Source organism: Lichenostomus cassidix, chromosome 1 (assembly GCF_008360975.1).
Source record: "Lichenostomus cassidix isolate B80296 chromosome 1, HeHo_3.0, whole genome shotgun sequence".
In the NCBI taxonomy this organism is placed as follows: Eukaryota; Metazoa; Chordata; class Aves; order Passeriformes; family Meliphagidae; genus Lichenostomus; species Lichenostomus cassidix.
This window is the reverse complement of record NC_139479.1, coordinates 7876462-7983494: the sequence shown is the minus strand read 5'-3', so window position 1 is coordinate 7983494 and position 107033 is coordinate 7876462. Positions and strand designations below refer to the sequence as shown.

The window sequence follows — 107033 nt, the reverse complement described above, 5'->3', positions numbered from 1 at the left end:
TCTCTGCTCTGTGGTGACAGTGACAGGACCTGAGGGAATGGCCTGGAGCTGTGTCAGGGGAGGTTTAGGTTCATATCAGGAAAAGGTTCTTCCCCCAGAGGGTGGTTGGGCACTGAACAGCTCCCCAGGGCAGTGGTCACAGCACCAGCCTGACAGAGCTCAAGAATCATTTGGACAGCGCTCTCAGGGGTGATTCTTTGGGCTGTCCTGGGCAGAGCCAGGAGTTGAACTTTGATCATCCTAGTAAGTCCTTTCCAATTCATAGAACAATAATTCATAGAATAGAATCATATTTGTGATTCTTCATATATTAACATGTAAGGAACCATAGAATATACACACACACACATATATATATGTAGCCATAGTGCCGAAGACAGTGCTCAGAAACTTCAAACAGCCCAAACTAGAAAGTAAGCAAATAAAAAGATATCGAAATAATATTCAATTTCCTCCACCTTTGGAACCCTAAGTGGTGGTTTAAGGCAAAAGGACACCTGGCAACACCAATATAATAACTTAAACAAACTTAATGACATCAGCACACTGAGGCCATGTTTCCAGAATTATACCCTGCTTTTCAGGAGAGGGAAGAGGGCTATGGAAAATCCACTGCCACTACCAGAAACAGCAGAGGTGACTGAAGCACCTAAAATGGCACCCTAAAAGAAACCTGTTTGGAAAGAACAGGAACATGTGCATGGCAAACTTGCAGGTTTTACAAAAGGTAGACCAGCACCAGGGTCCTCAGCAAGAAGGATGATGATGTCTTGTTTCCTTCAGCTCCTGGAAATGCAGTGGCAGATGTAGCCCCAGCCTCCTGACATCAGGACAGAGCATGCTGGGAAGCTGCAGGGCTAAGCAGGGAAATGTGAAGTTGTGCTGTCTTTGGTGCAGCTACATTACCTAAGGATGGCCACACTCAGGGTCCCTTTCGTTAAGGGCAGGCTGGTATGTAGGACTGATGAACAACATCTGGCAGGAACGACCAGCTGCAGCAAGCAACGCTGGCAGACAGCCTCAAATTACTGAGGTCAGGGTTCACTCAACATAATTAGGATATTATCTTTTAATAGCCAGCTCTATGAATTTTAGTTGTCCACAAATCAGTTTAGTACTGAAAAAATGCTCAAGTTTCATAAATGTCCTGAAGATGACAACTAAAGGCTCTCAGAAAAAAACAAAACAAAGCAAGATAAACTTGTAACAGAACAGACATTCCTAAATAACAGATGTACAGATTTGTTGGTATTCTTGTTACACCAAGTTTCTTCTGAGCGTCAAAATACTACATTAGTCAAAGACACTGAAGACATACACCAGAGATCAGTTGCTTGCCTCAGAATGGCAGGATTTCTCACTGTTTCCTCCTCACAGGATCATTTAAGTCAGAGAAACTGACTTAGGAGATTTCAGGGCTTGCCATTAAAAGCAGACTGACAACCTGCAAATCTGCCATGTGGACCAGAGAGATATGGATGTAAAAAGAGAGCATGTCAAACACACTGGGGAAAAAAAAAATCCACAGAAAGGATACAAGGCTAGTAATAGTTCTCACAGAAAAATGAATCCACTGCCTGAATTGTGTAAATAATGTGGAATTTTACCCAAACATGTGAGATATCACTACCTGTAACGCTCACACCAGCTCCAGCCCTGACAGGGGCTTGGCCTCGGGGTGACCCTGGCCCACTCCCAGCCCTCACAGAACCAGAACAGACCTAACCCTGAAGTCTTCTGTGTAGAAAGGAGAAATTTGAATGCCCCCCCTTTTAAAAATAATTTTAAAAATATCAATTCCACAGTTTCCTATGTATCTCAACCAGGGTCGGATATTTCATAGAAAAGTAATCTCTTCAGCTGAGGAACCTACAGAGGTTTTGCAAAAAAAGCCATAATGATTTGGACCACCCAGACACAAACATAAAATCAAATGCTCAAGTTCCTAGATGTAACGCTCTCACCTTCTCGTTGCCAATCTGATCCCATGTCATTAAAAATGCTCACAGATTTCACATGGATTTCCATTGTAGATAGACCAAATAATAACCAAAGGATCCACATGCTTGCCTATCTACAAATGTGCTTCTGAGTTTTGTTGATTCCTTTCCATGATTTAAAGTTTCCCTTCTTATGAAATGCTAATATCTATAACACATAAAATTAGAAACATACTGTACAGTCAGTTCCACAGTGTGGTGTGTTTTGTGTGCAAAAGACAATCAGCATGGCTCCCTTGCTGTTATTACTACAGACCTGTACTGACCTCGTTACATCAAGGAAAATGGGATGTTATGTTTAGCAGGAATTCCTGGCAGAAGGCAAAGGGTCAAACAAGCTGTACATGGCAGCTCCCCAGTCACTTGCCTCTCGCCACTCTGTCCCTCTGCAGTCACAGGCTCTGTGTGAGTAAGTTGAACCCTTACTATTACTTACAAATAGTAAGGGTTCAACAGCAACCTGAGACAGAATCAACATTTGCCAGGAAGAAACCAGGCCAAGGGTAACCTCCAGCAACACCTGACAATAAGCTCCCTGGATCCAGCTCCCTCACCCAACTCACTCTGAGAACAGAAATCATTTTCTGGGAAAAAAAATAGATATAGTACAGCTTGTTTCAGCCATCCCTCGACAACCTTGGCAAGGAGCTGTTAGCAGGAGCAGTCCATCAGCCAGCTGCCTGATGTGAGCTTGCTCCAGCTGTCAGGATTTTTGAGGAGCCTCTTACAGGGCTGGAGAGCTCTCATTGCAGGTGGCTGACAAGCAAAAGCCCAAAAGAGCTGCAGTCCTGTCTGAACTTGTGAGCTGCTGTGCACCGTGGTGCCTGCCAAGCTTTCCCCCTCCCCTGCTCACACACACACAGAAAGTACCTCACTGCAATGGCAGGGATTCCTCACAGCTCTTTCCACAGCGGAAATTAGAGGTGACTGGGAATTGACTAGGATGGTTTAAGAAGTGTTTATAATACAAAACACGAGTTGCATGCATCAGCTCTGAAAAGGGCTTGGGAGGAAGGCAAAGGAGTTTGTTCAACAGAATTGGCGCACAGGGCTTGCCAGTTGAACTTTATTTAAATTACCCATCTTTGCAGCCATGAGGTTTTACTTATGTTTTGCCTTTGTGGACTTCTGTTGCCATTTGTCAGTCCCACTTACCATGCTGCCTTCATACAAGAAACATTTTGGAGAGTGTGGCTTCCTGTGACTGGAACCCTGAGCACCATCAGGCTCTACACCACAAAATCCCTTATTAATACTTTAGTTTATTCTCATGTGTCACATAGCACAAGCTTGATTCTTTTCTGTTCTCTGCCCCACCTTCTCATGGTCCTTGTGCAGTAAGAGAAGCTTTGTTACTGGCAGAAGAGTAAAGAGAGACCAGGACTGTGCTTCAGAGACAAATATCCACCCACTGCAAATAAATCTAACCTCATTCTCCTTGTGATGGGCTTACAAATTGAGAAGTATTTTCTAACTGAGATGGAGGACTTACTTCCAATTCCTTTGGACTGATCTGTTTTAGCAAACCAATTTACTCTTCCAATAGGGAAAATGAGCTATAAATCAGTATTATCTTTCTGACAAGTTAGAAGTTGCCTTTTATTGCACACAAAATATTTATGGCTTTTAATCTATGTTATTGCTAAAATGTCCAAGTGATTTTATAAATATGACACACATTAAAGATTTGCCTACAAACTGGCAGACAAAAACATTGCTAAAGAATGGTTTTGGACAAGAATAAAACACAAGAACTTAAAGGGCTGCAGTGCATGTCTTATGCTGTTACTGGTATCCAAGAGGTCTGAAATGCCTTGGAGACATCTAAAGGTACAGTTCAATATTCTTGGTTTTGACATTCAGTTGGAGAGAGGTCCAGAATCCCCAATCAAAAAACATTTCTCCTAAAAACAGAGCCAAAACACAATTCAGGTGTTCCAATTTCCAAAAAGACAAGCTGTCAGACAGTCAACCATTGCAAGCTTCCAGTGTGGTGGTGAAACCAAGAGGTACCAGTGATACACCAACAGCACTGCTGGCATTGCTACAAAAGCTGCCTTCCCTTATTACAGAACCACTCAGGATTTGATGTATTTGACTGGAAATTTCCTTAAATTCCAAGTCAAAGCAAGTTTCCAGTTATGGTTATCTCCAGTTTCTCCCAGACATGTATTTCCTGTCTCATTATAATAAATGTCAAGTACCAACGAGAAGCTCAAAATGTGGTTCCCAACACCCACCGAAATGGATGCACATCCAGAATAACTGAAGCAGTAAGGAAAGCAATGGAAAGACAAGCCAGAAGAGCATGCAGGAATGCCCAGAGCCACAGCCAGGTCCAGGTCACCCCTTTTCAGATGCAAGAGACACAAAAGCCACCTGTAGCCTTCCCATAACTAAATACACACATTCAGTGTTATTTGATATGATGCACTGCATGAGCAGTGGCAATAACTGCAGCTGATGCATAAATTATTGTTTTCAGTCAAAGCACTCTGGACAAACCATATTTCAAAGGGGATGCAGATACAGGCCAAACAGCTGCCTTAATGTGACAAAAAAGAAATCAGTGGAACAAAGCTGAAGCAAACTACCAGTCAGATGCCTTCACAAGAAACACCTTCAGCAAGTCATCCCTTTTTTTCTTACTACTGTAATAGGAAAGGTACCTGCTTTCAGCACAGGGCACTCACATCCACTCCTTTCCCACAAAAGTATGGGAAAGACCTTTATATGATTTACTGGGTTGGTTTTCTTATTTACACATTTCACAATGACTGTAACTCAGTGCCAGGCGTACTGTTTCTGGTATCTGTCCCTGGGTGGTTTAGAACAGGGAATGTCTGCAAGCCAACATGATTTTAATATTCAGGAATAGCCATATAGAGGCATGTTAATTTTGGCCTCTTTTACTAACAAGTCACACAGTATAACTAGAAAGCCACAATGGATGGGCTCAAGACAGGCAGACTCGAATCAAGTAATTATTGAGTGTATTGCCCTGAAGTTGACAACTCCAAAGAAAACTCTAACAGGCATAGCATGATAATTTAACTGAGACAGGAGCTGGAAGCAGCATCTTGCCCAATCTGGCCAGTCAGCATCAGGAAGCCTGACAAAAGACCTCCAAGGGACACCACGATGGACCACAGACCTTACAAGGCTAAAACTGTCATGACACAGCCTAAAAGGAGACAGACTTTGCTGAGTGACTCATGTTGCCAGCCCACACTGGTTAAGTGTAGGCTTTGGGTAAACCATGCAGCACAACAAGGCATGGCTGCAGAAGCCTGAATACATGACTACTTTCAAACTGCAATGCTATTCTTAGTGAATGTATGTGCAACACATCTAAATCCAGTACCCTAAATAACAATGGCATTTCCTCAAAAGAACAAGAGGGCGAGAAGTAGGGAAGAAACAAAATCAGATGTCTTCAATCACGGTGCTCAAATTATAAGAAAATCTGTCTATTCAGAGTTGTGACAATTTTAAATTTTACTCAACAGGAAAGAAAGGGTTTCCTTCTATATCAACACCACAGTAATCTCAGACTCTTCAAAACAAGAATAACTGATAAAACTTCTAAATCGTCCAAACTGCACATGTGCAGTACTCTCACACAAGCATATTTTTATCCACTGCAAGATCTGAAGCAAGTGATAGCACTAACATAAAATTTAATGTTATGTGTCTTACTGCAAAGATACAGAAGTTTCTTATGTGTCTCCCTGAAGGACACAGCTGCACATCAGAAATCAAAGACTATACAAATCAAAGATGTATACATCCATATGGAGATATTTATTCACCCGTTTCAAACAAATGAATGCAATCAAGAATCTTTATGATACACATCCTGCATGTTTCAGTTGTGGATCTTCTTTCCTCTCCTTGAAAGGAGCTCATAATAGCCTACTAGTGTCCCATAAGAACAACCCAAAATGTGTAATTTCAAGCATACTTCTTTCTTTTTCGGGTCTGGCTGCATCAGGCAGCAAAACTTAGTCTCTCAGAGCAGCCCATCTGAACCCCACTGATGTCATCTGTCCTCAGATAAAGACATATTTTCATGGAGCAAGCAAAAAGCATGAAGTTACACAAACTTTTATCTGCTCAAATGGCAAAAACCTTTGCCAAAAATGTCCAGCTGCCCCCAGCCTGAGCTTCACAGGCTAGCAGAAGCTCAGTGCTGCAACATGGCTGGAGGTGTTTCCCTCTCCCAGCCTGTAATTTGCCCTGCACACTGCCAGGAGAACAGCAGCTCTTCCCAAATACTGAACCGACGTTCGACAGCCAAAACCAGGGCAGTGAAGATGTGCAGAAGGCCAGCTGGAAGAGGCAGCACCATCCAGAGCAGCAGGATGAGTCCCACCCTCAGTGCTTTTTTCACATCAAATTGTCCAGGAGGGCACAGGAGAACATCCTAGAAAAACTGATATGAGTCATGTCCTGATTTGGCCTTGCTAGCAGGCTTCCCTCTCCCCAGAGGCTTGTGATCCCACGAGAAACCACCGAGTTACTCACACCCAGAGAGCCAAGGATGCTCACCCAGGGGAAGGCAGGACAGCTGGGCAGCCCACCTGAAAGTCCAGGGGTTAAAATACACAAGAAGGAGAGTAGCAAAAAGTTGAAAACTGCTGCCTGGGTGAGAAATCTCCCCCACACTGCAGACATGGCCAGGAGCCCTGACCAGGGTCCAGACCTGAGCCCTGCTGTGTCTCTGTGAACAGAGACTGAGGCAAGGGGTCAAGCCAAAGCCTTGTATGCCAGGAACAAGGCAGCAGGGATGGGAAGCAGGAAGCCCAGGACAACCACGGGTAGAACACAGAGTCCAGTGGGATCAGCAACAGGCCACAGCTGCCTCACGTTTCCTGGAGTGAATGCACAACTCCCAAAAGCAACCAAATTAAGAGATAATGTTGAGAAGGATGAAGGATGAAGGATGAAGGATGAAGGATGAAGGATGAAGGATGAAGGATGAAGGAAGGCAAAGTAGCTGCTTTTGCAAAGTAGCGTCTGCTAAGTGCTAGAGGAAAAGCACAAAAACAGCACTAAAAATAAAATCAGGAGCTGATAAGGGCCAGCCAGCCAGGCCTGTAACTTCTGTCTGTGAAACAAGCAAAAACCCACCAGCAATGCTTTCTTCCCAAATAAGCCTTTCAGCAGAAAAGTTTCATTTTAACAGTAGTCCAGCACCTGGGTATTTGGACAGACTCACTTTTGCAAGCTGGTAGCAAGCTCTTAACCTGCTCCCATGCTAAATGCATGCTCCCTCCACCTTCAGATAAATGGAGTGTAATTTTAGAGATTTCTCTCAGGGAAAATTCCTGCAGCTGCCAAGAAACACTATTTAGAGGTAATGGTGGGCTGGGGAAGGATTTCTTATCATCCTGATGCTGCATTTGACAGAGCTTTACTCTCTATGTAACTACACCTTCCACATTTCTGTGTGTTATGAACATGCCAAAGACAGCATTTATTTCCTCAGGCACAACAAAGTCTCATCGAGATTGTTCAGGCAAATCTAAGGAAAATATTGGCAAAGCTGAGCTTGCAATATGTATTAACTTGGAGAAATGTAATTTTTTCCCTTGGGTCTCTCAAATACAAAAATCCTTTCTCTCTTCATGTGAAGATAAGCCAAATGACAAGTCAAAGTGGTTTCAAACTCTGGCAGAGATCTTAAGAGGCTATTTCAAGTTACAGGCAAGATCAAAATAGTTAAATTTAAAACCTGTAATTTGGAGCCATTTTCAAGGTACTGTGGCACAAATTTTCAGTTTGAACAAACTTAACAGTGCCCTTTAAATACAATCAATAGTTAGAAACAGTGGCAGAGAAGAGTCAGCGAGCCAGCCATGTCCTGTATGCTGAGATGTTAATTTACTGCATTAAAAAAAATTTAAGTGAATGCCTTTTGAAATTGGTGATTATACACATACTGTAATTTTTAACATCTAACATAACTTGAAACAGCAAATTCAAAGAAAAAAACCCAAAGCAACCAAAACACAGCCATTTTGAAAGCCAGAAAAGACTTAGTCAAGCATTTGGAGGAACATGTAACTTGTTACCCCAGTTAGGGGAAAAAACACTTATACCTTCAGAAGTTTCACCTAAGTACCAAGAAAAACTGACAATATATTAAATTACAGTCTGTACTACAATGCAATATTAGAATTTCATGAAGTATTAGATTACTGACACGCTTCTTGGACAAAAAATTAGTGGTGTGATGAGGGTGCAAGGAGGGTGGGATGGGAATTTTTATTGCCTCTTCATTGCTTTCCACTCCATGCAGTCACAATGGTGGACTGGGGAGCTCTGCCTGTTAACTGTCAGTGATGGTTTTTTGGTACCTCCTGTACCACCCACCTCCAATGCTTGCTCAGACTTAGCTACCCAAGCCATTAGGTGCAGTTAGTCTGTGCTTTCTGGCGAGGTGTATTTCACTGTGAGAGAAAGGACAGTTCAACAACTCATCAGAAATTTCCCTATTTTCACCCTCTATTTATGTGATCTCACCCTGGAGCTTTCAGTTGCACCGAAGCCCCAGGTGCTGCTGAAGACTGAGCAAGCTGAGCAGGGAGGATGCAATGACCTGATTATTTAAGGACCACTCAGAAATGTAGTGCTTTGACAATACTTAGAAAGATGCAAGGAGTTTTCAGCAGGGAATTACTACAGCTCATGAAAATGGTCCACTTCACACAGGAATATATGAAAGCAGTGTCAGGAGATGAATTAACATTAGTGACTGATATAAACATGACATATCTGTTATGCCTGAGGTCACCTGAGAATGCAATTTCTATTAGGCTTCTCTGCTGCTGGAAGTCTTATTCATATGCAACTATCCAGATAACTAGAGCTTGTTTAGACAGGGCCAGCCCATCCAAAGCACAACTGTGGATAAAGCTGTGCCTTAGAACACACTTACCTACTTCTGTTCAGAACATCACAGAATCACAGAATGGCTTGGATTGGAAGGGACCTTAAAGCTCATCTAGTTCCAACCCCCCTGCTACGGAGAAGGACACCTTTCCTTATTCACATGCTGGTTTTTGTGCTGTATTTGGCCAGCACCAAACACACCCAGCTTTGTGCCCACCACGGGTCAGACAGCTCCCCACATGGATCCTGTACATACAAATTGTCACCCAGGATTGACAGGCAGCCAGCAAGCTGAGTTTAAAAGAAAAACACAAGAAAAGAACTCTCAGCTGACACAATAGTCTCCACCCTTGGCAATGCAGAGCACCAGCTGCTCTGGGCCCTGGAGATTTGTTTGTTGACCATTTTATAGTTTGGTCTGATGGAGAAGAGCTATGATTAGGAATCAAATTATTGTGATGCCAGATTTTTTTAAAGCCTGCCTTTGATTGACTTTAAGCAATCTTAAATAATTTCTTCCTTCAGTTTTGTCCTCATATCCTTTGTCTATTTATAGTATAAACTCTATTCATACTAGGCAAGGACTGCCTCTCTTTGAACAGCTGAAGCATTTAGAAGTCTCACCCCCAGATGCATCCCTTGGTCTAGAACACAGCTGTGACCTCCATCTACTCATATTTAATCCATATCTATACACAAGTTATCAGCATACTAGATATATATACATATATGTAATTTTCTTTGAATTAAATCTCATATAGCTTTTGAAAATAGTTCCACAATATTACATGGTCTTCAAGTGATTTTAATAGCATCTCTCTCAAGGTTCATGGCCACTTCACACCAATACCCTGTCCCAGTGCACAGCTCCTGTTCATTCTATCCTAGATTAGCTTTTCTTTTCACCTACCAGAAGTGTAAAACACAAGTATCACAGCCTTACATCATACAGTGCCACTTGATTTCATCTTCACAGACCCAAAGTACTGACAAGTGATCTCCATACGTATATATGGACAGCTGCACCATCCCCAATACCACAGAAAAACTCACTGAAGAGCTCAAAAATCACATCTCCCTCTTCAGTCCTTAGGGAAAAGGTCTTACACTTGTTTTAGCTTCCAAAAGGTGCATCTCCAAACCATTCTTGAAGAGAAAACAGACTTTTCTGTGAGTAGTGCCACCAGAGAGATTTTTTCAATGCCTCATTAGCTTTGAATGTACCAACGTGAGAATACCATGGCATCCTTTCAAAATTTGAAAATACAGTTACAGTTAAAGCAGCTGCTGCTTCAAAGGTTTTTAAATATTTTAAGAATTTTAATTATTTGGATATTTTTCAGTTTCCCTTCTTATGCCAAGCAAATAGTTAATACAATTAAATTTTCATGGGTGGAATACTGGCTTGATTTCTACTTGCCTGCCATCAAAAAACTGAGAACAGAACTCTTAGGGCATGGAAATTCTATTTATTGTGGTGTTCAACACAGTCTTTGGGTTGTAGACACAGATGTCCTACACCAAAAACTTCAGTGTCACCAAATTATGAGTTCAAGACCTGATTATGCTATTTCTGATGTTTAAAGAACAATCTACTATTGAATACAAGCATTTTACATTAATCCAAAACAGATTGTTTGGCTTTCTCTACAGAGTAGTCCAGTGTCAACATCTTGGTAAGGGTTCAATAAGCTTGTGTCTGTATAATTGAAAGGGCCCCAAACACACGTGCTGTAGAGATTTATTTTAAGTCTATTTTAGTTTACTTAATGGCATTCTGTACCTAATGTACACAGTTACATACCAACACAGTATCATTAGAGAAAATATCTATTTACAGTTTCACTAGATTTCATGCTGGGAATAAAGATCTGAAAGAATATCACATTTCTCTACTAAAAACAAACAGAAGAAAAGTGACATGAAACATTAACTTTATATTAGGGTTTACAATTACAGCTGATGATGATTCAAGTTCTTTGGAGCCTTTGACACTATAAGGGGAAAATTGGACTTCCAAATGAGTGAAAGATGAAACAAGCAGACTTTTGTGCAGCCAACTCAAAGATTACATGCAAAAATTAGACTTTTGAGATTAGAGAGGCTACATTTGGCCTTTTAGAAAAACAGAGGATAGGATATTAGCATCCTCTGTAAACTACTTGAAGACTAACATTCACATGAACCGCAAAGTAAAGCACTCACTCATCTTCCTAAGAAAATAAAGAGAATTTGGCAGCACAGTAATCTTCAGAGAAATGCCAGGACAGAAACTTCTGTTGTCTTTGTTGATTTAGCAACTGATGTGTCCAATACCTTAGTGTTTGGTAAAGAAAGAGCATAAACGTGTGTTCCAACATCTTTCGTGTTGGAAAGAAGCCACTTGGAACCTGCCAACGAAAATAAGGAAAGCTAAACCTCAACTCACAAATACCACCATTATGCCATTTTACACCCCTCAATGGGCAGAACTATGTTTTAAGCAGGGATAGCTCCAGGAAACAAAAAATGGGTATTGCCAACATGCAGCTGAGTTGTATTAGACACCTTTCTCACCTGTTCACTGCCACTCTTCCCTTTTAACCCACCGTAACACACCTCAATTTGAAGCCATTCCCACTTACTTGGGAGGCTCTGTTCTGACCACGAATTTGCTCTGACTACACCTGTTAAACCACCACCAGAGCATGCCAGTTTACGCTGGCTTTGCTTGCAGTGTCTGCCAAATCAGAAGTGTTTAACCTGACAAGACACAGCTGCTTCACAACAGACAGACCTACATACCCCTTCCCTTTTGCATGGAAATGGAAACCAAATTTGAGCTCATTCCAAGTTTTGCTAAAGGAAATGCAAACAATTAGAAGTGAAATACCATCAGCATACTTTTTTTATTTACTAGATGGCTTAAAACCCAGCCAGGTTCACCCGTTCGTTTTCCACACTGAAAGCTGAGATTAGCTTGCTGCACGCACAGTCTCACCAGGGCACCAAACACTGCTGAAGGATCCGAAGTGCCACAGCGCTGGCCTGTCGGACTTAGACTTCACACGTAAGGACAAGACAGATCCTCTCTCCTGCAGCTCTGAGCGGGTGTCACCTCCTCTCAGCCCTGCCTCAGTGCCAGGGTGGCTCACGGCGGTGCCGATGTGACCCGCGGTGTGACACCGCACCGCTGACACCGACCCGCAGCCGGCGTGCTTAAACCGGCACTGCTGGAAGCTCTTATCACACCCACTCCGGTAACAACCCGGCACTGCACACCGAGGATGCGGCTCCATGCGAGCCGCGGGCAGGAGCAGCCCCAGGGCGGGACACAGCGCGCTGCGGGCGGGCAGCACAGGCCCCCGGCCCCTCAGGCTGCCGCGGCCACCGCGGCGCTCCCGCCGCCCCCGGCCCGGCCCCGCTCCCCGCCCCGGCTCTGCCCGGCCCCGCTCCCCTTCCTCCCCAGCCCTGCTGCCCTACCCTCGTACTCCAGGCTGGCCCGGGCGCCCAGGGCGAGCAGCGCGGCGAGGCGCAGCCAGCAGCTCCCCATGCTCCGCACGGCGCCTCTGCCCAGCCCCGGGCTGCGCGGCCAAGGGGCAGGAGCAGCAGCAGGAGGAGTGGCACGGCGACATTCTCCGAGCGGCTCCCGGGCTCCCCGAGTCTCCTCCTCCTTCTGCCGAGCCCCGCCTCGCCTGCCGGGAAGGCGCTGGGAGTTTGGGATGCTGTGGGGTGCGGAGTGTGCTGTGCCCGCGCTGTGCCCCAGCGGCTCCTGCTGCTCGCTGCGCTCCGGTGTGGCCTCAGGGATCGCCCGGCGCTGCCCTGGCACGGAGAGAGGTCACAGAACCATAGAATCAGAATGGTTGGTGTTGGAAGGGACCATAAAGATCATCCAGTCCTGACTCCCCTGTCGTGGGCAGGGACACCTTCAGAGGTTGCTCAGGTCCCCATCCATGGCTTTGAACACTTTCAGGGGTGCAGCATCCACAACAATCTGTTCCTGTGCCTCACCACCCTCACAGTAAAGAATTTCTTCCTAATACCTAATCTAAACCTACTCTCTCTCAGTTTGAACCCACTGGCCCTTGTCCTGTCACTACACGCTCTCCTGTAAACAGTCCTGTCCCATCTTCCTTGTAAGCTCCTTTCAGGTACTAGAAAACTGCAATTAGGCCATGCTGAAGCCTTCTCTTCCAGGCTGGCCAGTCCCAATTCTCTCAGCCTTTCCTCATAAGAGAGGTTCTCCATCCCTCTGATTAACCTGATGGCCTCCTCTGGACTCACTCCAACAGGTCAATGTCCGTCCTGTGCTGGAGACCCCAGAGCTGCATGCATTATTCAAGGTGGGGTCTCACCAGAGCACAGCAGAGGGGGAGAATCCTCTCCCTGGACCTGCTGGCATGGTGCTGTTGATGCCACCCAGGTGTGGGGTCCCTGCTCGGTGCCATGAGCCCTGAGCTGCAGTGCTGGGCTCACCTCAGCCCACCGAGCTGGCTGGGATAGTGTGTCTGTCTGTCACCAGTGTCTCCCCATCCATCCCTCCAAGGCAGGGAGGGAGGCAGAGAGGCTCCCGGTGAAAGAGGGCTGGATGGGGAGGATGAGCCCCTCCTGCTCCCTCCAGTCCCGTCTCTGACACAGTGGGACCTCTCTGCAGAAGCATCCCGCTGCCTGCCCACATCCCATCCCATCCCATCCCATCCCAGGTGGCAGAGTCTGCCCACACAAGCCTGGAGTTTGCAGGCAGCAGTGCAAAGAAACAGACTGCACTTCTCAAGATGAACTCCTCCGGTTGCTCAGTGGTTTGCACATGGCCAGCCTGAAATGTTAAAAAAAAAATATTCTTGAGTCATGAGAGTAAGGGAAAAAAAAATTCAGAGTCATCACATTTCTCATTAAGTTTTTGAGCTGCCAGGGTGTTGTGGAGTTACATTTTCAGGCTTTGTTCCATAACCACAAAGACTAGAGGCTATTCTTTCTGCCTCTCAGATGAAAGCGAATTCCCCAGTCACTCCAAGCCTACGGAAGTGGAGGCTTCAGGCAGAGCATCATATGTTCCAAGTTTTGATTTAAGGTTGACATCTGTCAACCCTGCAGCTTGACTACAGGTAGATTTGGGGTTTATTTCTTTTTGGACTTCCTACCATGAGTATTTAATGTGCACTGTAAACTGGTGAAGGTGTGAGAAAAGCCCTGGTCCCAGCCAGATTTTGCATGCTGAGGTAGTGTGGGGGAGCGAGCCCAGGGAGTTCTGAGGCTCCTTCCCACATTCTGTGCTGTTCCTGGGCAAATTGGGAGATATGATCTAGTCAGGAAAGGAATACTTCTTTAAAAATAAGGGATACTGAATTGCCAGGAGAGGAGAGTCATCTCTAGGGAAATGGAAACCAAAGTGCCAATTTTGAGGCTGGTGACACCAAAGTGACCTAAGAAAAATGTGATCTTGCTGGCAATTAGAATAAAAATCGGTGTGGGTGCTGTGTCTGGGAGCTTTCTCCAAAGCTACTTCTTTTCATCTGAGTTTAGCATTGGATCAGCAGTACCCCTGGATACCTCCCCACTCGGATCCACTACATTTGGTGTCTGAGACACAAAGTGAGTGCACCTCCTGCACCCCCGGGGCCAGGCTAGAGCCCCTCTTGAGTAAAATGCCTGATGGGTTTGGGTGAGTACTGGGGCCTCAGCGCAAACTGTTCCCCAAGTCGCTCTGCCCAGTGTGGGTGCAGTCTGAGTATGCTTGAGTTCAATAGTTTGTTTGGACCACCTTGTTTGCTAAAAAAGAAAATAGTAACAAAAACTATCAGAGTATCATCAGAGCAGCTGCAGTTTACCAGCCTAAGGAATTCTTAAATTTCCACATGTGAAGAGATTAAAATACTAACATTACTCTGTTTAAAGTAGAACATCAGGAAAAGGAGTGCTTTAATCTGTTATTATTGGCATAGAAAAGATAAAGTCAAAGATTAGAAATCTGTAATGAATAATTTCTGTTGTTTATCTGTGCTGCAAGGCTTTGGTAAGAGTTCAGCATTCCAATGCACTGGAACAATGAAGGTACCTGATGGAGATCTTAAGGGGTCAGGTATCTCTTGCTTCCCCTTTGTGCATTGTCCTTGCAGCTGCCCATTTCCAAAATACTGCCCTTCATTTAGGTATCTCTAGGAGTGTGAGGTCTGTAGTGGTATGAGAGCATTGTACAAGAAGCCACAGCTAGCAGAAGGGTGAATGCAGCTGAAGCTTCTCCATCAGCTGTCCCACACCACCCTGCCCATAACCTCTCACAGCCTCTCTCCTGGGCAGCCTTTTTGAGCCAATTCAAGCTGCATTGCCACAGTGCAGAAATTTAGTGACTGTGGTGACAAATCCTCCTTGCCTGGTTGTCTCCTCAGCATGAGAGAAGGCATCAGCAGTAGGTGCCATGGGGTCACTGCAGCTGTAGTGTCTGAGTTGGAACAGGCAAGAATCCTATTTGATTCCCTAGAATCAGTGAGATTTTACATTGCTCTCCTGCTGCTCCTGATTGTGCACGTGCAATTCTGTCCCTTCAAATGACATAACCACAGGTGTTTGCAGAGTGTTTATTTCCTCTGTCTTGGTTGTCCATTCATGGGGCTCCTGCTGTGGGCACTGTGAGCAAGTGTGCCTGCAATGCTGCTTTTCCTCTGGCATCCAACTCCTGCAGTGTCCTACCTGCCCTGAGAAAGGCAAGAGAGTGAAGAGCTAACACAGTCTGCATCTTACAGCTCAAATGTAGGTACAAGTGCGAGCGTAAGTAGCAGTGGGAATGCATCCTTCATGGACAGTTTGAAATGAGCCTTGGAAAAACGCCAGTAGCAAGGTGTGCATTCATCTGGATTCCAGTTTGCTGTGGAATTTCTCTGTGCAGTGTAAAGCTCATTCTACGTCTTTGTTAGAATGACAACAATGCGAAATCACCCAAGAGACTGGGGCTTGAAAGGCAAATTTGAGGCAACTTTAAAAAAAATTTGAATTCCTAATAAAAGTTAGATTTTTGTAGCTTCCTTAAGGGATCTTTTAATAGGAGAAAGCATGTGGAACTATGAATGAATTAAACAAATGTCACGTATATTAAATTTGAAAGTACCATCCATTTTTTTCCCTCCCAGTTCAGCTTTCAATTTTCATATAAAAAATTCCAAATATTTACGCTTGTGGTTATTTGGAGCTCCTGGCATTACACAAGAATTAACCAGTTTGGCTTTCATGGAAAATTCAGGTTTTGATTGTTCAGAGGTAAAAGAAAATTTTCAAGACTGAAATCAAGCAACAGGAGAAGACTGAAATGTGTGGAAATGTCTTGGTTGAATAAAAATAAGACCCAAAGCAAAGTTAAGTGCTCTTGGAGTCTTAAAAAAAATTCTTGTTATGTCAAAGAGCTAATAGAAGGACATAATTTTTCTTTCCTGCTTTTTTTTAATAGCAGTTCAGAAGTATAATTTTATTACTCTGTACCAGAATAGCTGTAACAACTGCAGTTACAGTGATAATAAAAATACAGCTTTTGATGGAGAGGATAAATCAATTAAAATCAAATTTTAATAATGTTTAACAATCTAATAATTTTTCTCCAAATAGGAAAAGAATGATAAGGAAATAAAACCAACACCCAAACAACCCATCTGTGTGCAATAAAGTTTTGGAATCCCCGACTAAGGTCTAATTAGTCATAAGAGGATGACAAACTGGGGCCCAATCCAAACCACACAGCTTTAGCCCTATGAATTGCCTGACTCAATGAAAATGCTCTGATACCTAGAATTACTCTTATAAATATCTGCAGAAATAGAGACAGTCTTAAAATAAAATAATGATCATAATAATGCATTTCTTTTGTACAATTCCTAGAATTCTCAGAGCTTATTATTACTTTCTCATGATGTTTAGTGGCAGCAACACTTAGAAATACTCCTTTGTGGCTCAACATTTGATGGTTTTTGACCATCCTTCCAGCTGCTGGTCACTGCCAGCTCCTATGGCCAGATTTTTCCCTCGGAATGTCAGCCTGTTGCACATGAGCTTTGCTAGGACACTTGGTCCCTTTAGGGTCCCACTCAGGGCCATTCTGGGTGCCTGCTGGGGGGCTGTGGGTTGCACTCCAGTGTTGGGACATTTCAGAAGCTCTGACAAAGACTCTGGGAGAGGGAGGCTGAAGTGGAAGCAGAGATTGGGATTGACCTGTGGATATAACAGGCAGGAAGAACAGATCTTCCATAGGTGCTGCTGTGGTGAAGGCATCCAGAGTCAAAAAAAGGCAAAAAATATTCAGAGGAAGACATGGGCAGAGAAAGATGAGTTGGATGTGTGTCACATAGGGTGCTGTCTGGGAAATGCTGCACAAAATTCCTCACTCTGCTGCTGCTGCTGTCAGCACATGACTGTGGAAGGTCAGTGCTGGTCCAAGATCATCCCTTCACACAGAGCTGATGCTTCACTCAGTGCAGTTTTCAAAAGGCATTCCCCTGCACACAGCATGCCTGTCAAAGGCACTTTGCTCATTTTGCATTTTTAAGTGATATATTCTGGTTTCTAAAAGAAAGACAGGAAAGAAACACTAGAGGCCAGCCTACAAGAAGACAGCATTGGCTAAAAATATCAGGAAGATGTACACAAATGGAAATTCTTCTTCTGGAATCCTAAATGACAGATGATGATCGTATAGTTTCTGTGGTGAAGTGATATTCTTAAGTTATAGCCTAATAATTTTCTTTCTGAGGTCACACCTAATGGCACGCTCCTTGTCAAAAATACAGAAGAAGATCCTGTTTTCACAGTAGAAATAGCATATTTTAGGGAAATGAAAGGTTCTTCAGGGCAGCACTCTCTGGCAGTGTGCCCCACCCTGAGCACTCACCTGCTCCCTATGCCAGTGATCTGAAGAAATCTCCTTGGGTGTTCCCAGTTGGCCTCATGCTCTTCCTCCCAGCAATGGCACAAAGGAGGTGGTGAGAAGAACTTTCCCTCAATTTCTGCTCTGCCAAAAGCCTTGCTATGGAAAATTTCAATATGAAAGGCACACAGACAGCACATGTACACATGTAGCAGGTCTTGGAGAACACCAGTTGCCTTTTCCCATTCCATGTGGCAGGGCTTGTGTGTCTTAGGCAGCCAGCAAAACAGAAAATTTTGGGGGGAGAGACAATATTGTGTTCCCAGTTAGACACCAACTGATGCATCTGTATCTGGTAAAACAGCAAATACATGGTTTCATGTTTAATAGAGATACTGAAGAACAAAATCTCTGTATTTTTTATTTTTCAAAGCCGTTAACATCCCTTAAAATTCTAACTGTTAATATATCTACAGTTTTGGATAAGTGTGATTGGAAACAGCTGTCTCTAAACTGTTTTGACATTAAATGAGAATGGTCTCAAAAATAAAAGACTTCTTTGTGTACAAATAAAAGAACTACAGTTTAGCCAGATTTAGATTTTGCAATGCTTTTGCTGAGTCATTACAATCTGGTCCTGAAAAAGAAATTAGTAATTACATAGCATGAATAAAATGTAATTCCAAAACAGTCTTGAAAGGCAAATAGGTGTGAACTTTGAGAGCTCATCAGTATGAGAGATACTGAGCAAAGCAGACTTACTACCAAAGCACATATACCTCCAATTCTCACCACTGATCATGGTCTCATTACACATATCAAAACACTATTTACGTCCTTAAAATATTCCTCAGGGGCAAAGGCTGGATGTATTTTGCATATTATACAAGTGTTTCCTGAAAGAAAAAGGAAAAACTTGCAAGAATTAATTATTGTTATGATTATTAACTTTGGGCATATAAAACACTGTCTAAAGAGCATGTTCTCTCCTTTTTGTTTCAATCACCACAAACTTACATCGAACTGACAGCTGCATAAATAAATCCTGTGCTTCTGGAAATCAGTAAATTTATTAAAATATATGTAAATGTATGGATTAAATGGAACTTTCAGGAGGTCAGGCACACATTTGATCATCCATATGCATACATATATATATCTACATACACATGTATCTTTGTCTTTAAATATACACATATATGTCTCAGTGCACATACATGTGTATCTGTGTTTGCAGGATGCACTAACAGCAATTCAGTTTAGATCATACATGTATATCTAGACATTTATGTATCAGAGTTTGACCACTGTCCATCTATGTATACACTGAGAAATTAATAACTGTATTTTTTTATCTTTATATTTTTAGAAATACACAGATTCTAAAACTTTCAAAATACACAATATAAATACACCAAGGTACCAGAGTACTTTAATGCCAAAAGTGTTATGCCAGAAAACATAAAGTTTTCTGAGAATTTCGAAACAGAAAATTTGATACAGAATGAGTATCTTTAACTTCTTTTCAGGGGCCATGAGAAGGAGAATTTCTGGCTCCAGGGGTTGGTTACACCTTTGAAGAGCACAAACTCCACCTAGTGATAGATTCAGTGGTGAAATTCTAGAAAACCAACAATTCTAAAGCACAATCTCAGTTGCATGGCAGGACTATAAAAATGAGAAATAAAGACTTAAGTTGATACATTTAATCTCTGGGAAAGTAAGAAAAAAACCAGGGAAAGATGTACTATAAATGTTTCCAGAGCTTTTTACTACTTATCAGTTTATGAAAACATTTCAGTAATAAAACATCTTTGCATTTTTATCATAAGAATTGTGAACTTGTTAAAAACACTATAAATTAATACACATGCACATGTAAATTGTTTCATTTGTTTAATTTTTTTTATTAAAAATGAAGGCATATAAAAAAGACATTGGAATCGATTAGTTTGTTCCTGTTTCTTGTTGAGCAAAGTGTATGGACAAGATAAATGTACAAGTCCCTGAAACTGCTCAGACATACAGCAGTTTACAGTCCATTACATAAACTTCTGTAGCATTAGATTTCAGGGTAATTCCCATTTTAAAATAATATTTCTCACTAAATTAGTTCTCCTTTAAAAAAAGAAAATGTCCTTACAGTAACAATTTCTGTGACCAATCTCCCCCTTAAAAATTATTAAAGCTTATTTAAATTAATGAGGGCATAATTTACTTTATTCCTCTTTTTCCACTTTACTCTTCTCTACAGCATCCAAGTAGAACAGAAACCACATGTGCAGAAAAATAAGAAAATATGTAAATATAATGGAGGAAAAACCCCTCATGTAAGGTTCACTGCAGAATGCAGGAGGAGCCCAAAGAAAAATAAAAGAAACAAAAGGATCCAAATTAACTCTGGCAAAGGATGACCCAACCATCCAGGTTTTTAGTGATGATTATTGTAGCACAGATGAGTCTCTGTGAAAAATCTGGGCACCTGCCATACTTACAAGGACAAAGCATTCAGGTGAACCAACTCCTAGGACAAAATCAACTCAGGACACTTCTGACCATATTATATAAAATTTAAGCAACTCTGAAACTAGGAAAAAAATGAAGGAAGAACTGGAAAGCAACCAGCCTGGTTGGGCCAACTTTTACCAGTTCATTGGGTGATCAGGGATGGCTTTGGGGTCACCAACCACCAGGGACCAGCAAAGAGACCTCCAGGACAGAAGAACACATGTGAAGGGGAGGGAAAATATGCTCATGATCTCAGGGAAATGATTTATCATATGCATGTTTTTTCTGGGAAAATCAATGACTGTGTATGTAAAAGATAGTATATAAACAGGAGCATTTTCTGCACTCAGCCTGCATGACTTTTTGGAGATCTCCCCTCGTGCATCTGACTGAATAAAGAACTCCTGCTTCTTAATTCTACATTGGTGTTAAGCAGTTTTTATTCGTATTGATTTTTGGCTCCTCCTGCTAAGTCTCCATCTGAAGAAAAGCCAGGCTGCCTGAGAGAAACATGAATATTTACCCCGTAATGATCAGTCTGTCATACCACTGTATGCCACAGTAACTCTGGTTGCATTATTTTCCTGTAAGAAAAGCTTCACTCATCAAGGTGTGGACGTTCACAGAATACAGGATTAGAATCCAAGTGAAACAAGAGTGAGGGTGTCCAGTTTTCACTGGGCCTGATTCAGTGAGGAGAGAGGCTCATCAGCTTATGCCAGTTTCAGCAGGAGGGAAGGTTTTCAGCACCTCCCAGAAATTAAAGCTTTCTCCTTGTCCCAGTTTGGCAGGATACTTCTAGTCTTACACTGCTCTTAGGCACTGTTTCCACTGGGAGTGCTGCCATACATGAAATTAGGCACATAAGTTAACTTCTTCCATGATGGCCTACATGTTAACTCGAGAGTTTTACTGCTGTTTTTCTAAGTCAAAACAGAAAGAAACACACATATTTCCAAGTAACTGAGTACCCTCAATATCCTTAACTAGGTTGTTGAACCAAATAATATCTTACATCGAAAATTATAATTTTGCAAGAGTATCATGCTGATAGTGGTACTCTGTAGACTGAAACAGAATAAAATTATTTAGCAGAAAAAACATAAAATGCCTGTATTCAACTTTTCACATAAAAACCTCCATATTTTGCTTTAGAACACCAACAGGTGAGGCCACAGAACTGCAGAAAGGTGCTGATAAGCATAAAATTTTGAATTATTAAAATTACCAATAAATACTAAGAAAAACATCTGCCTATTTAAAATTACAGCAATCAAATCAATCAAAAAAAGCAGCCATCAACATCTCGAGTCATAACTGTTTTCAAGTAAAAATTGCACTATGTGCTTTAGGACTGTCACATTCTTACATATTCTAACAGTGTTAGAGCAATATACATGTGTTAACTTTCATCCTTTTGTCCTGGGTAGTCACAGTTTCACTGGAATTCTCCAGTGTATGATTCTGATTTTCATCCTTACTGTCTTCACCAGATAAATCTTCCTTTTCTGTTTCTTCACTCTGCAATGGCTTTTCAGATGTGTCTTCCTTACTGCTACATACATTCTTCTGGCCTGTCAGTGGCTTTCGCTTAAACAGAGAAAACTGAAGTGAAAAAAACAGGTGAATTGTATGACTGAAACAGTTGGCAGTGAAATTCAAGATAAAAAAGCACAAATCCCTTTGTATATACCAAGGTCAAATGAGGTTGGCAAATTTTTCCTTGGTAAAATAAATATTTTTTTTTCAAAACAAAATGACTAAAAAATGTTAACAAGAAACATTTGTGATATTTGAAATGTGAGCAAAGTAGCACATGGGAAAAGTTGAAGTAATTGCATTATCTCATTTCTATTACTTGAACAATTTTAAGTTATTTTACCAAAAATTAAAATCAAGTCTTAAGCAGAAGGAAGAGGTCCCTCAACAGTTAAATTATCTATGCAGATCATGTAAATTGAGGTATGTGCTTTGGTAACTGCCCACTGCCTTCTTCGTAACTGGCAAAGCTAGAAAGAAACATCAGGCCACGAACCTTTTTTCTCCCCACAGTTCCTCCAGTTTTTTGGTCATCAGTGTTCTCTGAAGAATTGTTCACAGTGTGATTGTCAGTGCTTTCTTTCTCTACAATAATAGAAATGTTTATATTAATTTCCTTCAGATTCATGCAAATCAGAAAACCAGAAAAAAAATTGTTCTTCGAATTATTTTTGAAGTAGAAGTCACTAAATAAAACTTAAAAAACAATCAGAATTTTCAGTTTAACTTGATGCCCAGCCTGACAAGACTATTTTTATTTTTTAATCTCTCCATATGATGCCCTGATCTCCAGATGCTTAATTTTCAAAAACAGAAGACTTATGACAGTGACAATGTATAAAATATTTTTACATGACGTTCAGTTTCCTCTTGCTGACAGAAGACCATGTCTTGCACACTCATTTGAAAGTATATTCTAATTTGGGAAAGCTGACTTTTAGGGCAGGAGTTACGGTTCAGCATGAATTTTATTCCATAGAAACAATTCTGGGAAAGGAAAAACTTTCCATCTCAGTTGGTGTTCCTGTGTTTAAATTTTCCTATACTCCCTGTAAGAATCATATAAATTTAGAACTTAATATCAAAACTTCCAGATCACTGGATAATGGAAAAATATTTAAGCATCCCTCCTGTACAAGCTATTTCCATTATAACATTGAAAATAAATGGCATAGCTTCTTCATTATAAAGGCTGTGGTCTGTTTTATACCACACTTTTCTTTCAAGAGAACCATTCTAGGTTATTCCAAAATTTCTAAAATAAAATAAGTCCTACACATAAAGGGCACCCAACTTCATGTTCCTCAGCTTCTCTAAAGGAACATACAATTCACATAAACTGCCATCAAAACTACAAGGAGCATCTAGACTTACATCTTCAGCATCCTGAACAGTGTTCAGTAATTACCACATTTCAACTAAAATAATCTCTTTGAATGAGGAAATATCAGCTGAAAAAGATGAGGAAGAATTCTGAGAAGCTTCTTGGTTGAAGTGAGGCACAGGGCACCTAAAGAAGTTGCCTGAGAGATAATAAAATTACCATGACTTTGGCAGTGCACAACCAGAACTGCTTTAGTAAGATTCAGTCCTGCTAAGAGAAGGTCCTTCTCGTGGACTTCCTCCAATACATAACTGGGAAAAGTATTTATTTCTTTCAAGTCATTAACAATTAATAATGGGGGTTTGCCTCTCAAATTTCACAGCCTCTCAAGAACTGCTTTACCAACAAGAACTGTGTTGTCCAGTATTTTTATAATATTGTTTAGTAAAGTTTTATCTGTCTTTAGAATGTCCAGTTCTTAGGAATTGCATTCTTACCCTGCTGAATGATGGTCTCTTTCTGAGTAGTCTCCTCTGTCTATAGACCAAAATAAAAAACAAAAAACAAAAACAAAACCCTCTTTCAAAATTGTTTTAAAAAATATGTTTAACTATTAACACCTACATGGGTTCCTCCCTCTACAAAAACCACCCCAAACAACAACTTTGCATTTACAGGATAGCTACACCTATATTCAAACTGAAGTTAGTTATAGAACCAAATTCTTTGAGATCAGTAACTTAATAGGATGAAATACTTTTTACCTCTCCAGTTTCCACAGTGCTACCACTGCTTTTCTCTCCCTCAGGTGTTTTACTATGCTTCTCTTTTTCATTTTGTTCCTCTTTTTTCTCTGTTCCTTCTCCTGCTTCATCTCCTTCTGTTTCTTCTCCTTCTGCTTCTTCTATTTCTTCTTCTTCTTCTTCTTCTTCTTCTGTTTCTTCTTCTTCATCCTCATCATCTATCTCTTCATCTCCAGACAAGTTTTGTTCCTTTGACAAAATTTCCAACACATAATTTTGAAACTCAAGCTGTACAATGATCAGAATCCTCATCCTACACCAATTCATCACACATCAGAATTTGACTAAGAACAAGAAAACTCAAAAGGAAATGTTCTAAAGGAGTATATAGAATAAGAACAGACACAGGAGACCTCAACCAAGGTTTGCTAATTCTAATATATTTTTAAAAAATTGTTCTCCAGGGAACATTAGGAGTGCAGGTGACTTTTATGTTTTGCCAACATGTGCCTCCTTAAAGAAAAAACAATGAAAACAAGCTTTTTTTGGAAAGAAAATATTTCTTTTAAATGTTTGAAATATGCATAATTGACACATGCAGTAGTAATTCCAACACCAAAAAAATAATTCAAATTTATTTCCCAAGAAAATTAATGAAGAAATACCAGATACAATCTTTTGATTCATATGATTCAATACAGGCATTATAATTTGAATTTATTTTCAGCCTAAGATAAAACTTCAATATAGTAAAATAAAATGGCCAAGGGCATTGTAAAATAAATATTTAAAGGCACAAATGTTCTTTTTGTAAAATGTGTGCAAAAATGAACCAATTATATCCTTCTTACTCCCTTCAATCAGATTGCCATTATTATGCCAGTGTGTACTTACAACAGCATAAAATACCATAATTAAATAAGAAACAGTCTCCTTTCTATTGCAGAAATAAAAGGGCCTAATCCAAGAGCTTCCAAGGTCAGATCAAGTGAGGTCTCATCCCTGCCCAGAAGGAGAACATTTCTGCAGCCAATGTCACAATGGTCACTGGTAGGAAGTATCTGCACACTCTTTTGGAAGTGTGGGAGAGCAATGAGTCTTACACTGAACATCTTCCTACATCTGTTTCCAAATGTTGTCTCCTAACTTTTGTTTTCCTTACTCCCTCTGACTTCTTTGGATTTTTGCCTGTTGTTCTCCACATTAGAAGGTAACTTGCTGGTCAGGAGGAGACCACCAGTGAATGTTTGTAGAGGTTGGAGCACAGAGATCTTTGGTGGAACTCCTTTGCTAAGCATGACTGAGATATCCCAGGAATCTCAGACATCCTTACATGGGACTCATGGAGACCTGCATCATTCTGGCCCCCAGCTCACAGCCTGCAGCACCTCAAATCACACTAGATTAATGTGTTTCAGCAACTGAACCATGCTCCTCATCCAAAATACCAAAGGTGGAGGAGAGAGACACTCCTTTTACTCCAAGGAAGACACCTACTGCTGTTTAACTCGACAGCTTCCCAGACTGACCCTGTTTGCATTTACTTCATTGGCAGCTTTTCACAGGTGGCTCTGGCTGTCACCTCAACTCCTAAAATAGCACATTTTGCATCATAACTCTGATTGCACAGTTCTATTATTGTTACTTCTGCTTCCCCATTTATATAAGTTTTGGAGATTTTACCAATGGTAGTGAATGATCTGAGAATGTCATACTACAGATATGCTTTTACTTTGAAACATGAATCATCTGACCATTAAAGCTTATACCTGAAGAATTTAATAATCTAAAAATCTAGGCTACTAATTAAAGCACATATATGTGCATATATATGTACATGTTATATGCATATATTACATACACATATAATATCTTCATTATTCTCTTTCACCATGCTTTAGGGGGTTTATTTTCTTATTTTACTCTAAATTCTTTTTCCATAGAAAGATAGTACTGTAAGAATACCTTCAATACCTCTAAAGTTGAGACACAGAAGCTGACTCAGCCAAGGTCACACACAGAAAGTCAAAAGCAGCAGAGAGCATGCAAGTGAAATATTTGAAACTGGTTTCAATTAAGCTTGAGGTTCCAGTTTCTTCAAGGACAAAACAGTGGTCTGTACTATGAAACAGCCTTAAACATTTTTTACCTCTAGCATAAAAAATCAGTACATCAGAACAGCAGTCTAGAAAATACAACCTTGCAGACTTAACACACTATACAGATTTTTGTAGAGTTGTTTTCTTTGCTTTATTTTTTTCATGCATTTTTTTCTCGTTTTCCTCTAAATCCACACCTTCATCTCCTTGGTGGCACTGGTTTTGGCATAAGTATTGCCTTAGTGGGTATAACTCAGTGGGTATGACTGTCTTTTGCTAAAAAGGCTGCAGCTGGCCTTGCTTTGAGCAGATTAATACAGAATAAAGATATTTCTTTTCAGAATGCTCTGTGAAAATGTAGTCATGTCTATAGGAGAGAGGGGGAAAAAAATTCACTTTATTCTGTATTGTTGTCCCACCTGGTATCATGCTCTGGCTAAAAGACACTGAAGACTGGGACATATCTCATGGTAGATCTTGCTAAAATGACAGCTGCAAACTAGGTTTCTCTATATTTCTGTAACTACTTCATTGTGGACCCCTTCTGCTTGGTTAATGGAAACAGCTCTGGCAGATGGGCAGTTTCTTATTAGCATTTCAGAAGTGAAGGTTTATGGTATCTTCCCACCTCTCCTCAAGAAGTCAAAATAATGTTTGCCACCACTGTTTTTTGTTTCCAGGGAAAAAAACTCAAAGCCACTGATGAGACAAATTCAGTTGCAGATCTTTTAAAAATCTGGTGAAAACTTAGTGATGAAGAGAAAGCTGCAATTACTATGTGTACTACTTGAAGTGCAGAGTTCTGGGAAGCTCTGGTTTACAGAGATGTTTCTGTTTTCAGTTGCCTTGGAAACTATTAAAAATCCACAGAGAAGGTTATTAAATTGAGTTGAAAATGAGGTAGGTAGCTACGTGTTTCTTCCTGTGTGGTGTTCTGCCAAGCAGCTATAAACCAGCAATTGTTTAGCAGAGTTTTTAATCATTCAAAGAACAGATTTCTCTTATTACCTGCCAAGCTCACCAGCTTGAGATGCACAAAAGCATTGCCCTGGCCCTCTTACATGTCTACAGGACAAGTGATTGGTATAAATACCCTATGTAGCATAAAACCTATATGTAGTTTACAACCTATATACCTATGAAGTGGAAGACTCTGAGTAGATGTGTATTTGGTCTAAGGAGGTTGGGCAATGGGCATAATGCTTCATGTGGGACTGAACAGTGCTCCCTTTATAGAGCAATGGAAAAGACAAATACAAACCACATTTCTACAGTCAATCTTCCTGCTTTGATGCAGGACTGAGAGGAATTGGTAGAGGAATCATATCCTATGCTAGCTGTCATGCTGCTCTCCAAAAGCTTAGTGCACATCAATGTCACTCCTGAGCTATCCATGCTGGGAAAATGCACTGGGTTAACATTTTACTAAAACAGCATTGAAAGTAACAATATCAACCACAATCTTACATACAGATGAGAGAAAAAAACCCCAAACCAAGCAACTCAGTCTACCCTTAGTGGGTTGGAGGTACATGGATGGGTAGGCATGCAACATTTTCTTGATGTTTATCAGGATGTCAAGGTATCTGATGTGAAGTCACTGGAAGTAATGCCTGACAAAACTCTTAGCAAAGCTAAGATTCACACCTTGTAGTTTCTTACCAAGCAGTTACAGAGACAGCTTAACACCTTAAAATGCACATAGTGCTAGGCACTTGTCATCAGGTATTTGAACTGGCTTTCATTTTGTAGCTATTAATATAGAAAAGTTATTAGCTCAGCAACTCTAAGCCTTAGAGAAATATCCTTCACTTTAATGATTATTAAAGAAAGCTGTCCAGTCTAAAGGCTGACAAAATTCAAAGACATGAGCACTCAAAGGAGAGATTTAGCAGCTTATCCTTCCACTTACAAGCAATAAGGCAGCCAAACTAGGCTTTCCTTGTATATTGTCACAGAGACAAGCAGAAAAGCTCAGCTAAATACACTCAGAAGAATTTCCAGTAAAAAGCTGAGCTTGCCACCATAACTTGTCTAGAAGTTAACATCTAGGCTTCTGCTAGGTTACATTGGTTTCCTAATTACACAATTTTATGTTAAGACCACTTAACATGGAATACCCGATACTTATTACACTCCGTTAATGCTGCTGCTGCTGCTGCGAGTATCCTGGAGTAACTAAGGCAAAGCTGCACTTGTAATTTCAGGCACACTGTGCAGACACTGGAAACCTGTTCTGTGTCAGGCAGGAGTTTCCACTGCTAAATGTCAAAAATTAAGCTTTAAAGATAGCTATGCCTTCTCATAAAGGTGATGGAAGAAAACATATTGAAGTGGCAGCTGCCATGTAGTGATACACTGATAACCCTGGGATGAGATGACTAATTACCACAACAGTGCACTCCAACAGGATGGCATCACTCTGGGATAAAATAGTGAATACACAGCTAAAACTTATGTTGGTAGAGACTGACTGAACAGACTCATTTTACTTTAAGTTTTTTTCTGCCCATGCTTTGCTTCCCAGCATATTTTATTTACTAACAGCCAAACACAATGACCCACAAGTCTCTACAGACCCAGGCACTTTTGTCACAGGCTGGCAGTGCACATACTTTGCATTAAGAGGATTAATCAGATTACATTTATTAACCAAGGCTTCAGGTGTCATCCTGAGACTGCACACTGACATTTATTATACAGAGTAGCCAGTAATTTTTGAGGGCATGATTTTAAAGATTATTTCACAGTTAGCTTTGGTATAATTATTCTGTGATTCACCAGCTTGCTGCTGTAGGTACATGGATAAAGATATATCTCTGCATTCCTCTTTGAATAACTACTTACCAGTGTATAAAAGGGTAATGTAAAACTACTTTCTGAAGAAATATTTGTACTTTCAGTTTTTCACTACAAATTTAGTTATCTAAAGGTTTTTTCTCTGAGCAACTCAGAACAAATTTTTTGTTTATTCTCCAAGATAAATCTTCTGAATTAGCTCAGGTGTGCTACAGCTTTCATATACAAAACTGGTACCTTCTCATAAGGTTTTCTTCTCAAAGTTTTCTTTCTTTGGAGAGTAAATAAAAAACATAAATTTCCAAGCAAAAAGGCAAAGAAAAAAAAAACTTCCATAGACTTTTAAGGTGTTTTGTGAAAACATAAAACAAGTTAGAGACTGTTTACATCAAGTATAATCTCTTATGAGGTATTTTACACAGTAACATAAATATCCTCCAATATTCAGTCACTCAGAAACAACATACCAGTAAAGCTCCTAGGTACATAAACAAAACAGGATGAATATAATGAGCACCTCCAAATCAGAAAATGGTAGTGTTATCTGAAAAACTTACTGTGTCTCTGGAAGATATTATGCTACATAAAATGAATTCTTAATGCTAACAGACACAGAGAAAAAAAATTACTCTGGGAATATTGGCCCACACTTGGATGCAGATTGTGCATATTTTCCAAATCCTTATAGAAAAAGTTTTACTGTCTGGAGTTTGTCATGCAGCCCCCACATATTTGCAAGTGAATGAGGACAGTCACTACTTTCTGCTTTTATTGTGCACATGGCTTAGAATACTGCATGTACCTCCCAAATCCTGTGCTTTTTATTGAAATCCTGCTATTGAAATCCTGCCTTGATCATGCTGGTTTTTATTCAGTGCTTTGCTAAAAATACTGGCAAAGGCATATTTTCCAAAGCACCAGAGCAGGCAAGCAAGTTCTTTAAGATTCTCTGACTCTGTACATTCCTCAAAGGTTTGCTCCATAAGTCACAGCTAAAACCTCCACAGCCTGCAACACTGGCTGTCAGGGGAGAGCCCTCATTTCAAAATACCCTGATGTAAAAGTGGCAACTTTTACACCACCATCACTAAACTGTAAACTCATTCTCATTTATAGATTTTTCAAGGCACACCCAACTCAGTAATGCAAGTGCCACAGCTTCCCTGTGGAATTGTTCTTCACGCCAGCATTTGTGGAAGTTCTCCCTCAGCCTCCCAAGGCTGGCTTTAAAGCAGAGCTGGACTTCTTTCTGTACACTTGATACAGGACAAATTCAGGTTTGCTTTGTGCTTTTTCTCCTCACAGATGATAATGAAGTGCCTAGTAAAAGAGGTTACATTTTGCTGCAGTTCTGCTGCTGTGTTCGTAATTATGAAAGTTGTCTTGCGCCTTGGATAGATGCTGGATAGAATAAAAGTGAAGTATTTTATACTTCCTGTAAGAAAGCCAGGCTCTGCCAGGGTTTCTCACAATCCCATGTTCCTTTTAGGTTGGTATTTATTGTTCACTTTCCAGTTGAACAGCACAGCACAGGCTCTTGAACTAACATTGGTACACAGGGAGTTTGAAATATTACTCTTCAATACTACTGCAATCTCTATCCTTACAGAAAAGATACAGATAATAGTAAGTTTAATATTAAATTCTTTCTAGGGTTACCTTTGTTCCTCTCTCACACACTCTCCATATGACAGCACAAATACTTTACATTTCACAGAAAGTAGTCATGACAAATTATGACATTCTAAACCCTAAAGGCTGAACCTGGGACATTCCAGCAGATTACCCTGTAAACCACCACAGAGAGAAAGAGTAATTTCTGATTTTTCAATGCTGGAGAAATAAGAAAACCAGAATGGTAAATATCTTTACACTAGACATTTCAGGGCTCTGATAAGAATTATGTTCATAACTAAGCATGGAGTTTTGAGATAACAGTATTAATATTTGTTTAAATTATTACTGCATGAGGTTCCCCAGCAGAAAACCAACGGGCACTATCATAAATCCTTAAAAAAAGAGAGTGATTAAGTGTACTTGCTTCCTCCTTTGGCAATAGAAAAATAAAACCTCTGTTGCTCTCGGCAATGCAATTTTCTGATGCCAAAGCTGTCTCTCAAAAATCTTTTCAGTATGCAAAAAGTTAACCTCTTCTGTCTCCATTAAAACATGAACAACTCTATAAAAATATTACAGTGAGTGACTTCAGATCCCAAACACTCTCAGAACTTCAGAGGACAATACTGTGGGTTTGCCACTTGTGCAAGAAAAGTATTCTCTCAGTTGCTGATAGAATGCCACAGTACAAAACACTGTCACTTCTACAACTAGAAATTGGTTGAAAAATTACCCTTTTACATTTACTTTGCTTTTTTTTTGGCCTTGTTACAGATCTGAAGATTCTGCCATTTTGGAGTTCGACTCTCTTTCCCTTAATGTTATATGAGAGATAAGATCTAGAAGGTAGCATCATCTTGGGAGAAAGTAAGCTGAAATTTATCATTAAGGATGGATAAAGGTCAGAAAAACTAGGAGGGAAAAAGCCCTAAGAGCAATGAAAACAAAAACTGGATGTCCTCTTCTGCATGATTCTGAAAGGCCCTGTTCTAAAGAATATCCATGTAATTATCCAGAGAGGAAACTGGAACAAAAGATGATGAGTGAAACCCAGACGTTTTATGTAGTTTGGAGAAGGACATTTTTGCTATTCAGCATCAATTATGCTAAGAAACCTATTATCTGAATAAATGGTTTGATATGTTCAGCTATAATGGAGAAACTTACCTGCTGAGATTTTGCAGGCATAAGAGAAGAGCTGTGCTCCAGGATATTCCAAAGTCACCCAGAGCACTCTCAGCTCCAACCAGAGCTGTGAGGCAGGAGCAGACCTGGACCCAACCCTCTGAAGGTGCCACAGGTGCTTATATTTGATGCCTGCTGTAAAAGGCAGCAAGTGCTCTGTAACTCTGTGAATGTGTCTGTGAGATTGTGCAGGGGGATTAAAACTCCTGAGATGAGCTGCAGGGGGTGATGAGGAATTCACAGGTGCTTATGAACACGTTATGGATGTCCAGTGTTTGCTGTCCCCTGCTGTGGTGCTGCTCTTGTATTAAACATGTAGCTGGCTGATTGCTGATTAACTGCAATTAATAAATCAATAAACCACTTATTCTTGACTTAAACCACAGAGCTGAACGGTTTTTCCAAGTGACAATCATTAGGGAATAAATCATGAAGAGGGAAGAAATGCTTTTCTTTCTAATATGAGAATACAAAGACAATCAAATGATGGTACCAAAAGACAGATGCAAATAAAAAAGAGGAGTTGCTTCTCCAAACAATGTGTAAAGAAATCTCAGAATTATTTTCCAAAACATGTCCAGGATACTAAACAGGTAAAAAATTGATGGAAAGAAATTCATGTGAAGAATATAGATGTTAAATGTAATACATATACTTGCTGAACCACAAATTATTGAATATGCTGAATGGATTCATTTTACTGAATGATCACAGGGCAGAAGTAACACTACATGTTTGTGCTAATATTCTAACTTTTTTCTTCCCAGGCACTCACCAGTACCCACTGGTAGAAAAAAGATGGATAGATCTTTGGTCTGGTGTTGTTTTCTCTCTCTACTGCAGGATTTTTTTTCTCTGTTAAAAACCAGTTCAGGACTATTTCTGCCATGTTGCTTCAGTACTGCATATAAATCTTTTTGTATGCCATAATAAATACCGAGGATATACTGAATTTTCACAAAACCACAAGTAGCAAACTTTATAAACCAGTATGAGTCAAACTAAATAAAATTCCACTCGTTAGGCTAATGGAGTTCCAAAGTCCCCTCAAAGCCCAGAAACATTGGCACAGAGCACAATTTATGTAACGAGTCTGTGGAAAACCCTTGGAAGTGCTGGAGAAAAGCTCTGCTTTTCCCCTACCACAGGAATGATCCACAAAACTACATAAATCAGTTCTCAAATCAATGAATTTTCATCCAGACAAAACAAAGAAGAGGAGATGCCCATAAGTTGGCTTCCTTCACTCTCTTTGGAGAGCTTTATGCTATCAGCATATGTTAAGAGAAAAACAACAAATGGTCCCCATTTGCCTAAGAATTTGTATTAAATGCTGCAACCAAACAGTAAATGAAGGGCCATTTCTTTGTGGAATTGGAAATCACTTGCTTTAAAATGCTCTCACTTTTTTTTTCTCTCTCTCTCTCTAGGAAATATTTTTCACTAGAAATAACAGGGTTGTTCCTTTTTTCACAGCACAGTTTTCTTCCAAAGATGAATTCTAGAATCACAAAGAAGTAGATGTCATATCCAAGAAATCCAGTTTTAGGCCTATAAAAATACTTTTCACTTTTACTCCAAGTTTAATCATGATAACATCTTAATCTTTCCTAAGAAAGATAAAATAACACATCATAGCTCCACTTAGTTTCAAAAGGAAGTATTTTCACAGCAGTTCAGTGATAACACAGCACTTTGGCAAAATATCTGATGACTCCACTGTTAGAGAGAGCTGATTTCTTGGGAAGGGCATTTAAACAGATAAAATACTCTCTAACAGAATATGGGGATTCTTACTCTGTTCCAAACATGCTGATGTCAAGACAATGTGCTCCAGAGAATTCCAAAGTTTGAAACAAATTTCATAGGGACAAAATACAGTCACTGGGCTAACTTTCTGCTGTAGTTAGGCACAGCATATTACTGAAGTGATCTTACCTTCAAATGCAGTATATGGAAGGGGTGAGGAAGGCATGAAGAATGGACCTGGACTAGAATTTACTAGCAAACTACTAATCTACTACAGGCTTTTTAGAAAATAAATTCTGGAGACATCATGTCAAATATCATTTAATGCCAGTATCTTACAAAACAATACTAAAATGTTTCATAATCTCAACGCAAGTATTGATTCTATTAACATTTTTATTGAATGACATTTATTCATTTTGATTCCTTTCTTCTTCTGTCCTTATTTTCAAGTATGGTTTAAATAATTATTTTTTAGAGAATCTAAATACTGAGATCTGTTTACAAAAATTTCTCAATCCACCCATTACCATAATATTCAAGTAACAATGCTGCATGATGAGCCCCTATCTCTTCAGCTGCAGTTCAGTCCCTAATGATTGAAAGAGTTATGCATTATCTTACAAAAATAATTTGCAAGATTTGCTTGTGTACTTTAAGGAAACTCCAAAATTATTAACTTTGTCTTTTCCAAAAAGAATCCAGACTTCCTTGCCACTTTCTTTACTATTCCATCTGGCTTCTTGGTTTACCTCTTTCTGGAGATTACAGATAGACTTTTTCAGGAGGGAAAATAAATCCATAAATCTCCTCCAATGAGGAAAAGCTTGGCTCTGATCCTGAAGACATATATGTGTTTCACACAGCAACAACATATATTCCCCTCTTGGAGTGCCTTAGAGGACTAATGTCATGTAGTCTTTTGTAGGCAGATATAGAACCCTTTGTGTATTGCACAGTATAAACAAATAAAAATGTTTTACAGGTGTATATTTAAAATTTTTAATTCTATCTAATCACCAAGTGTGATATCCCTGAACTCTAATGTAATCTAGGCCAGATTCTGTGTATATTTTTTTGCACAGAATTAATTGAGTGCTGACACCAAAATAAGAAGTTAACCATAAGGCCTTTGGAAAATCCCAGGCCAGCACTTACCCAGGCCTGCATTTCCATTTACCTCTCATCCACTGACCCACATGAATTTGGCAACTTATTCTCTTTTTAATTTAAGTACTTGAACATTTCACCAATGTATGAACAGAATAAAAGCAAGGGGAATAAATGAAGCAGGAGTGATACCATATTTTAAAAATAGATACATTTGCTAATTTACTGAAACTCCTTCTGTGTAAGGCACATTGTCAAGTAAACTGTCCTGCAACTAAAATTGATGTATTGCTGATTCAAAGGCAAAGAAGATTACACTGTTACAATGTATAATTCATTTTGTCAGCATGACATTACATTTAATTAAGAGGCAAACACAGTTTACCTCCTCAGCAATTATTTTTTTAGATTTTTTTTTCAGATGTCATCCATGATAAACATGATTGTGAAAATGATTGTATCAACAAAGTATGATTTCTCTCATAAAAACTTCCTAAATCTAAACATTTTCTTCAGTATTTTTCAAGAAATTGGCACTTAAATTATATGCATAATAATATGCTTTGACTCCATGAAAAGTTTCTCTTAGGTAATAAAAATCAATCTGTCATAGTTCCAAAGTTTCCTGAATAGGCTTAAAATGCATCTCCAGTAGTCTATGCTACTTCAGTGTTAAATAATGAGGTAGCACATTGTTCCAAAATTGTTCTGAATTATGTAAACCATTTGCTACACGATGTTTGGACTTCATGGTCTGTTTAGAGCTGTTTGGTAAAGCAGTACTTTCTGCCTTTTCTGGCTTCCTCGGTTTGCTTTTCTTTTGTGGAAGTTTACTACTATAATTTTTCCTTTTATTTTTTGCTTTTTCCTCTTCCTCTCCTTCTTCCTCCTCATCTTCATCTTCTTCTCCCTCATCCTCTTCTTCCTCCTCTCCTACATCCCCTTCCTCCTCTTCTCCTTCTTCCCCCTCTCCCTCTTCACCTTCTCCCCCCTCTTCCCCTTCTTCTTCCTCCTCACCTTCTTCCCCTTTTTCATCTTCCCCCTCTTCCCCTTCTTCTTCTTCCTCCTCACACTCTTCCCTTTTTTCTTCTTCCCCCTCTTCTCCTTCTCCTTCTTCCTCTTCTTCTTCTTCCTGCCCTCCCTCTTCTCCCTCCTCTACCTCTTCTTCTTCCTCTCCTTCTTCTTCCTCTCCTTCTTCCTCATCTCCCTCTTCTTCCACTCCTTCTTCCTCTCCTTCTTCCTCATCTCCCTCTTCTTCCACTCCTTCTTCTTCCTCTTCATCTTCCTCATCTCCCTCCTCTTCAACTCCTTCTTCTTCCTCTTCATCTTCCTCCTCTTCTTCCTCTTCTTCTTCCACTCCCTCTTCTCCTTCATCTTCTCCAACAATCTCTTCTTCCTCCCCTAGTCCCTCATCTTCTTCCACTCCTTCTCCCTCTTCTTTATCTTCCCCTTCCTCCTCATTTCCCCCCTCCTCTTCTTCATTTTCATCTTCTTCCTCCTCCTCCCCTTCTGCCTCTATTCCTTCCTCTTTCTCCTCATCTTCTCTTTCCTCTTCCATTTCATCCTCCCCCTCTTCTCCTTCTTCCACCCCATCCTCCTGCACTTTCTTAGTTCCTGTATTTGCATCTTCTTCATCCTGTTCTTTAGGTACCTCTTCTTCCTTCTCTGCCAACGATTCTCTTAACTCCTCCTCTTCACCCTCTTTGTCTTTTTCACTCTCCCTTTCTTTGTTTTCTTCTTCATCTTCCTTTTCATCTTCTCCTTCCTCTTCTTCCTCTTTTCCTTCCTCTCCCTCTTTTTCTTCCTCTCCCTCTTTTCCTTCCTCTCCCTCTTTTTCTTCCTCTCCCTCTCTATCTTCCCCTTCTTCCTCACTCTCCTCTTTTCCCTCACTTTTAACCTGTTCCTCCTTTTCTTTTTCAGTGCCTTCCTCTTTCTCATACTTCTCCTCCATTTCCTCCTTTTCTTCCTCACTCACCATTTCTTCTTCCTCCATCAACCTGCCTTGCTCATCTCCTTGATCTTTGCCATCTTGCTGATTGACCTCCTCAATCTCCTCTGCAGCCTCATTCTCACTGTCTATTTCAGCCTGTGATTCCTCTCCTTCATTTTCTTCCTCATTATCTTTTCCCTCTTCATCTTTTTCTACTGAAACTTCATTTCTATCTTTTTCAACATCACTCTCTTCTTCTTCCTCCCCTAGTTTACCTTCACTGTCAACTGTTTCATCTAGTTTTTCTTTTACACTTTCACCCTTTTCACTGCCTTCACTCTCCTGCTCCTGATCAGATTCCTCTTCATTCTTAATTTCTACTGCCCTGTCTTCAGCCTTTTCACTGCCTTCACTCTCCTGCTCCTGATCAGATTCCTCTTCATTCCTAATTTCTACTGCCCTGTCTTCAGCCTTTTCACTGCCTTCACTCTCCTGCTCCTGACCAGATTCCTCCTCATTCTTAATTTCCAATGGCCTGTCTTCCTCAGATTTAGCATCAGAGCTTGTTTCGTCCTCCTTCAGGCTTTTTACATCAGTCTGTTCTACGCCTTCTTTCTCGTTGTTTGTAGCTTGCATCTCCTCAATCTCTCTGTCTTTTTCTAAGTCCAAATGTGTCACTTTTTCTACTGTTCTCCTTGTGCTGTGGACAACTCTATGTTCAAAGTAGACCTCTTCCTTAAGTACATATTTTTCGAGACCATTAGTAATTTCCTCAGTTGAAGATGATGACGAAGTTACAGATACTTGTTTCAAAAACTGATGCTTTTTTTTAAGCTCCTTCTGTTCTGCACTACTTTCTTCTCCTGTGATGCATATTCTTTCACGCTTGTCAGATTTTTCAACACTGTCCTTTGTTTTGGTTTGACTTTCTGTTGTTTCTTGGCTCCCTTGCTTTTTAACAGGACTGTATTTTTGTACAATGAGAGAATCAGTCTGGGGCTGATCCCTGGGAGCAGAAGGAAGTACCTCTATTTTAAGGGATTGCTTAGATTTAACAGCTTTTGGCTTTTTATTAGAAGAATTTATTTTTTCAGTCAGAATTTGACTTTCAGTGGGAAGATTATAGGTTGCATCCTCTCTAAAAAATTCAGGATCTTCCACATATTCTTTTTCCCTTTTCACTAATATGCTTTTGTCCCCAGTAATTTCTTGAACACCACTTTTCAAAGTACTATCACTTTGTCCATGCTCAGATTTACCTTTCTTGGTACTTTTTTTGGCCACAGGCTTCCCTACAAAGGCACTACTCTTTTCCAAATCTTGTCCAGGTGACTCTGAAAATGAGGACTGCTTTTGTAAAGAGCCAGACTCTAATTTTGAGCCCTCCTTTGTGAAATCAGAATCCTTGTTTTTCAGCCCACCCTTACCATCTCTTTTCAGTTTCACATTTTTATTGTTCTTCTATTCCACATGAGAAGCAGAAAATTAAAAAGAAAGAAAAAAAGCATTAAAGACAAATGGCAGCGAAAGAAAAAGGTTACAAAAGCATCTGAACAAAAAAAGAAACAATTTGTGGAAGGGGATTAAGAGACAGCATAAAAGGTAGAATATTTCACATGAAATGAATTTATAAGAGCACAAATTAGGGGAATGTAACATTCTGTTAATGATCAGTGTAGTGCTACACCTTCCTCACTGTCCAAGGGAATACAGTAAGAATTGTGCAGCCACTACCAGATCCCACAAAGCAGAGCAGTGCAATGCATGAGGCTGTGCAAGCAGAAAGAAATTAGTACAGTTCTCTTACACTCTCCTCCTTTGGAAATCTTCTTATGCCCTCACTGTTATGCCCTAAGAAGTTTGAAAATCTGCTGTGTTTCTGCTTTACATTTTACACTTATTTAACAAATTCTGCAGAACACCTTTTAAAATCTAAAATAAAATTTAATCAAATATAACAAAATGCTAAAAAGCTGGGATAGCTTTAGGAGTGAAATAGGAAGGTAATACAAACTATTTTATCATTAAAACCAATGTTATTGCTCTTTTAAAAATACTCCATGGTGAATATCTGTAAATAAAATCTTTATTTACACTGCGTCCCAAAATATTTTCCTATCAGCAAACCAGTAGAAATATATGTTATCACCTGAAGTTACAAGGTGAATATGGTAGTCTCTTGCTCCTTAAACTGGTGAAATATACACTCATCTCAAACTACACTGGATATGGGGAGTTCTAGGTGACTGCCCAAATTCTCTTTGACTTCAGTCTGCTTCTTAGAATTTTAGGTCATGGATAATCAGAAAATTAAGAAGAGGAGGTCTATAAAATTTGTCTGGCTTTTTAAAAATGCAAAGAAAAATAAAGAAGTACTAGGATAGTACAAGAATTGCAGATTTTTTAACCATCACTATAGCTATACAAATACATAATTAGTTACATACCTTTTGTTTTTGCAGTGGTGATAATTTTAAGGTCCAGTCACCAGAATTCAACTTCATTGCATGTGTCTGCAAAATATAAGACCTCTATTAAAAAACTAAATATAGTTAAAAGGGAAAGCAGCATTAAAGCCCAGCTCTACTAAACAGAGCTATTTTATGAACATTTTGATATTACTGCACAATCAGGTTGAGACAAACCTGTATGATAATTTAGCTCACCTATTTCACTCCCACTCCTTCATTTACTGCCTATAAAGGGAGTGGTGAACAGATGTCAACAGCAAAACTGCCTGTAGGGACTGAATGGTACTCTGAGCTTTCTTACAGCCCACAGGCTCATTTGAGATCCACCTTCACACACTGTGAAGTTACAAACACAGCCTTCCTCCCTCATCATCACAACCTTCAACTCAACATCCAGTTTGGTACCACAGCCTTGAAAGAACATCTCCAAAGAAACATTGCACAGCAGGAATTTTCCTTGGAATCTAATGCCTTTATCTCTTCTACACAAAGCAAAACCCCAAAAGACAATGTAGAATACCACTAGGTGGGCATATATAATGAAATGTTGCTTATCCCTTGCCATATATTCCAAATGACAAGATATTATTGTCTGCTGCTGATTGTTAATTGCTCATGGTTTAACCACCATAATCTTTTTCAACACAGTGAGCATGGACAGCTCCATGGACATGGCATTATAGGTTTGAGACTCCCAATAATTTGTATTATCAATATGACATTAAAGGTTTTCCCTCCTCTTGTCACATATGTCCATAAGATGCATGTTGTAACAGTCCAGAAAAATTGTAAAAACTATGCTGTAACAGATTGTTTCCATTCAGATTCAAGAAAAACAATCATTTATTTTGTATTTTGACAAATTTGCCTGATGGTCTTTTTTCAAATATATGTTTAAGGATTTAAAAATTTTTTTTAAATTGACTCATGATAGGTATAAAACCAAAAAGAAGAAGAAAGCCTAGCACATAAAGTGTGCAATATATAAATAATGGTGCAGCAAATTAATGAAGGCCATACTGTGCATTGGATCTGAAAACATTTTTGCTTGTAAATAAAAATTAAATTTTATAACTGTTAACAAATAGTATGCACAAAAAGACTGTTAAATTACTAAATACTTTTTAAATACAAACAAATGCTAATTCCTATAAAATGTGCAACCCCTCCAGCATAACTATGGTTGCATTAAGTCCAGAACATGTCCCTTCTGCTGAGAGAGCAAAATGTTTTGGAAAGGTGTGCAAGTGATAAAGTGAACATGTTTTTTGAATGAAAGAAATATGCAGGAACAAGCTAGGGGATCACCAAATAATCACAATGTCTGGATTTTGGTCTTCCCTTTAATATGATCCACCTGTACTAGAAAAACTCTTCTCAAAACAGGAAAAGATGCTCTTCTGCTTCATTTCCTGCAATTCTCTCTTGGAAATCATCAAGAAAAGCAAGGTCAGAGATAGAGATCACCATGTGGTATCCAGCATCCTTTTTCTTTTCTTTCTGATTTCCAGAGCTAAAGCGTGAGAAGGCACTGCATTACTTGGACTGCTTCAATCTCATATCACAATATTACCTGGAAAATTAAAATGTATTTTAGCATTGGATAATATTGATATGAAATATATGCTCATTTGACAGTGTCTCAGTACTTCTCAGTGTCACATACAATGTTTTGGGCCAGTCAGCAATTCTATATTAGAACCTGAAACACAATTTAGCTTCTTTTGTCTTCCCTTGCATAAAAATTACTGACTTACAGATTCATTATTGGAATATATTACCATATTTAGTGTGTCAGTTGTATCTCCAAGGTTTCTGTCAATATTTTCATTATCTGAATCTTGTTCTGCAGGGACTTCATCAGGTTTATCTTTTTGATGATTATTTTCTACAAGGTAAAACAGGGGGAAATAAACGTCATAGGAAAAAGCAAACAGAACACCTCAGTCTTATAAAAGAGAGATTATTTCTATTTTACTGATATGGAACTGAAGTCCTCGGATTCTTCATTCCCTCAGCCTAAGACACAACAGAATCATTTCCATCTTGTTTCATCAGTATTAACAATAGAGGTAGCTCAGAAAATCTGGTCTCAGTGCAGTATAGATCTCTGACATTTCTGCAGGCTTTCAAAGCCTAAATATTATATGAGACAAAGATTCTTTTGGATAATCTCCTTAATAATAGTGTAACAATTAGACCAAATTAGCTGCAGTCATGTTATCTCCATTACACATTATCTATGTAATGGAAGGAGGGACAGTGAGTTTAACACCAAAGCAGCATCATAAAAATGTTCCTGCATCATTGAGTTCATCAGGTCTGTGACCACTTCATACAGCACAAAACCTGAGGTTTTAGGCCTAGGAAGACTCTAAAGGGAAAATTCAAATTTCATTGCATTGCTTTCCTGGAACCAGAAATGCTAATGGACATTCTGGCAGCTTTACAAATAATCCTCTTCGTTCTATGAATTAATTACATTGAAATTAGATTTATCTGTCCAATAAATGTGAGCTAATTTTTACACAGAAGCACTGCATTCTGCTCTCTTCAGCATTGTTCTGCCCAGGAAATCACACATGCCCAGAAACCCAGATAAGTCTAGAACTGCTCTAGAAAATCTGTGCAAAAGTCCAGTGTTGTATTTATGGTTATCCAGGCTTTTGCATTAGCTAGAATATTATAAATCCTTATTATCTTAGATAACAGAAAGTGAAGATTACTTTTGCATTTCCAAGTGAAGAAGGTCCTGTAAGAATTAGTAGACCCCTTTTCTTATCTTCTCTTATCTAAATTCCCTTGCAGCCCTTCCTATGTCTTTAAGACTGTTCCTAAAATTTTTTTTCTGTAATTCCCCCTTTTTTTGGTGAAAATGAAGTAAGCAGTTAATGTTCTTACAGTATTTTTTGTGAAATCTTATTTCTAAAGGCTTAAGGAACTACAGGTACAATTTAGAAGTTGTTTTTCTTTCATTCAAGCCTCCTCTAAATCTTTAAACTTGTTTTGCAAACATGAACAGTGTGATGCAATTTTTTGTCCGCATTTCTCATCTTTCAGGTCTCTGTGCTGCCAGAGCCTCCTGAGTTAAGAGTGAACCTAAACCTTCTCTCGTGTTCAAATGGAGCATTTGTTTAGAAATTATGAGACTTAAACCATTCTTAGCAGAAAACAGCAGCAAGAAGTAGGGACATTTCACCTTTTCCATGGTGTCCATCCTTCCCAGATTTAGATTTAGGGAGACTTGTAGAAAACCAGAAGGGGCTGGTGTTGCTCGTCACAGGCAAGGAAGATTTGAAGAAGCTTTTCCCCATTGGAGGCAGAGTTTGTGCCATTCGAACAAACTGCTCTGGTGACCTCTCCTTTAGGAGATTAAAAACAATAGATTGAGAAAAAGGGTAGAAGAACAAAATGTAAGCATTTTTTTACTCTCAGCACTCTCAGCAGTGCTATTTCATTTTAGCTGATGATACAGTGTTGCAACTTAATAAGCAGAAACATATATGTTTAATATTTTAATTACATATATGTTTAATATTTTAATTACTTATAGCCCTAAAACGTGGGCAGGTACTTAGTAGGATTTTAAGAATCCTAAATAGTAGGATTTTAAGAATTTTTAAGATGTCTATGTAATGATTTCAATATAAACAAAAGAGAAAATGAACTTTTTTAAAATTTAAAATGAAAACCTAGTCTCTCAAATAACATCAAGGTGTTTAATCAACAACATCAATACATTTTTACCGAATAAATTCAGGTTTTGGTAGAGTTAGTTCTCAGACAGGTAAGTGAAATGAACCAACTCGTGCTGTTTAAGGCAGTCACATGGAATGTGTAGTGGAGATAAAAGAGCAGAAAGTAATATTTTAAGTAGCCACATCTAATGTTCTCCTTTGATATTTTATAAACTATCAAATTGTTCAATGTATTCAAGGACTCAGAGGGAACAACAAAAGAGTCGGGTTCTTGCTCTTTTTAAAAAATATTTCTAAGATAGTTTACAAAATGCAAAGGAACAGGTTCTACATTTTAGAACAAAAAATTGCAAACTCAATTTGAATCTCACAGAAATAAATAAGCAAAATCTGACCAATACCTTTTTTTTTTTTTGCATCAATTTTTGGGACCAGGGTAAATATATATTTTCGTATTGTGCATTAAAATTAAACAGTTTAAGATATATTTAACTGCTTGGTATATGCTGTGATTTTAGCTTTAAAAGTGATTTTGGTGTCTGAAAGAAGTATGGCAACTCTGAACATCTCTGAACTGACCCTCTCTCGACGTCGTATTCGTGCTGCTGATAACTGCAAAGTGTTTGCCAGTACAAAGTCCCCACTCATTTTAGGGATAATAGCAGTCAAACGAGGCTCATATAAATCTTCCAAGAGTACTTCAGATCCTTTAGGTCTTGGAGCAGCAAAAACCAGCATGTGACAACCACCACAAGCAACCTACAGCTCAAAAAAAGGTCTGATTACTTCATTTGCAAGTATCAAGGATGTAATTTTGTTACAGTCATCTCTAGGGGCTTAGATTATAAGAAAAAACATAGTAAGACATATCAAAAGGCTTCAAATTTAGTTCCTAATTACACCAGCAAGATGAAAGTACTTAATTATGTTTATTAATGACTAGTGATCCATGTTCACTTCTTCTCAGTTAAATACAATATATTTGTATTGAACAGAAGACAGCTCTATCCAAATTTTGATACAGAAGATAAAAACAATATTTCCACTGACTTTTGAGATATTTTAGCTAATTATTTTGACACAAGTCAAATGAGAGCAATACTGATAGTGTCAGGGATCCACACGTAGATGTTTTATCACAAAATCCACAAATTTAAAGCAAATCCTTTACCCTCCAACAGACACAGTGTTATTACATAAAGATCAGAGGTTTCACGTTTCAAAAGGTTTAAAACACTCACTGCTTCCAATAAAATTTCCTTCACCTCTAATTCCAGTAAACAAACAGAAGTGATCAATAGACTTTTGTCCCAAATTTTGTTCAACCCTGAGTCATGTTAGCATTTTTGATGCTGACAATTCTGTGACATTTTTTTCTTCTACATCTCAAGAAGCAGATGAAAAAACTTTCCTTACAAAATTCTCCAAAGAAAAGACTATTCCTGCTTTCTTGCCAGGTTTGGATTTAAAAAAACCCCAACACCTCAAATTTTCTTATGGTTTAAAAAAATCCCACTGTACAAAAATTGCCAAAATTGAAAGGATGACTCTGGTGTTTACAGAAAAGATATAAATTTCCCCATACTTACAACCATCTAAGAGCAATAAATAATTCAGTTTATAAGCTACCACAGTTCTATAGACCAAAACACCTTCGTACAAGAGTAAAACCCTAAAAAGCAATCTGTATGTGTAGTCCAAGTCAAAGACATTCTAAACTAAATGAACACTGTGTTAAGGAGATGTAATTTCCTTTTTCCTTCAGTTTGTGTTGTCCACTAATTAATTGTTATAGAAAGAAAAAATTCTATAATGATATTTCAGCTCTTAATAATGTGGTTCATAAAAAGATAAATATTTTGACGTCTGAGAAAAATGAACAAAAGTTTTACCAAAAGGACCGTGAACTTCAAGAAGTTATAACACAGAGTGGGATCAAACAGATTTGAAAAACTCTCTTCTCCAAATCCTAACTTGCCATGTCTTCCATCTCCAAAAGTAAACATGAGGCCATTCTCTGCATGTGGGAATAAAAAGGATGTTAAAACAACGATTCAATGCAAAACCAGGACAGAACCATTACAAACAAAGTAACAGGCCATGAAAGAAAGGAATATTTCCCTTCCAAAAGCAAAACCTGAACAATTATTTTTAGATCTTCAACAGATGAATATGATTAAATAATATGCATCTTTTCAGACAAAGTACTGTCTGAGATGTTAGTCTAGACAATTCTTAAAAAAAAAAACCACCCTAACAAAACAATAATATTTAAACTGTACAGAAAAACAAAAGCTTCTAAACAAGAATATTTGTTAGCAAGGCATGATAAGGAGGTTATAATTCCCCTGGAGATACAGAGTTATGCATGGCATGGCTGTGAGTCAGAAATTCTTATTGAATCCAGCTTTCTCACTGGCTCATTTCACCTTTAGAACCAGCAGTGGCTATGTCTGCTACTGCTCACTTTAGAAGGAAAGCTTTTACAGTAAAATAGAGAGTTGCTAGAAAAATTCCAGACTTTTGCACTCCCCTACCTGCTATCACAGCAGTGTGATTTTCCCCACATGCAATGTTACATATTTTATGCCTCTTCAAGTGTTTCACAGATTTTGGTACTGGACTTTCAAACACAAAAGTTCCATGTCCCAGCTGCCCATATTGTCCAAGTCCAAAAGTATAAACATCTGTATCTGAAATCATACAAGCAAAATAAACAACTATTAGGCTGATATGTATTTATTTACCTATTTATTTATATAACCGATCTTCTTTAAGCCAAATGGAAGGCCATTTGACATAAACACAATAAAAAGTAATGTTTAATCAATTAAAAAATGTACCAACTAATTCATTACGTTTATCAATTAATAACATAAAACAAAATTTAAAAAAACAGGAATTGAAGCATTAAAGTATAGACAACAAAATAAAAACAAAACAGGAATTGAAGCACTAAAGTATAGACAGAAAAGAATTTTAAATGGTTCAACATGCCATTAATTTTCTAACATGAATGCAAAATAATCCACTGACCATATGTACACAAAGCACAGCTAAAAAAAATGTATGGGAATTTACAGACTGCAACCAATTCAGCACCACAAAGTTTACATATATATTTATGCATTTTCACAGTTAGCCTCATCTTAATTTCTCATTACCTCCATGCCCATTCTATGACCCTAAATTTAATAGACAAGACCTCTTTAAACCACTACTGATTTGTATGTAGGAAGAGACTGGAACAGTAACAGAATAGGTTTCAGTATTCTGTTCAGCTACCAAATCAGCCCTGCAATAAATACAGAGAACACTATAATTGTGTTATCTTGTGACAGCATAATCATCTTTCCACATTTATATTTTGTCTGTTTAATGGACTGTCTGTGCCAGGAAAAAGAATAAGAGCTTCTCCAAAGTAATAAAGATTCTTGGTGTGTCCATCCCTGGCACTCCATCACAACAGGGGAAGATTGTAAAGCTTGGAAATCTTGATGAGGTCATGCTTGAACAGAGAAGTCTTTGGGGAAAAAAGGAGTTTTCCTAAAATTTCATTCCCTGTCACTTTTCTTTTTGCATGTAGGCAACAAAGCAAAAGTGAGAGAAATTCTATTTAAAATACTTGAAAAATTACTATGAAAAAATGGGAAAAGATGTGAAGGACAAAAAATCACTCCATATTAAGTAAAAAAACTTTGCAATTTCAAAGGAACCATGATGAAATAGTGTAACACCACATATGGAAATGTTCTTTCTAGAAAAGGCCTTCCCATTTCTGTTCCTTTTAAATTGTTCCATACTAGGATGTCATGAATTCACATCATATTTTTTTTAAATTCTAGATAAAAAATATTGAGTAAACCTGTTTTTTAACTAAATGTAATAGTAAAGCTCCCTCTGCTGGAAATTTTAGTGCAAGAATGCAATGACTTCAAGGGAGCTTTGAAAAGTAAAAGAAGAATTTTCCTGTAATATATAGACTTTCTTCATAAGAATCAAGAAACTACACCTGAAAGACAGGAGCTTTCTCTAAGCAAACAAAAGGCTCATCTTCATTTTAGTAAACTGCTTTCTCAGGATAGCTGATTCCACAAATTCCATTTAGAAGTACTGCATTTGTTTTAATAATTCTTTGGAAACTGGCAGATCTTACAATTACACGGTTTTATCTGATTAACATAATCACTTTGCATGAACTTTGAGGTTTTTTCTTTAATCCTAGCATGAAATGTGCAACATCTTCTGCATTTGTGTTGAGAGGGAGATGTTCTCAAATGCTAATTTTAGAAGCACAGGGAATTTTTTTCTTTCCTCTGTTTCTACTGATAATGAGGAAAAAGGTCAATCCCAGGCCAGGTTAGACTGCCTTTATAAGAAGAATAATTTCTTCTGCTGCCCTTATAGACCGGGATCCCTAAATATTGCTCCTCCTAAATTTGTTTATTAGTTAATTATCAGGACAGAGGAAGAAAAACTCTTGTACCTTTCTTAAATGATTCATTACTCTGGTGCAGAAGTGAGGTCAAACCTGACTAACAGCCTCCTTTAGTGAAATGAGTTATTTCCTCCAATCTATCTTCATAAATGCATGGAAAGGGAAGTGTATGGAAGAGCAACGTCACACACTTATTGATAAAATGACAGGGGTGAATTTCATCATTCTGAACACAGCAGCAGCCCATGAGAGAGCCCTTGGAGGATGAAGTGAAATGGTTTCAGAGCTTGCACAGAAGACAATGGCTTTGCTGTTCCAAGTGACCTCCAGCACCTGAGTGCTGGAAGAGCTTCTTCTTTACTTCCAACATTTCCTGTAACTGTGTTATCTTCCTCCTTTGCAGGCATCCTTTGTAATCTCTGTGATCATTTGCACTACCAATAAAATAGTCCAAGGCAAAAATCTATATGGCTTTCTCTTTTCTTTTTTTTTCAGACATGCCATTTGCTGAGAGAACTGTGTCAGCTCAAAGAATGTTTTTCATTATCTTGTATTCCTTGCTATGTATTTGAGCTACAGATGAAGTTAAAAAATCCTCTATAAAGGAACTAAAAGAATTTAAAAGGAAACAGACAATTATGCTCGCATCACAGAAACATAAAATCATAGAATGGTTTGGGTTAGAAGGCACCTTAAGGGTCATCTCATTCCAACCCCTTCCTTTGGGTAGGGACAGTTTTCACTAGACCAGGTTGCTCAGAGCCCCATCCAGCCTGGCCTTGAACACTTCCAGGGATCCAGGGGCATCCACAGCTTCTCTGGGCAGCCTGTGCCAGTGCCTCACCACCCTCAGAGGAAAGAATATTTTCCTAATATCCAACCTAAACCTACTCTCTGTCAGTTTGAAGCCATTCCCCCTTGTCCTGTCACTCCAGGCTCCTGTGAAGAATCTCCTTCTCTCTTGTAGGCTTCCTTCAGGTACTGGAAGACTGCAACTAGATCAGCCCAGAGCCTTCTCTTTTCCTGAGAACAGCTTGAACAACCCCAATTCTCTCAGCCTTTCCACATAAATTAATTTCATTTGAACATTATTATTCTTATTATTATTACTACCACTATAACTATGATGCCAATGAACTATTCACTCTTAGAATAGTTTTATTTTTAAACAGCTTATGTTGAATAATGTTACTGTAAAAAAAATCATCTGTCAACACAATATTCAGTATTACCAGAACCAGTAACTGGATTTAGGGATTTCAGTATAAATAGTATACAGACTTAAGAATGGTTTGAAAAATCTAGATAATCCTGTATGGTCTGAATCGTGAGTTCTGTCAGGGAAAGGTAGAGTTTTTATGTTCTTTTTGTCCTCTTTCAAAAGGGTGCCTTGGGTTTCTTTTCTTTTTAAAAGACCTTGAGACAGAAGATGAAAAATCCAACATTTTACATACTAATGCACTAATGTTCTTATGTCAAACATTCTGTTCTCAAAGGTCTCTTTCACTTTTTTGCTTTGAAGAGTTATCTTTGCTTTCCTTCCTTTCACAGAATGAAAGGAAGTAATATATCCTTCTATAGAAAAAATTATTCCCAGAGGATCTGTCATCATCTGAAAAAAATGGAAGATATTAAGGCCACTCCAAATTATCTGTTTCTTCTCCAGTTTCTAGATTCACGTTTCTTATTCTTTTACCTTTTAAAACACCATATTAAAAAAAGTACACAAATTGTGGTTGCTGCTCTCCCATATTTCATTTGAAAGTGATGACACCAACAGCTTTCATTTGCAGCAGGAAGTATCTGCAAGCATTGGGTAGTCAGTGCTTTTTTTTTCCAGCCTCTGAGAGAACTCATCAGTTCAGAGCTGGGATAAAGATAGGATCTTCTTGGATTGGCTGAATGACTGCCATGAAATGAAGAGATTAGTGCTATCAGGCTTTTTTTCATGATAGAATTTCTGAATGCAATTCTGTTTATTGTCTAGAACAATTGCAAATATTAAAGGCAGAGGTAACAATAGAGCTTGTAAAGATGGTTTCCAGTACCATACTCAACATTTCTAAAACCAATCTTTAAAAAACTGGGTTTTTTCTAAATCACTGCTCTCAACAATTTAATTTTTGTTCTCTGGGAAAAATAATTAAGTTTCCCATTTTGGAATTTCAGAACAAAAAAACCCCAAAGAATTATTTTAATATATACTTTCTACCTTTTACTCTAATACTTATTGGAGAGATTCCAAACAGTACCTTGATTTAATAACCCAGATAACAGTTGTTCTTACCATACAAAATTGCCAATAGAATAGATAAGAGTCATAAAAAAGAAATCAAATTAAGTACTTTGGAATTGACTAATTACACATGAGAGTCAGGAAGAAACTTGCCTTGTGCTCTGTAAGATAACTGAATTATGCTTTCTTCTAATTTGATAAACCCTAAGTAGAAATTATGTCAAGAAATGAGCCAAGATGTGCAACAGTTTCTCTATACGACATTTTTTCTCCTGTGCTATTACTATGTTCAATGAGATAAATGAAGCAGGGGAATATTCAGCAGTCAGACACTCAGTTTTTGTTTCTTGAGACTGAAATGTCACATCCTTAAAATCTGGAAAGACCCTAAAAGGATGAAAACCTCATCAGTATATATTGTGTTAGTAAGGGCAAGCAGTGCCTTTAGGAAGGACGGCACATGAAATTCAGGATTTCTTCAAAATTGTATTACTTTCCTAATATATGAAAATGAGCTTAAAAGAGGTATAAATGTTTCTGCTCCACTTTAAAGATATATCATCAGAATTCTCAATTTCTAGTCACACCACTTTACCTGAAGATGCAATTCAGGACTGATTTCAAGTGAAGTTTCTGGTGCAAAGCCAACAATGTATGTATGTCTCACTCATTTAAAACTATTAGTATCCATATCCATCTCTGTCACAATTTCTTTCCACAAATTTTGGTTTGAGTCAGAAAAATTTCTCTATGTCAACATACCTAAGTGTCTTTCATTTGAGACAGTGTTTCGACTCTCCCCTACTCTTTCACTCCAAGTGTCTAAGTCAGAAGTTCACAGCTGTAACCTATTTAATAACAGCTGAATCACATTAAAAAACCATTTATTTGACTTTTCATTCTTATCACAACTATTAATCTTTAGGAAATGTATTTTGTTGGGGGATATTTTTTTCCTCTATTTGTGACTCAACTAGATCATCCAGCACTCAACACTTTGACCATCAGCTGCCAGCTCAGCCAGCACTGAATTTCTTAGTTATCTTCTACTACAAAATCTATTTCCATAAGCAAGTAACTCTTACATACATACATACATACGTACTTATTACAGTATTGTCTTCACTGCATTTCTTTCTATGGCATTTATATTTGCCTCTTTGTTCTAGCTCTTGTACAGATTTCACTATAATGATGATCCAGGTCTGTATCTTTCTTCTAAATCTCTACAACACTCATTGGTTATAACGATTTTTAATCACATGAAATGCCATTAAAACAAAATACCTATTGGTTGCATTCAGATTTATGGTTAAAAAACAATCAATAATGATAATCAAATTCTTTCAAAAACTTCACTTTATAACCGATAAAATAATGCCATGATTTACACATTTGTTTGCCCCAAACTTATGGCAGTTTTTTCACTAATAATGATAATCTGATTTCACATTAAGAAATTTCTTTTATGACATGGAATGCTGCCAGGGTAAGAGTGTATGTTGGGGGAAGAAGGGAGACAAAAGCATTGAAATTTAGACAAATTGTTAGATTGTTTCCTGGATTGGCTACTGCTATTTCCTCTTCATCGTTTTCCCAAAGGAATTTTAACTTACACAGAACCTTGCAACTTCAATCATTCACACATGATCCTTCCTGGATTTCACTTCCACCTTTACTGTTTCTAAAGGCAACACCATGTCATACTACTTACAATCTCCCTCAGTTATTTTAGAAAGTTTGGCTACATAACCTTGAAGGCACATCACAAGACTGACAAGAGACAACTACATAAAATCTTCAGAACATAGATTTATACACAACTGATATCTATGCATCCAACTTGTTTTTATAGCTTTTGCATTTTGGCAGGAAAGTAATTACAGGCTATACAGTTTTACAGATATATTCATTACAAGCTAAAGCTGGTATTTTTTGAACCGTGTAGGGGTGAAGTCAAACTTACCTCTCCTAGTTCTACTATAGGTCAGGACAGAACTTGTGGAAAGAAATGGCTGGCAATGCTTTGCACATATGTCTTGGAAAAGCTAAGTCACCACTGGCAGAGAGCTATTTAACAGTTCAGTAATACACACCATTTTCTAAGTACTATACATGTGGCCCTGTGAACTAATATGTAACAGTTGTATTTGCTGATTTTCATTACTTGTACAATATGTAATATGTATTTATCTGCACTAGTTTCATATTTATGCTAAAGATTCTGCTCAAAGGCACAAGCAAATTCTGTATCACAAGAGATATTTAATCCATTTAGGCATCCAACAGATAGTGAAGCTACTTGAAAAGTGATTTCCTACATACTTTCCTAAATATTCGAGTGCATTTAAATTTACTACAGAATGGAAGATTTCCTCTAGAGTTTCCCCCCCTCACTGCAATAACAATTTCAAGCTCCTTAGCGGAAAGAAACATCAATCATCTGTGTTGCACTAGGCAGTCCTGGCTTATTACAATTCCAGGAAGAAAGGCACTCAGCCTATGTAAAATTTTCTTAAAATGCTATTTATTGGAGCTAAGACTACAAAGAAAAAGATGGCATCAATAACCTTCTGTCCCTTCAGATGCTGGGAATGCCAAGCTGTGTGGAATTGAAGAGGACTCCAGTCAGGCACAGCATGCTGTGCAGATCCCATCTATGGAAGTTACCCCAGTTTGAGCTCTTACAGGATTTTCTTACAAAAAACAACTCTATACATCATTTATACTGATAAATTCAGCATTTTATGCTGAATAAGAAGTACATTCAGACGGGAACTTGCTGCTGAAGTTTCAGATAAAGGTGAGGACACTCAAGCTGTGTAAGAAGTGGTGTCAACCAAGAGCTGCCTGGAAGCACTTCTGTTACAATCACTGGCCAAGGTCATCCTGTAGCCAAGATGTACAATGGTCCTCCAGTTAGGATCACTGCAGCATCCAGCATTTCAGTGGGGTGTAAATTCTTTAGAGTAAATTGACTTTAAGTTATAGGGCTGGAAAAAAAGCCAGTTAAATTGCATACCTGTCAGCACCACTGTGTGTTCTCCACCACAAGCAACCTTATTAACCTTTTCCATAATTCCCAGTACAGGCTGTGGGACTCTATTGTTCTTCAGTTGTTCAGGCAATAATCCTAGTTTCCCATTTGCTGGTTCTCCAAAAGTATAGAGCTCACCATCTCCTGTGAAAATACAGAACAGCACATGGTTTCCAGCATGCACTCAGGAGCAAGGATGGGTTGTCAAGACTGCTGCAGACACAAATTATAAAGACAGAAGAGTGTATGAACATTACAGGGTAGCTGAACATATTTGTATAATGTCCAAACAGCTGTGCAAAGCGTTCTGTTTTGATGGGACATGAAGGTGCTAGATTTTAGGCCCCTCCCAGCTCAGAATCACAATATTTATCCTACAAGGAATGTAGCCATGGGAAAAACAAAACCATATACATCCTGCTTCTGAGAGGTGGTAATCCCCTCTGCAATCAGTATTTAAGTCAACTGAATCTGCTTGTAAGAATCTGAACTGAAATAGAAAATAATTTTGTGTGGAATTTTGATGGAAAATCAGCCTGCTCAAGCAGGGTCATCCCTGAGCACATGGCACAGGATTGTGTCCAGATGGCTCTGGAACATCTCCAGTGAGGGAGACTCCACACCTTCTCTGGACAATCAGTTCCAGTGCTTGGTCTCTGCACAGGAAAGAAATTTTTCCTCATGTTCAGGTGGAACTTCCTAGGCATCAGTTTGTGTCTGTTCCTCTTGTCCCATTGCTGGGCAGCAGGGAGCAGAGCCTGGTCCATCCCTGACCCCTCCCTGCAGACACTGACACACTGGGATGAGGTTCCCTCTCAGACTTGAGGGAGCCTCTCAGCTCCCAAGGCTTTCTTACATTCTTCTATACTTCTTTTCCACAAGTTTTTTGCAGTAATTTCAATCTGTGTTTTTTAAGAAGCAGGAAATTGCCTCAGCTGCAAAAAAGTGTGTTTCATTTAATTTCCAACCTATGGATCATGTTTGGCCTTCTCTGTTCAGTTTGATTTCCTGTTTTAATTCTGATTTTGTTCTTATATCTATGTGCAGAAATACTCTGAACAGGCTGATACTTTGCAGTTATTTACATCAGCATCAATTTTCTGTTCTAAAACAGGCCAATTAAACAGAGAAAAACCAATGTGAGGTTTTCTGTAACCAAAGCATTCTGCTGAGAAAAAGAGATTTTAATAGGCAATCTAAAGTGAAAAGAAAGAAAATAAACAACAAAAAGAACCCTGTATTTTTTGGAATGTAAGTATTTTTTCAATGCTCTCAGATTGGCCACATATTTCTAGAAACAAGTTGAAAAACCCCAAATGCTCTTAGGAGATAACTACTTATGCAGTTCTCTTTGAAGAGACCAGCAGCTCTTTTTAAACACTATTGCACTGAAAAAATTAATCCAATCACTATCTAATTAATAGGATTAGAAATTCAAATGGCCAAGCTTCCCAAACGAATCAAGTTTATTACATTTTTTCAACTTAACAATCCTGCTAACAAAGATAAAACCATTTACCAAAGCAATTTTTGAATACATTACACATCCCTTTAAGGCAAATAGGGGTCTAAAAACTATGAAAAATAGCAATCAAACATAAAAAGAACCCAGTTAAACCCAGATAAATTTTGAGTGCAGTATGTGTGCAGTACATCTGCATGCTGAGGCCATGATGTACTGTGTGCAGTACACCTGCATTTTAAGGACATTCTGTTCACAACAGAACCTGGTTATTTAATTTTCTCCTCTCAAATGAGTCACACTCTCACATGTTGAACTTTCCCTAAAGTGGCACATTTTCTATATCACTAAACTAAATCACACAAGCATGTCAAGGAAATGGACACATGAATGGAAAATGTCCCTCAAAAAAAAAAAGTGCATTTCAGAGTAGATAAGAGACCTGGCTGGTGGCAACTGAGGGACAACAATGAGTGGACAAAAGAATTGGATAACTCTATGATTCCTTGAATAAATGAAGAAGAAAATGAAAAGAAATATTTATTCAAGACCAAATTGTTCAAAACTGTCTGCAACATTGAAATTCAGAGCACGGAAGTATTTGTGAGATGAATGACTCTTAAACCAGTCCTTAAAAATAATGACAAAATACATTAAACAAAAGGAATTCAAGGAACCTGCAAAGCTGTCAATGAAAAGACATCTTCTCAATAAGAATCTGTCTTGACCTTGATTACAGTTACAATTCAGGCAGGGGAAACACTAGAAGAGGTTTAATATATTCATATCCTTTCTGGCTCCACGAATCTAATTCTGCTGTAGAACCCAGAGCAGTGGCAGTGGTGAGATACATCAGCTTCTCCTGCTCTCCATCTCCTCCAGAGGACAAATGAGCTTGCCAAGCTTAATGCTTCCTGAAAAATTGTCCCCTCCTGAGTGTGTGGTCAAAGGAAGTCAAGTAAAGACCTGTATAAGGGCTCAAAATCATTGCTACACTTCCCAGCAGTTTGTTTCCCTGTTATTTGTTTGAGACATAGCCCTAATACTGAGACCCAATGTCCCAAGCTTGCAAAATGGAAGGAAACACACTGAAAAAATCCTAAAGAGAGCTGGAAGCTAAAGACTAAAAAGTTTGTTTCAGTGGAACTCTATGAAGAATGCAAAGAAGAGGGAAAGGGAGCAAACAATCATCTTTCAAATATGGACTGAGCAATCAAACTAGTTCCTAATTTGCATATGGAATTGAGTTAGCCATTGCCTGTGCATGTGCTTTGTCTAAATTTCAGAAGTGGTTTTTTTATTAAAAATATTCAGGATTTATTTTGTTTTATCTACAACTACTTTGGCATCAGTGGGTTCCACATGTACATAGTAGAATACAGGTGACTGACATGCTCAGCAGCTAAATTATTGTCTGCAAAGGCCTTCTAGAAAGCAGATGTAAGAAAAGTAAAATCATCTTTTCAGGAGTATGTGACATTGCTCTTGGCTTTATAGCAGTTAAACACCTTAAAGATAAAAGCCTACTGAAAAAAAAAAACTTTTAAAAACCAGCTATGTCAAAGAAACAAGAACTCCAGTTCAAAAAGGAAAAAAAAAAAAAAAAAGCTGGAATCCATACTTCACCACCTTTTTATTCAATAGTCCCTTATTAATGACCATCCTGCCCTGGAGAGGGCACTCTGTGTCCACACTATGTTTTCTCATGTCCTCATTAGCCACCTTTTAGTTTTAACCATGATATGCCTGTGATCCCAACAGTTGGCTCAGCCAGTGCACACCTTATGTCAAACATAAACATATTTAAAAAGGGAGCCATGTGGTGTCATGCTCATCAGTTCAGCCTGACAGCAAGTACCAAGTCTTAGATCCCGAAACCATGTTACATTATTAAAGGTAGTGTATTGTTTGATGTTTAAGAATCAAAATCTAGTAATTCTATAGTATTCTAATAACTGGTAAGTAACACGTCCTGTGACTATGGTGTACTCAGAATAAATGCATAAAATTATTTTTAAACACTCTGTGGATACACACTGAGAGTAGTGCAACAGAAAATCAATTCTGCTGAAGTACTTGGATGTCCAATACTAAATTTTTATGGTAGCTGAAGTATCAGTCAAATAAAACTGTTGGCAAGAGGCCAAAGGAAAGGAATAAAAAAATGTATGCTTTCACCACAAAGAAGGCCATGTGTGTGTCAGTAGCTTCAGTGACATAGACTGAACCCAATTCGTGCAGCACTTGCAGATAATAAGGCTGAAAATTATGATTTTCTATCTCATACTTAGGCCTGTTTAAGTGGTAACACATTCAACAATTCTTCATTTTCACAGGTGATAACCACTACATCTTCCTATTAATATTTTGAGAAGCTCCACTTTTCTTAACCAGCTTCAACCCTAAGCCTTTTTTTCTTATCCCCTTCCATTGAAAGTTTCCACTTCCTTAGGGCCCTTGGCACACACTGTTCTCTCTTTTCTCTTAGATGCTTGTCCTCAGCCCTTCTACTAATGAGAGCTTTTGTGACTTCTCACTGCAGTCCTGGAGCTTCAGCTCTTGGCTCCAAGGCAGAGATGCACACATTCCTACCACATCCTTGAAATAAGCACCTTTTCCCCCCACATTTATTCTGAGTCCTGGAAGCTGTATTTTTCCTAACAGGTGCTGAGCTCCTGATCAGTCCCAGACACTTAATTCATTTACTGTAATAGAGGAACTGTAATAAAAGTTGCATACTACCAGCATAACACCTAATTAATATTTGTCCACTGTAGCAAGCTCTTGTTCTGTTAACAGCATGTTCTAAGAGAGCAATATAGATATTGTATATGGAAAAGTAGCATTTATCAAGTAATCTGGGAAAGGTATCTGACAGAATAGCTCCTGGGTACCCATTAGAAACTTTACAATCAAAACCATTGATCCTTTAAAATCTTTAATTATTCTGAGGGGACCAAACAGTAAAGCTTAATAATGTAAATCTATATGGCTGAGAGGAATTCATAACTGCTCATACGTAATACCATCAATATTGGCTGATGATTCATCCATACTGGCATTATTTAAAAATAGGTGGAATCTTCATTTTGGAACCAATGGAGAGATGGGAAGGGAGAGGTGGAAAGTAACAGGGAGGTGTGCTGGTTTGGAGATCAGACAATAGCTCACTGTACTTTGCTTCTCCTCATACCATGTACTGCCTTTTTAACAGACTTCAAAACTTAAATTTTAAGACAGAACAATGAACTTGGACAACAATCTTGCACTTCTAACAAATAAGATTGATTTTTTTTCTCATAACATAGCATCTCCGTTCCAAATTTCTATTTCTAGAGAAGATGAAGATTATGATTTGATCATCAAAAAAAAAGAATAATCACAAGAAAATTTGAATTTTTGAAACCATAGTATTAATCCAGAGTATATGCCATAATCTTTATGAAAACAAACTGTGATAATGCATTTCATTCTTTCTAATATACTTTTACACAACAACGTGCAAATGCAGAAAATTCACTGCAGTTTTTTTCTTCCGATGTGATACAAAACTACATAGAAGGCTTTCTGTCACACAGCAGTATTTAACAACTATGGTGTATCAAGTTTCAAACAACTATTTGAAAACCACTGTCTTGTCTCCACTAATCTCTATTCCCATTCTCTTACCTGTTATCAAGGCAGAGTGATAATATCCACAGGATACAGAGGAAATGGGTTTTCCAACATCCACTTTACAGGGGACACAGACAGAGGCTTCATTAGCCAGGCCAATCTGACCTTCTGAATTATCACCCCACACAAAGAGCTGCCCATCCTCTAAAATGAAGACATGGATAGTTAGCAGATGTAAAACAAAAAACTAATTAAAAGTTAGTCTATTTATTGAAGAGGATTTGAGAAACTCTGAGTATAATACTACTGAATGTCATGATCTCAGGGACACAAATGATAATTTAGCACAATGCAACAAAGGAGTCAGAAATAAGAAGGTAATCCTCAAGCTTTTCAAAAGGGACACAGAGCACTTATACATCAACTGATGTTAGACCATAAATAGCAACAGAAAAAGTACTGTGCAAAAAAAACACTCCCTCAGAAAGAGGAAGATTGAGTATGTGAGACAATTCAGTTGCCAGAAGTCAGTATGAAAATATTATAGTGAATTTAAGGCACCTCATTTCTAGGTGCAAGTCACCCCTTTCTCATTCTTCCAAATTTATTCTCTGTTCTGACTTTGGTAGACATCCCACTTATTCATGCCTTATCTTTCATTTCTCCTTACAGGTGGTTATATTGCCCAGCTTCATTTTGCTTTCCTTAAACTGCTACAATACCTGTTACAGGTTTATTAAGACCAGCTTCTATTGAAACAAAAAACAATGGCAACAGTAAAAAAAACCCCAAAAAACAACAACAATGATAAAAAAAGGCAGTGAGCAGCATGAAAAGTCTCTATGTTTTTCTAGGAAGACAAGGTCTGCTCTATGCATATTTCTTACTGGTGGGAATTAAGCTGTGAATAAAAAAGTACCATCCACAGTACTACTGAGATGCTGTTAGGAGCTAGAATAATTCAAAATTGTCCTAAAAATCTCAGGAGCATGTTAGCAATTGGCAAAAAAACCAAAAACCAAACAAGCAGACTAGCATATCTCTCATGTTCTGAAATTACAGCCTCAATAACTTACCCTAAATATGTACAGAAACAGCAGCTTTACAGCAAGACTCAAGAAATTGCACTATAGAGTAATAAAGGACCACCCATCCAACGACTGGAAATATTGTAACTGTGTGGACTTCAGCATGTCGTGATGATATAAATTTGCCACCTGACAAATAGGTGAGAAGCTCAGCCTCTCCCAGAATTAGTAAGGGATGACACAGCTGTGCAGCCTGCACCAATAGAGCACAGCAGTTGCAGTAAGAAGTGGAATTAGAGAGGTTTAGTTTTCGTAAGATTCATGTTTTGTAGCTGCCTTCCCTGGAAATAAACTGAAGATTATTGCCATTTTGAAGGTATTCATACTGCTCCTCCTTTGTAAGGATTTCTACTAAACTAGTCCAGACTGAGCTCCCAAAGTAGATCTATTCCTCATGGAAAAGATCTACTTTCACAAGAACTGTATGGAGTTAATGAGACACACACATCTCACCAGACTGTGTTAAAATAGGCAATTGGCTGTCAAAAAATGACTGTGGTTACCAAGGAAAGAAGACAGTGAGGATCAAAAATGCACCCACGTACATAGACAGAATGCTGGAATAAATGTCTTTCTGGAACACCAGACTGGACACACATAAATAGATTTTATTAACTGTTGCTCTTACCAGTTACTGCTGCTGAGGTGTATGATCCAGCTGATAGTTGCTTGATCTTGTGCTGGTTGGTAAAAAAACTAACTAAATGAAATGTGGTCCTTTCCTCTGTGTCACCTAATCCCAACTGACCTTCACTGTTTCCTCCAGAAGCATAGACATTTCCCTTTTCTGCACACAGAAAAGCACATGTAATACACAGAATAAAGAAACCAGAGCCAATAATTTAATTTTCAATGGAAAAAACATCAGAAATGTTGGGGTCTATTGCCCTGAAATACCATCCAGCTGAAATCAGTAGTTTCTGTTGTAGCTTGCAAGGTTTTCCTGCACACACTTGGATCAGAACTTCCTAAAGGCCTTACATGTATTTAGACTGCATTTCCCACTATTCTGGAGACTGATCTAAAAATACAAATATGATTGGAAGCTCTACAAAAGCACTGAGGAAATGAATACCATTAGCCCTGGCAGTCAGAAGCTGCTCATTCCACAAATAACGTATATTTCAAGATAAAGTGGAAGGAAAAGGGTGAATGATATCACACACAGGAAAAACTGAAGCTGCACTAGTACGTAAATTAAAGAGATTAATAACTTGATACTTTTGAGTACTGTGAATGAAATATATTTTTACTTCACTTTTTATTAGAAATATTTTACTTATTTTAATATTTAAGTGACTTCCAATTTAATTAACCAGGTATTTTGTTTTAGAATCCTGAAGTTAACGCTGATGACAAGTATCTTCAACTTTAGAGAACTTTAAGATTTATATTTTTAATTTCAGCATGTTTCACATCTAAAGTGCTCATCTGTGATGAAACAGATATGGCCTATTATTAACACAAATCCAGGCAGAAATGTGATAAATAAACTGGCATATAATTTATAAATGGTCCTTGCTTTATAAATGGACACAAATCATCTAGCCAGTGTGTATACCAAAGGTGACTAATATTCACCTTGTGCAGTCTTGCATACTTGATTGTTATTAAAATGTTCTGTTTTATTCAAACAATCTTATTTACAGTGCTCAGGGTCTCCTCATATATAAACCTCCTAATAATCCTCCTATATAATCCTCCTTAATCCATTACTGAAAACTAAAGGATTGCCACCACAAAGTTGGCTATTCCATGACATAAATTATAGAAGCATGACAAGAACAAGTATAAATTTTCTGTATACTCTCTCTAGAAATTTACTTTCAAGTTTATATTTACAATTTATTTATTTATAGCTTAATAAAGCAACTTATTGAAATAGCAGATTATGTTGTCGAACCACAAATGCAACAAAATTCAAAGACTTGAAAACATTCAGTTCTACTACATTTATTCAAATATATAACTTCACACTAATGAAGATTATTTGGCAAAGGTAAATTTGAGTACAGATGCATATAAAAACAATAATATATCTTTACAGGGTTTAAGTGAAATATTTGCAATTTTTAACCACACCTCAAATGCCAGCAAGAAACTTTTCTGTATGTATATTTCTCAGAAACTACTATATAACATTAGTTTATAAATGCATTGACTCAGAATAAATCAAATAACTCTAAAAAATTCCAAATTCTAAGAACTGGACATCAAACCCCTAAGTTTTAGCAGTCCTATTCTCATTTATTTTTCTTTCCTCAATACTCCTGGGATTCCTAATGTAATTTGGGATGAAAGCAAAGGAAGAAACATATCTTTAATATGTACAAAATAGAGATTACATACCTGTGTAAACTAAAGTGTGGTTTCTTCCACAAACTGCAAGTTTTGGTTTTTCTGGTTTTAAAGCTATGAAATAAAACCAAAGAGGAGGAGAAGTTACAAATTTGGTAGCTGGTTCAACAGCAAAATGCTCTATGCTCTAGAGGGAGCTCTGATTTCTTTTTTTCACATTTTTACCAACAGAATGATTACAAGATTTGTTGCCCATTGCAATCTAGTACGACTTACCAATTCAGTATTCCCCCAAGATAATAGGTCACACCTTAAAAATTTAAGACACTCAAGTTAACTTGCTGATGGTTACTTCATCCCAATGCCACAGACCCTGGAATTTACTGGAATATATGGGATATCTTCAAAGAATATATCAAGTTGCAGGATAAAATTAATGATTTAAGCTGTCTTTAGTTTTCAATAACAGTACTATTCTTAGTTCCCTCTTACAATTTCCCCACTACTGTAAATCTTTGAAACCACACTGTTCCTTTGTCTTACCACCCCTACCTCCCTTTGTTGTGCTCACATCCCTTTTCTGCTGTGCTCTGATCTCTTCCTGAGCACTGAACTCAACTGCAAAGGGCAGCCCTACCCAGACTAGCACCTACATTTTTTGCATGTGTCATCCTGTCTCAATTTCAGATGAGTTTCCACCATGAGAGTGCCATTGCATGCACTGCTCTGCAGTCTGGTCACTTTGAAAGACTGAGAATGTATGTGAGGGGAGTCAAGAATTATTTTGGTGAGAAAGAGAATGCAGAGGTTCCTCTTCTCCTATGACAAGTGCTCTCCATTTCAGAAAAAGAGAGGAAAATAGTCTCTCTGACTTTTCCATTCTTGCTCCAGTTACTGTTCATTGTCAACCAATTATCTTCTCTCAGTCATGTCCATGTACCCTATACAATGCTCTAAACCCAGCATTATTTTTACATAATAAATATTTAATTGCTTTTCCACTGCACTAGTCCATGACAAAGCCAACAACAATCATCCCTTTCACCAACAACAATCATCCCTTTCACAAACCCTTTTTCAGTCCTTCCAGATCAGCTTTCATCAGCTCTTCAACATTCAGATTAAAGTCCCTTCTACCAAGTCACCAAATAAATCTCTATTTAAGCATGAACTGCCTCTGGTCTATTACACAGACACAAATTGTCCAAATTCATGTTCCTGCCTCCCCTGTCCAACACCCACTACTATCAAGCCGGAACCATAACACTTCCAATGGTGACTTCTTCCTACACTCTTTATATCCCAAAACTCAGTCTTCAACTTCAGAAATTATCTTAACCAGCTCCTCAGAAGCCTGTGCTTCCTAATCTTCCTCCCACTTAGGCTAATCAACTATATTTTATGAGACATGCCATATTTACAGTGTTGCTGGTGATTTTTAATAACCAATTTCATTAGTCTCCAATCAAGTCCCAGAAACTATTTTCTCAGAAAACACGCAGACACAACCATTTGTCTCCAAGCAGAAATTGAAATGTATCCTTGCAACCCCATTCCCAAAACCAGGTAATGACCAAAAGCTACTGAGAAAAGCTCCAAGACTTCCTCCTACTGCCAAGAGAAAAAAGATTCCTCCCTTGTGACTTATTTCAATGGATACCAGGTCTGGTTTGAATTGCTGTCATCTTCTCTTCTTCTTTTATTCTCCATTGCAATTTGACAGTAAACCCCAGACTTGAAACCCAATCCATTTAAGCCAAGGTAAGAATCAATCTCTCACTTGGCTGACAGAAGATGTGAACCTGAGAGTAGCTGCATTCTCCCTCTGAAGTGAAATAGAGACAGGAGCAAATAAAGGACAGTAGAATAAACTAAATCAGGAAGAACAGGGTTTGAACAAGCGGGATAATTTGTTTTTAACAATAAGCCAACAGATCGATCTGCTGGCAGAAAGAGTGAAGATAAACATTTAATGGTGAAAAGAAATGTGTTAATGAGATATATCTGACTTGACATAAGTAAGGGGATAGGGAAAAGTATTGACTTAGCTTTGTTTGACAAGATAAAAACAGATAGGAAAGATCAAGAAGAGCACAGTGCAATGAAAACATATTTTCCAACACGTCAAAGAACACAGGAATTTCTTTTATTGCCTCATAAAAATGTATTAACATTTATACCCCCTTGGGCATTTCTTATACTTGTTAAAAATTTAGCAGTACTTGTGAAAAGTTTCTGATAGATTTTTTTCATTTACAAAGTTGCTAAGACAATAGTGACACAGAGGTTACACCATGCTGTTGGAACTCTGCTTTCTAACACATAGACAATGCAGAGACCAAGTACCTGATTATTGTCTCCAGTAAAAAATGAAGATGTGGTTTGTCAGAAAAGACAAATATAGTACATCAAATCAGAGCCCTCAAAATGACAGGATTCTACGTATCTGAAGTAATCTTCAGATGCAAAAGGACTCAGAATCTGAAGCAGTGGAAAATCAGTCAGGGATCCTGTTGAGCTATCTTCACGGTCTTGTGCAGTAATGCATACATGTGACAAGTAAAGATGGTAGAATCAGTTATTTTGTAATTGCATCCTGTGAAGTACCTTTTCACAAGGGTTTCCTTTCAAAAACACAAAGAAAAAAAAGAAAAAAAGAAAAATCAAACGAACCTTTAACACATGTTGGTTTGCTGACAGTGTTCTTTGATCCTAGTCCTAATTGGCCCCAGTCGTTACTGCCGAACATGTATAGTTTACCTTTCCCTGAAAAAAAATCATAGAGAGAATCCACACAAGTGTTTGAATGCCTCATTCAAGACAAGATGGTCATTCATTCACATTGCTATTTATTACTTCCCGTCTAATGTAAGGTTGAAGTTTAGGTAATTCAATATGTAAGTGTAAACAATAATTAATATCCTGTATTTTTCAGTTCAAAAATAGCAATTGTGCTGTTTAAGCAAGAAATTCTGAGCCAGAAGAAGAAATATCCTCATCTTTAACTACAGCACAGATGAAGTGCTCTTCAGAGAACAAGATACTGTACTCTTGGACAGACCATGCAGCTCAGAAACCACAGTATCTATAGCCCCCTAAAATAACAGAACATTTAACTGAGCACCTACGTCGTTTACCCCAAAGACAGGAATGAATCATGCAGCTACATAAAAAATACAAGTACAAATTTTTAATATTCAGCTTATTTGATTGCTTAAGGTGTGGTATTTCTTTTAATGGATGTCTTCTCTTAAAATCATTTACAAATATGCATTTCTATCAAACATAGATTCTGATAAATTTTCACAAGCTGTATTAATTTGTTATTCTGCATATAAGGATGGAATGCATAAATCCAGCATGCAGTCAGAGAGCTTTGTAAACCTAAATGCAAACATTAGGTTACAAATCTTCAACAGGAGCAATGCTAGAATCACCTTTCTGAAATTCATATGATGTGTCATTGGACTTGCATGTTTGACCATTACAAACAATGAACTGTTGTAATTCTGAATAAGCAGTGCTTTTTCTGACAATGGTATATGAACAGATGAAAATTTTGTCACCTGGGATGAAAATTAGACAGCCAAAACTGACTACTGACAATACCTTAAAATGAATTAATTTAATTTCATTTTTTTAAACTATCCTGCAAAGACGTAAAGTTCCCACTGGAAAATAAAACCCTTGTTCCAACAGAAATCCTTGCACAACAAAAGAAACTGATTTGTTAGAAAAAAAAAATCCTCAACAAAACACCTTCCCCAAAGCCCCACCCTTTTACAACTGTTAAAAAAGTTTGTTTGCTTTAGATGAAGGTCTGCAGAGCTTTGTGCATTAGACTTCATCATAATGTTGTCACCCCAAATTGAAATTTGGTCATAGAATTTGTCACCCTAGCCATCTACAATAATCACATGATCACAAAGCATAACAGCAATTCCAGATAATAATGCTACAATAATATGGCTGTTTGTAACTTCAGTACTGTAGGTTCCCACTGAAAGTTCTGAATGTGACTTACAGATACTTTAAAATGTGATATTGAAATGTTTCAAATATAAGAAAAAAATCCTATTCTTATAAAAATATCCATTTATTTTCTTAAATATAACCACATTGTTAAAAAAAAACAACGAACCAATGCTTAACAATAACTGGTATCTAAAATCCCAATGAAATTGTTAGATTTTACAATTCTTGGCACATGGGGCTGTGTGTCAATATCATGTCTTTCCAAGAAAGCTGGAAGGGAAGAAGGTCTGAGGTCAAGCTCACGCTCACAGTGTTCTACTAATAACATTTATACCTCTATCCTAATTTTGATAATGCAATCATGTCAAACACATGCAGAGCTGTCCTGACAGCAAACACACCTTAACAGAAAGGATTTTTATCAGCAAATGACATCTATCCTATATTGGTATTGCTTCCTTGTATCCTTGCTTTATACTTTCTAACTGCTTTCCTAAGACAGCAGTACTTCTGTGGGAGTATGATACCAAGCTGCCCTAATTCAATTTAAGCACATTCTCTTTTATCCATGCAAAATTCAAACAGGTCATGCTTTTCATCCTATAATCTGCTGGGTTTTATATCAGTCTTTAAATTCACAGGTATTGCTTTGTAAGTCAAGGAGCTTAATAGATGAGAGGAATTTTTTCACATTCTTTTACAACTGAGTGACAGCCTTTTATAATTTCAAGTTTCCTATAACAGAAAATTAAAAATCTGGGAAGCAGTTAATCCAGACAGAGAATGAAAATTAACAGGGACTACAGAGAAACCTAAACAAATGCTGTAATGAAGCAACATTTCTCAGTCTGTACAGCAAATCAAGCTTCGGAAGAGGCATGATTCAATCTAAGCTGGCCAAGAAATCCAATAAAACTTTGCATGCAAAAGGCACAATTTTCATAACTCCATACTGAGATATCTCAGCCATCACACAGATGAACTGAATCCAACAGCAGACAAATAGGAAACGATCAAATTTCAAAATTTCACAAACTCTCACAAGCTCTTGGTTTTTTTGCTTCCACTTTGGTGCTGTCATCCAGATTGTGGCCATCTGCCAGGTGGAATTGCTGGCACAAGACAGGTCCAGCAGAATAAGGTTATGACTCTGGGCAGGATGTAATGAAAAGGTCTACTCAGACTGTTTTGGTGATGAAAACACACTTTCAACAGCAGTCTCCACCTTTATCCTGATGCAAAACGTGGGTATTTCTCCCAAGTATGTTCACAGGCAGGTACATCAGCAGATGTTTCACTAACAGAAATTCAGGGCTACCAGGGAAGACACAAGACATTTCCGTGTTTAGCAACACAGGTTTTGTGGGACACTTCAGTAAGAGAGTATCTCCTACCTCATTTCTCATGAATAGTTGCTATCACAACTGTGATTCCTGGCAACCCTATCAGTCATGTGCACCTCTGGTTCATTAAGTTCATTAATGCTTTTAAAGGCATTCATTGGGCTATTGGAAAATACCAGCTGAAATCCCATATGCTTTGTCACAGCAGGCAGCCAAGTCTTCTAATCACCTATGTTTAAAGGTATGTTTTATATATTCTCCCCACTCCCTGCTTTCTAAATTATATTAGTGTGGGAGAGAAATAAGATGGGGAGATGATGTACAGACCTTGAGCATTTACAACAATATCCTACCAAGAAACTAGATCTGAATAAAATACAAAAGGCAGTATTTTGCACAGTGTATCATATGCCAAGGCACTATGACTTTTTAAAATTATTTTTATTTGAGCTATTTCTTGAATAAACTATATTAACAGTCGATTTAAAACTCATATACAAGTCAAACAGATCCCAGAAAAATAGGAGTAACATCCATTTTGTTAGGCAAGTCATGATATTCTCAAAAACTTTATTGAGCAACAAGAACAGTCACGCTTAGCATCACACAAACAAAACCAGCACATTATGTTGCTTGCTCATACACATCAACACGAATTTGTGGTAATATTTCTCATCCTCCCCTTGCAGTTGATGAAAAAGATCCTGTGCCATGTTCTGATGACCTGATTGTAAGCAGGTGACAAAACACCTGGAGAGATCCAAAGGTCTCTGTTGAATGTTTAATGCCTTACAAAGTCTGAAATTATGAATATACTATCTTCTTGTGATCCCACATCTTGTGGCACCTCTTCTCACTCCCACTTTTACAATTGATACTTCTTTCTTTCCTTCTGCCTTCTTGTGTTGGGGGCTTCAATTCTCTCCAGGGCACTGAGTTCAGAAAAGGTGTCTTCATTCATCAGCATTTTCACCATTGTGAACAGGATCAGTCTCTTTGATTAAATGTGGTTAAGCTGCCTAGACATACTCTAATCAAGGCAAATAAACAATAAGACAGCTGTTAACTTCAATAGTTTTGAAGGAAAGAAAATTTAATTGACAGGCATTGGAAGGAGATTCTTAAAAGTATGCATATCATCACTTCCTCACACCAGCTCCCATGAGGATGAGTTAATTGTTTTCCAAAGCCTGCAGTTATAGAAGATGCAGGGAATGGACTGTCAGTATTCTTGGGCCAAAAAATTCAGAAATAAGGCAAGAATCATTGTTAAACATGTTACAAGTGATGCTGGAATATATAATGCTCATGACTGCATTAAAGACCTTAAGAAGACCATAGCTTAAAAAAATTCCTGCTTGGACATTTTAATCAAGGTTATGCCAATGGTAGATAGCAAAAGAATAATGAAACACAAATTTCAATCCCAAACTTCCTTCCTGGAGAAGGAAACACTTCTTCAACTAGCTCAGCAAGCCAACTCAAAGTCAGCAAGTAACTATCACTGGTCTTCTCTATTTCAACATACAGACACAGCATGTAAATAAAATTTTGGACTCAACTCCTCACCAAGAAAGATGAAGCATGGAGCGTTTTATACTTACTATACACATGTCTTTTGAAGAGTAATATGGGAATATTGATGCTGGATTAGACGAAGGAAGTATTTGAAAGGTTCTGAATATTTTGTTTGAATGCTAAATATTAGTTCTTGTACATTTTCTTCATTAGTATTCAGTCAAGATTCAGTGCTAGATGTAGCTGTCTCTCCTGTCCAAATCCAGCATTAAGGAATGATTTGTAGCAGTTTGGGTGACTGTTTTACTAACAATCACTTTGGGAGATTGTTGAGACATGTTAGTGTAAATCTGATATTTCTATATTTTAATCTACCTCATATTCCCACTGTCCCCTACAAATATAGCTCCCACTCATTTTTCAAGGTGTGGAAAAAAAAAAGTGTGGGGGTGAAATTTTGTAAATAAAGACTGAAAATAAAATGAAGCATGCATTCACACACACCTGCTTGAGATAATTTTCCTTCCTCAGTGATGCTTGTCTTTTATCTCTTCCAGATCAGGTTCAGCTGAAGAAGCTCCTGGTTTCCCACAAGGTCTGTGCCCTTCTCAGTAAACTCATTATCAGCATACACTTCTGGAGCATTTATTCCAGGTGTTACTGCAGGTCAGGGTCATTCACCAAGGGCTTAATTCCACTGTCTCATCCAACTCCATCTAACTGCAGAACTGTGAGGTGCACATGGGCATGCACAGGTGTGAAGAACAAATGAGGGACAAAGGCTTTTTCCTTCCCTTCTTCACTTCTTTTGCACGACTCTTGCAGTTTCTCTACCTTTGCTTGTTGTTGATCCATACTTTACCCTCACTTTTTTTACTTACAATTACCCAGAAAACCTTTTGCTACCAAAGAAGTCTTTTTCTCATGCTTCTACAGTTCCTTCTCTGCAAAGGTTTTGAGGAAATAAAGATCTGATCATCTAGAAGCTTCCCTGCTGATGTACCTGCCCACTACAACAGCTAAGGCAAGCGACAGAGATGTTTCTGAAACAAGCAGCATATACTAATATAATGAAGAGAAATACTAGAGAAATGGTGCAGCATGAAAACCTATACAAGCTGACATCTTCAAAAGCTTTATCTAAGTGGTCCTTATTAGAATGATGTGGGAATTAGGGGATTGTTGCTGACTGGGGTAACAGTGCTGGCACAGGAACATACTGGGAGGCAATTTAAATTGACTAGTTTAAACAGAGAACTCTACCTGCGTTATTTCAAACTCGGTGTGGGCATATAAAAGTGTATGTAAAATAAAAGTGTATGTAAAATAAAATGCAGAAGGAAAATGCCACAGTGCCTCAGGTTACAACTGGATTAATTTTATGCAACAGGTAATTTATTATTACTGGTTCAATCCAAGAAGAAGCGTCAAGCTTTGTTCAAAACAAACTATTAATGTATAATTCATCTTCTGTGAAGTTAGGCTTGAAAAATTCATCATATAATTTCACCCCAGGGTGTTATGTAGTCCGTGAAATCTATAGTCTTTTCTATCATGCCTGGAATAGTTCTTTCTAAAATCCATCTGCAATGTTGCTTACAAGCATTGCAAGAAACCCTCAGGAAATTATTTAATAAGCAATGACCAATGGGATATTGATGAGGAATAACTACATTCCAATTTTAAAAGTCCTGAAAATACACATATAATTTTTTTAAATGCAAAGTCTTATTATTGGTCAGCAATTGATTGTCAACACAACTGGCACACATGCTCATCAACAGAAGAGTAGTCCCTTCCATGTAAAATAAACAAATTCTTTAATGACTATTGTTGCTATCATTTCAAAGAAAAGAAAAAAAATATTAATAATGCTCCATCTATTACACTGGAGTTTCTTTGAATGCTTTTTCCATTTATTTCTGATTTTTGTAGGATTTTCTGAAGTTTATTGAGTTGCTCTCTCAAGGGTTATTTTCATCTGACAGTTAACAGCAATCAAATCTTCATTTAAGAGACACAATTGTATTTATTGTTTCAAGCAGATTTCTAGTGAAATTGTGTTCAGCAGATACTGTTACTTCCATGATACAATACATCTAACATACTAAACACTGTCAGATTCACAAGAAACATTCAGCCTGAACAAAGTTATGCTTGCTTTAAATCCTGTGATACGCTCAGTTATTACAACCTCCCTCAAGACAGTTATTGGTAATGTCCTGTGAAAAATCTGAGTGACTTTACACTAACACCAAAGGCATCCAACAGTTCCCACAGAACAGTCCTGTCTCCCCTCCCAAACCTCAATTAATATATTACCTCAGGATGCAAATAAGATCCCTAACTATCAAAGGTGTCCAAATATATCACCTTTTATCTCATGGATCAGTCTCCCTACAAGAAAGACATTGAGGGGCTGGAATGGGTGCAAAGAAGGGTCTGGAGCACAAGTCCTATCAGGGAAGGTGTGAGAGAAAAGGAGGTGCAGAGAAGACCTTATCACTCTACAGCTTCCTGAAAGGAGATTGTAGCCAGGTAGGAGTCAGCCACTTCTCCAGATAGCAAGCAACAGGATGAGAGGAAATGGCATCAAGCTGTGCCAGGGAAGGTTTAGACTGGATATTGGGAAAAAATTCTTTATGGAACAGGATGCCCAGGAAAGTGCCTGAGTCACCCTCCCTGGAGGTGTTTAAAAGATGTGTAGATGTGGCACTTGGGTGCATGGTTTGGTGGTGGACTTGGCTGTGCTGGGTTACTGATTGGACTTGATGATCTTAAAGGTCTTTCCCAACCTAAACAATTCTGATTCTATAGCCTCCATTTCCGATACTGACCTGTAATAATAGCTGTATGTTCATCTCCACATGATATAAGTATGGGCTTGTCATTTTTGAACCAGAACTTGCTAGGAACATCTTCTGCAAATTTGCTTTTCCCAAATGTGAAAACAGCACCTGATTCTAAAACACAAAAATATAAGGGTCAATTTTTGTAAAAGAAAATTCTGCCTCACATATTTTTAAATAGCTGTGCTCTATCAATTCAATTGCACATTTAATTTTCTTATCTTTCTCTTCCTTCTTCTATCAGCCTTCAAAAGATGGATTGGCAAAACTCTCATTTCACCTGAACCAGAGGAATAATTTCTCTCCCATGCAAGTGGCAGAGCACTGGAACAGGCTGCACAGAGAAACTGGAGTCTCCAAAACCTGTCTAGATATGATCCTGTGCAACCTCCTCTGGGTGAGCCTGCTTTAGCAAGGGGGTTGAACTAAATGATCTCCAGAGGTTCCTTCCAACCCCTGCCATTCTGTGATAAGACCATGATCTAAAAAATCCAAACAAAACCACCCCAAAATAAAGTCCAAGCAGCTCTTCTGCCTTTGTAATCTGCCTGGTTTCCTCAATTCTTTCCACTTTCAAAAGTGCCAACAACATCGTTTCAAAACACAGAATGTTAACTTTTCATTCACCTTTTGGTTAAAACATGTGGCTTGACACAGAAAATACTAATTCTACAGAAAAATGAATGAACATACAAGTTAAATAATCTGTCAAAATCCGTGCAGACAATGTGACAGGCACAATTAGACCTCCTATTTTAAAATGTCAAAGCCTGTGCTACAAGCATAGAATCTTTCTAAAAACAAAACAAAGAATAAAACAAACCTTGTGAATTTTGTTAACATATAACAAATGTTAAGAAAACACACAATAACAGTAGCCTGCTTCTGAAAATCGCATTGAGATGTCATAGTGCATTGACTTTCAATGAAAACAATCTCATCAATAATATGCACCCCAGCTCCAACACCCAAAAGTTCTCTCTTAGACTGTAAATTTTATATTAATTTGGAAAAAAATATTTAATGCAAAAGTTTCCCCTATTTCCAAAGGCGTTGTTTTATGTATAAGATAGATCAGGCATGTAAATTTTACATATTTATACATTTATGCATTAAAACACTAGATATGTTCTTCACTTTTACTTGCTCAACAAGCTCTCTGCAGACAAACTCAACTTTTAAAGAAAGAGTTGAGTTTTTCTTTATTTTATCTAGACACACCTACAGCTACAGATAAGCTAAACAGCACCTGAAAAGTCTATTTTATTTTATGTTTTCATCTCCATTCAGCTCATGCACTTCTGAACTTGTTCAGTGATCTCTTTGGCACTTGTGCCATAGAGCTCTCTGGTTCGTTTATTTTCTCTTCAGAAGGCTTACCATGAATACATATTTATTTTCCCTTCAGAAGGGTTATCATTCAATGTATAAAAAAAGCTGACAAAGTTCCCAACACCCTTTGTATCTCATTCATTTGACTAAGGCACAACATTTCCCAACTGGACACAACTACTGTGCTCAGTTCTGGGCTCCTCGGTACAAGTGAGACATGGAGCTCACCAAGTGGGTCCAGGGGGATGACTGGGGGAATCAATGACTGAAACATCTCTCTTATGATGAAAGGCTGAGGGATTTGGCCCTGTTCAGCCTCGAGAAGGGACAGCTGAGAGGGGACCTTATAAATGTGCATGAATATCTAAAGCGGGGTGTGCCAAGATGTACCCAAGCTCTGCTCTCTGCTGCCCAGCAATGGGGCAAGAGGAACAGACAGCAACTGATGCTAAGGAAGTTCCACCTGAACATGAGGAGGAAATTCTTTCCTGTGCAGTGACCGCGCATGGTGTGGAGTCTCCCGCGCTGGACATACCAGAGCCATCTGGACACAGTCTGTGCCATGTGCTCTGGATGACCCTGCCTGAGCAGAGAGGTTGACCAGATGACCCACTGCGATCCCTTCCAGCCTGGCCCGTTCTGCCGTCACTTTGGAAACCGAATCCCATCAACTCAGTCAATTAAATCCCACAGGACACACACGAGGCGTTTGTTGTCCCGGCAACGAGCAAATGTTTGAATGTTACCTGGGGCCAAACCGCGCCACAAAGGAACTATTAATGCTCAGAATTAACCGCGACCCCCGAGTGCCCGGCGCTCCCCTGCCCCGCCGGACGGAGCTGCCCGTCCGAGCTCTGACTGCAGCGGACGCTTTTCTCCCCAGACGCCGCAAGGCACCGGCCCGGCGCGGGGCCCGCAGCCGGAGGGAGCCGGGGCAGACCTGCGGCGGTGCAGCGGGCAGGGGCAGGCACAGGCACACGCGTTCCCCCCGGTCCGGCGAGGAGCGGCCGCACTCACCGGGCACGGGCAGTTCGGTCCCCGCGGCGGGCGCGGCCATGGCGGCCGGAGGAGGCCGCGCCGCGGGCAGCGCCGCCTGGCGGCCGGCGGGGGCGGCACGGGCCCGGCCGAGCCTGAGGGAGGGAGCGCTGAGGGGGGAAGGCGTTGTGAGGGGTGTAGGCACAGGATGGCAGGATCTCCGGGATCACCGCGGCCAGCCCGGGCCCGGCGCCACCAGGGCACTCGGTGCCACATCCGGGCTGTCCTTTAACACCGCGGGGACTCCACCATCTCCCCGGCGGCCGGCGTGGGGCGGCGCTGGGCCCGGCTGCACCCTGAGCTCGGAGCCGGCACAGCGCCCTGAGCGCCCGGGAAAGCTGATCTGTAAAACCGGACCCTCGCAGGCCCCAGGTGGTGTCCCTGGAGACCCCGGACACCTTGCTGGCCAGATCGATACTGGACTGAGGACCGATGATCTCCTTTTCTGTCTCTCTCTTCCCACTTTATTTATTTTTTTATTCTTTTATTTCTCTTGCTACTAGAAGAGACGGAGCTAACTGATACCAACTTAAATGCCATGTGTATAATTTAATAATAAAGCTTTGTAAGTCTTTTTTTGGACCCTCTGGCGTTTGCTGTTCCTTTTCAACAGTGGGCATCAGTAAATCTTGGGTGCTCCCTTCCTCTGAGGAGTAGGACATGACACTTGATCTCAGGAGCTTACAGGGAAATTGGTCCATGTGGGAATAGGGATCAGGTAGTCCCTGGGCAGGAATTGGTGGATTGACCTTCACTGGACACCAGGTACCCACCAAGCTGCTCTGTCACTCCACCTGCTCACCTGGACAGGGCAGAGAAAATAAGATGGGAGACAACACAAAGGTTTAGAGAAGGTGGTTTACTAAAGCAAAAATGAAAGGCTGCATGCACACAAGCAAAGGGAAAAAAAGCAAAGATTTTTTTTCTACTTCCCATCAGCGAGCAATGTCCACCCACTTCCTGGGAAGCACGGCTTCAGCGCATATAGTCATTGCTCTGTAAGGCAAACATTGTAAAATAATGACTGCTCCCCCTTCCTCCTCCTTTCCTGACTTTTTGTATCTGAGCTGATGCCATATGGTACACAATGTCCTTCTGGTCAGTTTGGGTCAGCTGTCCTAGTTGTGTCCCATCCCAAGATCTTATCCACCCCCAACCTACTAATAGCAGAGGGAAAGTTGGAGAGACAGTGTTGCTGTGCCAGCACTGCTCAGCAGTACCCAAAATTCTTGGTGTGTTACCAACACCTTTGTAGCTACCAATGCAGAGCCCAAGGTGTGACCTGACAAAGAGGCATTGGCACTGTCCCAGGGGGGGTCCCACTGTCCTACTGTCCCAGGGGCTCTTGGGACCCTGACCACATCTGCTTTCTCTGCTGTCTTTTCTCCTGGGTGTCACTAATGGCACAAGCTCAGCCCCCAGGGGGTGGGCTTGAAGGTCATGGTCGTCATTTTGCCAGAGGACAACCAAGCGGGAAACCCTGACATGGCTTTCTTCTCTTTCTTCTCTCATTCCCTTACTATTAATTTCTGTTGCTCCTGTCTGACATTCCCCCTGCCAACTGCTGCGTTTCCCAAGCATCTCAGTGTTGGTTCAGCATGAGGGGGCCTGAGCAAATCCCACCAGGAGTTATCACCCTGCATGACTTTTTCACAGCTGTCTGTCTTTCTTGGGGAGTCAAACTTTTCTTCTGTACATTTTAATTGTCTGTTCCTTGCATTGTAATTTCAACATATCACCCTCTCTGACAGACATGCCATCACTTTGATTTACACTAGTGCACCTCTCCTTACGAGGACAAGGAAATGAGAAAGTAATGGCCATATTTCAAAACCACCTACAGTGCAGGTGGTATAAAATCTTATCTGACAATTATATTCAAAGGTAGAAACTTAAATAAAATCACTTTAGTATTTAACAATTTACCTACTTCAGATCATACAGCAAGCAGTTTAGCCTAAGGAGGTATGCAGGCTGCAATATTTCACTTTCTGGGCCCCACACTGTTTAACACTACCATAGCTTAATTGAAAACTTGGTCCAAAAAAAGGAAACCCAGGAAAATGTACATTTTTTTATGTGAACTACTTCATTCTCATCAGGGCCCTGAGGGCATAAATAAGTGTTTATGCCCTGCCCAGTTCCATACCCATGGGCACAGAACCTTCATTTTGGCTCAGCCCAGGGCCATCAGTCCCTGCCTGTGCTGTGCTAGAGCTCTTACAGCCACAAAGCCATCCCTAGGGGGGCCACCCTGCTCATGCTGATCCTGCAAGTCTTCTTTTGCCTTTTTCTAACAGCACATGCTCCTGTACAAATATTTAACCCAGAGTAGCTACAAAACAGTATTGACACAGGTATGATATGATATGATATGACGAGCCCACACAGAAGAGCACAAACTGCAAGTGGTGCAATGGGTCCTGGGAGAAATCTCTGTACTTCGAGGGTTTGACCAAAGGAAAGGTTCAGGGTCAGCCTCAGCCTGGCCCAGCCCTGGCCAGGCTGGTTCATTTCTTGGTTTTTCCTCATTTGCCCAGCAGCACAGCTTGCTCTCTGTTTGACACACCTTCCTTTCTCATAACTTTATTTGTAGTATGAGAGAGGTCTTAATGCAAAGAGAAGATGCTGTTTAATGGGAGGAATTTCATCAGTGCTGCAAAACTAGCAGGGACCAGCAAGCAGCTGCTGCGGCAGTTTTGGTAAGCTTCTCCTTTAATTTTACCTGGTGCTCTGTGGCATTTGGTCAGAATCTTGGAGTCAAAAGCAGCTGAATCTTTTGAAGGAGTGAGTGTTTCAGAGAAAGGCTCGGGGAGGGGGGGTGTTTCTCTGCATTTTTAGTGTCCTTTTGCCTCACAAAGCAGCAAGCTCTGTGACTTCAGGAGACTGGAAGATTATCCCTTTTTATGGTTGTGGAATACTATCAATTTTTTCTCTGGGATTTAGCTGCAAAGTCAGGAAGGAAGGTTTATTCTTGAGGTCGGTGTGTGCTGCAGGTACTGTAACCAGTAAATAACTATCTGAATAAAGTACAGGTAATCTTTCTACATTTAGAAATATATCATGGCCAGTATGGGTGGCGAATTCTCTCCTTGAAGCTGCAAGGTGAGTCCCTCCCTTGGTATTTTGTGTCTCTATACACCCTGGAGGAGTGCAGGAAAAGCATGATGTGACAGGAAATTCAAAGCTAAGCAGGCAGACCTGCCCCTGTGACCTGGTTTTGGGTTTTTCTGCACCCACATAGCTGTGCCTGTCACCCCTGATTTCAGGAAAGTACCTGTATGACTGCGTTTCACTAAACTGCTTTTCAAATTCATCACATCTCCAAAATCAGGCTAAAATTTTAGAGCTGAAACTTAATTCCATGTTTTCCTATGGTTTTAGTTCAGCTTCAATAAGAATAGAATTAACACTTGTTACATAACAAGTGATTGGTTCTAGAAAGTAATATGCAGGATTTTCACATTGGCAGGAATCCTAATATGCAATAAATAATTTTTATTTATCATTTCTGCATTACATCATATGAAAACCAAATATTTTCCAAATTCTGTGATTTGTTTGCTACAGTTTTAGAGCAGTCCTGAAGGCTGGGTGTTAATTTTTTTTTTGCATTAATTTGGGATTTTTACTGCTGGCAATCAGGAAATTTCCCTGGTTAGCAGAGGTGATAGAAAAGCAAGTTAGGAAAACAGCAGCAGTAAAGCTGGTTTTCCAAGGATTTGTTAAGTTCCACACATAGCGTTGTTAATTTTTAGTGGTTTTTTTAAGATTAGAGCATAATGTTGGCATAAGCTATCACCACTGTCTGAGCATTACTAGCTAAGCACACTGTGGTTGATACTGCAGGATAACCTAATATCTGTGAGTCTGTGCCAATAGTCCAAAGTTGTGCTGCCCCTGCTCAGAAAGGAAGAAGTCAAAACTGCTTGACCTTGCAATTCTGCCTGTTACATTTTAACTTTGGTATGTTGTCTCATGCTCCTTCTCTGGAATTTATTTGTCCATTTCTGCCTCTCTTTCAGGGGTTATGGACAGCAGGGAAGGGTACAAATTTCTTGGAGGTCATATCAATAAAACAGAATATTTATGAGGTCAGGAGCAGATCTCTAGTCCAATTTTCTGCTTGTAGCCTGTCAAACACCATATGAGAGCAGCTATGTCTTTGCTTAGCCACATCTTGAAAATATTTAAGGATGTTAATTCCAAATCCTCTCCAGGTAACCAATTTAAGAGCTTCACTATCTACCAGTGGAGAAATTAGTGGTGAATATTTCTCAGTCCACATCTCAGTCATGCCAGATGGTGAAACAAGGCTGATGAACAGAATTTCTTGCTTGGCAGGTTGAGATTAGATAATCTGTAAATCCCTGGAAGGAATTGCAGGCTGGAATTAGAAAAACAAGAGCAGCTCCTAAAATCTTCTGGAAACAAGGAGGCAAAGGAGAGTAGGGTGCAGTAAGCAATTGCATAGATTTTAAAACAGGATAATTTTTGTTTTTTCCCCCAAACAAGTTAAAAAAAGCAAATCCCTGTTCTGAAAAATTAAAGAAATTAGAAAGCCCCAGTTATAAAACTATTTCCTTCAAAGTATACGCAATGAAAATTAGAGCAAATCCCTTGATAATAAACTAAGTGTCTTGGACTGGATTAAGACTGGATTTCGCTAGCTTATCTTGGTGGGCTCTTTTTCATGCTGTGGTGGAAACTACCTGACCCACGAATGCCCATGCACTTGCTTCCCTTTTCCTCTCCCCTCTGCTTCAAGCTGGGAATGTGCTTGAAAATGTCCCCCAAACAAACATTTGCTGTCTGCTCAGGGAGCCCACATGGCTTTGGGACTTTTGCCTCCTGCACAGCTCCATTGTGAGACATGGCAGAACCAGAGCCCCAGGAGCCTCGGGAATTCCCTGCTGTGATCCGTGGCACACAGTGCAAGGGTCTGGAATTCCAGTTTGCAGCTAGGAAAAGCTGTTCTGCTCTTTAAGGCAAAGCCCTGAAAGGGCTGAAAGCCAAGAGGAGCAAGAGCCCTGAGGGACAGCCCTTGTCCCCAGCCTGCACCTGGACATGGAGCCACTGTCCACAAATTCCTGGCTGTGTCCACCTGGCCAATGTCTCATGCCCCGACTAGCCCACCCTCCAGAAACAGGGCTCTGCAGTGTGGGGCTCAGGCTGTCACGTGGGACTGTGTCCAACACCTCATAGTGGTATATCTGGGCATATTTTCCTCACTGTGGACTTCAGGGCTTGGCAATAAGCAAGCTGCAACTGAGCCTAGTATCAGTGGTGAGCTAAAGGGAAATACAAAATACAAATACAATTGGAAATAGAGAAGTACTAGCTGCACTCAGTCCACTTATTTACACTGCTTTGGTCTCCATTTCATTAGATCAGTCTAAAAATGTTGCCTTTAAATAAAAAGACATGTTTAGCTCATACCCATCAGAACCTTTAGCAAGAGTACAGTGTGGGCTGTGCAGTGCTAAGGAGGGCTGTCAGTACAGAGCCAGAGAAAGGGCTGAACTGCCACGCTGCCTTGTTAATCTTTAGCCTGTGGAACATGGTCTTGGACACGACTTTCATTAAGATGCCTCATCTAAGAGGCAGCTAGAGGAATTTTGATCATGTAACTTCTGTGGGTGATTACCTACATCCAATTTTATGTGATTCTGACGTCCTAAATCTGGCTGGGGGCCAGAATACACTGAGTAAACACCACATGCTCAGAATGTCTCTTGTGTGGTACAGTAAGGCTGTTTTGTTGGGGTTTTTTGCCCTTTTCCCCAGTGTAATGAAGAGACTTCATACACATTTATAGAAATGCCACCTTTTATGACAGTGGGGTTGGAATGTGGCAAATGTCTACTCATTCACAAAGCACAAAGGAGGGAGAAACAGAATCAAGATCCATTTCTCTTATTCTGACCCCTGGAAGGGGAGCTTTGGGGTCTAAACGTAAGTCATTTTACCAGGTTCTAAATGGCTTGATTTGACAGGCAGCATGCAGTTGCCATATGCATCTCAGAAGACGTACTACAATACTTCTAATGTACATTTTGTAATACAATTTGAAACGTTGTTACAGTGGCCATCCATATAGTGCATTGTGACACGTTGTGCCTGTCTGACAGGAGTTATTTAAACTAATTAACATTGTCTATCTTGATGATACAGCTGGGTCATTGTCGCTGTTGAGCCGCTAGCAGAGAAAAGAACCCAGTTCTCAGTGGCAAGAAGGAAAAAAGCCTTTATTGTTTTGATTTCAATATATATATAGTTTTTTCAGAGGTCGCCCAGATTGGTCAGCCTGAGACCTCCCCCTAGGCCTGATTGGCCAGTCCTGAGCTGTCCAAATCTTGGGACACTGTTTTAAAAAACATCCAAACTTTATCTTTGTTTATGAAACACAAAAAGAATTCTCATGGGAAAGACCTGTGCTAGCCACAGGTCATGTGAGGGGAGTGAGAGAGATTTCAGGTGCTTTCTCACTGGCTTTAGCACAAGTACAATTTAGCATCAAATGACAAATAAATGTGTATTTTTCACTCTTTTGACACAGGTATGGGACATCAGCTCAAATGAATGTTCATCTGAAAGGTCGGGACCTCCTTAGTCTACAGAACTACACAGCAGATGAGCTGAAGTATTTGCTGTGGATGGCCTCGGATTTGAAACAAAGGATAAAGCACAAAGGAGAGGTAAAATGATTTATCTGTTATTTAAGTCCCTCAGATGTTGAAATAAATACTGTTCTGAAGTGTATTGAGAATAAGCCATTCAGTTGTCTTGTCCTAAGCAAAATCTCCTGAGATCTTACTGTAAATCATGTGCTACAAATCAAAGAGCCTTCCTGTAAAGTGTCCAGAGATGTTCTTTAAATACTTCAGAGGACTTTGTGAGTGGAAAGGTTAAAAAGGTTTGTGCAGCTAACTCCCTGTTGTCAGCAAACCCCGTCCATCCACACATGGTGTAAATGCAGCACTAAATGTAGGAAATGGAAAGACACTTCCCTGCATGGGATTAAATTAGTATCTGAGTTCTCCTTAATGCTGACTCAAATTGAGTGCCAAAATACAGTTGCTTTTGCCCCTAGAATTACTTCTTTGCCTTTAACTTTTCCACTGCTAATAAATTTATCAAAGGGCAGGAAAACAAAGCTACAGCTAAAAAAACCACCTGTACAAATTTTCTAATTGTGAATTAAAATATTCAAAAAGTATTTCATACTTTAAAGTGTATAATGACTATAAAATTGAAACTTCCTTCAATTTTCATGTTTCAGTATTTGCCTTTGATGCAAGGAAAATCTTTAGCCATGATTTTTGAGAAGAGAAGCACAAGAACAAGATTATCTGCAGAAACAGGTAGGTCCAAGCAATGGCGCAGTATGACTTTATATGAAACTATATACATTGAGTATGTATTGAAAAACACTGCATAATTTTACATTTAGCAATTTCTACTCAGGAGTAACCTAAAATTTGAAAGCAAAAACAAGAAAAGAACGGTGGCTATTTTTGTTTCACCTTGCATATTAATTTCACAAGCACATAGCTTTGGACACTGAAATGTTATCAAATTCTTCCAAAACACAGTAGATCAGAAATAAAGTAACAAGCAGAAGTAGGCATTTCTGGTGTAAGCTCCTAACTATACTGGCCAGATGCACATTTTCTAACATCTATTTCAGTAAGCATTGCAAATTTAATTTTATGCAAGCTCTAATAAATATTTTTCTAATGCATTATGCGTTACCATTGTTACATTTTAAAGTATCTGTTTAGGCTGGGAATCACAGTAATGCCTTGATATAAATTTGGGGAAAAAATTAACGTGATTACCTACAGGGGGAGATAACTTGATGGAGACTCAAGGGTATCAGCCTAATAAGATCAGGCACTGGAACATTTTTCTTTTAGGTTACAGTCCTGCAAACACTGAAACATGTACATATGGTATCTTTATTTACATGGTAGTTCTGAGTTCAATGGCACTGCTGAAATAAATTATTCATCAATCAATCATTCATAGCAAGGAATAACTATGAACTGGTGATGCACCAAGGAAGAAGCTTGCCCTTCTCTCATTTGAGTTGACCCAGCATCCCTCCCTTCCCCCTAGTGAAGGGACAGGAAACCTGTTGAGTATTCACATTTCTTTACAAGCTGTAAGGGAGAAGGAAAAATTAATGAAAGGAAGAAACAAATATATTAACTCCAAGCATTTCTGAATTTACCTTTGTATTGCCTGGCACAGCCATTTGCGTGCTGATCCTGCTCTTTAAGCACACTTGTTGCTGCTTTCTGTTTTCCCCAGATAATCAGGACTTAAAAATGTGCATTCCCTCTCCATGAAGACTACCCAGCTTTTAATTCCTGAGTTTTCAGTCCAGTTTCTTGTTGCCTGCCATCCTGGTATATGGCCAGGTAATGAATTCTCTGGATCTATTTATCCTTCATTCTTCTGTATTTTGAGGGAAATACTGCTAAGTCCTTGGCTTTCGAAGGCTTATGGCAGGGGCAAGCTCAGGAAAGTTCAAATGAATTAACTTAAGGATGGCAGTTAATGCACATAAATTCATCCAAGGGGGAATTAAACTCCAGTGAAATAAAACAAATTTATTTCTGTGGGAGAGTTTCCATAAGGGAGTTTAATGCAGTTTAACTTTTCTGCATTAACTTCACACCTTCAGTTAATTGGTCTTAAGTCTGTTAAGCCTAAGACTTTGCTTCAAAAGCAGGCTCAAGGTTTTTCTCTCCACAAAAACTTTATAAGTTTCAGCTGCTTTTTTAACATAATTGACTCCCTCCTTGGAATTACTAACTCAAAAAGAATGTGGATCCACATGTGTTCCTTTTAGATAAATAAGATAACTTAATACCAATTTTCTAATGTCTAGTGAAAGTGGACAATTGCAGTGGATTGAAGAGTTTATTTATAAAGTTTCTGAGTCATCTCAAATAGCACTACCCAAGAGTTGCCCTCTCACTAACTTGAGAGAGGTCACTTGTGGGACAAGGTCCTGGTGATGAGATTAATCTAAACAAACTTTGTAACTCTCAGGAGCAGCTAAATTAAAAGTAGTGGATTTCGTTACAGAGCAGAGACTTGGAAAGCACTGATTACAAAATCTTCTCTGTACAATGTCTAGGAGTTTGTTGGGACATATTAACACCATGGAAATCTTTTCAGAATTCCTACTGTCCCTGTGCCTATAAAGAACACCATAACTGAAAAATAAATAAACAGAATGACAGAATGGTTGAGGCTGGAAGTGATCTCTGAAGATCATCTGGTGCAACCCCCTGCTCAAGCAGGGTCATCTGGAGCCAGTTGTCCAGGATGATGGCCAGAAGGCTTTTGAATGTCTCCAAGGATGAACAGTCCACAACGTTCTGGGGCAACCTATGCCATTGCTCAATCAGCCTTTCAGTAAATTGAGTTCCCTCATGTTCAGAGGGATCTTTTGGGCTCACCAGTGCTGAATAAAGAGGATCACTCCCTCCACCTCCTGGCAGTACTTTGTGTGGTGCAGTCTAGGACACCATTCACCACCCTTGTTGGAAAGGCACACGGATCATGTTCAATTTGCTGTCCACCAGGACCCCCAAGTCCTTTTCTGCCAAGCTGCTTCCCAGCTGGGAGGCCCCCATTAAGTCCTGGTGCAAGGGGCTGTTCTTCCTCAGGTGCAGGGACTTTGCATCTCTCCTTGCTGAGCTTCCTGAGTTCCCTGTCAGACTGTTTTTCCAGCCTTTTGGGGTCCCTCTGGATGGCAACATGGCTTCATGGTGTACCAGCCACTCCTCCCAGATTTTTGTCATCAGCAAAATTGCTGAAACCACACTCCATCACTGAGATCATTAATGCAGATGTTAAAAAGGATACTGATCCCTGGGGTACCACTGGTCACTGGCCTCTAGCTGGACTTTGTGCTGCTGGTCACCACCCTCAGGCCTGGCTATTCAGACAGTTCTGAAGCCACCCACTGTCTGCTCATCCAACCCAGACATCAACAGCTTGGCTGTGAGGATCTCATGGGACACAAAGTCAGGGGACACAATGAAGTCCAGGCAGACAATACCCACTGCCCTTCCCTCATCTACCAGGCCAGTCATAGAATCATAGAAGTTTATCAGGCTGCTCAAGAATGACTTCCTCTTGGTGAAGCCATGCTTACTGCTCCTCGTGATTTTTCCTCCTTAATCTGGCTAGAAATGGTGTCCAGGATTAGTTGCTCCATCACTTTCCCATGCGTTGAGGTGAGGCTGCCTGGTCAGTATTCTCTGGGTCCTCCTTCTTGTCCTATTTCAACTCAGGGGTGACTTTTGCTTTCCCCCAGTCTTCATGCATTTCTCCCAGTTGTCCAGATCAACTGGATTATCAAAACATTAATTTGTAATGCATTGTAATAGATCAGTTGATATTTGAAGTTTTCCAACATGCTGTTTCTCTGAATTGTTTTATTCTAATGACATTGCAACTGTACTGAATAATGTACAGCTTCTTAGGGTATAATTCATTGCCTATTTCATCTTGTCCTTATGTGTATTTCTGAAAATCATATAATTTTACCATTTCTAAGCTAAATAGTGATGTTGTAAGTTTAATGCAGAACTAGAAGTAACTTCCATAGAGTAGTCGCAAAGTAAATCCAGTTCTGTGGAGCCTATGAGATTTATTTCTATCACTGGCTATTATATTGGAAAATGTGACATCTCTGCTATTACATTGGAAAGTGTCACCTCTTCACAGTTGGAATCACATACCCATTCTGCATAAAATCTTGTGTACTATTTGAAAACAGAAGTATTGCACACGGTCATATATTACTTGTAAAATAAACATCCTCAGGCATGGCACAAAGGTGAATGCCCTGTTTTTGTTACAGCTTTGCTGTAAAATATTCTGATTGTCACTGTTGCTCTTAAAATATACAGCTGCAGTTATGTTTTAGTGAATAAGGCATAAATAAATCCAACCATTTCACAGATGCTGAATGCACACAATATTTCACAGGGCAGAATTTGAGAGGAAGCAGAGCAGGCAGGAAAGCTCAGTCTACCTTCTCTTGTTGTGCCCTGGAATATACAAGAATATATAAGATCATAACAGCCTTACAGGGGTTCACTGCCAATGGCTTTAGTGGAATTACTCCCAGCTCACTCCTCTGACACAGTAGGGTGAGAGGAACATGATGTTCATGCCTGAAGACTGCCACACAGAGTCACAGAAATAATTGCATCATTGCATATACAGAGTCTGTTTTGTGTTGGAATGGCTAAGTATTCTTTAGCTTGGCCACATTACAGAGGGGCCAAGTGCACCCTTAGTTTACTCTCCACTTAAAAAGGGTAGCTTCAACAAAACTTTTAAAAACTGCTTATCAGTTTTTAGCTTCTGCTTTGGGAATATTTTGTAATTTCTGCCTAGGAGAGTTCTTTGTTATCAGTCTAAATGGAAAAATACTTTCTATTTTGTAAGTCCCAGCAGGGAATGAGGAAATTAAAAAATGCAAATCCATATATCTTGAAATTTTGAAAAAGATCCTTCCTTTGAGTTTAAGAAGATGATTTGTGTGTCTCCTGGTAACAGCCCCACAACTGTGTAACCAACAGGTGAACTACAGGATTCATTTTGCTTCCCTTATCCCATGCAGCAGGGACAGTCTGGGATAGAGATTTCAACCAGGAGCACTCTTGTCCTGTCTGAAATAGTCTGCATAAGTGGGGTCAATAATGTGCCACAGCATGAGGCATGAAACTGTGTATTTTGAAAACTAACAGTAGTGAGAAGTGTGGACATGAGGTAACAATCTGTCCTGGATTTGCAGCATGAACTTTTAGTAGTTTGTTGAAGATACCAAAATTCATATAAATATTTTGCATGTGGCTTTGGATATGACCAGGTTGTGACAACAAAGAGGATTAGATCTCCCGGTTAACACAGCACTCCAGTGTTTATTTGCTGAATTGGTGCCTGCATACTCTCAAAAATCATAGTTTTTTTCTCTTTCTACTGGTAGTCTGCATGAAAGAATCTGCAACAAAGATTTTGTCTCTGCAATTGTATACAAAGCTGGAGCATTGAGCTCCTGTATTTCCAGATGGAAAGTTTTGGATGGAAATATGTTCCCAGGCCCTGCACAGATGGCCAGTTCATGAGCAGAAAGCCCAGCACATCAGGACTCTGCTATGTACACAGGCTCCAGGTGGCAGTTCTGACTGGGCTGCCTGACGTCTGGCAATTCTGAATAAATGTCTAGATTCCCCTTTTTTTACCTGGCTTTCATTTATAGAAAACAGAACAAGTCCATGGGAGCCTGCCTGAACTGTGAATCATCTATGAAAGTGTATACATTTAGAATCCTAAAATGCAGAGCTGCTGTATTGTGTGGAACTTGTGGGAATAAATCACTGGCATAATTGTATATGACTAAAAAAAATCCACAAGAAGTTGGGAGGGAAAAGTTCCTGCCAACGGCATTTTATCCTTGAGGTCTTGACTTAAACACTGAATAAACAGGCTGTAATCTGTAGTTTGTGTACACTTTCCTGTAAATACAGTGTTTGTGTCTGAGCTGCAGAAGGGAGTGAAAGCAACAAACAAATGTATAGATAGGCCTTTCTAACAGCAAGAAAGTAATAGTAGAATAAATGATGCTTCATTCTTAAAAATTTGCTGTGTCTGACTTGCAATATTTTTGAGATTTGGAGCAATATTTAATGAAAACAACAAGAAATTAAAAAGGGCCCATTCAATAAAATAAGTGTACACTGGCTAGAGGGAGCAGAAATTTACCCTTTAGGTGGGACCTAGAGCAACATTATTTTTAACCTCCCATTTAAGGAAATTGAGGCAGTCCAAAGACAATGATTTTGCAGTATTATTTTTATCTGTTGTATTTTAAACTCTAGAAACTGGCTGAACTGATGCAAAGTGGAAGACCTCCCCTCAACCGTGCTGCCAGCATGAGATGGAAGTTAATAAGGGTTTCTCTGTGTGAGAAGCCCAGTTGTGGGGCCCAGGCCTGCTGCCTGTACCTGTTGGTTTTATCTGTGAAAGGTTTCAGTGTTCAGTCCTGATTTAATCCTCTTTTGAAGAGTAGCTGTGGGATGAAGTTTTTAACCTATAGCAAGCCTGTACAACCACGGTGCTGAAGCTGCAGTGCTGAATCTGTCAGCAGTGCCATCTAATGGATACAACAAGCCTGAGCAGCTTTTGACCTTTTCTTCCAGTTTTTTCTTCCTTTTCTCTTTTTTTCCCCCTCTCTTTTTCTTTCTTTTCCTTCTCTTTTTTTCTTTTTTTTTCACAAAATTCATCAGCATCTCTAAGACATCACAGTTTGGTAAACAAAGTGGGGGTCTCTACTCTTCTGTGCTGTATGCAGCCTTTCTCTTCCTGGCCATATAAATAAAGACATTCTTTCTAGATTTTTGTCACAATAAAAGACTCACACCCCCACAGTGTTGTCTCAACAAGGTTGGTTTGTCTACACTAACATTCTCTGGAAATTTCCTCCGTCATAAATACTAGTGACAGGGCAGGATCTCCCTGCAGAAAATTTCTGTGCTAGAAGGGATTTATTCTTATGTGTAAAATCTTCCCCAGCACACAGAAAATGCTACCTACAGCCCAGTTCAAATCCTACACTTTGTATATCCCCAGCTGTGGAACCTTGTGTCTCATGCTAGGCATATGCCAAACCCTCTGTGACAGTTCATAAAGCAGCCCCATCAGGCCCTGTCCTCCCAATGTGTGGCCATGACAGACTTACACTCAGATGCAGTAGGAGGAGGCATTAGACTTAAACCATGCAAAGGCAGGGAGACTCAAATGTTGATGAAAATAAGCTGTTTTTCTCCCTGTGTCAGCTGATTACTTATAATAACTTTCTACTGGTGGTGCAACTACAATAAGGCAGGAGAGAACCTGAGAGTTACCCTTAACATGTAATTTGTCTTCATCCAAAACATTGTCCAGACACCTTTGAAGTTCCCCAAAGTGTTTTATATTCTAAAATGATACTCAAGTCTTTCCATGGTTTCCTGTTCAGGAGTGGATTTTATTCTTCAGACCTAATCCATCCAGTTCCTTGGGCCACCTTGCAAATTCCTAAGTACTGCAGGATAGAGGGATGCTGGCAGGGCCTGAGACCTTTCCTTTTCTCTCTCTCATGTTATCATTTTTAAGGCACTTGGTAATTTGTGACCAAATTCAAGTTTGTTATGGTGTATGAGGGGTCTTAGGTTTTTCTGCCTGAGTGACTTTACATGAAAGATAATGTAGATACTTGCAGGGATGTGGAATTACACCTGGTGACTCGGATGGCCCTTCTAGGATGAAAAGTCCCTTGAAGTAGAAATGCAGCATGATGAATGGATTACCTGGCTCCTAACAGGGAGCCACAAAGATGCTTGTGGCAATGTGTAGCCTTGGAGCTTGGATGACTGTTCCTGTGATCACAGATCAGAACTGATGGCTGAGGATTTCAATAAGGCGTCACATTGGAGTGGGTTTATTCCAAAGCACATTTATTTGTATTTTGTGTGTCAAATGCTAATTATTTTAGCATTTTAGCATATATATTATTAGGTGTTTGAAACATTTGGATGTTCTGCTGAGTTCTACTTTTATTGTTGTAAATGTATTTTATAAAAAGAAGATTTTGAATCTTGGCTGTATATATGAGGTGCTGGTGTTTAATTTCTCTCTCTCTCTTTTTTTTTTTTTCCTTTTTTTTTTTTTTTTTTTTTTGTCCTCACTGTAGGATTTGCTCTCCTTGGAGGACATCCTTCCTTCCTTACAACACAAGATATACATCTGGGCACTAACGAGAATCTCACAGATACAGCAAGGTTGGTAAAATGTCACTTGATTGATCACTATATTTGGTAATTGATTGGTCTGACACCAGTCTTACATGATTTTGGAAGAAATTATTGTCTTTCTGGAAAATTGTTGAAGGTAGTCCAAATTTACTAAATATTTACAGATAAGCTCACAGAATCTGTAGCTCAGTAAACCATTATTCCATCTAATCAAGCTGTCCAAAACTTCCCAAATTGAGAATTATTTTGGCATATAGAATGTTAATTAGGGTTGCATTTACAAACTGAATCATTTTATGAGCCTCAGTAGTCATGTAACTCCACTGATGACAGCACATATATTCAAACAAGACTCAAACCTTCTGGTTCTGCTGCTCTGGGAGCAAAACCAAAAAGCAAAGACATTATTTCTGTTAGTTAGGCCAGCTGCAGGTGGGCCTTAGCCTGCTATAGTAGCCTCCCTGCTGTGACAGAGTAGCACTGAGGGCCTTTCTGATTCCCCTATTCCAGCAGCACAAAACTGGACTGACATGTTTTCGCCAGTTTCAGATTTCCTGTGCCATCCTTCCGAGCTGTACCCACTGTCAGCACTGCTGTGGAGGCTGGGCTATGGTTCCCTTCTCTTACTGGCACCCCTGGAACATCTCAGTCTTGCTCAGTCCCACATGCATGCAGGGGTGGGTAGCAGCTTATCTCCATTGCTGTAGCAGGGAGCAAATGAGCTCAGGGTTTTTCTCCAGTGCACTTTCTCTGATGTTACAGAAAGAAGGCAGAACATGAGGTCATGTTTTACAGGTGCTCCTGCTGTTTTCCACAGCACTCCATATACTAAAGCTTCATCCAGCCTCAGCACTATCCTGCTTTCCAGGCAGCCCTTTTGCAGCCTGAGGTCAATTCAGTCAGGCCCAGTGTCTGCATGGCCCTTTTTGTTCTGGTGAAAGATATGCAGTATCAAGCTCATCAGGCTCAATTCAAAATATGCAATCAGGCAGCTGAGTTCCATTGCCTCTGCTGAATACCACAGCTCTCAGTCAGTGGGAGAGACTGTCAGAGAGCTATGTTGCTATTCTCTATGATGAAATCCAAGGAAAATTTAAGAAAAAAGATCAAACATTTGTACATTTTAAATTTTCCTTTCTTGTTTTCAGTTATTGAAGTGAAAGATATGGGTGTTGATGGTGGAAAGTAAAAATCTCAGTCCCTTGAGGCTTGAAAGCACTCTCACTCTCTGCTAGATGCATAACTCTGCCAGTGTCAAAGTGAGCTGCAACAACAGAATCATAGAACGTTTTGGGTTGGAAGAGACTTTAAATATCACCTCGTTCTAACCTCCCTGTCATGTTTCACTAGACCAGGTTGCTCAGAGCCCCATCCAGCCTGGCCTTGAACACTTCCAGGGATGGGGCAGCCACACCTCTGTGCAACCTGTGTCAGTGCCTCACCACCCTCACAGGAAAGAATTGCTTCCTAATATCCACTCTAAACCTACTCTCTGTCCGTTTGAAGCCATTCCCCCTTGTTCTGTCACTCCAGTCCCTTTTAGATGGTCTCCCCCTCTTTCCCATAGGCTCCCTTCGGGTACTGGAAGGCTGCAATTAGGTCAGCCCAGAGCCATCTCTTTTCCAGGCTGAATAATGCCAATTCTCTCAGCCTTTCCCTGCAGGAGAGCTGCTCCATCCCTCTCATCATCTTGCAGGCCCCACCTGCTCTGCTGTAAAGCTGGCTGTGAGCCCCAGCAGCCAAACTTTCAGGAAGGGGAAGAATGCAGTCAGGGCCTTTCCAGAGCACTTCCCTGCAAGAACCTCTCCAAGCATCATCCCACCAGCCATACAGGACTCACCTGGAGCCTCTCTGCCATTCAGGTGCCAACCCAACAGCAAATCCAGGTGTGCTCTGACACACAAACAGATATGCTTTGCCTAGGACAGTTTTCATTTCTTCTTCTTCCCAAATGGGACAGTAAAGGGGCATTAAATCTTTTGTTTACAATCTCCTGAATGCCTTTGTTTGCACAAGCAAAAAGGAAAAAGGCAGAAAATAAACTACAAGAAACAAGGCAATAAATAGAAACAAGCAAATATTCCAGCTGTTCTGAAGGCATCCCCACTCTGTGGATAAAGTTCCTACAATACCTGCTTTCCAAGCGTGCCTTCAGCCCCCTTTTCTCTGTCACTGTTAGCCCTTCCAGGACAAATCCCTATTTATGACCGACCTGGGGATTTTGCTCCTCTGCTGTGTCACAGCTCTCACCTGCTACAGTGGACAGGGGGTTTTCCCAGCTCCTAGCAGAGTCCCATGTGCTCTGCTCCATTCCTGCTCTCAGTCAGCAGAAGTACTACTGACTGCATAATCAAGGCTGAGTAGTTTGCCCAAAAGAATAACTGGAGTGTTAATTCCTTGGTGCTTCTTGTGAATGAAAGATGACATCCCAACCTCATTCAGTTAATGTAGGAATAAAAGAAGAATGCCTGTAGTAGACCCAGAGGGTATTTCAAATATTTACAGCTGAGTGTCTGGGACTCTGAAGGCCTTAGAAGTACTTGAGATTGAGACTTAAAGTGAAAGGGGCACAGATCTATAAAAGTCCCAGTTTTTATTAGAACTGCTGCAGGTAAGGGTTGAAAGCATTGCTGCTATGAACATATTTTTAGTGACTTATTACCTGCTCATAAATCAGCTTCTCCATGCTTCACAAGACATTTACATTTACGCTGACACAGTGGCAAAAAGTCACTGCCCATTAAGGAGCTCTAAGCCTTTCAGTGCTGTTTAACATGTCTGATACATTACCCAAAATGAAATCTAAGTACTGTGTCTGTATTTCCCACCGTAGAGCAGTTCCACTGGGCATCACTAAAGCTCAGTGGCCATAAGGTTCAGTGGCAGCCCTGAAGAACTTTTACCAGTCCACTGGATTAGGGCATTAATCTCTGCATTTATGGGGAATGGGTTTACTTCCCTGAGAACACATCCACCATATGTCCCTGTGAGACTATGAGTGACAGTGCACTAGTCTTGTCAGAAGTTTAAGCCTTTTGAATGGATATATACTTTCAAAACAAAAGCAAAACTACCTTGCATAGCAGTTTTCTATGCAAAATATATGCAAATGCCTCATTTTCAAATTCAGAGATCTGCCATACCAAAAAGGCATATTTTGTGTTTAATTTTGGATTCCTCAGAGGATACAGTTGAGAAAAAAAACAGGTTTTCTCTGTAGAAATAAAAATTACTTTGAAAAGAGAGATATGCAGCATTCCAATGTACTCAGTATTCCAATACAACATATTTCCAGGCTCTGGGGTTTTGAAGTTCATAGTCCACAGTTTTGCAAAAGAATGAAAAGAGGGAAAGACCTTCTAATGGGTGACAAAATAAGAACCTTAAATGTAAAGTAACCTGATAAGCTTGTGCTTACAGCCCCTCACCTTCCAAAACTTCACCTTTGATAAGACTCTTACTTTTCAGATCTTTTTTTCCCCATGCAATTCTAGGTTTGTATGGTTTCCTTTAAACTTATTTGACTACAAGAGATTTCATCATTCTCCAGTAATCAGAGACCTTCAGGTGAAGTTTATTTGTTTGTGGTTTTTCCCCCAAGCTTAGTTTTATTTTGATTTCACAAAGAAAAAAGCCAGTTTACAGGTGACTTTCCTACTGTAAAATATGACATCTAGAAGTCCTGGCAGAAGGACTGTCTGCTGTCTTGCTGGTAGGTGTCTAATAAGTCTGGGATCTACTTTCAACAGACTAAAGATAAAACCCCAGCAGTTTACACTAGTTGGTGATTATGACCAAATTTCCCCTAATCACGTACTCTATAAAGGAACAATCTTCTTTAATTTCTTCATCAGCTGTGTCAAATAGAAATCAGCTGTCCTGATGTCCTAAAGGGAAAAAGAGGTGTATGGAAAATGAGCAATTTCCCAGTGTGATTGCCCCTTTTCTTGACTGATGGGGACTGGCTGTGTCTTGTTTAGGGTGGACACCTGTGAGATGGCTAACAAAAGGGACCATGCATCACATCCCTAATGCCTAGCTCAGAACAGAACAGGTTTCCCCCAGAGAAAGGAACTGCTGAGCTAAGAAGTTATAATGGCACCAGCAGAACCTGTTCCAGTACTTTGTAATCAGTACATACCTTATTCAGTTCCTCCTTTTCATTTGTTTCTGTAACTGGCAGTCTTCTCTTCAGAGAGCTCTACAGGTAATCTTGTCATATGTTATAAGTGTTTTGCTTGTGTGAGGAATGTCTGGTGTCAGTAGAAAATATTTGTTACTGACTTCATCAGGAGACCTTGCTGATGATGGTGTTAACAGCCTTATTTCCACAAGAGGAGATGCAAGAATTTGTCGTGGCTAATCAGGAAGAGAGATACTGTGAGGATTTTTTCCATACACTTCTAATTCAGTCCTCCCTTGTTTTAAGTTTGTATTAGAGATAATATGAAAACACACAAAATGCTACTTCAAAGTCAGGCTTCAGGGCGTGATTAACACACAGAAATGCAGAGAAATTAAGAGCTCCAATCCATATTTAATTTATCTAAAAAATTCAGAGTATACTATGCTAATCTCTGTGTCTTTCACACTTTAGCAAATGAGGTTAATGCCAGAGTGGTACAGAGGGTCCTGCAATCCCTTTCCTTATACTGAGTTTCACATTTGGGCATTACTTGAATACTGATGCCATGTGAGTCAATACACAGGTGGGGAGGTAGGAGAAAGCAGGGCAACAACAGCAGCCTGTTCTGTTTCTGTGTTTATCAAGATCAGTAAATAATTGTAGTAATCTAAGACACATCTGTATTGCTGAACCTCACAAAGTCAGGCTCCCATACAGAGTCTGTAATATTCAGTCAATGCCTCATTTGTCCTTTGCTAAAAGACTGAAAAAATCATATACCTTATCTCTTCTGAGGTTATCAAATTCTTCAAATGTTACAGTATCACACAATCTCTTATCTTAGTTCAAAGAACTTAACATGCTTCGATGTTCCATCTACAGTGAAATGCTAAAGAGAAAAAAAGCCATAAAATACAGCAGCAGCTTTCTTTTACTTACTATAGTAGTGTTAAGAAGTGAAACTTCTTGCTTATTAGCAGCTTTTTAAATTACTACATTTGAGCCTGTTCTGCAGGCATGATAAATTATTCAGATAGCTGAAAAATATTGATTCATTACCATTTGTCATTAATATGTATGTGTTGCACGCTGAAGAGTGCAACAGGGGTGTATTTATTATGTTTGACTTGAGTATTTTCTGCCATCTCTAGGGTGCTGTCCAGCATGACAAATGCAATCTTGGCTCGAGTTTATAACCACGATGATCTGGACCTAATGGCTAAAGAAGCCACGATCCCAATAATCAATGGATTGTCCGATTTATACCATCCTCTCCAGATTTTAGCTGATTACCTAACTCTTCAGGTAAAAATATAAACAGCTTTTTCTTGCTAAGTCTTAGTAAGTATTTGGGGAAGTCAGCTTCAAAATAATTTATCCCGAGGTTTTTCAAAGTAGTTATTACATGGCACTTGTTATTTAAAGAGATGTTCATCTAGCAATATCATTAAGGACCTTTTTAATTTAAAACAATTATATAGTCCTATCAGCTGCAGTGGGACTGAAGTTAAGCATAAAATTAAGTACTTCATCAGGATTGGTCTGCAATTCAAAGAAGGTACAGAGGGCTGTACAAATTAAGAAAAAGATGAGAAGCTAGCTCATGAAAAGCCAGCAGAAGTTATTCCACTGACTTAAAAACACTCAGTAGTTTGCTCATGATACCTCCCTAGTCTGTGGACAGCTTAAAAGGAATCACTCTTTATATATTAGGAAATTGGTTGAACAAATTCGTTTTGAAAAGCCAGTTAACGTTACCAGTACATATGGTGAGTGTTCAGACACTTTACCCAGTTTAAACTTTGCTCACATCAAAGAACAGTTAAAATAGATCATATTTTTTATTTTTATCCAATGTAATAGTGGATCTGACAGAGGGATAACATTTTACACACAGAATACCAGATGTTTATCTGTGAACAGAAGGACTATGTGGTTTTACAATCAATTGAGGATCTGGTTTATAAAAAAGTCTATTATGCTGCAGGGCTGGTTGACAACTATGATCAACTCCTCTGACCTTGTTTACTTTCTGAATGAATAAAAACCACACTGCTTGAAAATGGTAGGGCAGAATAATTTCCTGATTCATTCAGCTGTGTTTCTCAGCTGTTGTGGAGACTTTGCTATGGGTCATTCAGTATGTGGGAAAGATCTAGTGAGAGTAATATTAAATTGTTAATGCTTAAATGTGAAAGAATTATGTGTTTAAAAATATTACTTTTTGTATTTTAACGGTTTTTTGTAAATTTGTCATACTCAAAGTGAAGAGACCAGCAAAAATTGGTGAAGTTGAGACTAAGATGCTTCATAGACCTCAGGATAGGGGAGATTTGTGTGATCACATTGAGCCAACATCAATGTTCAAATTGTGTAAGACTAAGCTGTAATGAGAATGTCATCATTCCATTGTAAACACTGTGTGCTAATATAAACCAGGAGAATCTTCTGGCTGTGTTTTGTGGGGTTTTCTGTCTTGCAAACACCTTGTTAATTAGCATTTTATCACTTGTGAATAACAATCTTCAGGAATAATCTGTGACTCACAGTTCACACAACCATGGATATCTCTGCATCTAAACCTGGCTTTATCCTTTGTCCTTGGGAAAGAATGTCCCTGCCCATTTTACCCGATGAAGAAACAAGTCCATAATGGTGCTCAGACAAAAGAAGTATTTGACACGGAGAGGTGTCATGACAAAGTGAGCACTTACAGAGATCACAAGGAATTTAGGCAGACATGGAAGTTTTTTAAAATTTGCAGCACTTTCACACTCAGCCCAAAAAGCAGAGCACCATTTTCTTCATCTGCCCACCTCTCCCTGATTCTTTCCAGTGTGTTCCTTGGCCAGGAGTTTGTCAGGAGATCTTTCTAGGGCAGCTGGGTGGCTACCCTGCTATGCCAAGGGCACGTTGCACTGCTGGTTGCTGACACACTTTCCATTGCTGCTCTCTTGGCCAGGAGAGAGGGACAGGCAGGGGAGAGCTCTCAGCAGCTCCCTGTGGGTGATGGCACTGCCTGCACTTTCCCTTTCTGACCTGTTCCTCTGCTCCTTTTTTTCCTCTTTGCACTGTACAGTGAGTTGAAGAAGACTGGAGTGGCATGTAATAAAATAACATTTTAATCATATAATGATCTTTACCAGGTCACAGAAGTGAGATCAATTCTTGAATAGATGTGAGCCGCAGGGCCTAGTTGCTACTTAGTGCAATCAAGCTTCTTGTGGGATTTTCAGCAAGATGTCATCCAAGTACTGCCTGCAAGAAGATTAATATAGGGATGTGGAATGTTACCACTGATTCTTTAAATGAGTTGAAAGTCCATATATGACGTTTAGATTGCTTCTGTGAAATGTATAGGCAATTTATTTGATTTATGCACATATGCAAACTACAATAGTGGCACAGACTGCTAGCCTGATATTTAAATGTAACTACAGATTTTTGTGCAGTTTATTTCTCTTTAAAAAATTTCTCTTCCCTATCCCCATAAATATTTTCCTGCCTGGATTTGCTTCTCCCTCTTGTCAGTGCATACCCAATATGCACTTTTTTTTTCTTTTCTTTTTTCTCTTTCTGCATTTGCTAATGGAGCTCCACATGCACTCTGGCCCTCTTCATGTTTAGCACATTTTTATTCTTCCAATTTTTTTACCATATTTTGTCATGTGCCTTCTTGAATCCTCTTCAAGCACTTTCTCCTTGGTCTAAAACTACATAACTGCCTGGTTTGTTTCTTCAAAATGTTTTCTTGCTTACAGCTTCTGATTCCCTTTCCACAGGTGCATTTTAGTATGGTTATTAGTAGAGGCCATTGCATCCCCCAAACGATGCAGCTGGCTTATTTTCAAGGTTGTCTATTCTCACTCTGTATTCAGGGCAAAGTCTCCTCCTGTAAATGTTCAGGGTGTTCTTTTCACACCATACAGTGTGCTTCTGTCACGAATACTGGGGTGAGATCCCTCAGGTTCAGCATCCTCCTGCCCAGTGCCTTCTTCCTGAGCAACCTGGATCCCCACACCTTTGACTCTAAGCTGGCTCTGTCCTTTAGTACTGTGTCAAGGGCTAATGCCTTCTATTATGCCAAGGTAAATGTTTTTTCTTAGCATATATACTACTTTCTTTCTTAAAAGTTATGTTGAACTGATTTTGCTCTTGAGTTATAACTCATTTAAAATAGCTGCAAATATGTAAAGAACCTGATTTTGAGGGTTTGGGGAGTTGGCCTTTAACAACTGGGTTTGTGTGCTGGCAGTGTGCACACACTGAGCCACTTTTCTCCTCTGCTTGTCCTGCAGATGTGTAAAAGCCACATATGCTGAGTCCACCCAGTGCCTCTCAGTGTCCTGGGCAGGAGCTGTGGCTCTCAGCTTCTGCTCTGCTCAGCTGGGCTGGAGGGCAGCATCACACCGTTTGTATTCCAGAGACAGCCTGGATATCGACATTGATTCAATTGATATTAATGTCACTGGCCAAATCAGCTCATTTGTAGCTGACTGTAGGATGGCCAGACTGGTAATTAGAGTGGATCCATATGCCACTAGCTTTTTATGTCACTGGTCTGGGGGGATTTTTTCCTTTTCAGAAAGCAATGGTTGGCACAAGAAATGCATCAGTGATTTATTTTTAAACAGCATAACAAATACTGTTGCCCAGCTTGAAGAGGGCTGCAACATGTCCTCAACTTCTCCTCAGTGTGTGACCCCATGACCTCAAATTATTACAGTTTTCAAATTCATCACCATCATCATCTTCATTATTCTAACAATTGAAATCCCAACTAAGGCCTGGCCTGATCCTCTAGAATATACTGTATCAATAACTATGACAAGAACCAGTAAGAGTGGGAGTAAGAAAGATAATTGGCCCAGCATTTGCCTTAAGCCCAGTTTGGGAGCCAGAAGATCCGAGTTTGCCCAGTTTCTCATTTACTGGATCACACTGTCTCCCAAAGGGCTAAAGCTTTGATTAGTCCCTGGCTTTCCATTTTAAAATTTGACAGATTATTGATTCATTATTCAAAAGCTTGTTTTAATTGAGGGCTGTTGTGACAGTTGTGGTCAAACATTTCAGAATTAATCTATAATGGTGTCAGAGCTTCAGTCTCGCTGGAAGCAAGTCCAGGCAGAGGCAGACACAAATGTCCCTAATTAGTTAACCCAGTCTTCTCCACACATACAGCAGGGTCAAATCACTGAGCATGCCTATATTTTCCCAGGGCTGGGTACACTGATACACTGCAGCCACGGATAAAAACTGAACAAAAAATTTTAAAAGCAACACGAGGATGAGAAATTTGAATGTAGTATTGGTATTAATTATTTAGCTGTGATTTTTCATGGGAATAACAAAGGCTAGTATTATGGCACTTCAGCAGCAATTACTAGTTTGCCCAAGAGGCTTCATAAGGGACAAGGACTTTAGACTTTCTAAAGATATTATTTTTTTGTGTGGCTTTACTAGGAGTTGTGTTCCAAATGTAGAGAGAAACTGCAGAACACTCATGCAGGTATAAAGCATACATCAGTATAACAGAGTTTGGAAAAATCAGGGAGGGATGCAAAGGAGGAATATCTTCAGAGGCTCTGGTGATCAGCAGGTATTGTACAGGCTCTCATTTAATCTAGAGTGTTCCCATCATGGCAAAACACTTTTAGCAGGATTTCATCTGTGTGGTTGTATAAGTATACACTCTAAAACAGGGAGAGGGCAGGAGGGGAGAATGTGTCTCATTTACAGTAGCTTTTGTGTTGCATCAAACCTTTCTGGTTCTGACCAGCAGAGTCACCTCATCTTTCTTGGAGAGGATGTGTGTTTGCTTATAAGCAGTACAGTCACAGTGAGCTGGCTTAAGATGAAGAGGTTTGAATTACAGCAGCAGTGCACCAGTGGCAGCATAAAGCTTAGCACAGGACATAAAACAGGCTCCATTAGCACTCACACAGCTTGATTCTGCCTTGATATGACTCCTTGCATTAGCAAAACATCTTCATTAAAATCAGTTCAGCTATGTCCACTCTATAGTCACTGCAGATGCATTGCAGTGCATATCAAGGATCTTTATACAGACACATCCAGTACTCCATGTTTTATCTGTAACAGCTAGTAGCTTGGGAAAACAGAGGAAAGTATTTAGTATGCACTGTGCTTCTTTTAATGCAGAGTAGCAGCTGGCAATAAGGTGGAAGTTATTTAACATAGCAGTATATTTGTGACTCCAGTCAATGCTTTGAGTATTATGGCTGAGATGTCTATTTTTAAACTGTAAGATGAAAAGAACTCAGAACTGTCTCATTTGCTTGTGGCTGTGGGTTCATGTCTCAACTATCACTAAGCCCTAAATGGAAAAAACACCTTAAATAAGTGCTTCAGTTTGGCCTTCTCCTAGGAGCACCATTGCTAGGAGATGTGGAAGGACTTTAAAAGATCCTTAGAGACCTGCAGAATGGTTATAGTGAAATATCTTCCATATCCACAAAGTCCTGATTTACTTTCCTGTAAATGCCCTTGCAACCAACCTCTGCCAATTAGCCTGCTGTTAACAAACTGCAGCTGAAAAAGCAGTATTTTTGCAATACCATAGTTTTAGCCCTTAAACCTGGACAGTCTAGGACTCTATTAGGTTTAGATTTTTACAGCACTTTATTGTCATTCAATATTTCAAGTACTACTATTTTTGACTCAAAATTGTGGTCACTGAAAGAAATGCAAATAACTTTGTTCTGGAACAACTTCACAAACTATTTGTTTAGGAGAAGCTGCTGCCAGCAGAGGAGGGGGTAGTCCCAGCCCTTTTCCTGTTCAGCCTTTTGGCATCTTTTCTACAAGTGCCTGCAAGGTTGCCACTCAGCACAATGTGGATGCTTATCCTCTCTGACAAGCATTGAATCATGTCACACAAAGTGTTGAAACACTGTCTGGCTTCCAGCTACTACAATACAATTGTAGCTTGGTCCAGATTTGAACTACGAATAAAAGGCTCTCCAGAAAGTGTTTCAAGTAGTGAGGTAGAGTTTTACAGAGCAGGCTTATAGGAATATTTGGTTACATCTTTGCAAAAAATTTTGGTATCAACCTAAGTACCTATAAACATGCATATTTAAAACAAGGCTTCTTAAGGGGCCTCAAATTGTCCTGCTCTGGAAATATGTAACCCCTGTTACTCTTGTTCCTCCTTAGGCCTTATCTTAGGGGTTGAGGGATAGAGTAACTGCACATGGCCAAGCTGTAAGTGCCATCAGGCAAAGCCACAGCTAACTCTGTAATGCTGTTTCAAGTTTGGGTAATCCACATTGTTTTTTAAAAATCCCTGCACTCTTTGGCTGTGCAATGGAGAACAAATGCTGCAGGCCATGAGTGGCACAGCTGCTTTCAGAGTGCTGCTCTGTGCTGTCCTGTGCACCTGTGGGGTGAAGATTCACTCCCAGGGCATGGCCACAGCCACAGCCACAGGGAACAGCATGTAGAGACAACCAAGCCAAAACAAACCTCAATAGGGATGTTTTCACAATTTGTGGGAAAGCTGGAAGGAGTTCTATTCCAGGCATTGGGACTGTCTCTAAATTACTAATTTCTGACATTCACCGATGTTTATGAGCCCCAGTGAACAGCTGTACAACCGTGATGCTAAAATCCCTTTGTGTGTGGTGCTGAATCCCTCAGCCTGAGCCTCACCACATGGCACATGTGCCAATGTGTCCTTCTCCAGGAGAAAGCTGCAGCACTTGGGCTTCCTTGTACGACATGGGGGGCTTTCCCTTCGTGCCCATCTTGTAGGAGCAGTAATTCCACGTGTGGTCCATGCAGGTAGCATCTGAAGGCAGCCAGCTGCCTTTGCACAGACCCATTTGATCATTCCCACCCTGCCCAGCTCGTCTGGAATGTAACCCCAGAGCCTGTGGTTCCTTTGGCAGGAGCACTATGGAGGGCTGAAGGGGCTCACCATCGCCTGGATTGGGGATGGAAACAACGTCCTCCAGTCCTTCATGATGAGTGCTGCAAAGCTGGGAATGCACCTGCGGATTGCCACTCCCAGGGTAAGGAAAGCCATGGAGAAAGGAAGGCAAAGTTCATCTAGGTTTGTCTCAAACACTCAGGCATTTGTCAAGGGCTTCAGCTGGGGGTGCCTACATTTATCTTGAGGGCCTTGCTTTTCAGAACCAAGGTACAAAATCCTGATCTGGTTATTTTGATGCAAAGCAGGAGTAATACCAGCTTCATAAAAGCTGGGAGGAATTCATGACAGCAATATAAATCAATTTCAATTCCGTTTGACAAAGTGCTACAGAGTCATCCAGTGCCTCCTCCCCCATTAAAAAAAAAATTAAGCCTGTTTCAGGTGGGTGGAAGTATTGTATCTTGTTTGGTTTAAATTTGTGGTGCAGCATTTTAGAATGTTGCATTGTAATGCAATAGAAAATATTTGCAAAAATCAGTTTAGAACTCAAAAAAATTCAGGTTCAATCAGTATTTTTCTAACCAGTGTTTTTAATTAGTGAAGATCTCAGATATGTTCCATGATGTGTTACCTGTCATCTCTTTTGTCAGGGCTTTGAACCAGACCTAAGAATAACTAAAATAACTGAAGAGAACTCCAAAGAGGTAGGAGTCTTAGAAACACCCCAGTGGAATAGTTTGAATATAGTTTATTTTCATTAGAAATGAAGTTGAAGTTCCTTGTCTTAGTGATCTTTCTTATTTTGTTTACATTAGTATGGTACCAAGTTGCTTCTCACAACAGACCCTTTGGAAGCTGCAGACAGTGCCAATGTCCTAGTTACAGATACATGGATAAGCATGGGACAAGAAGGGGAAAAGAAAGAAAGACTAAAAGCCTTTCAAGGTTATCAGATTACAATGCAGGTAAAAATTGAGAGGTTTTTGTTTATGTTTTTATAGTTTGCATTTATAAGAACCAACATCAACAAAGCACGAGCTTGGTGGGTGCTTTGAGTGAAGCCATGGAAAATCCACATGCAAACCTCCCTCCAACTTAAAAAACTCATAACAAAGTTTGAGTTACTTCATACACTCCACATGGCTGGGCCTCTTTCAGAGCTTTCCAGTGAGATCCAGCTCCAGAACATGTGCAGGAGAGGGGTTTTCACTACCCTTCTGAAGTCAGAGAAACTGAAGTATTTGACTTTTGCGAAGTCAGCATTGAACTCTTACACACTTGCATGGAGATATTCCCATCTTATTCACAGATGAGGAATTCTTTTGAAGTCTGTGGAATTCCTCCGAGTTCATCATCCAAGTAACCAGAGTGGGAGTCAATATAAAATTTGTCAACCCTTTTACTAGTTAAGGCTTTTATTAAATGTCCTCACATATGTCTTTATTTTATATGCTTTTAAATCTATAGACTGCAAAATCTGCTGCTTCCAACTGGACTTTTTTACACTGTTTACCCAGAAAACCTGAAGAAGTTGATGATGAAGTATTTTATTCTCCACGATCATTGGTTTTCCAGGAGGCTGAAAACAGAAAATGGACAATTATGGTAAAAAAAAAACCAAACAAGATTATGGTAGTTGGAGGTTAGGGTCAGTTCTGTTCTGTGTTACATTACAGGCTTGAATTAAGCCTGGTTCCAGAATAAATAGTAAATGTTAAAACACATGTTTCAAATTCACCCCAGAGCTCATCACAGTTTTGACTATAGGCAACATATATTTGTAGCACAAATAATTCTGGGCACAAATGTGATTTTTTGGTGATAATCTGCTGTTGCTTGACCCATATTTTATCCCTAAGTGAAATCTACAATATGAACTGTCCTTTTTTTTTTTAATTAAATCACTGGATTTACTCTAATGATTAATTCATCTTCTCAATTAACACATTTTAAATGCTGAGGTCCCAGGGACTGGCCTTAGAAACTACATTTTCCCAAACACTTAGAGCTAGTTATTTTTTTCTCAGGAAAAGCTGCTGCTGCTGCCACCAATGGGAACTTTCCCCGAGAAAGTGCTGGATGAGCAAAGATTTGAAAGATCCTGAAAAGTTATGGTGTGGGTAACACTGTGTGATCCATGGGAACCATGAGAGTCCACTTGTCATTTAATATAAACCATAACTCCCCTCTCAGCATTCCTAGAATTTCAGAAAATTACTGCCAGATCTCAGTAGCCTATTATTTTTATTTGGCTTTAGAACCATCAAGTAGACAAAAGCTAGTGAAAACTTTCAGTGGTGAAAAGAAAAACAGAAATGGCATTGTCATAGCTCTGAGATGATGTCTGGATATGCTCCAAATGGATAAATAAGGGGTTGAGTGTTGTGTCTGCTAAAAACTCAGATATTGCACACAGCCAAAATTACTAACAAATTTGTATTAAATCATAGTTATGGCCTTAAAATTCAACAAAATGCTCGTATTTTTTATCTTAATTTTGCAATGTTTCTAACTGCCCTAAATATTATTTTTTTAAAAGGAAAACAAACACTTTACCTTGGGTTTCAGATACAGTTGGAGGGTTTTTTGGGTGGGAGTAAGAAAAATGTCATCTTTGTATTTTATCAAGCTATAAAAACAATGAATGTATGGATCTGGTTTATATAGTATTTTCCACCACTTTCAGCACAGAGAGCAACCTGAAGAATAGATTATTTGCTCAGCTGTAGGTCCAAGCAGGGCTGAGTGCAGCCATGAATGGGCAGCACTGAGGAGCTGCACAGCTGTAATTCAGCCACCTCTGTGTGCCTGGGGTAACCTGTGCCACTGGGCAGTGATGAAGGGAAAGGAAGGACAGGCAGCAAGATCACAGCCTCTGGAGGACCCTTGTAAATCCAATGCTGGGCCAAAATAACAATGTGCAGCCAGACCTTGCTGTGAAATCACAGCACTGTGAATAGGTAATGCCTTGTAAAGGCTGAGCCAGCATGGGGTTTGTTGTGTGCACAGGCGTGGGAGGGACAGCAGAGCTGCTGCAACACCACATTTTATTTATTCCCATCACTCCCATCTCACAGCCATGCCTGAGGCTGGGCAGGCAGGGCAGCAGGGGTAGATGGCACAGCATTAACTTCAGTGAGGATTTTCTATGTTATTCTGCAGAAAGTATAGCTAAACTGGGATAAATTCCAGAGTTCCTATTCTGGTGAGGCTCTCACTGATGCTAATGGAAACTGCTGAAATCCACAAGCCAGCCCATGTGATGTCTGGGTACCTATAGCATCTCCTAGAAGTACCTGAGAATACATCACAACATGCCAAAAAGGCCTCAGCATTTGATCTAAATGCTTGTCTGAATTGCTTCTAAGCTGTCCATTAATATGTTTTGTCCACACTGAGAAAATCTATCAGCTACGATACAGAGCATCCTAACTGATTTTCAGCTCTTGCTGGATTCATCATCAGAAATTCTAGCAAATAAATCTAAGTGTGCCGTTTTTGTCAGGACAATAATTTTCAACACAAGGCTTCAGGGCTGGAAAATATTTCCCCCTTATTTATTTTTATGGAGTATCTGTTTCCAATGTGATTGGATTTTCTTCCTTTCTTCCTCCTCTAGGCTGTCATGGTTTCCCTGCTGACAGATTACTCACCACAGCTACAAAAACCCACATTTTGATGCTTGGATTCCTGCCAGGAGAAAAAATATTCCTCATCAGCAGAATATTCTGGTCTGCAAACACACAGATCTTCTTCAGAAGGGACCAAGGCAATGAGTGATTTTTTAATCAAACCATATAGTTAGCTGTATAATATTGCATTACACTCGTGAAAATGTCCAAGACAATAAACACCATTGCAGAAGCTGCTTTTCATCTGGATGCTCCAAGCTGCCTCTCCTTTTTAGGGATCAGCATCACAGAAAACATTCCAAGGTTGCACCTTAAAAGTTGAGTCTACCAGCAGCATAGTCATGGCATAATCTACACGTAGGTGTGGTGGAAGTTTGCATAGTGTGATATTGATGCCTAAAGAGTTTTAGCTTTTTCATATACTTGTAGCTTTGTAGATTTTTAATATATAATTGTATAGTTTCTAGTACTTTTCCTGCCCCCTATCACATTTTAGAACAATAAGCCAACCCTTTCTAACGTATTCTTGAAATTCTGTTTAGTGCTATTCTCAAGAGGAGAATTTCTAATGAGCACAATGGTTTCTAATCTAATCTAATGATTTCTAATTCTTATTTTTCACCAGAATTTGAGAGGCATAACAAGATATAGGGTAAACAACCCCCTGGACTAACTCCAGAGTGGCAGACCCAAGGGTGGGTTACTGGGGTAACTGATCTCCAGTTGGATGTACCTGCTAGATATATATACACACACCCACATATTAGATATACTTCTATATATTAATTAACCTTATAAAAATTGTAGAAATTCTGTATCACGTGTGTGCATAAAGCCATATTTGTGCACCTGAAAGCTTTCATTAAAAAATTGCTTTTTATCTTACCACTCTTAATATTGTTTGGAATGTTTTGTCTTTTGATTCCAGGCAACAATATGAGAGACATAAACTTCTCCCTAAACCTGTCCCTTCAGTTGCTGGTCTTGGGAAGTGTGTGTGGAGAAGCAGTGCTGCAGTTTGCCTTGGCTGCCTGCACTTCCTGGGAGCCTTGGCTCCTGCTTCTGTCCTCCACCCAATCTCCAAATCCCACTCCTGTGTGACACCAAAAATACAGAGACCTTGTGAGCATTTTCCTCCTCCATGACATTCCTGTGGGCTGGTGCAGGGGGATATTGCTGTGAATTTGGAATAGAGCAGTTTCCACAGAGTTGGATGCAGCAGAGAAACTTAGACCACTCCTTTGCAGAAATAATTTGCTGCATTTTGCCTTACACTGTAACACAGTGTACATGTCAGCTAATCCTTATCAGAAGTAAACAAATTAATGACATCTGTAGTTTTTGTGGTGGCTGGGTCTGTGCATTTAACATTTCAGGTAAAGCTCTGAGTTAACTATAAACAAACACCTTCTTTGTTGTTTCTAAATAGTTTCAAAAATACAATTTTTTCCCCCACTGTAACACTGGGACAATGTCTGCAATATTAACAAAATTCTGCAAATGGGTTTGCATTTTCTGACCAGCTGCAAAACATTATTCCTTTCTAAACTGGAGTTCACTGTAGGGCCATACAGATCACTGAAATGAAAATAAAGATACATTTTTTTCTATCTACCTATTTACTATTGATTTTTTGGTTTTGCAGGCGTTTGTGTGTGTCTTGTTAAGATTAACATTTTCTTTTACAACATTACAAGGATTTCAATAATTCAGTGAACACTTACACTTCAGCAGAGATACAGCTGCATCAATGATGCAGGAATAGGGTATGTGCTACAAATCAGTGTTTTACTTCCCAGTTCAGCATGTGGAGAAAAATGCATGGAATACAGTATATTTCTGGTTGCAGTAAGTCCTACTTTTTGAATTAGGTTCCAGTTCAGCAAGATATGTAAAAGTATGATTGGTCCTCTTGGACCTGGTGAGCTGCTCACGTGCTCAGAATTGAAGATATCCTTACTGAGCTGATTTTAGTGCTGTCTGAGAGTAAGACAACTCACTTTGCTAGTCCTTTCATAAAAAGCACATTAATGTCAGTTTTATTGTGTTGCTCAACGCACTATCAGTGAAGCCAGGCACATTTATAATACCAAAGCTGCATTGTTAAATATTTCATGGCGCACAGTTTAACAATCACCTGCTCCTCTTTTGATTCTCAGGGCTCTGATTAGAGCAAATAGGCATCTTGGCTATTGCTGACTCTTTTTGCACTCAGGAATCCGAGCAGGATGCCAGACAGCTGAATCCCCTTGACATTTTTATAACACATGCATAGAGCTGCTGCATAGCATGTGAGTAAGAGGGTCAAACATTTCCAGGAGGGTAATTTCATACGGTTCTATTCCCCTGTGAACATATGCAGCAAAGGATGACAGTCCCTCCTCTGTCTTGCACAAACTGCTCACACCATCAGCTGTTCTGGTGCTTTTTAGAAGAACTGGGTGGACTTTACATATCCTGAGCCACTGTGTGGAAGCACTGAACCTCCTCCATCCTCCTGCATGTGCAATACCCAGCCTGTGTGCTGGGAGCCAAGCACATCCCAGCAGGGCAGACTCATGGAACACGTGTAGATTGTCTGCACAGTGCACACAGAGCAGATCTGACACTTCCTAGAGGCATTGGGTTGGTACCAAATAGACTTTCTGCCCCATGGACCCTGAAATATGGTGCCCTGAAGGGTTTTTATTATGCCCACAGGGATTTTCACTGCTTTGGCATACAGCAGAACAGCACTGAGAGGATTAATCTGCTTGGGTAGGTTAAGCATCCTGGGATTGCTGGGTGGTAGCTGTGGAAGTGTGCAAGACAGCATTATTATGCTGTCCAGACTCCTCATGAATTCATTGCTTGAATTTACTAGTGATGACTGCAAATGTGGTGAGTAAGGGAAACAGCAATAATGTAGGGAGATTTTCTACGGGGGAAAACAGTTTATCAGCATTCAAATGGCTTTAAACAAATGCATAACAGGTAGCAGTCACTAATAGCTTACAGTGTTTTTCATTACATTTATTATGCTTTAATCAGTAGAAGTGCTGTTTTCATTGCTGAGTGTACTTGAAGGATAGGGTGTTGTTTTCTATGTGTTTGTACAGAAAGATGCTCCTGCCTGGCTCATGATAGCCTCAACCTGCCTCCCATAAAGGTCCTGCTCTTCTGTTTGACCTAGAGAGCAGCCCTTGGTCAGTTTGGGTCTATCAAGTCTTACCCACATCAGACTCATTCAATAACCCCTGAATATCTGATATCTCACCCCACACATCTGCAGGGCTGTGCTCTGGCCCCTCTCCAGGACCCTGCACTGGTGGGGGCAGCTGCCAGCCTAATCCATCTGCTGCTCAGAGGCAAAAGGGGTGGACTGACCCTCCTGCCCTGCTCCTTCTCCCTGCAGGGCTGGTTGTTTGCTCCTGCTTGTGCAGGCACACCCAGACCTCACACACAGGCAGGCACTGTGTTAGTACTGAGTCCCAAGACGGAATATTCATGCTAACTTTGGGCACCAAAGTCCAGATGCATATCTAAAGCTAGAACTAAATCTGTCTCTGATCCCAGCTGGGGCCATGAGGGAGGACAGGGGCCCAGAGGTACTCTAATGTTATTTTAGACATCTGGGAGTCTTGGAGACATCTGCACAGACCTGGCAGATGAGACACAAGACCAATGGGGCACTTAGAGCAGAAACTGGTGGCCAGCAAGAATATCCTACAGCACCTCAAATGGCCCCAAATCCAGTGCTTTGGCAACCACTCCCTCCCTATATTCATGATCTGTAGAGGATTACTCCTATTCTATGCCTAGAAAGAAAAATGCAGGATTGCATATTAGCAG

The 107033-nt window shown here is 39.5% G+C and overlaps 3 protein-coding genes and 1 long non-coding RNA gene across 8 annotated transcripts; 2 read left to right on the top strand and 2 right to left on the bottom strand.

Annotated features, from left to right (window-relative positions):
- Positions 1-19412: 19412 nt before the first annotated feature.
- Positions 19413-31977, bottom strand: LOC146444164 (uncharacterized). 2 transcript variants are annotated; one of them, XM_085049228.1, is made up of 5 exons: positions 31518-31977; positions 23857-24084; positions 23590-23629; positions 22265-22353; positions 19413-21834 (listed from the first exon to the last, which is right to left on the bottom strand). In XM_085049228.1, the coding sequence occupies exons 1-5, from the start codon at positions 31536-31538 to the stop codon at positions 21613-21615; spliced, it is 600 nt and encodes a 199-aa protein (XP_084905354.1). In that variant the 5' UTR covers positions 31539-31977; the 3' UTR covers positions 19413-21612. The 2 variants fall into 2 exon arrangements, with proteins under 2 accessions (XP_084905354.1, XP_084905351.1); XM_085049225.1 differs by lacking the exon at positions 31518-31977 and having other exon boundaries at positions 23857-24517.
- Positions 31978-33592: 1615 nt separating this feature from the next.
- On the bottom strand, positions 33593-72797 carry RPGR (retinitis pigmentosa GTPase regulator). Of its 2 annotated transcripts, none has more exons than XM_085049209.1 (14): positions 72702-72797; positions 70341-70466; positions 63341-63433; positions 60719-60781; positions 58998-59156; positions 57336-57485; positions 52190-52348; positions 45031-45186; positions 44386-44510; positions 43073-43252; positions 41995-42157; positions 40577-40683; positions 38772-38837; positions 33593-37785 (listed from the first exon to the last, which is right to left on the bottom strand). In XM_085049209.1, the coding sequence occupies exons 1-14, from the start codon at positions 72739-72741 to the stop codon at positions 35056-35058; spliced, it is 4317 nt and encodes a 1438-aa protein (XP_084905335.1). In that variant the 5' UTR covers positions 72742-72797; the 3' UTR covers positions 33593-35055. The 2 variants fall into 2 exon arrangements, with proteins under 2 accessions (XP_084905335.1, XP_084905342.1); XM_085049216.1 differs by lacking the exon at positions 72702-72797 and adding an exon at positions 68008-68231.
- Positions 66167-69284, top strand: LOC146444163 (uncharacterized). The gene is made up of 3 exons (XR_014849404.1): positions 66167-66226; positions 68061-68098; positions 68440-69284. It is a non-coding gene; the product is annotated as an uncharacterized LOC146444163 (long non-coding RNA).
- A 1208-nt stretch (positions 72798-74005) lies between the features above and the next one.
- On the top strand, positions 74006-103940 carry OTC (ornithine transcarbamylase). 3 transcript variants are annotated; one of them, XR_014849387.1, is made up of 11 exons: positions 74006-75421; positions 79279-79417; positions 80002-80083; positions 87487-87574; positions 92825-92978; positions 99587-99709; positions 100221-100274; positions 100386-100535; positions 101038-101175; positions 102294-102530; positions 103190-103940. XR_014849387.1 is itself a non-coding variant. In XM_085049185.1 (10 exons), exons 1-10 carry the CDS (start codon positions 75345-75347, stop codon positions 103247-103249), a joined length of 1065 nt encoding a protein of 354 aa, XP_084905311.1. In that variant the 5' UTR covers positions 74010-75344; the 3' UTR covers positions 103250-103940. The 3 variants fall into 3 exon arrangements, 2 of the variants coding, with proteins under 2 accessions (XP_084905311.1, XP_084905320.1); XM_085049185.1 differs by lacking the exon at positions 102294-102530 and having other exon boundaries at positions 74010-75421; XM_085049194.1 differs by lacking the exons at positions 74006-75421; positions 102294-102530 and adding an exon at positions 76732-76939.
- The last annotated feature ends 3093 nt before the right edge of the window (positions 103941-107033 follow it).

Coding starts and splice junctions, on each gene's coding strand:
- RPGR (XM_085049209.1), bottom strand. CDS start 72,741: ATGGCCGCGCCCGCCGCGGGGACCGAACTGCCCGTGCCCG. Junction 59,157..60,718: donor CCACACTTTAGTTTACACAG/GTATGTAATCTC, acceptor TTCTGTGTGCAG/AAAAGGGAAATGTCTATGCT. Junction 43,253..44,385: donor TGAAGTTCACGGTCCTTTTG/GTAAAACTTTTG, acceptor TTTGAGCTGTAG/GTTGCTTGTGGTGGTTGTCA.
- OTC (XM_085049185.1), top strand. CDS start 75,345: ATGCTGTTTAATGGGAGGAATTTCATCAGTGCTGCAAAACTAGCAGGG. Junction 92,979..99,586: donor CTGATTACCTAACTCTTCAG/GTAAAAATATAA, acceptor TTCCTTTGGCAG/GAGCACTATGGAGGGCTGAA. Junction 100,536..101,037: donor GTTATCAGATTACAATGCAG/GTAAAAATTGAG, acceptor TTAAATCTATAG/ACTGCAAAATCTGCTGCTTC.
- LOC146444164 (XM_085049225.1), bottom strand. CDS start 24,162: ATGAATTGGTGTAGGATGAGGATTCTGATCATTGTACAGCTTGAGTTT. Junction 22,354..23,589: donor AGAGACCATCATTCAGCAGG/GTAAGAATGCAA, acceptor CTATTATTGTAG/AGAAAGAAAGCACTGACAAT. Junction 21,835..22,264: donor GAACTGTGGGGAGAAAAAAG/GTTCGTGGCCTG, acceptor TTTTCACTTCAG/TTTTCTCTGTTTAAGCGAAA.